Here is a 121,896-nt window from a genome sequence, read left to right as displayed (position 1 = left end):
TACTGAGTAACGTTAACCCCAAACATTTCCACATTTCCCTCCAACCTCCGATATATGTCTCCATGACTTCACCATCTTTAACAATCTCACTTGGTTCTCCAACACCCTCTTCTGATGCCAAAATTTCATCGATCCCCGCAATGCCCGCAGTGTCCCGATGACCCACTAGTAATCCATGACGCCCCACTGATTGCCAGTGCCCTTCACTTCTGCTGAAGCCACCCTGACCCCATCACAGATCTTCCTAGACCCATTCTCAGTGGTCTCTCAGATTTCTCATCAAAATGTCCCAGAGGCATCTCACACTCACCAAGACCTACAATGAAATTGAAATCTTCCTCCAAATCCTGCTCCTCTCCTGTGTCCCCAACTTAGAGTTCACACTGCCATCCCCCACTCACCCAGTCTGCAGACCTCAGTGTCTCCCTAGATCTGTATCATCTTCCTTCACCCCCTGCTTCTAGCCCCCAAGTCTTTTGCATTCTGTTACCTGAATTCCTCTTTTCTAGTCCCTTTCTCTGCATCGCCCTGGTCCAAAGCCCTCCACTCCAGTCCTGCCCTCCCAGCAGCCTGGTCTCTGCTCTCCCAGACTCCCATCCCAACACTCCACTTGGCATCTAGAGAGGTCTTTCTAAACATGAGTATGACTGGGGCCCTCCCTTGCCCCAAGACCACCTGTGGCTCCCTAGTGTTCTTGGGGCAAAATAAAGCCCTGAGTGATCTGCTCCTGCCAACCTCTCTTTCCAACCTCATCTCTTACAACTAACTCCTCACCCCATGTCCCAAACATGGAGATTCGGGAAACTACCTCAACATAGAACTCTCTCTTGCCCTTGGTCTTTGCACATGTTGTTCCCTCTGCTTGGAATGCTCTTCCCCACTCTGTTCTTGACCCTTTGAGAGCCAGCTGAGGAGCTCGGTCAGTTCTCTGGGCTCCCCCATCCAGGTTGTCACTGCCGAGAGATGTGACTGCCTCTCCTGTAGAGAGTGAGCCCCCGGGAAAGCAGAGCTGGAGCTGCTTGGCCCCCCCTGTGTCCCCAGCACAGGGCTGGGCTGACAGAAGGCACTTCAATAGTTGTTTGGGGGCACCTGGATGGCTCAGTCAGTTAAGCATCTGACTCTTGATTTTGGCTCAGGTCATGATCTCACGGTTCGTGAGTTCATGCCCTGCGTTGGGCTCTGCGCTGACATCGTGGAGCCTGCTTGGGCTTCTCTCTCTCTGCCCTTCCCCCTCTCTCAACATAAATAAACATTGAAAAAAATAGTTGCTTGGTGGCCAGATGAATGAATGAAACAGATGGGAGGGCCTATGCAGCAATATCTGTTCCCAGCAGAGCTCAACAGCCCTGACTTGGGGGCCATGTCAACAACTGCAGTGAGAAAATGCAACACACAAATGAGAAACTAGGCCATAGTGCCATGGGGAAATTTTATTTTAGAGCAGCTACCTCCCTCTTCTACTCCTGCCCTCCAGGGGCAGAAAGCAAACCGACAGTGGGGGGAAAAAACAACACCCCATCACTAACTATGTATAAGGGAAAACCTACTATCTACCTGCTTGCGGAAGGGGCTTGGGGGGGCCCCCTTCAGTCATCCAGATCCTCCTCCTCGTCTTCCTCCTCATCTTCCTCCTCTTCCTCCGCGGCCGCCAGGGCCTGCTCCTGGGCTGCCTTGAGGGCCTGCTCTTCCTCCACCGTGGGGTCACTCATCTCCAAGATCTCGGGGCTGTTGGGGTACTCCTGCTGAACGGGGGCTGGCAGGGGTGGGTTGAAGTTCTCGGGACTGTACTTGTGACCCCAGCCAATGTAGATGTTCTCAAACTTCCTGGAAAGGCAGGGAGATATTGAGAGATCCTCCCTCCAAGGCCCCAGCCTGGACTTCCACTGAAGGTGGGACCCCGCGAGGGCTTGGCCTGGCTGCACAGGTGCGGGTGGTGGGGTGGAATGTGCTGTGCCTACTAGGTCTCTCCGTTCACGTGCTCTTGAGTGTTTACTGAGCATCTGTCTCCTAAGTGCCGGGCTGTCTAGAGCTGTACCCTGCAACAATGCATGTCACTGCTGAGCACTTGAAACGTGGCTGGTGGGACCAAAAACCTGAGTTTCTTTCCTTTTTTTTTTTTTTTTTTTTTTTTAGTGTTTTATTTATTTTTGAGAGAGAGAGAGAGAGCCGGGGAGGAGCAGAGAGGGAGGGGGGCAGAGGATCCGAAGCAGGCTCCAGGCTCTGAGCTGTCAGCACAGAGCCCGCCTCGGGGCTCGAACTTGTGAACTGCAAGATCATGACCTGAGCCGCAGATAGACGCTTAACCGACTGAGCCACCCAGGCGCCCCAAAAGCCTGAGTTTCTAATTGTATTTGATGTTCTAAGTTCACCCGTGCTTTCTCCTTTGGCCCCCTGGTCACTTAGGGGGTGTGTTGCTTAATTTCTACATATCTGCGAAAGTCCCCCAAATTCCTTTGTTATTGATTTCTAATTTCGCTCCAGTGTGGCCAGAGAACATATTTTGTGTAGTCAATCCGGTTAAATTTATCGACACTTGTTTCCTGGCCTAGCATATGGTCTAATCCTAGAGACAGTTCCATGGGCGCTTGAAAAGAATGTGTGTTCTGGGGCACCTGGGTGGATCAGTCGGTTAAGTGTCTGACAGGCTCAGGTCATGACCTCATGGTTCCTGAGTTCGAGCCCGTCGGGGTGCCGACAGACAGCTCAGAGCCTGGAGCCTGCTTCGGATTCTGTGTCTCCTTCTTCCCCTGCCCCTCCCCCACTCGTGCTCTGTGTCTCAAAAATAAATAAATGCTAAAAAAGAAAAGAAAAGAATGTGTGTTCTGCTGTCGTCTGGGTGGATTTGACTTCATTTTAATGAATTCAGATGTAAACAATAAAACCGATATTCAGTTCTGTTATCGGATAACGGGAGAATGTCGAAGTGTGCCTGGGGCAACTTGGGTCCATGAATCTATTTTCTCAGCTGTAAATGTGGTGAAATCTGAATCCAAGGTCAAGTACTTCTGATGAGAACGTAGCATCCAGATGGAATGTGCTGTAAGTGTGAACTTCACACCAGATTCTGAAGACAGAGTATGAAAAGTTTAAAAAAAGAATGTAAAATAGCTCGTTAAGTTTTACATTACCGATTTCACATAGCGATGACAACATTTAAAATATAATAGGGTAAAGTAAACTATTAAAAGGAACCTTGCCTGTTTTTACTCTTGAACATGGCTAGTTCTAGGACATTTTATTTATTTATTTGCTTACTTATTTATTTTAAGTAGGCTGCACATCCAGCACGGAGCCCAAGGTGGAGCTTGAACTCATGACCCTGAGATCAAGACCTGAGCTGAGATCAAGAGTCAGACGCGTAACTGGCTGAGCCACCTGGGTGCTCTTCTAGAAAATGTAGAGTAATGCAGGTGGCCTGTATTTTATTTACGTTGGACGGTGCTGGTCTAGGTGTGGGGACCCAGCAGTGAACACATTAGACAAAAATCCCTGCGGTGGTGCCTGCATTCTAGAAGGAGGAGACTGATAATAAACAAGAACAGAAGGGGTTGGGGCCAAGCCTGCCAGCCCACCTGTTCCCAGAATTTTAACTAGAGGAGGAAATGGGAGGAAAAGGAGGGGACTGGGAGATAGGGAGAGAGGCAGTGAGGGGCAGGGGGGTGGGGGGGGGGGAGAGAGAGGGATGGAGAATTTGCCCCGCAGGCTGTTTGGCTTCGCCCTTATTTTCACAGCCTTGCTGTTCTTGAGACCTTTGCTTTCCTCCAGGTCTTCCTAGAACCTTCGAAAACACTGCTTCCTTGGAAGCCTCACCAGGGAGGTTGAGCTTCCTAGAAAGACAGACCTTCAGAGGGGCGCCTGAGCAGAGGGGCGCTTGGGTGGCTCAGTTGGTTAAGCGTCTGACTTCAGCTCAGGTCAGGTCATGATCTCACACTCCGTGAGTTCGAGCCCCATGTCGGGCTCTGTGCTGACAGCTCAGAGCCTGGAGCCTGCTTTGGATTCTGTGTCTTCCCCTCTTTCTGCCCCTCCCCTGCTCATGCTCGCTCTGTCTCGAAAATAAATAGAAACATTAAAAAAAATAAAAAGATAGAGCTTCAGGCCCCAACCCCACTCCTGTGTCACCAGAACCTTCACTTGAATCAGATCCCTGGGGTCTGGTACACTCACAGTCTGGGAAGCTCTGGTCTACCTGCTTCCCCCTCCCCCCCCCCCCCCCCCCCGCCCCACCTTACTTCTCTCTTTCCCCAGAGATTTCAGCTCAAGGTTGCTCTTCCCAGGAATCCCACTTTGATCCCCTTAAGATGACCGGTATGAGCTGTAATTGGTCCCCGCACTGTCCCTAGCGGTACTTAGTTTGTAACAGGGTATTTATTTGGCTGGGGGGGGGGGGGGGGGGGGAGGGGCGCTATACTGTTAATTTCCATGCTTCCTCTGCCTGCCCTCAGAGGCAGGATCCGTATCGCCTTTTCAATAAAGGGCCTGGGACCTAGCATACATCTGGCCAACAGTGACACCCGAGAGGGTTTTATAAAGAAAAAACAAATGGATGGTGGGAGGGATGCATGATCGAGTGGTGGATGGATGGGTGAGTTGAGTTCCCAATTTGGATCTATCTTTTGCTTTCAGAAAGATGTTGGCAGGGAGCCTGCCTGGCTCACTCAGTGGAGCGTGTGACTCTTGATCTCGGGGTTGTGCGTTTGACCCCTGTGTTGGGGGGTTGAGACTACTTAAAAATAAAATCTTTAAGGGGAGCCTGGCGGCTCAGTGAGTTAAGCATCTGACTCTTGGTTTCAGCTCAGGTCATGATTTTGGGGTTCATGGGTTCGACGCCTGCATGGGGCTCTGTGCTGGCAGTGCGGAGCTTGCTTGGGATTCTCTCTCTCCCACTCTCTCTCTCTCTCTCTCTGCCCTTCCCTGACTCATGCTGTCTCTGTCTCTCTCAAGATAAATAAATTAACTTAAAAAAAAATAAATAAAATCTTTAAAAAGAAAAGAAAGCTGCTGGCAAATTAGGGTGCGGCCAGAAGAAGGGGCTGGTGAAAGCAAGCCAAGGAGACTCTTCCCTGTTTCTAGAGGGGAAAAAATCGCCAAGAATGTGGTGAAAGCAGCCGGATTACACGAAATCTCATCATAGGATGGAACAGTGCACCTTGGGCACTGAGCTGGAAAGGGAAAAATCTAGGAAAACTTATCCTGCCATCTGGTGGACGGAGTTGGTAAGTGCGCCCAGCACGGGGCTGCCGAGGGCGCTCCCTAAGCGGCAAAGCAGAAAGGCTCCGTCGCGCCCAGTGGGAGAGACTGAGGGCCTCTCGGTGCCCGGCGAGTGTGTGGTGAGTGTCTCAGTGAGTGTGCGTGGGTGGGAATATGCAGCAGTGACAAATCTTGGGGGAGCAACTTGTGGGGGGTCCTGGCAGGGAAGACTTCTGCCCCATGGACCCAAGACCCTTCAAATTGGAAGAACTGCCAGGGGGCCCAGGGAAGGAGTTAGGTCCCCCGGAAAGAAGACGGTGTCCCTGGCAGGGCCACATCAAAGTGGACTCCTGAGTCCTGTCTGGCTCTGTGACTCATAGAGCTGAGAAGCCTGGGCCGGGAGGCCAGAGATCCAGGTTTGAATCCCGCATACGCTGTGTGACCCTGGGTCAGTTCCTTACCCTCTCTGATCCTCCGTTCTCTTATCTGAGGGGCTCTCACTTTTTGTCTGGGATTTCTCATTTAACCCTGGTTGGAAGTCCTGGAGCTGAGTGAGGGCGTCAGCCCAGGGAGCTTCTTGAAAGGGGTTCCTTCCACTCTCTGCCCCCGTCCACCCTCAGCCTGGCTCGGAAGAGGTTATAGGGGCTTCCTCTTCTGGAAGGGACTAGGAGAAGACCTACTTGCCACTGGCGTAGGCATAGGCCCCTGGCCAAAGATTGGAGCGCACGACAGCCACGGAGTACTGTGGGCAAAGGCTGCAGGACAGGCGGGTGGTCCACGGTGACATGTGCATGATTTCTGCAGGGGAGTGGAGAGCACCAGGGGAGGTCAGAGCTCCCCACAGCCCTGCGCAGCCCCCTGGAGGGGAGACTGAGAGAAAGAGGGGAGGGCACAAAGAAGGAAGACAGGGAGGGGCGTGAAGGGACTGTGGCTGGCTCCAGATCACTTTCTCACCGTGTGGCCCCAGGAAGCCACCTCGCCAGTCTGAGCCTCAGTGACCGCATCCAAGAAGCGGGTATACTTATCTCACCTCCCTTGCAGGCGCTGCCGTGCTCGGTGATCGCCCTTCCAGGTCAGCCATGGCTTTGGACCAGGGTCAGAGGGCACGGCACAGGCCCTGTGGTCCCGGAAATCCGGGTTCAAATTCGGGCTCTGCCCGTTCACCGGCTCTCGGCCTCTCCTTCCTCCTTCCTCCGGGTGCCTGAGACCCTGACCTCGGGAAATCCCCATCCAGTCTTCCAAATTCCAGCTCGGGTCCTGCCTTCTTGGGGAAGGCCTGTCTAATTCTCTCTGTCTCTCGCCCCAAACCCACACGGGACTGGAAAGATCATATCCCACGACCCGGGGCCACTGCCGAATGCCAGACACGGCTCACAAGATGGACGTGTTCCTGCAACCCCAGGAGGGAGGCACGATCACCAGGCCCGTGTTATAGATGAGGGAGCAACTGAGGCTGAGAGAGATGCCCCCCCAACCCCTGCTTTCTCCCCAGTCCCCACCTGGGCCGGTGGGCTGGCGTGCGTGAGGCCAAGAGGACTGTTACCTGCATCTTCGGAGAGCGGCGTCAGCAGCGGGGGCCCGACCTCCTGCTCCACGCCTTCCATCCCCTCGTCTGCCTTCTCTTCCTCCTCCCCTAACTCCTCTTCCTCCTCTATCTTCTGCAAAGGGTTCACCCAAGTGCAGCGGCCCTGGAGGTCGGGCGGGGGGAGGTCAGGCCACATCTCCCGGGGGGGAACAGCAACCCGCCTGCACCCTGGGAAGTGGTGAGGGGCCAGGAAGCACACCGGGGCCTGGCCCTGTCCTCAGGGACCCAAGTATGGGCAGGGGGGGCAGGGCTAGTCACACGGGTGGGGGGAGAGATGGAGACTCCTGCCACCTGCTGGCTGTGTGGCCCCCCGTCTGGGCATTCATTCATTCATTTGTCAGATATTTAATGAGCACCTACTACATACAGATAGGTGCTGGGGAAACATCCTTGAGAGGAGAGACCCCCCCGCCCCCAATTTCTGCCCCGGGGAGCTGATATTCAGCCTCCCATATGATCTTCTGCTCATCGGTGAAATGGGGGTAGCATAGGGGTTCTCTCGTTGGATTGCTGACGGGCTACACGAGGCCCTGAAGAGCTGATATGTGTTTGTTAAGTGAACGCACCTAAATGCACGGCACAGAGCAGACTTCAGCTGCCTCAGCGAGGCAGTGGGGATGGTAGTCGTGCCACACTCCCAAAAGAAGTTGTTTGGATTCAAGAAGGCGTGGCAGAGTCAATACAAGTTTGTGCACTGAATGAATAAAAGCTCCTAGCACACAGCAGGGGCTTCCTTGAACCAGTGAGTGCACGAATATAGAGTTCAACACATCAGGTGGTCAAAAAAGGCAGGGCCTGGGGCGCCCGGGGGGCTCAGTCGGTTGAGCGTCTGACCTCGGCTCGGGTCACGATCTCGAGGTCGGTGAGTTCGAGCCCCGCGTCGGGCTCTGTGCTGACGGCTCGGAGCCCGGAGCCTGCTTCGGATTGTGTCTCCCTCTCTCTCTGCCCTTCCCCTGCTCGTGCTCTGTCTCTCTCTCAAAAATAAATAAACGTTAAAAAAAGAAAAAAGAAAGAATGAAATCTTTTTGAGCGCCGGCTGGTGCCCCAGCCCCTCCTTGAGCTGAGCTGTTGCGTAATATTCTGGTGCCCTGTCACCTTTCTGAAATCTGAAAAGCTCGGAACTCCAGGATGCATCTGGCCCCAACAGTGTCTTACAGGGCATCGTCAACCCATATCTGCCGTGTGAACGAACCAACGGATGAGTGAATATTATGCAGCACGTCGGGAAGAGAGCCAGAGCTTGAGACCATTGCCTGGAGCTCCCCTTCCCCGCCCCCCCCCCCTCCACCCCGGTGAGTCCCCTGTCCTCACCTGCGGCAGGATGTGCTGTGCGTGATGCACCCAGTTGGCCATGGAGTCCACCAGCTCGAGCACCGGGATGCCCTCAAAGTCGGGGTTCTCCTCGTAGGACTCGCGCCCTGCGCCGCCCTCCTCCTCTTCATCGCCCTCCTCCTCCCCAAACTGGTAGAAGCCGAGCGGGCTGATGTGCGTGGCGGCCGAGATGCGGGCGATCTGGGCCCGCAGGTAGTTGGCCTCGTTGCCCGGGAAGGGCGGGTAGCTGACGACTGGCGCGTCCAGGAAGCCGGTGAAGAATTTCTTGATCTTGCGGGCCTGCACGATCTGCACGGGCGTGACGTGCGGCAGCCGCGTCCACGGCCGGCCCGGCTCGTTGCACACGAAATACAGGTACTTGTTGGTGCCCGAGCGGCTCTCCTCCCTGGGGATGACGGGCGGTGGCTTCCACATGGGCTTGGGGGTAACGTCCGTGTCCTTCTCCTCGTCCTCCTCGCCCTCCTCCTCGTCGGGCGCGTCCATGCCCTCGCCGCCCTCCATCATCTCCTCCGCCTCCTCCTCCTCGCCCTCCTCCTCGCCCTCCCGGAAGGACACCTCGGCCACCAGGTAGCTGCGGCTGAGCCCCAGGATCTTGCCCCAGAAGCGGCAGGTATGGATGGGCTGCTGCTCCACCAGCTGCTTCAGGGCCATGAAGATGCGGAAACTCTCGTCCGAGCTCAGGCCCACGCCAGCCTGTTCCAAGTAGAAGGCCGTCTCCATGACGTTGGGCACCGCCGTCTCAGCCTGCAGAGGGGCGGGTGGAGGGCAGAGGAAAGAAGGCTGAAGCCCTGCTCCCTAGCCTGACTTGTGAAATCCGGAGAGCTAAACTGCTCTGTAACCCAGCTGCTCATGCGACTGCTGCAGGCCAGTGGGATGTAGGGGCAAGTCCTTGGGGAGGAGGTCCCTTAAGGAAAAGAAAAGGGGGGGGGGGGTGGGGGGAGAAAGAGAGAAAAAGGAAAATCACCAGGAGAAAATCCTTTGCTCCTTCATCCTTCCCCCTTCTTTCTGCCTGCAATGGGATGTGAGATCTGGAGGCACAGCAGCTATTTTGGGACCATGAGGCAATGCATGGGATGGTGTGTACCCATAGCCTAATGATGGTAGAGTTGAAAGGTGGAAACTGCCGGGTCCCTGGTGGCATCACTGAGCCACCTTACCTCCCTTCTTGTTGTATGGGGCAAAGAGGCCACTTTTAGTCATGTTTTCCGTTACTTGCAGCCAAATGCACCCCTAACAGATACCCCAAATCATATAACAAATTAAGGGAAGATGCAGGCCTTGAGCCCAGGAATCAGTGATGCTGGAGGATGGTGGTGATGACTGTTGCCCCCACTGCCTCCTCCTTCACCATCTACCTGGTTCAGGGAGACAGAGGGGGAGAGGCAGAGAGACGGGGAAGCGGGGGCAGAAAGGGAGTGAGAACAAGCAAATTGAGGGCTGAGACTAGAATATAGTGAGGTTTGGACCGAGGCAGCCACTCCCATAGCCACATGGCCACAGGCTGACCCCGATACTTTTCAGTCAGTCCAGAATTCTTTATTAAAGACCCAGTGGGTGCCAGTCCCAGGCTAGGCAGGCATTGAGATATAGCAGAGACCAAAACACATGAGGTCCTTCCTCAGGAGATTGGCATGACCCACCCTTGGCCAACATGATTGGCCCAGGGAAACACATTGCCCAAATCGGGGAGACCACATGCTCTCTTGCCAGAATTTGAAAGCAGAAGGGAGAGAGAGGAGGTATAGAAGGTAGAGTAACGATCCCCCCAAAAGATGTCCATGTCCCGATTCCTGGGCCTGTGACTATCTGACACGGCAAAAGTGACTTACAGGTGTGATTAAATTAAGGATCCTGAGACAGGGAGATCATCCTGGATGGTCCAGGTGGGCCCCAAGTCAACACAAGGGTCTTGCTAAGTGAAAGTGGGGAAGGCAGAAGGGTCAGAGAAGATGTGATGAAAGCAGAAATCAGAGTCAGAGACTGGAAGGTTCCGGAGGAGGGCCCAGGAGGAAGGAATGTGTGCTGCTTCTGGAAGCTGGAAAAGGCTAGGAAATGGTTTCTCTCCAAGAGTCTCCATCAGTAGGGCAACCCTGCCGACCTTGACCTCAGCCTGGTGAAGCCCAATCCGAAGCGGACTTCTGACCTCCAGAGCTCTAAGGTAAAACATTATGTGGTCTTAAGCCACTAAGTTTGTTACAGCAGCCATAAGAGACTAATATGGGTCCCCTCTGTGCGTGTGGCTGCAAGTGAAACACGTAAGTGTGGGAGCCACATGCTGGATGACTGAGACTTTGTGTCCAAGCTTCACCTTTTGTAAGGACACTAGGCATAATGGACGAGGGCTTCACCCTATTCCAGAAGGACCTCATTATAACTCATTACATCGGCAATGACCCTCCTTCCAAATAAGGTCACATTCTGAAGGGTCTGGGTGAGGGATACATCACCCTTCATAATAATACTTCATAAGGGGGCACCTGGGTGGCTCAGTCAGTTGAGCGTCTGACTTCGGCTCAGGTCATGATCTCACAGTCTGTGGGTTCGAGCCCCGCATCAGGCTCTGTGCTGACAGCTCGGAGCCTGGCGCCTGCTTCGGATTCTGTGTCTCCCTCTCTCTCTGCCCCTCCCCCATTCTCTCTCTCTTTCTCTCTTTCTCTCTGTAGTGTTAACAGGAACAGTTTATCGCATTTTCTCTCTATGCTTGCTGGCCATGGGCATACTATTCACAAGTGTTTGAAATCCCTCCCCAAAGGAGAACGATATGTTCCCATGCCCCTGCACTTAGGAGGGGCCATGTCACTTGCTCTGACTGCTTGAAACAGCAGTGACAGGGACACATGTCACAGCCAGGCAGAAGCTGTAAGAAAGAACCAATGTGGGGCTTGCTACCCTCTCTTTTTCCTCCTCTGCAACTGTGGGAGCCTGTGGCACAATGCAACTGCCTCCATCGTCCCCGGTTCTCAGGCAGCTGATGAGCAAAACCCTTCTGGGAACCCTGGGTGGGCAGGTTGTGTGAGCGAGAAATAAACTGTGTAGTTTTAAGCCACTGAGACTGTTGTGCTGGGGCTTTGTTTGTTTGTTTTTACCTCAGCTCGAGATGTAGCACACCCTAATGCTCAATACTAGGAGAATCGTTCTTTTGAAAGTGGTTCTGGCGCTTTCTTCCCAACATAAATGCCATGCAAAAGCTGGTTTTCCTGATTGGTGGTGACACCAGCCACTCAGGGGGAGCGGAGTCAAGCTTAATTCCAAGACACCTCGCTGACGGGGAGGAAGACAAAGGAAGGAGGGTAGAGCGGTGCCCGGGTGGCTCGGTGATCTCGGATTCAGATTCGGGAGTCCAAGCTCCAGATCAGGCTCTGTGCTGTCAGCGCAGAGCCTGCTTCGGATCCTCTGCCCCCCTCCCTCTCTGCCCCTCCCCTGCTCTCTCTCTCTCTCTGAAAAATAAATAAAACATCTTAAAATTTTTATTTTAAAAAAAGGGATGAGTGTGTGCCTGGCCCATGAGCCAATGGCCATCACCCTCTTTCTGGGAATCCCCACCCTCCATCCACATGGCAATGGAGCGGCCTCACCAACCATGTTTAAGTGATATCACTCCACCCTGCTCACTGTTGATTGCAGCAAGAGTGGGAAACTGCCCCCCAAGGTCAGGTCAGACTCTGCTTCTGTCCCCATCCCCTGCTATCGCCAGTAACGCGTGCCTGGGGGGAGAGAACGTACAGCGGGCATCTTCCTGCCCTCTCTAGATTGCTTGCACCTGAGAAGGTGTGAGGAGCAACTTCTCTCTTGTTTACCACTTGTTTCCACTTCTGCAACATCATCTGTTTCCTGCCCTCACATGGTCTGTGTTGTCAAATAAGTAAAGTGTTAGCTTTTGGAATGTGATGCAATAATACCGAAGTTAGTCTGAAATTATAACTTGGAGAGTAGTCAGGAGCTTTATGAAACAGAGGCGCAGTGAGTTCCGGGGCAGAAAGCCATCTACAGGGCGAAGGAGAAGGATAGAGAATCCACAAACAGGTCGAGTCCATAGAGGCGTAAATAAATCAGAGATGGCATTTCAGAGGATGGGGGGAAAGAATGCATTATTCCACCATGGCTGCTGGGGATCGTGGCTAGCGACTTGGGAGAAATAGAAAAAGGGAAATGAGAGCCCTACCTCCTGTCAGAGAAATATATAAAAAATGATGAATCACTGATTTCTTTGAGTCTCTTCCTAGAAACATGCACAGGCCACAAACGCCCACAATTTTGCCACGAGTTTGCGGACCTCCCAGAAAGAATTCCAGCTCCAAATTCTAAGTGGGTGGGGCCTTCAGGGACAAGCCCGTCAGGGGGCGGAGTCTCCGGGGGTTGGCATTTCAACGGGGCGGAGCCTCAAGCGGCCGTGGTGCTCCAAGGGGGCGGAGCCTCTAGGAGCCAAGCGTTCTAAGGAGGCGGAGCCTTCGGGGCCTTGCGTTAGATGTGGGTAAGACCTGGAGGTGGAAGGAAAGGGTGTATTTCCAAGTGGGTGGGGCCTCCCGAGGAGAAACTGCATCTGAAATTTAAAACCATATTCCCAGGTAAAACTTGGCGCGAGGCTTGGTATTTCCACCTGCGCTTTGCTCACCCAAGGGCTCATTCCTTTGTCAGATTGTCGCTCCCGTGGTCTCTCACCATCCCACCCCACCGTCGCCAGAATCCCAGACTCTCAGAAGCATGGACGTGAGCACAGAGCAATCGCATCCGCAGAGGGGGCAAAGGTTCTGTATAGCACAGGCTTGGAGGTCACGGTCCTGCCTTCCTAGTTCTGTCTCTGGTACGTCCTAGCTTCCCGCCCTCCGAGCTGAAGTCTTTCCTCTACAGATAGAAACTAAGTAGCGCTTGCTTTGCAGGGTTGTTTCGGGGGATGAGCCGAGCCAAGGCTCTCAAGGCTCTTAGCGGGGGCCTAGGAGGCGTCGGAATCATCATAAATAGAGTCCCCAGCAAATGTTTCTTGAACGAGTGGAAGAATCCTTCACCTGAATTTTATGCCGTTGTCCAAGCCTGGAAACAGAATTGTGGACTTAAATATTCTGAGGCTAGTGAAATGTTACTGGGCCAGGAGTTGAAGAGCTCTTAGCAAGGGGTCGACTTACAAAAGGGGAAACTGAGTCTGGGGATAAGGGGCACTTCAGTGTTGAGAGACTCCAGGAGGCAAGGAGTTTCACAGAAAACGCCTGCAAAGCAGAATTATTTGGGGGAGGGAGGAGTAAAGGACGGCAAGAGGGAGACCAGCCTCCACCTCCACTTAGCCGCTGGAGTCAGCTTTTTTTTTTTTTTTTTTTTTTTTTTTTGAGAGAGAGAGAGAGAGGGAGAGAGCGAGCGAGTGGGGGAGGAGCTGAGGGAGAAAATTTTAAGTAGGCTCCACACCCAGCGCAGAGCCTGATGAGGGGCTGGATCTCACAACTGTGAGATCGTGACCTGAGTGGAAATCAAGAGTCTGCAGCTTAAACCGACTGAGCCACCCAGAGGCCCCTGGAGTCAGTCTTCTAAAAAGCAAAGCCCACTAGCCTTTCCTCTGCTTCAAACCCTTCCGTGGTGCTCCAGCGGCCTCAGGAGAAAGCCCAATCTCCTCGATCTGGCATTCAAAGCCCTCTGTGACCTGGTCCTCCCGCCCCCCCACCCCCACCCCCTGTGGCCCACCTCCCACACTGACCTGAAATTGTTTGCGGTTTCTCGGTCCTACTGTGCATCCCCTCGCCCCCGGACCTTAGCACCGGCTGTGCCTAAGCCTGGGTCACTGCCCCTCCTGCCACGCGCCCCTCCCCATAGCCTCTCTCACCACCTCCTCTTCCATTTCCTGTTGGCCCTCGCCTCCGCCGCTCCGCAGGAACAGCGCCTTCTGTCTTTCCGCCATCTCGTAGGTGGGCTGCATCTCTGGGTCGTCCCGCAGGGTGTCCAGCTTGGGGTGGAACCACTCCCATTGCGTGGTGCGGTTCAGCGACTCCAGGATGGACAAAGGGTCCTCCGGCCGCTGGTTCAGGATCTTGGTCAGCAGGTTCACTAGGTGCTCATACCTGCCTCCCGTGGGAGGGAGTGGGAGGTGGGAGACATCACTCGCTCAGCTCAGTGAGCTCAGTGTACCTGGCCCCCGTGCCTGGCGCTGGGGACACAGTACAGAAAAGGTCCCTGCCCTGGTGGGGCTGACATTCTGATGATGGAGACAGAAATGAACCGAATGTGCAAAACATACAGTGTGTCGGGAGGTGGTAATTTCTATGGAGACAAAGCAGGGAGGGGGGGCTGGGAATGCCAGGGATAGGAGATGGCTTGTAAGTTTAAATAGGAAGGCCAGGGAAGGTCACACCAAGGTGACATTTAAGCTGAGATCTGAAAGACGTGAGGAGGCAAACCATACAGATACTGGGGGTGGGGGTGGGGGGGGGGGTGGAGAAGTATTTCAGTCAGAGGGAGCAGCAGGTGCATAGGCCCTGAGACATCTCGTGAGTCTTACATGATCTTGACAACAAAACTCAAGGAAGGGGCGCCTGGGTGGCTCAGTCAGTTAAGTGTCTGATTCTCGATTTTGGCTCAGGTCACAATCTCATGGGCTCATCAGATGGGGCCCCACTTAGGGTGCAGGGCCTGCTTGGGATTCTCTCTCTCTCTCTCTCTCTCTCTCTCTCTCTGTCTCTCCCTCCACTCATGTGCACTGTCTCTCTGTCTCTCTCTCAAAATAAATAAACTTTCAAAAAAAAAAAAAGATTTAAAAAAAAAACTGAAGGAAACTAGGAGAAAGGAAAATTCCATGCCAATCTTGCTTAGAAATATAGATGCTGAAATCCTAAGCAAAATACTAGCAAATGACATCCAGCAAAAAGATGCTCTTAACAAATGATGCACCATGATTAAACTGGGCTAATAACAGGAATGCAAGACTGGGCAGATATTAGAAAAACAGAAAAAAAAATTAACTCATCATGTTAATATGTTCAAAATATATGTAAGATAACCTCAGTAGGTGCAGAGAAGTTGTTTGATAACATTCAACACCCATTTATGATTTTAAAAAACCCTACCAATCTAGGAACAGAAAGTAATTTTATTTTATTTTTAATTTTTTTCATGTTTATTTATGTTTTGAGAGAGAGAGAGAGAGTGAGCAGGGGAGGGGCAGAAAGAGAGGGAAACAAAGAATCTGAAGCAGGCTCCAGGCTCTGAGCTGTCAGCACAGAGCCCGACCCAGGGCTTGAACTCACGAACCATGAGGTCGTGACTTGAGCTGAAGTCAGGTGCTTAACTGATTGAGCCACCCAGATGCCCCTAGAAGGTAATTAAAAAAAATGTTTATTTATTTACAGAGAGAGAGAGAGCGCGCACGCGCACATGTGAGTGAGAGTGGGGGAGGGACAGAGAGAATATTAAGCAGGCTCTGGCTGTCCACACAGAGCCTGATGAGGGACTTGATCTCACGAACCGTGAAATCATGACCTGAGCTGAAATCAAGAGTCGGACTGACTGAACCACCCAGGCGCCCCAGAAGGTATTTTTTTTACAATCGCATAAAGGGGAACCTATGGCACATAATGGTGAAAGACTGAACATTTTTTCCTTATGAGATTGGGGACGAGGACGCCCGCTTTCACGACTACACTGGAGGTTGTGGCTAATGCAATATGACATGAAAAATGAAAGGCAAAAAGGATGGGGAAGGAAGAAGGAAAACTGCCATGGTTTGCAGGTGGTATGATTGGGGGTGATGTGCAGAGGCCTTGAGTGGAGGGTGTGCCTGGCATGTTGGCTGGAGTGGAAGGAGAGGGAGGGATCAGGGGAGGAGAGGAGGCAGTGACACCGCCTGATACACAGTGAGACAGTACTGTGATAACAGTATTGTAATGGCTTCCTTCTACCTGAGCCAGGGACGATGCTGAGCACTTGAGAGCAGTGTTGGATTCTCACAATTGTACATCTGAGGAACAATTACAATCCCTACTCTCCAGGTGAGGAAACTGAGGCTCCGAAAAGTTGAGGCCATGAGATCACACAGTGGTAACACAGTCACGATTTGAAACCAGGTTGGTCTGATTTCAAAGCATGTGTGTCTGGGACGCGCCCGGGGGGCTCAGTTGGCTGAGCGTCTGACTCTCGATTTCAGCTCAGGTCATGATCCCAGTGTTAAAGGATCGAGCCCCGCATCAGGCTCCAGGCTAGGTGTGGAGCCTGCTTGGAATTCTCCCTCTCAACCCCTCTCCCATGCTGTCATGTTTGAGCATGCTTTCTCTCTGTCTCTCCCTCTCCAAGAAAGCATGTATGTCTAACTCTCTGCTGGATGGAAACCCTTTGGCAGTTGTCTTGGGTGTGCTGGAGAGCCATCACTGAATTGGGAAGGGTAAGGAGAGGTCAGACTTTGACCATGGCTTTTGAATAAAGGACCTTAAAGATTCCAAGGGTGGGAACTGTTGGGAAAAGCTAGAGGTTAATTCTGGCTAGACTCTAGGATCTGAGGCCAGGAGCTGACTAGAGATGAAGTTTGGAGAGCGGCAGGGGCTGAATGGCTCTTGTGAGGAGGAAGCACTTACTCCTGAGCCATGGCAAGCCCTGTGCCTGGGACAGATGGGGTCAGTTTTGTGCTTTAGCAAGAACTGTTACTTCTCCAACCTGGCCCTTTCCTGCTCTCCCTCTTTCTCCCTTGGTTCCAGTTGTACCAGCCTCCTTGCTGTTCCTCAAACACAGCAAGCCTTGAAGCCTTTCAATGTGCTTCCTCTGTCACCTGCAAGGTGCTCTCCCTCTTCCCCTTCAGGTCCCTGATCAAATGTCACCTCAGAGGCCTCCCCAGAGGCCTTCCTTGACCTCATGCTATTTCACATGCACTCCCTAACTCCCCTCGCCATACCTTATTTTCCACCTTAGCTCCCATCATTACCTATCATTTATTATATTTATTGCCCATTCTCCCACCAAAATGTAAGTTCCACGATGACGTAATGGGGACTGAGAACTGTATTCTAACTACAGCTAAGAGGCTTTGGCAAGTTAGTGGCTAATAGGGCCTCAGGAGCCAAATCACACGTACTTGGCCACATCCTAGCTGTTATCACTTTGGATATGGGACCGAATTTTTCTGTCTTGGCTTCGTCCTCTGTAAAACGGGGACAGTAGATGTGCTAATCTCAGCTGTGAGAACTAGATGTTAATGTATGAATGGTGGCGACCTGGTAAGTAAATGCTAGCTGTTGTTAGCGTTTCCATCCCCTGACTTCTAGCCTGAGTTAGATGCCCCTGGAACAGTCCCTCGTTACCCATGAGGGGTGATCCCTGGTCTGACTGAAGAGACCTGGGAGCCTGAGGCAGAGCCTTGGCTGGGTCCTCTCCCGGCCGGGATCCCACCCCCTCTCCCCCCCCACTCCGGAGCCCCTTCTCACAGGCTGAGGCTGCAACTGACGCTGGTCTGCAGCAGGTAGGCCTTGGCGTTCTGCACGGCCAGCTCCAGAGGCTCCGGCTCGGGCACCTCCAGAGTGAAGGGCGTGAAGCCCAGCTCGGAGGGTGAGAACTGGAGGGTGGGGTCATCCCTCAAGTAGGGCCCATGCTGGCTGAACTGCAGGTCATCTCTCTGGTACATGTTGAACTGGCCCAGTAAGTCCGGCTGGGTCTCCAGATAGGCAGACTCCAGTTGCTGGAAGAGGTTGCTTTGGCCCCGCTGTAGTTGCTGCAGCGTTAGGCCGGCGTTTTGGGTGGCCTGGATCCCACCTTCTTCCAGATAAAGCTGGGGCTGTAGCTCGGAGGGAAAGCCCATATTCGGGGACGGGTACTCCACCCCACCCAGCTGGGCCTCCTCAGCCTGGAACATCGTCAAGTTCTCCTGCTGGGTCGGGTTGGCCCCTAGCGACCAGCCCTGGAGGTTGGCCTGGCTGGCCAGAATCCCCCCATTGCTCTGCAGGATGGAGGCATCAAGTGGTATCTGCTCCGCCTCCTCGGGGAAGGCGGGCTGGGGCCGAGAGAGTTCCAGACCGCGCCGCTGGGAAACCTGGGAACTCCTCCGACTTGAAGGCGGCTGGGAAGGGGGCTCAGGGTCGGGCGGTGGGTCCCCCATAGTTCAAAAGGGATCGCCGACTTCCAGGAGGAAGGCTTGCAGACAGGCAGGCTAGACCGGTCGCCCGCCAGCCGCCACAGGCCGGCTAGCCTCTATGCCAGCCGCCCGGTTTCTAAGGAGGGAGGGGGCGGGCCGTTACCAGGGGAGGGCGCGCGGGGACGCCGGGGCCTAGGAGCCGGTTTCCGCGCAGGCGCAGCCCCACGACCGAGGGGCTGCCTGTCCTCCAGCCAGCGGCTGGGCGCGTTCACCAGCTAGCGCGCAGTCCCACAGCTGACACGCAGGTAGAGACCAGAGACTGCATCCACGCCCCAGACCCGCGATCTTTTTAATTTTAAAGGCAAAGCCCCGCCGGCTAGGCCCCGCCCTGCCCTCCCCGAGCTCTCTGCCCCACTCCCCTTCCCCACCGAGCCCCGTCAGCTGTTCCCCTTGGTCTCGGGTTCCCCGGATTCCTCGGCGGCGGGGCTGGGGGTCTTCACGGTATCGTCTCCGGCAGGGGTGAGGGTCTGGGGGCTGCGCTCCTCCTTTGAGGTCAACCCGCCTGTTGCCTCCTGGTGACAGAAGGGGGAGTGGGTCAAGGACACAGTGTGATCCTACCTCCGAGCCTTCCTTCGGGCTGTACCCTCCCCTCCCCACCCCAACCTTGGGCACTTGGCACACACCCTTCACCCCGGGGCCCTGATTGTTTTCTTCCCTTGCTGCTTTGAAGTTGTCATCCCTACCTTCGGTAGGGGCCCTTCAAGACTAGAGTCCAGGAGTGCGGCCTCGGTCAGCCCCGAGTCGTCATCCATGCTGATGAAGATGGCGGGGGTCTCACACTCAGGCCCCTCCTCCCGGAAATCTATGGTTTCCTCGGGCTGGGGAGGGCCTGGCCGGGTGGAGGAAGAGGAGGACGAGGAGGAGGACGAGGGGGCTCCCACTCCTCCCGGCTTCAGCTTCTGTTCCTCCTCCAGCTGCCGCTTTAAGGCTTTCTCCTGGGCCAGCCGAAGGCCGATGAGGTCCTGAGGGGGCCGGGGGGCTGGGGCTGGGGCCAGGGCCAGGGGCTCCAGGTCGTCCTGGGGGTTGGGAAGGGCAAAGAGAAGCTCAGGGGAGGGGGCGGCAGGTCACAGACTGTCAGGGGATGGTGGCAAAGAGCCAGAAGGCACCCTGAGGCAGACGGCAGGGTGGGCACAAGGAGTAAGTACGGGGCAACTGTTCCCCCACCTCCCATCCCTTTCGGCAGGAGCCTCTCCCAGACAGGTGTCTGGGGTGAGGAGAACAGGGTGGGCCTTGATGGCTTGGGGAGTGGGGGGCTGTGGGCCCTCACCTCTTCCAGGGGCCCCGCGGGCACTTCCTTGGCCTCTGGCTCCTGCTTGCCACTGGCCTCCAGGATGGTCATGATGGAGTTGGGGATGTGTGCTTGCTAGGGGAAGAGCAGGTAGGGGGCTCTACGGAGTGCTCGGACTCGAGACCCCAAGCGGACACCCCAGATCCCTGATCCCTGACCCTCTGTGGCAGTGCAGGGCTCCCCTCTCCCCACCCCCATCCACTCCTCCAGGACTGAACCCACGGGGCCACCCATCCCACACCCTGGGGTACCTGGTGGGGGGTGAAGGATCGGACGTGGGCCAGCAGGGGCTCCCGGAGCTCTGGGCACTTGTCAAAGACGGCACCCAGCTGCTGGGGCGGCAACTGCAGGATGACCTGGAAGCTCTGGGGCTTGGTGCGTTGACAGCACTTGATGAAGCCCTCCCACACCTTGGGATACTTCCACACCTGGACGGGGCAGGGAGGGAGCGGTCCTGAGGGGGCGTGCAGGTCGCCACCCCCCGAACCAGGAGGGAGACCTGACCGAGATGGGGCCCAAATCCCTACCAGGCAACAGATTGCTCTGGGCTACACGCCCCGCCACCTCTGGCCCTCCAGAAGACCTTGTGACTCTCTTTCTGATCCCAAGCGGCTCATGAGGGCCACTTAGGAAAAGAGGAGAGGGAAACGGGAGTGGCCCTATCAGGCAAGCACCGTCTCATTTCACTTCCACAGCAGCCCTGAGGGGCAACACCGGCCCTGCTAGACAGATGAGGCCCAGGGAGGCGGAGGCACAGGGTACCGTGGGTACCGAGGGGGCAGAGCCGAGATTTGAACCCAGGATCGTCTGAGTCTGCATTTTACCTGTCAGCCAGATGTTGCAAAGTGGCAACCTGTGGGCTGGATCTCGTCTGAGAGCTTATGAGTGGGGTTTGTTACTTACTTCCTCTTGGTATTTCTAAACACCCAGATTTCAAGCTTCTCTTGAAAAACGGGCCCACCTCTCAGCTCTAGTGTGCCTCCTGGCCGGGTGCGGAGCTAGTGGCAAGGGGCACTGCGCCTCTCCTGGGACACGGGCCCGTGAAGCCTGCCAACTGCTCCTGCCACCCAGTGGCCATCCTGGAGCTGAGTGAGCGCCCCCTGTTGGGCCGTCTCGTCTTGGCCCAGGCCAGGGAGGGCAAAGGGGCTGGCGGGCCTCCTGGAGCGTGCTCTCCTCCCGGCTCCCTCTGGGGGGCGGCAGGCAAGCTGGCGGGGAAAGCCTGGGGTTCTGCCCCCAATGTGTCTCCAGCGTGTCCTGCTGTGGTGTCCTGCCTGCGGGACTGGGGTGGTCAGGGGCGGGTTACCTGCTTCATGATGAGGCGGGACAGGATGTTCATGACGAACCCCCCCAGGCGGGGGTACATGGTCAGAGACTGGATGACGGTCCTCATGAGCAGCATGGGCAGGGGGCTCTGCTCCATCAGCTGCTGCATCACCACGGCCAGCACCTCCGACGTGTACACGTTCCGCTCCGCAAAGCACAGGTTGGTGGCTGCGAGGAGGCGGAAAGTGGGCCTGTCCTCTTTGCCCGCCTGCCCCCTGGGAGGTGGGAGCCCCCCCCCCCGCCCGCCCTGACAGAGCCCCATTATCTGCCCATGTTGAGTGGAGACCTAGCCTTCACTTCCTGAAGCTCCAGGCGAGAGGGACTTCCTCGCCCAGCAGGTCCCTGAGGGGATGTACTGTGGCCTGGTCCTTGGAAAGCCTGCGGTCTTGGTCCAAGGTTAAAGACATGTCCAGCTCCTGGGAGCCCCACGCTGGGCGGAGCGGGCAGACCTTGGCCCTTTTTCTCCAGGGACAACCCATGGGAAGGCTGAGGCAGGAAAGACAGGTTGCCAAAGCCTGGGGCCCATTCTGGCTTGCCCTCCCCACCCCCACCAGAGTGGGAAGGCAGCTTTGACTTCCATAAGCGCCCTCATAGGAGAGATGCTCTCCACCAGCAGGCTGGCCTCGGGGCTGCCCACTCCCCATCCTGACCAGGGCATGAGGGTTTGTGCTGGTGCTGGAGGGATACCAGGCCTGGGGCCACATGGGAGGCACGGTCCACAGAAGAAGGGAGGAAGGAGCAAGAGGAGGAAGCCTGGGCATTCGAAGAGCTCTCCAGCTCCAGACCCAGTGTGGGGAAGGGCTCAAGGAGGGTGGGCACAGTATGGGCATCCATGAAGGCAGGCAGGCTTTGGGGTCTGTTCCCTCAGGAGTGGGTTGTGGCACCCCAAAATCAGGATTGGCAGTGCTCTGATCCATTGTGCTAAGGGGGAGACCCCAGGAACTGCCTCCGAACCCCTTCTTCCCCAAACACCACTTGCCATGTGAGTCTGTCAACCAGGAAGTCTTTATTGAGCCAGAAGAGAGGCCCCCAATCCTTGAGAGGCTAATGGAGAACAGGGGTGGGTGCCTATAAGGAATGAGGGGGCTCCTATAAGGAACAGGGGGAGGACGGAGGCATTACAGGAATGCAGGCAGGAAGGAGACTGGATGGGGACAGGGCAGGTATCTGGGCCAGAGGAGAGTGTAGAAGGGAAGGACAGTGTAGAAGCCAGAGTGAACCTACCAGAAACCAAGAAAGCGCCGCCTCCTCCCTTCCAGGCAGTGGCCGGCTCCTGCCTGCTCTGCCTGAAAGGGTCCACAACCAACCCCCTGTCCTCTCCTCCCCCTCTGCTCCAGTCTCCTCCTGGGCCTCCCACCCAGCCCTCTAATCCACCCTCCATAGCAGCCTGAGGGGTGTTTAAAAAGCTTATTCTGAACCCCATGCCTCCCAGAAATCAAGTCCAATCTCCTACTGTGGGCCTATGAGACACTCTGTGGATGGGGCCCAGGCATGGTTTTCTTAATGCTTCCAGTCTGACCTCTCTTGACCGGGCCCCTTCCCCTAAACCACAAGATCTAATCAGCTTCATGTCTGCAGTTCCAGAACCACACCATGCCAGCGCATCTCTTGGCCTCTGCAAATAGTCTTGCTTTCTCTGGGATCATCATCTCCCCGGCTACCTCACTCCTACTCCTCCTTCTGTGGTTTCAGTTTTGGTGTCCCCTTGGGGCTCCCCTGTCTCAGCCCTGCTCACTGGGGGGTTGTTATTGTCCGGGGATAGACTGTGAGTCCCTGAGGGAGGACCAAGGCTGTATCCATCCCAGCACCACCCAGCAAAGGGCTGAGCAGAGGTGCTCAGTGAGTTTTCTTAATTGCTGCACCGGGCCACCGGGGGCAGGTCCAGTTATAGAAAAACTCACCACAGAAAGAGGGTGGTTTAAAAGGGGTGTGAATGCCATGAAAGAATGCTTATCCCGGGGGGCTCAGTTGATTAAGTGACCGACTTCAGCTCAGGTTCATGATCTCACGGCTTGTGAGTTGGAGCCCCACATCGGGCTCTCTGCTGTCAGCATAGGCCCCGCTTCGGAACCTCTGTCCCCCACCCCTCTCTACCCCTCCCTTGCTCGTGCTCTCCGTCTCTCTCTCTCAAAAATAAGCATTTAAAAAGAGATAAATAAATTTAAAAAGGCTAGGCCTTGAGGATCTCTCCAGGGACCTGGCCACTGTTCACTGGGGCAACCTGTAGCCAGGTGTTCCCCCAGGGACTACATCTGAGTCTGTGAATGGGGTTAGTGGGGGTGGTGGGGTCTGTGAATCCCCTCAAATTGTACGCAAAACTGTGTGAGCGTACCGTCCTTGGGAGTGGGCCCAGAGCTTCCCTGACATCAAAGGGGCGACAGTGTGTAAAAAGGCCACTCCTAGGGGTGCCTGGCTGGCTCAGTCGCAGGAGCATGCGACTCTTCATCTCTGGGTTCTGAGTCTGAGCATCACGCTGGGTGTGGGGATTACTTAAGTAAGTAAATAAATAAACAAACTTAAAAAATAAATAAATAAAAAGGCCACTTCTGGATGCTCAGCTTCAAGACCCTTTTCGCTAGAGGCCTTAGTGCCTCCTCAGTTGTGGTGTGGGTTTTAAATTTCCGTTAGCTCCTCTCTTGATCTAAAAGATTCTGACTGAACTTGCTGAGGAAGGCTAGGAAACAAGTAGTCTTCTAAGAAGCTGCTTTAGGCCACACGTGAAACTAAGTGGCGAGGGGAAGACCCCCCTCCTTGCTCTTAAAGGAGACGGGTCAAAGGTGTCTTCTGAGGACAGCAGGCGACAGTAAGGGCTCCCACCTCCGTGGGAAAGCACGGCTTCTGGACCAGAAACCTCCCTCGGGGAGGAGCGGGGGTAGTGCTGAGGAGGGCTGAGGGACAGAAGGCTTCCTAGGGAGATGGCCCGAGACCCAGGGTGCACGCACAGGTGGAACTGGCAGAGCCGGATTCCAGCTCGGGTCTACTGGACGTCAGCTCCTGTTATGTTCTACTACACCACTTAGCTGTGTGTGGCCCTGAGCAAGTTACTCAATCTCTCCGGAGCCTCCATTTCCTCGTCTATAACACGGATGTCGGCATACTCACCAGGTAAGGGGCGGTGCGCAGGGGCAGGCAGGCCCGTAGGGCACAGAGGACGCCCGGGCTCAGTGTAAGTGCTCACTAAACGGTGACAGCAGCCATTATGAAACTGCTGATTGTGGTGAGCCGGCCAGCTTGTCCCCAAGCCCCTGCCCTGGAGGCACATTCTCCTGCCTCAACCCGAGCCCAGGAGCCCAGACCGGACTCTGCACCTACTCCTTGTCCAACAAGTGCCCCGGTGCGCTCCATCTGCTCTGCTGGCCACACCTCTGCCCCTGCTCGGCCGAGGGCTCAGCTTCCTTCATTCCTCAGGCCAGGCCTGGGGAGGGAGGGGCTCCCCATCTTTCTTGAGGGCTACTCTGTGCCAGCGCATAGTAGATAAGCCAGTTCCTTGGATGGAGGGAGGGAGGGAGGGAGGGAGGGAGGAAGGAGAGGAGGAGGGAGGAAAAGGGAGGAGGGCGGGTATCCAGAGCTGAGATGGGGTTGCAGGTGGCACAATCTCCAACTTGGCAGATTCCAGCGGGCACATGTGGGTGACTGAGGTTCTTCCCTGGGTCCACAGCAGCCAGGCCACTTGGGGGGGGATGGGGGGAGCGCCTCACCTTTGATGATGGACTTCATGTCACACTTCACCGAGTCAATGTTGTGCAACGCAATAAGCAGCTCTCCAGGGTTCAGCGGGGACAAGGCCGAGTTCCCTTCACCTGCAGCGGGCGGGGGCGGGAAGGGGAAGGGGAAGGAGACAGTGCGGAAGCCTAAGTGAAGAGCTGTGTCTGTGCTCCCCAGATCAGGGTAGTGGCGAATGAGGATGAGGCGCCCTCTTCTTCGATGGGACTGGGAGGACAGAGGGCTGGAGCAGGGGAAGAAAGACGGACTAAATGCCACCCCTTCTGGGAAGCCCTCCTTCACAGCCTTTATCTTGCTCTCCTCCCCTTGACGGGTTCCTTCCCTCCTTAAGACAACATCTGATGTGGTCCAGCAGTTTCTCTCCCTCCTCCCTGAGCTGTGCACGCAGCAGGGCAGGACCCCAGCACAGCACAGATGTGGGCATTCACTGGACAGGCCGAGCCGGGCCGGGCCGGGCAGTGGGCTTGCTAACAGAGCTCCAAGACGGCGCTGTGGGGAGGCGCCAGGGCAGACGGCACTCTGCCAGTGCTGTGCTGAGGGTCCCAGGCGCTCTTGTGTGTGAGTTTTAAATCTCCGTGTTATGTGTGCACCAGACAGCCTCCACGCCGGCCACGGGGGTGAGGGGCGAGGAGATCATCCTTCAACACCGGGTAGCTTCTCTATCTTGGGGTTCTACTTCATTGCTTTCTGACCACGTCCACGACGTCACCTACCGTGCTGGGTGCCCAGCAGGCGGTTGAAGACCTCTTTCACCACAATGGGGTTGAGTTTGATGAGCTTTGGCAGGGCCTGGATCACTTCTTTCTGCAGGCGGAGGGCAGGGGAGGCGGGTCAGATTGTACCCCCATCCCAAATGCTCACTCTGGGGAAGTGAGGAGGTGCTCTGGCCTCATCATGCCCCGACGCTTCCCTCCTCTTGCTCCCTCTCTCGCCTGGAGCCGAGCTTTGTCTCCAAGTCACTGGGCCTAACTCAGCCCCAGTTCATCGCTCCCCATCTGAGCCCTCCTTGTGTCACATGCCCTGAGGCCCCCTGCAAGCGGACAGTGTGGTCATCATCTCTTTATACACGAGACGACTGAGGCTTGCTAGGGCCTCACAGCCTATCAGGAGTAAGACCCAAGCAGGGGAAGCACATATGTGCTGTGTCTGCAGTTTCATTTAGGCCTGGAGACAGTGTGTGTGTGTGTGTGTGTGTGTGTGTGTGTGTGTGTCACTGCGATCCTCACTTGACAGGAGGAAACCAAAGTGCAGAGAAGGGGGTGGCTTGCTAAAGGTCACAGAGGATGAAGCAGAGTTGAGACCGACCCCTAGTCTGATGAGCCCTGGGATGGGCCCACAAGCATCTGACTGGTGGTGCCTGCCTCCCCACCATCCCTGCCCTGCCATGTCTTCATCTGTGGGGGCATCCGGGGACACCCTGCTCCGTACCTTCTCCAGTCCATTGAGCACAGGGATGAGGAAGCGGACATCTGGCAATCGCTTGTGGTAGAGATCCCGGACCCGCTTCACCAGCTCCGGGGAGGGCGGGACTGTGGGCAAAAGAAGCAGGAGCACAGACGGGGTGGGGGTGAGCACCGAGGGGAAGGTGAAATGACGGCGGCTGTGTGCGAGGGGAGGGGAGGGCCAACTACATTTCAGAGAAGGAATCTTTGGCCCTCGGTTTTTCAAATGCATTTGGCAATATACCCCGCAGCTCTGATCCTCAGGTCTTGGGAAGGGGAAGTAGGGAGGGTCTAGGGCACGGAGGAAAAGGATGAAAGGTGGGAGTCCTGGGGGCACCTTTGTCCGTGAGGCTGTGCAGACATCGTGTGACCAGTGTCTCTGCCCCCTTGGGACAGTTTTCTACCAGCAGGAGCAGCTCTGGTGAGTTCATGCCCATTCCTCGGATCTATAGGGAGAGAGAGGGAGAGCAGGCTGGGGAAGGAGCTGGGTGATGTGGGGAGGGTGAGGGGGCCCAGGCGTCAGAGGCAGGGTGGCTGGGGGGATGACAGGACTCTGGGGCAAGAACTGGGGACAGAGAGATCTGAAAAGTTCTCATCATCAGAGAAAAAACTATATGAGCTGATGTTAACTGAACTGTGGTAATCATCACTTTGCAACACACAAAAACACACCAAAGCACCATCTGTATTACACCTCATGCTAACACAATGCTCTGCGCCAATTTTACCTCAGTGAACCTGGGGGGGCAAAGAAGCCTTGAAGAACTGGGGGAAATGTGGGGAAGGTGGGGAGGGGGCAGGGCGGCAGCATCCGGGCTGCGTCGACCCCCATCTCACAGGGTACAGACTTGCCGCAGCCCCCATGCCTCCGCCAGTGCCGGCTGCCTAGTCAGCAGGCCCGGCTCTTTCTCCTGGTCACCTCTGACCTAACCCGCCCTCTAATGCCCATCCTGCCCTCTGATTCCTTGGTGAAGACTTTGCAGGCTTTTAAAGGCATCGGTGACTGCCAGTGCCCGGGCGCGGCGGCTGGCTCAGATCGGGGCTCCGTCTGCAGCCCGCCCCACTCCGGAAGCAACGAATGCAGAGAACGTGGCGCCCGGCTTCAAGGGCTCACGCCTTCCTCTGCCAATAAATGTTCGTAATCATCCGGGAACCAGCAGTCTTTGCCCTCCAGGAGCTCACAGTCTGGTGGGCTCACCGTGAAAACAGGGAGAAGAACCTGCTTCTTCTGAGCAAACCACTATTATCCACATGCTACAGGTGAGGACACCACTGAATCTGAGCGGCAGCGATTTGGGAATTAGCATTACTGTACTCCCTCCTTTTGTTTATGTTAGAAATTTTCCATTAAAAAAAAAAAAAAACCACACATCAGGGACAGACATATACAAAAAAGTGGTTTCAAATCCAGCGGCAAATTGGAAGGACAGACGCTCTGAATTGCTTCTTGGGTGGGTGGCCGAGTGGCTTGGAAGAGAGCAGCAGGAGGGACTTGCGTAACGACAGCTAAAGACTGCCGTAGGCAAGGCAGGGGAAGGTCAGTTCACAAATGATAACAGTGCCACAGCTGTCTGCGTGCATGAGGTCACGTGCAGGTTTGCTGCAGCAGCAAACCTGGGGGACTGAATCATCCTCGCTAATTTTACCGAAGAGGCGTCAGTCTGTTCAGGGGGAAAGTGAGAGGTAGAATGTGAATCCAGGTCTGTCAAACTCCAGGCCGGTAACTGCGGGGCTACCCTCTCGTGCTTTCACTGGCAGCTGGCGCACGTGGGCCACCCCCAAGCTACAGAGCCACTCGGCCCGGAGTGGCGACCACTGGTGCCCAGCACACGCCGAGGTGGAGATACCAAGGGAAGGGCTGGACGTGGGGCTGGGCCCTGCCCGCGAGTGGGCAGAGCCTGGTGAGCTCAGGGGCCTCACCGGCTGTTCGATGACCCTCAGCACCGTCCGCTTGATGTCAGCGATGGCCTCAGTGTACACGGCGGCCAGTTCGTGGATCAGCTTGTGGTTCTGAGGCAGGAGAGCCAGGTAGAGGTACAGACACTGCTTTACTGTCTCCTCGGTCCAGGGCGCTGCCACCTCTGATAGGGCAGGGGGGCGGGGATCAGGGACATTCTCCTCCCAACCACCTCCCGCCCTCAGTGTCTGTCCCTTTTTGGGGGCGGGGGGGGGGGGGGGGGGGGGGGAGGGGGCGGCAGGCACAGAAGGGAGGTGGGCCTGGGAAGCAAACTGCTCTAGGGCAGGAAGTCAATCATCAGGGAAACGGGGTGGGACCAGGACTGCTCCCCTTTGAGAAACCTCTGCACCGGAAGTCCCACCTCGTCTCTGACCATCAACCCACCGGGGAGCCAGAGGGATCTTTCCGAAGTGAAGTTCCGACCCTGTCCTTCTCCTGCTCAGCGCTCCCAGGACAAGTCCCCAGCGCCTCACCTTGCTCTACCCGCAGGATGCTGTTTGGGGCAGCTCCTGCCCCTGGGCTCTGGCCATATCCTACTTCTGACAGTCCCTCAGAGCCCCAAGTCACTTTGCACACATCACTCCTTTGCGTGTAACTCTGCTGTCCAACTCCTCTTTCTCTCTCTATCTCATGCTCTGGGCCTCAAGCAACAGTGTCTCTGCTAGTAAGTCCTCAGGGCACCTGGGCTGTGCCAGGGCCCCTATTCTCCCAGAAAGTCCTGTGCTTCCTGTCACAACCTGAACCTTCCAGTTTTTTAAATTTAAGTATGGCCACCTGGATGGCTCAGTGGGTTAAGCATCTGACTCTTGGTTTCAGCTCAGATCATGATGTCATGGTTCATGAGATTGAGCCCCACATTGGGCTCTGCACAGACAGTGCAGAGCCTCCTTGGGACTCTCTCCCCCTCTCTCTGCCCGCCGCCGCCCCCCCCCCCCCCGACTTATGCTTGTGCTCTCAAAATAAACAAACTTAATTTTTTTTTTTTTTTTTAATTTTAAGTAAGCTCTATGCCCATCGTGGGGCTTAAACTCACAACTCCTAGATCAAGAGTCTCATGCTCCACTGACTGATCTACCCAGGCACCCCTGAACCTTCCAGTTTAATGGTCCAAGGGCCTGGGTCTCCCCATCTGTAATTCTGGGGGACCCAGGGCTTTGCTGAAGGAACAGGCCTGTGATGACCTGTCTGGCCCTTCCCAGAGCACCATCACAGGCTAGCTCTCCTTGTCCTCTGACTCTCAGCCCAACCACTCCCTGCTCCAGGATGCTCTCCCTGACCCCTGGCTGGGGTCAGACGCCCCTCTTCCCGCAGCCCCTAGGCCTGCTCGTTCTGGCTCTTATCGCCTGGCTCTCTTCCCTAGCAGGCTGAACAGCGCTCAGTTTCCATCCGGTTCTATTGCCAGGGCCCAGCCTGGAGCCTGGGGTTCGGTAGGTGCTCAACACGCATCTGATGAGCTGCAGCAAACCTGTGTCCTTGTCGGCTCCAAACAGCACAGATGGCGGGTTGGGGTGGACCAGGAGTTGCAGGTAGTTGAGGGCAAATTTCTCCACATACTCTCGCAGCTGCTCCTTTTCGTACATGCGCTTGATGAACAGCAGGGCCTGGGAACGCACCTGAGAGAGTGGGGCAAGACGGTGGAGGGGGGAGACCGCTGTACTGAGCCTGGAAGTACCGGTGGGAAACAAGTCCAAGACCGAGAAAGGCCTCAACTCCCTGAGTCACCTGTGCCCCAGGCTGCTCACCGGCTTGGGAGAGAGGTTTCCTGGCCCGGTCAGGGCCCTGTATCACCTCTCCATCTCCCTGCCCGCCCCCTCTTTTACCATTTCTTGCCTTGCTTGCTACATTCCTACCAGAATGAGCTTTCCTTAGTTCCTCAAAAGTGACAGCATTCTCCCGGGCTTTGAGACTTGGCACTAGAGGTTCCTGCTGCCCAGAATGCCCTGAGGACAGGGACTATTCTTGGGCCCTGCTCTGTGCCCAGCAGTACTGAAAGGCCAAGCCCGAGTCTGCAGTGAGGGTCTGCTGAATGAATGGACACACGACACCAGGAAAGGAATTGGAAAACACTAGATAGAGCAGGGATGAGTCAAGAGCCCTCTCAATCACATGCATGCACACACCTTGTCTCCTCTGTTCAGTTACACCCATCTACTTAGATTCCAGGTCTTGGCTTACCCGCTGCCTCCTCCAGAAGCCTTAGCCCCTGCCCCTGCCTGTCCCCCATCAGGTAGGCCAGGCCCCGCCCCAGGGCTCCCACAGCTGCATTTGCTGCTGTAATGCCACTCGACTCCAAGAGCTCTCTGTGTCCTCCCTGCGTGCTGATAGGCCACACGGCTCCTCTCCTGTCACCTCCCCAACCAGGTCCCAGCACAGCAGCAGGCCTTAAAAGGGGCTCCCCAACGCAGGTGGCGTGAGGAGGGAGAATGGACCCCTCCTGGGAGGGTGTGTATATACGCGTATATATCTACGCGGTTTCGTGCCACCAAAAATCAAAAACTAACCACCAGTGACACACTACTGCAGGAAGGGCAACAGGCCCAGACAGGACTTCCAGGGGGAATGTGGAAGAGGCTGGGCAAGTTCCTCAGGACCTGGGAAAGGCTGAGTGTAGCCCAGCTCAGGGTGGCGGGGATCACCTTGTCCTTCTCGTGGGAGCTGAGGTCTAGCAGAACATGCAGGTACTGGAACTGGCGGGACGGGCGCTTGAAGATCAGGTCTCGAAGAGTAGACATGCCCAGGTAAGTGCGACTCTGTGGCAGGAAGGAGGGAAACCGGCAAGGGGGGTTTCTCCCTTGCCTCCCTCCAGATCTAATACTGGGCAAGAAAGGACCTGTCCCCTCACAGAATCCCCTGACACTAGGTCTAGGCCATGTGCCTCCGCTCTTCAGGTCCCCGTCCCTCCCAGGGTTCCTGCATGCATCTATCTAGGTGCTAGGGGCCGAGGGAGATGTGCCGCCTGTCCTCACCTCATCCTCACAGTACTTGCGAATCACCTCCAGGGCGCTCTCAGTGATCAGCGGTGCCTCTAGCACAACCTTCGTGAAGATCCTGCCAGAGAGGAAGGGAGGGGGAGTGGCTGCAGACAAGCTTCCCAGTCCTGCTGGAGCTGAGCCGGCAGGGCTGCTCCTCACATACAGCTTGTTCAACCCCCTGGTTACAGAGTTTTGGAGGTAAACGGAGCAGGATTCAAAAGCTGCCGGCTGGGTGACTTACCTCTCTGAAACTCGGTTTCTGCCCTCTGTCAAACAAGGATTTCTAACGTTACTCATTTACTACAGTAATGGAAGGGAGTGATGGGGAGTGGGGAGGGGTACTGCCTTTCAGATGTGGTGGCCAAAAGTGGCTGCTTTGAAGTGACCCTGATTTGACACCGGGGGTGGGGGTGGGGAGAAAGAGCCAGCCATGCAAAGACTTGGGGGACAGCATTCCAGGTACAGAAGCAGGAACCGCTAAGCCCTGCACTTGGCATGTTCAAAGATCAGAAACAGAAGGCCAGTGTAGCTAAGGTTTGGGGGCCGTGAGGAAGAGGGCAGAAAAAGAAGGTAAAGAGGTTGGTAGGAACTGGATTACGCAGGTCTCATAGGGCATAGAAAAAAGGCTGCACTTTATCCCAAGAACAACGGAGAATCATGGAGGGTGTTAGTGGGTAAATAACAAGATAGTATTTACATTATAAAATGTCACCTAGGCCGCTGTGTGGAGAATGGATAGATAAGCAGGAGGTCGAGGACAAGGAGGAAGCTACAGAAGCAATTCAGGCGAGAGACGGGGCTGGAGAGGTCAACCTGCGATACAAGCCCACGAGGCAGGCGCTGTTATTTATGAAAATGGAGGCCCAGAGGGGGAGTGACACCGATCACTTAGAGGGCAAGCAGCAGAGCCGGGAACAAGCCCGGGGAGTGTGCCCCAGAGCCCACACTGCATCTGCCTCGTATGTGCCTCCAGAAGGTAAGGAGACAAGGGAGTCTCAGGATGGACACACGGACTTGGGTGGTAAAGAGGGAGGTGATCAGAAACCAGAAAAGGCAGGACACAGGAGAGCGCAGGGCTGTCTCCCTCACCCATCCTTCTGGTCTGGCTTCTCCTGCAGGCCGGAGAGCAGGCGGATAAGGCAGTCCTCGTACTTGTCCAGGGTGCCCGAGGCACCAGCTGCCAGGTAGGCATTGTACTCCTGGTAGAGCCAAGCGAAGGCCAAGTCCAGGCGGGCCCGCACATCCTCCAGGATGAAGGACAAGACCTCAGCCTTCAGGCCCGAGTCAAACTGTGTCACCAGACTGGCCAGGATCTTTATGCGCACCTGACAGGAGAGCGGGTGTATGTGTTGGCGTGCGGGTGGGCGATCCCAGATACCTTGTGATCGTGTCTTGTGACTCTTCCTGCTCAGGGATGCCCGGTGCAGGCCCAGCGTTAAGTGAGGAAGGCCAGCTGAAGAACCTCATACCCCCATAGGTCTCATTTGTGCGGGAGGAAAAACAAGGCAGGGGTGGGGGTGGGGGGGATCAACCATCATAGAATAAAACTGAGTTTGTAAAAGTAGTATCTTACATACTTAAGAAAACAGAAAGAGATCCTAAAGGCTTCCCTTAATTTGTACATGGTCACCTCTGAGGACGGGAGACTGGAGGCAGGTCGGGGAGTCAGGGAAGACTGACATGGTACCTCTATGGCCCGGAAATTTTTTGTTTTTAACAGAGAAAGTACTCTTACATACTTCTTGGTTATTTAAAATTAAACTTAAAGGGGGCGCCTGGGTGGCTCAGTCGGTTGAGCGTCCCGACTTCGGCTCAGGTCACGATCTCACGGTCTGTGAGTTCGAGCCCCGCGTCGGGTTCTGGGCTGATGGCTCGGAGCCTGGAGCCTGCTTCCGATTCTGCGTCTCCCTCTCTCTCTGCCCCTCCCCCGTTCATGCTCTGTCTCTCTCTGTCTCAAAGATGGATAAACGTTAAAAAATAAATAAATAAAAAAAATAAAAAAAATTAAATTAAATTAAATTAAACTTAAAGAAATGGGAAAAAAGTCGCCTGGCTGAGGTTACAACGCCAGCAAGTGGCAGAATCAGCACTTAGACCAGGTCTGTCTGAATCTAAGAGTAACAACACTATTAACCACCAGGAAGAAAGCACACGGCGGCAGCCCTCACTTGCAGGGCTCTCCGCGCAGCCACCCGGTGCTGGGCGAGAGCCGTGCGCGTCCGTGCGTTTCTTCCTCATCACTGGTGCGGCTGCTGCCGCCACCTCCACCTTAAGGAGGGGGGATAGAAGCGAGGCACGGAGGGCTGGCGGGCAGCACAGGTGGGACCCGGAGCCAGGGAGGTTTGGGTCTAAGGCTGTGTCTTTCTCGGGATATGAGGCGAGCTGGTGAGGGGAGGGCTGGAAAGAATGGGCTGGGGGGACCGGGGCACACCTGGGCCGCCCCGCTGCAGGCCACGGCCTTCTCTGCCCGGAGGATCCGCTTCACGGCGCCCAGCTTCATAGCCTCAACCTGGGCGTCGGTCAGGGGCTTGAGCACATCGCTCAGACGGAAGATTTTCTTGCGCCCACCAGCGCCCGCCAGCCTACATGGGGGAGCAGGAACAGGGACACGGTGACTCAAACAGCCTTTCTGGAGCAGAGGCCCACCAGGGGCCATACGGAGACCACCCTCCCCGTCCCAGCCCTCACCGCGCCGCCCCTCTAACTCTCCCGTGACTCAGCCACGGCAGGGCGCAGGGGAAGGAGAAAGGAGGAGGGTGCCATTTTGTCTTTGTAAAGCGTGTAAAGGAAATGCTTATAGGAGGAGGCAAGGTGGGAGTGCAGATCTGAACGAGGCAAGGGGACAGGACGCACAAATACCTGGAGGATGAGCTTTCTAGGTAGAGAGAACAGAAAGTGCCGAGGCTGGAAGCTTCCAGTGGGGACCTACCTGCCTGGCTGTTCAAGAGGCAGGTGTGACTGCAGGAGGGAGTGAGGGGAAGGGAGGGCTGGGAGGGAGGACCAGGCACGGCCCAGGAAGCAAATCATGGTTGGGATGGGCAGGGACTGGTTGGATTTTGTGGTCTGTAAGGGGGATGACAATGAGGAGGAGAACAACGAACAGCAGCACTTCCTACCTGTTAGGAATCAGGCTAAATACTTTCTATCAAATTCACTTCCAACCTCAAGAGTTACCTCATTGAATGATCAAACTATCACCGTGAACCCACCTAATTCTCCCTTGATCCTTAGAGAGAGAGATACTACCATCCCAACTTTAGACCTAAGTAAGGGGGCATTTTTATGTAAAAGAAAATGACAGGTAAGGCTTGGTGGCCATGGCATTGACTCTGGGATCAGACAGATCCTCCTCCAGCCCCGCCAGTTTATCCGTCTCTGTCTCTAACACATGCACACACACAGGTGCACGCGCGCACCAAGGACCAGGCCCTAGGTCCTGCATCTGCACCTACCAGGGAACTCACCGGGGCTGTGTGACAGGGATGATGGGCTCTGGCCTCCTCTTGGCCTGGGGCGCCTCCTCCTCCAGAGCAGACATGGAGCTCAGGGAGCCCACCACTGAGATGGCCTGGCCCTGGGCCGACAGGCGTCGCTTAATCAGGACACTCTCTGGCTTCACCACCTTTTCCTCCTTGGGCTCCTCCTTGCACTGTTTGGTCTGCTCCACCCCTGAGAGGGAGGTAAGCAAATGGGCCCCAGGACTGTCACGCCCACCTGCTCCCATCCAAGGACCTCCCGTGCGCTGGGCTCTATCTTAAGGCTTGTATACACAAAAGTCGTGTAAATCTGCAAAACACCATTCTGGAACAGGCACGCTTTTCATCCCCGTTTGGCAATACAACCAAGGCTCAAACTAGAAATGCCATTTACTGCTGGTGAGAGTATCAAATGGCACAGCCCCGGTGGAACACTGATGGGCACCGTGTAATAACCCCGAACATACCCTAACCTATGACCCGACAATTCCACCCCTTAGTGTATATACTCAAGGAAAATGAGGGCGTGTGTATACCAAAACACTTACACACACCAACTACACTCAAGCACACAAAAAAGACCCAACCACCCCCGCAAACCCAACCAACCGGCCAAAAACGCTCGCACACATTTGTACAGCTTCACTCGCAGCGGTCAAAAACCGGACACAAGCCACAGGCCCATAAACAAATGATGGCCTAGTCACAGAAGCAAATACTATTCAGCAATACAAATAAACCACTGGGTCACATGAAAACATGGGCACATCTCAAAAACTTATGTCGAGCAGGAGCCAGACTCTCTATGATCCCATTTTATACGAAATTCAGGACTAGGAAAAATTAATCCATGGAGACAGGAATCAGAAGAGCGGTCATCTGGGGCACCCGGGTGGCACAGCCGGTCGAGCGTCCGACTCTTGATCTTGGCTCAGGTCATGATCTCAGGAGTCGGGAGTTCGAGCCCCACAACAGGCTCTGCACTGACAGCGCGGAGCCTGCTTGGGATTCTGTCTCTCCCTCTCTCTCTGCCCCTCCACTGCTTGTGCTCTCAAATAAATAAACTTAAAAAAAAAAAAAAAATGGTGATCATCTCAGGAAGTGGGATGCCGTGAGTGCGACTGGTAGGAGCAAGAAGGAATGTTCTGGAGTGGTGGAAATGGTCTATATCTCTATCTGGATGGTGACTACGTTGGTGTGCTCTCTTTACGAAAATTCTGTACTAAGAGTTGTGTCTCTCTACATAATATATAGCTCAAAAGTACTGTTAATGTAGGAAAACACCTGAATCTCAGAGAGGTTAAGTAACTTGACCAAAGTTATACAGCTATTAAGTGGCTGAGGCGGTCTGGTTCGACACAGACCTCACACCAAGGTCTGTTGGATTCAAAGCCCAGGGACTGAAAATATCAAGCACTCGAGGTATCCGGGGGACTTGTAATTATTTACCCCTAACATCTCCCGTGAGTGTCATCTGTACCACCAGGAAGAGGTGCTCCTCCAGTAAGCAGAAGCCAGTGGCCAGGGGGCCGACCCCTGGCCAGGTCAGCTCCACGTGGCACTCACCTGGCCCCAGTCCCGCAGCCGTCATCTGTGTGGCCATGAGCCGAGCCAGGTGCTTGATCTGGGCTTCGGTGCCTGCTGACTCCACGGGGGTATAGATGGCTTGGAAGGAGGCGGGCATGGCCTCGGGCAGGTACACCATGCTGATGAGGACCTGCGGGATGCCCAGGGAGAGGAGTCCTTCCTTACTCACTGACTCGACAAACACCCGTTCCAGGCCCAGGCCCAGGCCCAGGCCGGGCAAAGGACGGTGGCTAAGACAGTCCCGGGCCGGGTCTCACGGGGCTCAGACTCCCGGGTAAGTCAGACAGAAAATGAGCAATGCTGCAGCATGCTGCCCAAGAGGGGGAAGTAGAGGGTGCCATGAGATGCTCAGGAGGGCCAGGGGCAGCTTTGGCTCCCCGGGGAAGTGGCACCTAGACTGAGATCTGAGAGGAGGGCAAGCTTCAGACTGGCATACTGTGACATCTCACAGTGGGAGGGGGTGCGTATTCCGGGTATAGGAACAGCATGGGGGCGCTAAGGAGCAGCAGAATCCTGCCAAGAGCCTGGAAGTTCTGTGAAGAGTGTCCTGTGAACCAGAAATTGACTTTAAAAAAAATCCATTGGGGAGCCTGGGTGGCTCAGATGATTAAACATCCCACTCTAGATTTCAGCTCAGGTCATGATCTCATGGTATGTGAGTTCGAGCCCCACATCAGGCTCTCCGCTGACAGCACAGAACCTGCTTGGGATTCTCCATCTCCCTCTCTCTCTGCCCATCACCCATGTACGCATGATCTCTCCCTCTCTCTCTCTCAAAAACAAATAAATGTGAAAAAATGGCTTAAAAAGAAATCCATATCCTAACGAGAGCTTGTCTATTTTGCTCAGGAGCTGGTGACAGAAAGTAATTTGAAAATCCCTACATGCTTAGAGGTTTAAATATATTCCTGAAATAATAAAATAATTAGAACAGAGAGATACTAAAATAACTACAAATCAAAATGTGTGGGATGCAGCTAAAATGGTACTTGGAAAATCAAATCCTTAAATGCTTATGGTGGGGGCGGGGGGGGGGGGGAGGGAGGGAGGGGGCGGGGAGGGCTGGCCGGGGGTAAGACAGTTGAAAACTTATAAGCCAAGCATTTAACTTAAAACTGGGGGATAAGATATTCAAGGAAAGAAATAAAGACAACAGAAATAAAACAGAAAAGGTTACACAAGAGTATAAACAAAACTTCAGAGCCAGTTCTTTGAAAGGCAAACCTATGGCAAGACTGAATGATAACAAAAAGAGTAAGAAGACAATATTAGAAACCAAAACGCTGCACATTACTAACAAACGGCAGTTATCACAAAAGTAAAAGAATCTTGTGAAGAGCTTTCAGCCAATAATTTTAAAAGACAATTTCCCAGGATGTGAAGAGGACAGATGAGGTACACCGACTGAACACTGAATGGAAGCATAACCAGGCAGGGCCTGAGGCAAGCTGCATTCAAATTTTATCTGGAAGGAAATGGAGAGCCACGGCAGGGGTTGGAGCAGGGGAGCCAGGGGAACGGCAGGCGCGGTACTTCGGGAAGATGTCTCTGGCTGCCACACGGAGAGTGGAAGCCAGAGCCAAGGAGCAGGCGGGTGGTGCCTGGGCCATGCAGGGGCCCGTGGCGGGGGTTGGGGGATGGAGAACAAGGGGAAGGACTGGAGGAAAGGCAAAGAGCTTAACTCCCAGGTTTGTGGGTTGGGAACTGGGAGGCTGGTGTGCCAAGAACACAGAGAGGGCTGTGGGCCTGGAGAAGAACATAGGGAGAAATTCTGCAAGTTTACTTCTGACATAATGAGTCTGCGGGGCCTGTGGAACATCTGAGGGGAGAACGATGCATGACGTAGACACGTCTCCAGGCCTGGAGCTCACCAAAGAGATCTGAGCGCGAGAGAAAACCCCTTCTTGCTACCCTGGTGACAAAAATTCCATTCCATGCACCCAACAACTAAGCCCCCTGGAGCCTCTAGGCAGAGAGCAGGGAAGGACTGCAGGGGAAGAGGCGCTGTCCAGGAGCACCCAATGGACAGGTCTCAGTGCCGCTACAGCCCGAGGACTGAGGTGAGACACACACCCCGCCCCCAGCAACTCAAACCAGTGGTTCTTTCAGTGCACAGCAGGGTATCTTCGAGAATCTAAGGAAAACACTGGCCATCCCACCCCACCAATGCCAATCCCACGCCACTTAGCAAACAGGTCGTGGTGTTCACTCCCCAGTTAATACGACCTCCGTTCAAAGGAGAGGAGAGGGCGAGAGGGGATGAGTTTGGATGGGGACTCAGACTACCCAAAGAGGGACTGCTGGGAGTGGTGACAAGGGACCTCCTAAAGGAGTAAAGACAAGAGGAAAGGTCCATCCAAGGTTGGGAGGGCCCACGGGATCACACCCTCCCGACGGAGAACAGAGGTGTTCTGGGACTCATGCCATCTGGGAGAGGGGGCAGTGTGGAACGGAAGGGTAGGGAAAGACTAGAAGGCCTTCTTCCCTGCCCCGTGGGAAACGGCTCCCGTCCATCCTCACCAGATTGGCCACGTTGTCAGGTGTCAGCAAAGGCTGCAGGAACTCGGCGGTGATGTCTGTATCCGACTGGCCTGAGATCTGGGCTGAGGCCTTGGAGGTTCCCGATGGGCCCGGCTCCAAGTCCTTGTCCTCATCATCTTCCCCCAGGTTGGGCTCTGGGAGAGGGAAGGAGAGGAGGTGATGGTACTAGAGTGAGCACCGGGCCCTCCCTCCTCCCAGGGGGCCCCGGGGGTCCCCGCCTCCAGGCAGCCTCGGCAAGTAGGAGCCGTGCGGTGAACACAGACCTCAAAGCACCACAGGACCCTGCAGAATGACCCGCCTCTCTTTAGGCCTCATTCTCCTCATCTGGGAAAGGGGAATAAGCCACACCAGCCCGGCCGATCACACCAAACTCCAAGAAGATGAAAAGGTTAACTAATAATTTCACCGAGCTTGTTTAGAAAAACCTCTATCTTTGGGGATGCCCGGGTGGCTCAGTTAGTGGGGCGTCCGACTTCGGCTCAGGTCATGATCTCGAAGTCTGTGAGTTCGAGCCCCACGTCAGGCTCTGTGCTGACTGACAGCTCAGAGCCTGGAGCCTGCTTCGGATTCTGTGTCTGTCTCTCTCTGCCCCTCCCCTGCTTGTGCTTTCTCTCTCTCCCAAAAATAAACAAACGTTAAAAACAAAAAAAACAAAAAAAACATGAGAAACAAAAAACATAAAAATCCTCTGTCTTTGGAATATTGCTCAACCTCACCAAGAATCAGGAAAATGTAAAAGCCACCTAATGAGATAGCCTTTTTGCCTATATGACTGACAAAATAAATAAATAAATAAAAAGGCTGGTAGTGTCTGTTGTTAGGAGGGGTGTGGACTGTGGAAAGGTAAACTGGTAAGGCCTTTTGGAAGGGCAATTTGACTGAAGGCCAAAATTTGCCCTGTACACACCTTTCCGACACAGCAAACCTACTTCTAAGTATTGACCCTAAGCACATAGGTCATGGGCAGACTGAAGGTAAAACGTACAGAGAATTCACTTCGCCACTGACTATACAATGAGAAATGGCACACGGTCTCCATCAGGAACAGGCTGGCTCATCCAAGTACGGTGGTTCCAGCGCAAGGACCAAAACTAGTACTTTGAGTCTCAGAGAAAAAGCTTTAGGTACAAACATGTTCCTGGAAACTGTATTTATAAAAAATGGAAAAGCTGGAATGTTTAACGGGGTAACGATTTAAGTAGATTATGGCAAAAATAGGATGCCACGTCACACATTTTTTTTTTTTTTTTTTTTTGAGTAGGCTCCATGCCCGCTTGGGCAACCCTATGATCAAGCATGATGTGCTGCCTGAGACTGCCAGGCACCGCTGTTATGCAGCCTTTTAAAAAAGTTTGCAACACACGTTAAGGAAAAGCTGATACTCTGCAGTTAACCAAGAGCAAGGGTATATACAATTCAGTTACAAAATGTCAAACAGAATAGGCACCTCACAGACCAGCAAACAGCTAACCAATGGCTAAGAAGTGTAAAAGGACGCCCAGCCTGACTCCAATACGTGCAAGAAAGCAAATCTAAGCCCAGGATACTGTTTATACCCAGGCGGTTTATAGAACATTCAGGGCTGTAAGAGTGTAGTAACTGGCATTCACAGGCTGCGGGGGTTTTGTACGTGGTGCAGTTGTTTTGGAAAACAGTCTGGCAGTGGCTATCAAGAATTTCCACGTGCCCAGTAGCAATGGGCACACCCAGGGCTCGAATCTTAGTTTCTGAAACTACTCCCTACTTAAAAGAATCCAGAGCTCCTTAGAGGAAAGGCTGATTCCAAAGCTGGGGTAAGTAAAGTCTAGAACATCTTGTTATGCCAGAAAGTAAAAAATGCTCAAAAAAAGTATGGGATACGTTAATGTTTATGTATTTTTGAGAGTGAGAGAGACAGACAGAGAGACAGACAGACAGACAGACAGACAGACAGACTGTGAGTGAGTGAGGGGCAGAGAGAGAGGGAGACCCAGAATCCGAAGCAAGCTCCAAGCTCCATGCTGTCAGCACAGAGCCCGACGTGGGGCTCAAACTCACGAACCGTGAGATCATGACCTGAGCTGGAAGAAGAAAGCTCTTCCTTACAGAATGCCAACTAATAAATGCAGAAGGAAATCTTCTCATAACCATTATAGCAATAACAGATGCAGGCAATAATCATCAACAGATGTTAAAGCCACTGGGTCAAAATTTGAAGGGGAACATGTATTGTAGACAGTACAAGTACCTCCCTCAACTTAGTATTTACAACGGGGAAAAGGGGCGCCTGGGTGGCTCAGTCATGCATCTGATTCTTGGTTTCAGCTCAGGTCATGATCTCACGGTTTGTGAGTTCAAGCCCTGTACTGGGCTCCTCGCTGACAGTGTGAAGCCTGCTTGGAATTTGGGGCGTTGGGTGGCTCTAGTCAGTAAAGCATCTGATTCTTGTTCAAATCCCACGTTGGGCGTGGAGCCTCCTTAAAAAAGAAAATCTAATTCTTTCATAAATGTTCTAGAACGGAACATCGGTGATTTAAAAAGAAAAGTTTTATAGTAAGAAAGTCTGCCATGGTTCACACCATTGACAAAATAATACAACCATTAAAAAATTACTTCAGAAAACAAATCCAATTATAAAGGAAACAAAGGAAAGGAGAACTCAGAGGTATTTCTGAAAGAAAACCTAAGTGTTAACACTTAGGGAGTGGTTACTTTTGGGGAGAGGAGCAAGAGGGAGACTTTTTGGTTTATTCACCTTCTGCATGATTTAAGCAATTCGTAACTACTTTAATAACTCTATTTTGATATCATTTGCTAGGTCATATCTAAACGCTATAATTTACAATGTAATATGAACCAACATAAATAAAGCTGACAGTTGAACGTAAGTAACTGAATACTACAAACGCGGCCAGTCCCTGCCCCCACCTCTCGCCAGGCCTGGCTCAGCTCCTCGGCTCACCTAACTTCATCTTCTTGAGCGTGGAATCCGAGTCGTCCCGGGGCCGCTTGCGGGCATCCTTGCCGCTGGGCATATTGCGGGCAATCTCAGCCTGAGGTGTGCCTAGGTCCACCAGCAGGGTGGTAATCTGGGCCTGAAACTCCAAGGAGGCCGGGTGCTTCAGGACACTCAACAGGTGCAACTTGAGGTTCTTGCGCACGCTGCTCACCTGGGATTTGGCCAGCGTAGGGGGCAGGTTGGCTGTGAGGAAAGAAGCAGGAGCTCTGTCCTGTGGACGGAGCTTATGGGGCCCTGCAAAGCTCAGTTCCCGAGTCCCCAGCTTGGGCAGTGGTTGCAGGCGCCCCCTAGGAAGGTTCCTGCGCTCTCAGATCTCATGTGCAGCCGTCCCCCTGCACGAGCTGATGCTTAAAACCCTCAAGAGGTCTCCATCGGGATTAGTCAACCTTAAAACAAAAAGAAAGCTCACCCTCTCTCCTATTAAACATAAAGTCTCATCTCCTTCCATCTCTGGTCTGGAAATTCCAACATGCCTCCCCCGGGGGAGGCTATCATCACCAACTTCACCTCCACAATGTCCCAACTGAACTGCCGTCAACAGTGCCTTGTCGGTCCCTGCCACCAGAATGATATTCTAATGTCTAACAGTCACCTTCGTGAGCAAACCTTCCCTGTTCTAGAGAGAAAGAGGATGCCTGTAATTCTGCTTGCTCAGCATCCTTCCCTCCTTCATCAGCCAACAGTGCTCCCATTTTCCTTTGAGGGAACTACCCCGGCTCCATTCTCAGTCCAAGTGGGCAAAAGACTCAGAGCCAGTAAGAACAATGTAAATCCCTCGGGCATTGTGATTGGTTCAGAGACAGGTTACCAAGGTCTTCTCAGCCAATCAGGCACAATGGGCATCAGCCCTTGGACTTCTGATGGAATGACTGGGAAGGAAACACTCTGTCCCTTGGGGTTGCCAAGTGGACAGAATGGAGGCCTAGAGGTATTGGGGGCCATCTTTGCTACCCCAAGGAAAGTGACACAGAACAAAGCCAACAAGGAGAAAATAAGAGCCAAGAAATGGAGACAGTTCCACGATCTGTACATATTCACGCCTCAACCCCAGACATTTCAGTTTTCATACATGCACAAAAGCAGAGAAAAGAGTATAACAAATAACCAAGTACCCATCAACACTCTGCTTATATCTTGGCACATCTACCCTGCCCTTTTTTTCTTTTTTTTTTTTGGTGGGGGCGGGAGAGTCTGGAACATTTTAAAGTATTTAGCAGACATCATATCATTTCACCCACACATATCTTAATATTAAAGCCAGCTTTGAACCAGGTTTCTGTCATACGCAACCAAAGATTCCTGTCTAAAGAATGCCTCCTGTGTCCAGACCTACCAGAATGATGAATCCCTCAGGGACCCACTACCCGGCTCACATTTTCTCAGGAAGGAGCAGACTGGCCAGTGGAGAGTGGGAGGGCAGTGGCCCAACCTACCATGCAGGGTTTCGTAGGCCTGGATCACCTCTGACATGAACATGGGCCTCTGGCGGGCGATGTTGGCAAGGGAGCCCAGAGCTGTGGTCAGGTTGATGGAGGAGATGGCGGGATGCACCATGAACTTGAGCAACTGCTCCAAAGCTGCCTTGCCCTCTTCCCACAGCACATCTAATGAGGGAGAGAAAAGAACCAGTTAGCAGGGGCCTTTCTCCCTGGCCTCTGGAGAAAGCAGCCTTTGGGGCCAAAAGGGGAGAGACCCTTACACATGGCTCAGAATGGCTGGAAAAGACCAGAAAATTTAGTGGCTGATGAGTCCTAGGAGATGGACTATTAATGAGCATAAAAATTTAGGGGCGCCCGGCTGGTTCAGTTGGTAGAGCATTCCACTCTTCATCTCAGGGTAATGAATTCAAACCCCACACTGGGTATGGAGCCTACTTTTAAGAAAACTCTTAAAACCAGCCAGCATTTACTAAGTGCTCACCTCCTCATGGGACCTCACTACAAACCCGTGGAAAAGGAAATGAAGTTCAGAGAGAAGTAACTCGCCCACGTTCATATAATAAGTGTTGAAGCTAGGATTTGACCCTAGCATTTGGGCTCTTAACCGTCTTATACTGTCTCCAGAAATGAAAAACTAAGAGAGAAAACAGGGGCGGAGGAGGGTAGTTGGGTGTAGAGTGACTGACAAATGGGACGGGCTGATGGGTGGCACTCACTGTACTGGATGTAGGGGTGGTCCCGGGGGATGCGGTCCAGGCTGATATCATGCTCCTGGCGGCGGGGCACCTCCGAGTCTGCCATGCGGGGTGACAGGGTGACAATGAGGCCCTCCACAAACTTGATGGCGTGGGTGCGGATGCCGTCATTGTCAGAATCCAGCAGCAGAATGATGTCACCAGCCATGGCGGACACCATGTCCCAGCAGGCCTCCTGGAGCTCACTGATGACTCGTGACTTCACCATCCACTGCGAGAGGGACAGGGACAGAGGGACGGGGACAAGACATCGCCAACTCCATCACTACTCAGAGGTCCACAACTGATGACGCATACATTCATCTGGAAAACATTTACTGAGCTACACCTCTGCCCCAGACCCTGTGCTAGGTGATGGTGGGGACAAGGCCCAGTGATGACCGCGACAGGTCTGGTTCCGCCATCATGAGGTTCACGCACGGTTAACAACCCGGAGTGAAGAGGCTCAAATCTTATGACAAAGGGATAACAACGCTGACCTCACGACATGGCAGCAGAAATCAAATGGATTCATTTATTTCATTCACGCTAAAGAATACCACATCACAGTGTGTTCTTTTCCTTATAGAACTTACTACGATCTAAAATTAAAATTTCTGTGATGCTTTTGACACAAGTCGGTCTCTCTTACTAGGCCATAAGCACCACTGAGGCCCCTGTGAGTCACAGAGGAAGTACTCAGGGAATGTTTGTTAAATGCATGGATGGATGGACGAATGGGGATTCCCTGACCATTAGGACATTAGACCCCTTTGTTGTCTGCTCCCAAAAAGCAACAGCACATCTTGCCCATAAAGAATTTGACCCGTCCCTGGTTTAACACAGCTGTCCCTGTCTAACCAAGGAGGCTATAAATGAGACCTGTCAGATTGGGACGCCCCCCGGTGGGAGGGAGCGCTTACCTGCAGGGCCACCTTGTAGAGCTGGGTCATGGTGAGGATGGCCTTCTTCACCACATTCACATTCTCATCCCTCAAGAGCATGTTGAGGTTTGCGATCAGTTTCAGGAGTAACTCAATGTCTCGTTTGCTGGGGGATGGAGAAAAAATGGCAAGGGCAAGCTGGTTCTTTGGGCATGTGATGGGAGCCTGGGGTCCATGAGGAAAGGGAAATTGGGATCAACGTCAGGAGACTGGAGTAGAGGCGGGGCAAAGTCAGGGACTGCACCTGCCCTGTCAGCAAACAATGCTTGGCACCTTCAGACTTAGCCACCCATGAACCTCCTCTCTAGGTTAGTGCTGCAAAGCCCACTCTTTCACTGTTAGGACTCTGCTGTTCACGTAAGGCACGGCATCGCCAGACAACGGTGTGAATCTGGCCAAGCCAACTGTCTCGTCTAGGAGACTACTTACCTCACAGCTTGCTGTGAACACTGCAACAATACTTGTAAAGTACTTAGAACAGGATAGAAAGCATCTGTAAATACGGGCTGGCATTACTAGAAAGCACTTCGCTTTATGTAATCGCTGGTCTTCTTTACTAATTTGTTTACCTCAATGTGGGGCCTCTGAAAGCAGGGGACCCTTTCAAAGTCAGTCCTAGTGGAGCCCCATTTTCTGTTGAGAATGAAATACGTTATTTGCTTGATGAACTAAAAACTTCAGGAAGGCCACACCTAGAGCTCAGGTCATGAATGTAATTTTCACGACATTCTACAACGTGAAGTCAAATATTAAGCTCATCGGTCAAAAAAAAAATGTGAAACTCAACTGCCAGCTCCATCAAGGCAGAAACAGTATCTGTACTTACTCACTGTTGTATTCCTACAGGCTCACACAAATGCCTGGCACGTACCTGCTAAACATTCGGTTTTTCTGCAAACTCTGGAAATTTACCACATATTCTCCCAGTAAAAGGTGGCGATTACGAATCTGGGCAATGGCATTACAGATAATGGGTTAAAATCCCAGCCCCTCCACATACTGGCCATGTGATCTTGGGAAACTTACTTCACCTCTCTGAGTCACGGTTTTGTCTTGAGATAAATGGGCCAAATAACTAATCCATGGTGTTGTTTTGAGAATCAAAGTAGGTAACTAGGTAAAGCGTTCGGTATGGTGCCTGACAAACAGAAAACAGTCACTAAATAGGGGCTATTTTATTTCCTGCGTCACAAAGCACCAAGTAAATGCTGAATGAACAAATGACTCAGCTTGAACAAATCACTTTATCATTTTGAGCCTCCGTTTCCGTTCCCTTAAAAGGAGGATAACAGAGCCAAGGCTGCTGCGAAGATGACAGGTGAAAACAGAGGAGAGGTTTTCACACAGGGCATGGCACAGTAAGCGTGCCATGTGGTCACCACTGCGATGCAATTTCTGTTCAACCGGTATGTATTCAGTTCCTCCTACGTGCCAACACTGTTCCAGGCACTGGGATAGAGTGGTCCACAACACAGAGAAGGCCTGTCCTCACAGGGTGGACATTTTTGAAAGAAAAAGCGTCAAGGTATTTCCAACTAGTAAAAACACTATAAAAAAACAGTGCAGATGGGGATGCCAGAGGTATGGCAGTGGACTGGCGTGGCCAGGAAAGGCTTACTGAGGAAGACCAGAGGGAAGTGAAGGAGCGAGCCAGGTGGCTCCCGGGGTGGGGCGTAGGGGGAGGTGAGCATCCTTTGCAGGTACAGCAAGCTGAGAGAACAGAGCTTTTTAAGGAACAACAAAGGGAGGGGCGGGGGGGGCTGGAGGATGTGAGTGAAGATCAGAGAGGCCACCAGGAGCAGATGACGTGAGGGGGAAGAGTCTGGGTTTCAATCTAGGTGAGACAGTGGGCCAGTGGAGGTCTGACAGCAGGGGACTGCCAAGATCTGATTGACATTTTAACAGGATCACTCTGGCTGCTGTAAGAAGGAAGCAGGGAATGGTTATGGTATTTCCTCTGGGAAGGATAAAAATGTTTGAACTAGATGGGTGAATGTACTATAAATGTCACTGAACTGTCCACTGAAAAATAGTTAATTTGGGGGCACCTGGGTGGCTCAGTCGGTTAACCGTCCGACTTTGGCTCAGGTCCTGATCTCACGGTTTGTGAGTTCAACTCCCGCATGGGGCTCTGTGCTGACAGCTCAGAGCCTGGAGCCCGCTTTGGTGTCTGTGTCTCCCTCTCTCTCTTTCTCTGCCCCTCTCCCGATCACGCTCTGTCTCTCTCTCTCTCAAAAAGAAGTAAACATTAAAAAAATTTTTTTTTAAAGTAGTCGATTTTATGTCATGTGAATTTCAGTTCAATTAAACAGGAGAGAAAGTGGAAGCAGGGGAACCAGAAAGGCCCCTCCCTGAAGTCATCTAGGGAGGAAGTAATGGTGGCTTAGAGCAGCCTAATGGCCCAGGAAGTGGTTGAAAAATGGTTAGATACTGTTTAAATTCTGAAGGTAGAGCCAACGGTCCTTACTGATGATATAGATGTGAAGTGTGGGAGAAGTAGAGGAATCACGAATGACTCCAAGATTTTGACCTTATTAAATATTTGCTGAGGAATCAGTGTGCATGGGAGGGAAAATGGGTCTGAGAAGCAGAGGGTAGGGCCAGGCAGGGAGCTGAAGAGGTGGTCTCCACCAGGGGCGCTCCCGGGGGCTCCCTGCGCCACCCCGTACCATGCCTCCTCGATGAAGCCGATGACAAATTTGCGCACTTCAATTGACTTGTCCGCCTGGAAAGCGATGATCTCCTGCCAACATCAGGAAGGTGGGTCAGGGTTGCACCAGGATCCTTCCCCTTCCCTCTACACCCACATCTTTTCTCTCCCGTTGGTCACTCACGTCCAGGAAGTTGTCCAGTAGTGTGGGATCTTTGTTGATGATCAGTTCCTGGACCTGGAAGGAGACTGGGGATGAGGAGGAGGGCCATACGTATAAAACCAGGGGCCAGTCAGTACAGATAGGAGTGTGTAGAACACAGCATGGAGGGAGGCAGCAGATAAACTCAGTTCAAATCCTGGCTCTGCCACTCCCAACCACGGCCCAGGCAGGTTGGCTTCCCCTGAGTCTGTTTGCTCTTCTATAAAACGGGGATCTGAAATGCCAACTCCCAGGGCTCCTGTGAGGCTTGAATAAGAAGATTATACGGGGGGCGCCTGGGTGGCTCAGTCGGTTAAGCGTCCGACTTGGGCTCAGGTCATGATCTCTTGGCTTGTGAGTTCGAGCCCCGTGTCGGGCTCTGTGCCGACAAGCTCAGAGCCTGGAGCCTGCTTCAGATTCTGTGTCTCCCTCTCTCTCTGCCCCTTCCCTGCTCACGGTCTGTCTCTCTCTGTCTCTCAATAATAAATAAACGTTAAAAAAATTAAAAAAAAAAAAAAGTAAGAAGATCATACAGGGCACAGGGTCCTGGTGGGTAATGAGCACATAATATACAAGGGGGCTAAAGAAAAGAGGAAAGTGCTGCCTGAATTCCTTCCTGAGGCCCATCCATCAATTCTCTCCACTCTCCGTGTTTCTATTCCCCATTCACACTGCCAGTTATGACAGTGAGAACCCGTCTCCTGATGCTCTTGTACTTGCCAGGCTCTTTGGAATTAGCCCTTCCCACAGACAGTCACATCTAGGCCCAGTGCCAGCACAGGCGTGGCTTCCACTGCTGAGGAGTCAGCTACCCAAGGCCACACGCCGAGCAAGTAGCAGAACGAGGGTTCTCATTCGGCCAACCCAAACCCCTGGCTCCCGAACTTCACCTGCCTCCTGGTCTGAACCACATGCATCCCCCACTGCCATCTAATTCTTCACGCCTTCTTTTGCCTCTGCATGACCGATGGTGCCCTCTGCTGGAGACACTCTCCCTCTCTCACTTAGCCTGCTTCTCTCCTTGTCCTCCAGGTCTCAGCTCTCATGTCCCCTCTTCCAGAAAGCCCTCCCTGACTCCCCACCCCTAGGCCAGGTCAGCAGGCTGGGCTCCTCCATCCCAGCCCTGCCCACTCTGCTCCCACCGTCTGGTGACCTGCACGTCTTCCCCACTGGACAGAAACCCGGCAGTGAGGAAATACAAGCATGAAGAGCAGCGGATTTGGAGGTGGAGCCCAGCATTCAAGTCCTGGTTCAGCCAGCTCCAGCAGACTGACCCGAGGCTCATTTTTTTTTTTTAAGTCCTGAGACTCTGCTGCCTTCTGTAGAAACTGGGGACCAGGGGCGCCTGGGTGGCTCAGTCGGTTAAGCGGCCGACTTCGGCTCAGGTCACGATCTCGCGGTCCATGAGTTCGAGCCCCGCGTCGGGCTCTGGGCTGATGGCTCAGAGCCTGGAGCCTGCTTCCGATTCTGTGTCTCCCTCTCTCTCTGCCCCTCCCCCGTTCATGCTCTGTCTCTCTCTGTCTCAAAAATAAATAAAACGTTAAAAAAAATTTTTAAAAATAAAAAATAAAAAATAAAAAGAAACTGGGGACCAAAGTACCCTGCCTCTCAGCTTTTGTGAGAATTAAGTGAGAACATGCCTGTATGGCACTGAGCACCACAGCAAGCACATCCTAAATGCTTAAACGTGGACGCCGGTGTGACACCGGCATCTTGTTTTGTGCATGTTCCCACCGCCCCCTACCCTCGCGCTGCTCTGGCCAGCATCCCCCTACCCCCTCACCTGTTTGAGTACTGTGATCTTCGAGTCATTGGTGATCAGCGCCGCCTGGTTCAGGAGATCCACCACCTGGACGGAGGGGAGAGGCAGGTGACGGTGCTAGCCGGGCCAGCCCAGCCCCGTTGGCACCCCCTGGGCCCCGTCACCCGGGGGCGGACCGCCCCAAGACAGGGGCTGTGGCTCCCCATTCCAAGCCCTTCTCTCCGTGCTCACTCTCTCTGAGGTGGTCATGCCATCGATGCCCGGCCCCTCCTCTTGTGTGAAAAACTGGGATGCCACACTCCGGCGAGTGATACTATCTCCGCTGCTGCCTGCCATGCCTGCTGTCCCGTATCGCCTGGAAAAGGAGAGGAGAGATCAAGCTCCAGGGCCCTGCGGATGGGCTGGACCTTCACCCGCACTCCACAAAGGGCTCAACCCTCCTTTCCATTCTGTCTCGTCCCTGTTGGGTCTTCCGAAGTCCCTCCCCGATCCAAGGTCTGTCTCAGACTTGGGGGTTATAATCTGGGAGAAACTGATGCCTCCCAGGTCAGAGGCAGTACCTCGTGGAGTACCAAGCCTCACCCCCAGCACTTTACACACAGCAGGCTGACCACAAACGTCTGCTGAATGACTGAACGAATGGACACACAGCAGCCACCTCGCTGGTTTCCGCGCCCCGTCTTGCCATCTGGGCTGTACTCTGAACTAGAAGTGAGAGCAAGTCTTCTAAAACATAGCTCTGAGGAGCACCAGTCACAGAGTCCTACATGCTAAGTATTCACATCAGAAAAGGCCTAAAGAAACGTTTCAACCATTTTCTGGAATACTCTGGAGGGTTTTTGTTTGTTTGTTTGTTTGTTTAAAGGGGAGGAGAAGGGGTGCCTGGGTGGCTCAGTCAGTTAAGCATCTGACTTCAGCTCAGGTCATGATCTCACCGTGGTCCTGAGTTCGAACCCCATGTCCAGCTCTCTGCTGCCAGCACAGAGCTGGCTCTGGATCTGCTGTCCCCCCACCCGCCTCTCCCCTGTTCACGCTCTTTCTCTCTCTTCAAAATGAACATTTTATATTTAAAAAGGGGGGGGGGGGAGGCGAGACTTGCGCATCTGTCCCAAAGTCACACTTGGCAAAACTATGAAATAAGGATCAATTACAGCATTATTCCCAACAGCAAAAGACTGTTAGCATCCCAAGGATTCTCCAACAGGGAGAGTGGCTGAAAAACCATGATAAATTCACATAATAAAATACTAGGCAACTGTATAAAGAAAGGAGGAAACTGTATAAGGAAGTGAGGAAAATCTCTCTGCATTGATAACCAGTGGATTCCAGTGTATGTTAAGTGAAAACAAGCAAAGTGGAAGCAGATGTTTACTGTATGCTCTCCCCGCCCCTTTTTTAATATTTATTTTTGAGAGAACAGAGCATGAGTGGGGGAGGGGCAAAGAGAGAGGGAGACACAGAATCGGAAGCAGGCTCCAGGCTCTGAGCTGTCGGCACAGAGCCCAACGCGGGGCTCGAACCCACGAACTGTGAGATCATGACTTGAGCTGAAGTCGGACGTCTGCCCGGCCGAGCCACCCAGGTGCCCCTGCTCCCTTTTTACAAAAGGGAAATACGTACGTACGCATACATACTTTAAAAAGACTGAAAAGATAAACCACAAAGCGGAAGTGGGAGAAAACAGTAAAATAAATCTGGTGGATCTCAACGTGTTATCAAAAAACGACGCGTCTGCATCAGCCCACAGACCACAGAATAGAGCAATTCCTTTTTGTCAAGTTTGTGTGTGGACACACAGAATGAACCAGGTCTGTTTCCTTTTCTATAGAACAGGGGTGGTAACAATGTTTACCCTCCCAGGACCATTCTGAGGACTAGATAACTTAGGAGACATACATAACACATGTGATAAGTACAGCTACTATTTTTAGGCACGCCTGAAAAGACCTGAAGGATGTTGCACAGACTGTTAATGATCCTTTGAAGGCAAAAAAAGATGCACTTTCCAAAAGGAGCGTAATTCAACAGAGGTCGGCTGAATGAATGAGTATCCAAAGACCTCCTTCCTGTCTCCCTGCCATCTGTCACACCCACATCTTGCTTCGAGTCAAAGCCATCATCCTCACTACAAGACCTCCTATGAGTGGCTGCTTCCACCTCTGTCCTCGTTTTCCTCCAGTCTCCGTGCCCCAGGTCTTCCCTATTTTACATGTCAATTCCGTCTCCTTCTCCAACTGTGTTACTGTTTTTCTACACAGCATTTATTACCACCAACATACTATATATTCATAAGCTCCATGAAAGCCGGGGTGTACACGTGTGTGTGTGTGTGTGTGTGTGTGTGTGTGTTCACTTTCTAGATCTTCAGCACGGAACAGCGCTCGGCACCTATTAAGTGCTTGGTAAATATCTGAGGGAATGCCAAAGGGCTTCAGCAACCACTGGACTTAGTATCCATGCCCTTTGGTTCTAGAATGTCTGAAAAATAATAGCTAACGTGCCAGGCACAATTCTAATACATATATTCACTTATTTAAACCCCACGGCACCAACTCTTTGAGGCAGGTACTATTTTTATTTTTATTTTTTAAAGCGGGTTTCACACCCAACGTGGGATTTGAACTCACCACCCTAAGATCAAGAATTGCATGCTCCACTGAGAGTCAGCCAGGTGCCCTGAGACAGGTCTTATTTTTAATCTCCATTTCACAGATGAGGAAATTGGAAGGCAAGGGAGGGAAAGTCACTTGACCGAAGGCTCACAGCTTCTAAAACGCAGACCCAGCAGTAGGACGGCAGGATCTGTCCTCCTCCCCACCACGCGGGGCTGCCTCTCTGAATGGAACACCTACTCCCGTCCAGGTCTGTTCATCCAACACAAGGGGGGCATGGTCACCTGACAGCCAGCAGACTGCTGTCTCTTACCAGATCACAATAAACCTTTTTCATGACGAACCTTTCCACTCTGTCCACAATAATAATGCGTTGACATCTCCCACTTTATTTTTTATTTATTTACTATTTATTTATTTATTTTTTTCTTATTTGCCCTGCGTTCTTCCTCTTCTACTTTTTGGTTTATCCTTTGCTGTCGTGGGGCATAAACACATTTCCCTTTCTCTTGTAAAAAAAAAAAAAAAAAGGGGGGGGGGGGCGCATATAATAAGCCCTGCCTTCCATTTCACCCGTTTTCACTTAAGATATTCCGGAGCCCACTCTCTGTATCCGTGTACAGGCATTTTCTTCCTTCCCTTCCCCCCCAGCCCCTCATTCCTTTTTACGGTTGCATAGCTTTTTATCACGTGGATGTTAACCAGCTTTTTTTCTGCCAGCCCTTCCTGCCTAGTGAAGAACATCTGGGGTGTTTGCAGCCTTTTGGCTATTGCCAACGCTCATTGTTTCCCTTTCCCTCCCGGTATACTCCCACCCGGGAGTACGACGACTCCCCTCATTTACGCAGTAACCCCAGGACTATCTTTCATTCATTCATTCATTCAACGAACAGTACCCGGTGTCTTCAGTGCGACCAGCGCCGTGCTGGGAATTCGGCGATGACCAACACATACTCAGTCCCTCCCTGTCCCCGTGGAGCTCACGGTCAAGGACCTAATCAAAAAGCCTCACAAATAAAGGTCCAATGGTAAATCAGACCACGTGTGACGTGAAGGAAAGGAAGAGGGACCTATGAGAGCGTTTAACAGGCGGATTTCGGGACGGAGGGCGGGAAAGGAGGGCTTCGCATAGGAAGTGACGTTGGTGCCGAGACCCGAAAGATGAATGGGAGTTAGCCAGGCAGAATGGGTAAAAGGATGTTGCGGGCAGAGGGGGGACAGCATGTGCAAAAAGCCTGAGGCGGGAAGGCCCATGGCGAGTTTGAGGAACCGGAAGGCCAGGGCAGCTGTGCGAAGTGAGGAGCGGGCAGAGAGGCCCAGCCGAGGCCGGCGGGGCCGACGCGCCTTGGGGGCCACGTTGGAACTTTGCCCTGAGGGCACTGGGGAGCCACGGGAGGGTCCTGAGCAGGGGAAGAAACTGGGGTCCCGAACGTCACTGCTCCCCTTTCCTCGCAGCGCCCCAACCCCCCGGCCAGCGCCCATGCCGCTTGGGGAGTCCCTCCTCCCTTCGTTCCCGGGCCCCCACGCCGCCCCCCGCTCACCGCGGCGCCGGCCTCCGTCCCCCTCGCGCCCCCTCAGCAGCGCCTCTTCGCAGACGCCGCCGTCGCCATCTTCCGTTCGCCGCCGGGACACTGCGCACGCGCCGCGCGCGCGGGGCCGCCGGGAAATGGAGTCCACGGTGCGGCCCGAACCCGCCCCTACCTCCGGCTGCGCGAGCGGCCTTCCGCCCTCAGCCAGACCACGCTGGGGCGCCCTTCGTTTCCGGCCTTGGAGCGCCGTGCCTTAAGGGAAATGTAGTCCCGTGGCAGAGGCACTGGACGGAAAGGAAGGTAGAGGCTTTTGGGAAATGGAGTTCTCGGTGGTTCCGAGTCCCTGGACGGCTGGCGTTAGAGCGAGTGGACAGTCCGGGCGACGAAGCTCTTAGGTCCTGGAGATGGTCTGTCGCCCCAGTGGAACCCCAGCAGAGGCTCCGATCCCCTCCACCGTTGGTCCTGACCATTTACACAGGCTGGAGCACTTCCAGCTGTCGGAAGCTCCAATCATCCAGTCTGTCCAGTGGGAATGTGGGTTCGAGGGCCTCTCACGGTCCTTACAGTAGCATAAGGACCTCTGCAATCCACTGCGCTCTGAGCCCCCTTTCCTCCGCCGCCGTCATACTGGGCTCTGGCTATTCGCCCTCTCCTGTCGAGATGATGAAACCCACCGTAGTAGAAAAGCCCCAGAGCTCTGCCCTTGGCTTTAGCATCCGCAGCGTCTCCCACCTGCAGCTCCGTCCCTCTTCGGCCACCTCCAGCTTTCGCGGCCACGGGCTGCGGCTCCCGGCGCCTGAGGTCTATCTCCTCGCAATCCCGCAGGGGGCGCCCCAGCCCGAGCGCGCCGGCCCTCGGGGAGGCGGGAGGGGAGCCCGGGGCGGGCGAGAGCGGGGGGGGTGGGGGGGGTGGGGGGGGTGTCCCAGCTATAAAGCGTGGCCGCCTCCCGCGGCGCCCAGGACGGCTGGGACCCCGGGCGGTCGGACGGGCGGGCACCGGTCGGAACTCGGGCCGTGCCGGCTGAGAGATCTGAAGCGCTCGGTTTCCCCCCCCACCCCGGGCCGGAGCGGGGGCGGGAGGGGGCGCGGGCCCGGGGGATGCTGGGCTCTGTGAAGATGGAGGCCCATGACCTGGCCGAGTGGAGCTACTACCCGGAGGCGGGCGAGGTGTGTCCTCGGGGATGGCGGAGCGGGAAGCGGGGGGCAGGAATCAGGGTGCGGGCGTAATCGAGGACAAGGATGGGGATTAAATGGGGGCCCCAATCGCAGTTGAGGGGCGGAGGAACTGGAGACACCGAGACCAGGTGTAAGAGTCAGGGATGGGGGGGGGGGGGGGCGAAGCACGGGACTGCGGTTTAGGCTGACCGGAGCCAGGGCTTAAATGGGAGTCAGAAAAATTTAGGCAAGGGTCAGGTCATAGTTTACGCGTGAAGACCGGGGCTCGGGGACCCCCAAATCCAAGGGACTGAAATGTTAAAAACCAAAGATGGGAATCCGAGGTCCAGGATAGGGGACCCAGCTGGGGGGATTGAGAAATGGGGTTCAAAATGGGGGGGGTGGGGGGAGGAAGACCGGAACGAAGAGATGAGAGAAAGGGGTCACCGTGAAGGAAAGCCTGAGGCGGGGAACTCAAGGTTAGAATATAGTTAAAGATGGGGGTTCTGGGGTAGAAATCAGAATTGGGGGCTGGGAGATAAACAGGGGGGTGGCGCTCTAGGAATCAGAAAATAGGGATTGGTGCTCAGAGTTAAGAAACCAGACATGGTTTGGGGGAGTCTGTAATATAATAACAGGTGGGTGAGAGTTGGGGCTCAGATAGATGGGGGCCCAGATGGGGTCAGAGTTGGGAGCCTGAGAGCAGATGTGAGCCACCGCATTGGCTGGAGAGGGGTCAGTCTCCACCCTCCATCCCGACTCCTGATCCTTACCCCTCCCGACTGAACTTCAGTGGTTTAATTGTTTTCAGAGACCCTCAGCAGGGATACTCCTAATTGGAGGCTGGAGGGTTTCAGATTTCACACCACCACCCCCCCTTCCAGTTATCTCCAGTAATTGCCAACGTCCTTACTGTCCCACCTTCGACAAGGCCGCCCTTGGAGTAGGGGGCGGGGTGTATCTTAATTCCCGCACCTCAGCTGACCGAAAGTCCTTACCCAAGTCTAACTCCCATTCCAGTTGCTGCAAGGGCTCCCCCTTGGCTCATTCTTTCCAGAGAGTCAAGATTGTGAAGTGACCGGGGAGGGGTCCTGGTAGGAGGGTTATGGGGGTCCAGACACTTGGGTTCCTAACCTGGAAGGAGGCTTTGGGCTTCAGGTGGGAGTGGGGCTGGAATGGCTGAGAGCTCCAAAGATTCTGAGATCTGGAGGTTCCAGGGGCCCCACCGTGCCTGAGTTCTGGGTCTGGGGTTTGAAGCTTAGGGTGGGACTCCTGGTTCCCCAGGCCTGCGGGGCTTGGCAGGGTGCCCGGGAGGGGCCAGTCCTGGGGCTGTGGAGGTGTGAGATGCACGTGGGGTGGGGCGGGCCGACCAGGCAAGGGATTGGGGGTGCTGAGAGACGGAGCTGGGACCTACTGGAGATATCGGTTGTGCCGTGGGGAAGGCACGGACCAGGTCCGACGTGGAGGCTCCCAGGGAGTGAGGGATCCCAGCCGAACCCCTGGAGAGTTCAGCCTGGGGACATGATTTAAGAGAACCAACTGCCGATCTGTGTTGGTGGGGGGGGGGGGGCACATCTTGAAGAAGTAAGCCCTGCAGGGTCTAAGGACAGAGGAGTTGCCATTTGGGGCACAGTCTGAAGTTTAAGAATTTGTATGGAATCTGTCAGAAATCCAAGGACAGTCTAGAGAGTCTAGAGAGGATTAGCACTGGGGGGCATATTTTGGAAGAGTTGGCATGTTGGGGGCTGGAAATGGAAATACGATCTGATGGTGTCCCCAGCCTTTGGATCAGCCACCAGCAAAGCCACCTCCTCCCCCTTGGGTCTGAACAATAGAGAAACATCTGCACTCACTCAGCATCTAAGAACTAAGAGGGTCCCCAAACTGCTTCTTGCGCACAGCACCCTCCTGCTGGGGTGATTGACACCCCGGATCAGGCTCCCCATCTGGAAGGAAATTGGAAAGTTAGCACCCTGGGGTGTCCCCCCTGGACTCCAGTTCTACAGATCAGCTGGTCCGAGGGCTCCCCCCTGTTAGAGATGGGAACCCCGAAGCCTCTCCGAGTGTTGGGGGGCTGCTTGAGGATCTGGACTGGGGCTGGGACCAAAAACGAGGCTTCTGGTTTCACACCGCCTTCCTCTGCCCGCTGTCACACCCTTCCTCAGAGACAATAAGGAAATGAAAGGAGAGAAATTCCAGCCTCCTGGGATGGGGGTGCAGGTCCCCTGAAGGCTTCCCCCCAGTCTCAGCCCCGCCCTGGCTGGGGAGATCCGGTTCACAGGCTCACACCCGGACACTGGGGGTTCATCCCAGCCCTAGGGCGTGGGAAAGCCCAGGGTGGATTAGGGCAGCAGGAGAGCTTGAGGTCAGATGCGAAGGAGGACTTCCGGGTGGGTGGGGACCAGAAAAGGAGGGCCCTGGGATCCTGGTCAGTCTTCCTCTGTGATACAAAGGAGTCCGATGGAGTCGGAGAATTGGAGCGGAGGTTGCAGAGGGATTTACCAACTCTCTGTGGATGCCCCTGAGTCCACTGCCTCCCTTCAGCTCCGAAGGACCCGCTTCCCTCATTCTGGGGAGAAAACAGACACAGCCAAGGTGGTGGTGGGGAGACCGGTGCAGGGAGGAGGGGTAGCTGTGACTCCCAGTTTCATTGTGAGGCTTCTGGGGAGACGGCGATGCTGAATGGAGAGAACAGAGATACAGAGATGTGCTGGAGGGGAAGAGCCATGGCAGGGGAGTGGGATAGAGAGAGACAGGGAGAGATAGGGTGGGGGAGAGAGAGATGGGGTTGGAAAGAGTTAGGAGGAGGGAAAGGCAGGGGGGTTGGGGAGAGATGAGCGAGAGGGAGAGACTGGAGAAGGAGGTGAAAAGAGAGGGGCGAGAAAGAGATGGGGAGGGACACGGCTAGAAGAGATCGGGGAGTAGAGACGGAGGGAGCCGCGGAGTGAGAGAGGGGAGGAGCACAGAGGTTCTGAGACAGGGAAAGAGATGGACAGATACACATGGAGCCAGCTGGGAGATTCAGAGACAGGAGACAAAAGAGCTACCTGAAAGTTCATGAGAGAGAGAGAGAGAGATTCTCTACCTGCCCTCAGACTAGGGTTGGTTCCCACCTGTCTCTGGCTCTCTGAGTGACCCTGGCAATTCCCTTTTCTCTCAGGACTTTGGGACCTGCAGACCCTTGCAGTGACAGGGTCTAAGACAGGACCCACTGACTCACCGCAAAGGTGGCTCCTCCCGGAAATAGGAAATAGAGCCAAATAGAGCCTCAGGAGACCCCAGCGTGGGGAGGGAGCAGGGCAGACGGGGCTGTGAGGGAGAGACGACGGTAGACAGTGGATGGGAGGGTAAATGCACACCAGAAGGGAGAAATCTCCGCTTTACATTTTCCTTGTTTGTCTTGTTCACTTCCTGCTAGACTGTCAGGTCTGCGAAGGGAGGCATTTGCATCTGTCTTGGTCACTGCTTCTATAGCACGATCCCGAGTGGTGGTCTGGAGCCAGACTGCCTAAATTCAGAATCCCAGTTCTGCCCCCTTCTTACTGTGTGACCCTGGACTGCCTCTCTGGGCCTCAGCTTGCCCAGCTATGCGATGGGTGTCATCATAGCACCTCCCCCATAGTACCTTTGTAAAGGTTGAAAAGGAGACCCTTCTCCGTGAAGCGTTTGGAGCTGTGCCCGGCACAAAGTAGGTGGCCAATAGATTATTTGTTCAATGGATGAAAGAATAGAGGGTTATTTAGAGAGACTTAGCAACGTCTGCCGTATTCCATTGAGTGCAGATGCGTGTTTTTCCCCATTTGAACATTTCTGAAATGTTTTACAGTCTGGAATGGGTCTTCTAATCAATAACGTCGAGGGATTGACCCTGTTTTCTTCCCCCCATTCTTATTGCTACTTGAAACAACGCTGCATCTTACCAATGAGGATGTCTTAGATTGGATGATACATTGTAACTACATAACATATATTAGGTTGGGAGGGGGGGCGCCTGGGTGGCTCAGTTGGTTGAGCATTCAGTTCTTGATTTTGGCTCAGGTCATGATCTCACGGTTTGTGAGTTCAAGCCCCAAGTTGGGCTCTGCACTGGCAGCAGTGAGCCTGCTTGGAATTCTCCCTTTCTCCCTCTTTCTCTGCCCCGTCCCTGCTGGCGCTCTATCTCTCTCAAAATAAATACAAATTTTACACACACACACACACACACACACACACACATTAGATTGAAATCTATCATTTTGGATACTGAAACATTTTTGACCTATAACCACTGTAATTCTATAACCTAAAAGATTGATAGAGAGTACCCACGTAGATGAGATGTTTGGAGAGATCAGCAGTTTTCAATTTTTTCAGTTTCAAGACCTCTTTACACGCTTAAAAAGTTATTGAGGACCCCAAACAGCTTTCATTCATGTGGATTATGTCTATCAGGAGTTACTGCACTAAAAAAAAATGACTGCATTTGAGATTACAACTGAGAAAATTTTTAAGATATGGATTAATTAGTTTAAAAATAATATTTTTTTAGGGGGACCTGGGTGGCTCAGTCGGTGAAGCGTCTGCTTCCGCTCAGGTCGTGATCTCGCGGTTCGTGGGTTCGAGCCCCATGTCGGGCTCTGTGCTGACAGCTCAGAGCCTGGAGCCTGTTTCAGATTCTGTGTCTCCCTCTCTCTTTCTGCCCCTCCCCCGCTTGAGCTCTGTCTCCGTTTCAAAAATAAACATTACAAATATTTTTAATAAAAAAATAAAATAATTGTTTGGTATAAATACTGTGTTTTTTGTTAAAATAACTATACTTTGGGGGTGCCTGGGTGGTTTGGTCAGTCAAGCTTCCGACTGTTGATGTTGGCGCAGGTCCTGACCCCAGGATCATGGGATCGAGCCCCGAGTTGGGCTCCACGCTCATTGCGGAACCTGCTTAAGATTCTCTCTCTCTTTCACTTTGCCTCTGTCTCTCTCTCAAAACGAATGAATGAATGAGTATATTTCGGGGTACCCGGCTGGCTCAGTTGGCCAGTCTTAGACTTGTCAGTTCAAGCCCCACATTGGGCATGGAGCCTACTTAAAAAAATAATAGAACAAAATAGAATAGAACAGGAGAGGAGAGGAGAGGAGAGGATAACAAAATAATTGAACAAAATAGAATAGGATAGGATAACTATATTTCAAAACATGTAGTGGGAGGAGTGGCACTGTTATATTTTTGGCAAATCTCTTCAGTGTCTGGTTCAATAGGAGACAGCTGGATTCTTGTGGCTGCTCCTACATTTGGTCTGTTGCGATGTCCCCTGCCCCGTGGCCTCTGGAAAACTCCACTGGATACTCATGAGAGAAAGTGAAAAGGGCTAGTAATATCTTAGCATTATACGCAAATAGTTTTGACCTCATGGACACCCTGAAAGGGTCTTGGAGACTCTCCAGGGTGTCCTGGGCCACACTTTGAGAACCACTTAAAGGGTGAGCTTCAGTATACGGGGGGCCGGGGGGGGGGGGGTGGAGGGTGAGGTCAGGGATGGGGTGCATGAGGACGGAGAAGAGAGAGAGACTTCAAGAGACAGCCATCCACAGAGAGAGGTAAGGATGGGAGGGACTTTGTAGAAAAGGCAAGGCAGACAGACGGATAGATGCACAGAGGGGGCCAGTGATCCTTTGCTGACCAGCAGAGTAGAAGCTCACTGACCTCTCCCCTTGTGTCCTTTTTCCTTGCAGGTCTATTCACCGGTGACCCCAGTGCCCACCATGGCCCCCCTCAACTCCTACATGACCCTGAACCCTCTGAGCTCTCCCTACCCCCCCGGGGGGCTCCCTGCCTCTCCGCTGCCCTCAGGACCGCTGGCGCCCCCAGCCCCCGCGGCACCCCTGGGGCCCACCTTCCCGGGCCTGGGTGCCAGCACCGGTGGAGGCAGCAGCTCAGGGTATGGGGGCCCGGGCCCGGGGCTGGTGCACGGGAAGGAGGTGCCAAAGGGCTACCGGAGGCCACTGGCCCATGCCAAGCCGCCATATTCCTACATCTCGCTCATCACCATGGCCATCCAGCAGGCGCCGGGCAAAATGCTGACCCTGAGTGAGATCTACCAGTGGATCATGGACCTCTTCCCTTACTACCGGGAGAACCAGCAGCGCTGGCAGAACTCCATCCGCCACTCCCTGTCTTTCAACGACTGCTTTGTCAAGGTGGCGCGCTCCCCAGACAAGCCAGGCAAGGGCTCCTACTGGGCCCTGCACCCCAGCTCAGGTAACATGTTTGAGAATGGCTGCTACCTCCGCCGCCAGAAGCGCTTCAAGCTGGAGGAGAAGGTGAAGAAGGGGGCTGGCGGGACGTCCACCTCCAGGAACAGTGCAGGGTCTGCCGCCCCGGCCACCACGCCTGCTGCCACGGTCACCTCTCCCCCCCAGCCCCAGCCTCCGCCGCCTGAGCCCGAGGCCCAGGGTGGGGAAGACGTGGGGGCTCTGGACTGTGGCTCTCCCCCTTCCTCCACCCCCTACTTCGCTGGCCTGGAGCTCCCAGGGGAGCTGAAGCTGGATGCACCCTACAATTTCAACCACCCCTTCTCCATCAACAACCTGATGTCGGAGCAGACACCAGCACCTCCTAAACTGGACGTGGGGTTTGGGGGCTATGGGGCAGAGGGTGGGGAGCCTGGGGTGTACTACCAGGGTGTCTATTCCCGCTCTCTGCTTAACGCATCCTAGCAGGGGCGTGGGAGCGTGGTGGGTGGGGTATGGCTGTAGCTCCCACCATCTGGCCCTCGGGGCCTGACCCACCTGGTGACACTTTGCTTGTCCCGTCAGTCAACATCTTGGCTGGTCTGTTACTGTGGTGACTGCTGTCTCTGTGGGCGTCATGTCTATCCTTTGGGTACTGTGATAACTGCCATCGACATGGTGGTGGGCCCGCTGGGTGTTACAAAGACTGCCGTATTGATCGATGTTATAAGTTGATCCATTGGGTGCTCTGATGGCTGCCATCTTGGATGACATCTTAGCTGGCCCTTTGGACATGGTGACGGACATCCTCTTGACCGACCCTTTGCATGTGATGGTGACACCATCGCAATTACAACTTATTTGGCCCGTTGGGGGCTGTGGTCCCTTCTTTCTTGGGGAACTTCTTGGCATAGGAGGTGCCAAGTTGGCCAACATCCTGCATAACATCTTTATTTGGCCCATTGGGTGCCATGATGGCCACTATCTTGGTTGGCTGACGTAACCAGTGAACCATGACGGCTATCACAGCCCCTGTGTTGGCCATGTCAGCACCATCTCTTTGGTGCGAGTTGAGTGAGGAATGCAGGTGAGAATATTCCTTGTTTTTTTCGGGAGCCTATTCCCCCTCTCTGGTCCAGGAGAATCCAGAAAGGACTGGCTAGGGTGTGGGAAACTTCTACTGAAATCTGGTTCTTGCCTGGGAAGCGGGATACTGGCTGTGTTTGACCATTAAAGGCACTGTTTCTGCCTCTCGTTGAATGTCTCGTTTCCTTGGCCGGCGGGCCCTGTGGGGCTTGAACACCTGAATTGTCGTTTCCCTGGCCCCCAGGAGCTGGCTGCCTCTGGGGGAGGGGCTGGGGGAGGCATCGACCTGACCTTTGGCTCTTTGCTGTCCCTGACCCCAAGGACAGTTTGCTCATAGATAGCAGCCCCCGCAGCAGTGGGGCCAGGGCAGAAGGGGGAGGTGGCTCGGCAGTGACCAAGGCCATCTCCCCACCCCCACTCCCCAGACACACACCTCTCGCTCTGGGGCCCAAGGAGACCAGGGGGCTGCTCAATTTTTGGTTAAGCTGGGGAGGAAGGGAAGGGACAAACAAGGCGTTAATTGAAGGACATGGTGTGTGGGGCTTATCCGTGTGTGTGGGTGTGTGGGGGGGTGGGCCTCTGTTGGTCCTACGATATCACTGTGCCCACTGAGGTCTCTGTGGTCTGCCTGTTGTTACCTCCGATTGTTACCTATTGTTCATATCCCTCGATTGTGTGGGTTTGCATGTCTGTTCTTACCCTGGGTGCTAACTGTAGGTGTCCTGATTTTGTGTTTTTTTTTTTTTTTTTTTTTTTTAATGTTTATTTATTTATTTTGAGAGAGAGAGTGCAGGAGGGAGCAGGAGGGGGGGCGGGGGGAGGGGCATGGAGAGAGAGAGAGACAGAGAGAGAGAGAGAATCCCAAGCAGGGTCCACACTGTCAGCGCAGTGCTCGACGCGGGGCTCCAACCCACAAACCGTGAGATCATGACCCGAGCCGAAATCAAGAGTGGGGCGCTGAAACCGACTGAGACCCCCCCCAGGCGCTGCTGGCCTGGGATTTCTTACCGTTTTGTGTATGCTGTTCTCTTCGCACACCTACCCCTGGGGCCTTCTGGGTCTCACACTATCAGGTGCGGGTCTGTGTCTCAGTTTGTCTGCAAACCCGCGGCCCCGAGGAATCTGTGTGTGGCTCTATCCGTGTCGCGGGCCTGCCTGTCACGACGTGTCTTACGTGTACCTCTGCGAGTCGGCATCTGCCTGCGCGTTGACAAGCGTCCGCCTGGGTTTGCGCAGCGCGCCGGTCCCTTCTGCCCGCAGGCGTGTGGGGGGAAGGAGCTCGGTCTGCCTTCGGGAGCTGTGGGCCTCTGGGTGTCTCTGTTCCCCCAGATCTCTTCCCTAGGCTCTGGGTCTGGTGTCAGTCGCTCAGATGTCCCAAGCGCACGGATCTCATTTCACGGAGGAGAAGCGGAGGTTCAGAAGGAAAGGCCCCAGGCCAACATCGTTCAGCCGGGCTAGAGCAGGTGGCCAGGCCTGCTCTCGGTTTTTTGTTTTGTTTTTTGTTTTTTTGTCCTTTCCTTATTCGGGGTTTGCCTTTCTTGGTTCTTGCTTGCCCGGTCATTCATTCATTTGTTCGTTAGCATTCGTTCAGAGACCAAAGGCTGTCTGTTTACGTGTTGTGTGATGTCGCCCCCGGGTTCTCTGTGTTCATCTTTCGGTCTCTTAAAAAAAAAATTTTTTTTTTTAACATTTATTTATTTTTGAGAGGCGGTGGGGAGGGGCAGAGAGAGACAGAGGGAGACACAGAATCCGAGACAGGCTCCAGACTCTGAGCTGTCAGCGCAGAGCCCGACACGGGGCTCGAACCCACGAACCGCGAGATCATGACCCAGGCCGAAGTCGGACTGCTCAACTGACTGAGTCACCCAGGCACCCCTATCTTTCTGTCTCTTAGTGTCATCTTTCTGTGGCACCCTGTCCCTAGCCCTGTCTCTGGACTTTGTCTCTTGGCTGTTTTGAAAATGTTACTCATCCTCGGGATGCCTTCCTCTTCTGTGGTCTGCCTTGTGCTTTCTCTCTCATTCTCTCCATTGCTTTGACTCTGTCCCTTGCTCTCTCTGGGCTCTGGGTCTCTCCCTCCTTCTCTTGGGGACTGTGACTCCTTTCTGGGGTCGGCCTTCCCTTTCCCGCCTTTGGATCTCTGGCCTCCCTCCTCCTTCTCCCCGAGTTTCTGCCCCTACCTGCCACCTCGCAGGCCAGGCCCTCTATTTCTGTCGCTGTGCCCGCCCTGCCGCCACGGCTGTGTGTCACCCTCCCCCGCCCCCTGCCGTGCTGGCTCGCGTCAGCCAGCCGTCCCACCGGCCTCGCTGTCCTGGGCAGGCCGGGGAATTCCTCCTGGTTCCTGGAAAAAACAACTGGGGCCGAGAGAAAGGCCCTCAGTCTCCCCGGGCGCCTGCCCCCCTCCCTCGGGCCTGGGGGTCTCTCCCGGAGTCGGCCGGCCCGAGGCAGGAAGCCCTGCGGTTTCTGGCTTCTCCCAGGCGGCCTCCGGATCTGGCCCCCGCCCCCCGGCCAACAGCCCAAATATTATTCCGCAGGAGGAGTCGGTGGTGGCGGGAGGAGGCCCAGGCTGAAAGAGGCTTTCAGGGCGGCCAGGCCTGGGGCTTCCTGTCCCCAGGCTTGGGCCTCAGGCCGCCCCAGTAGGGACCTCAGGTGGCCGGAGGGGCGGGTGTTGTTGTAGGGTCCTGGGGGGGAGGGTGGGGCCATCGTCAGGGTGTCTGGTGGCCACCAGCTCGGGCTGGCGTGGGCAGGTGTGACCCCCACCCCAGGGACAGCCGGCTGATGTCCAGCGTGGAAAAGTACCACGGTCAGACGTGGGACGCATGGACAGACATGATGATGCCAGCGATTGGGGATGGAGGGGCAGCCGTGGGGACACAGAGAAGCCTGGGCTGGGACAGGTGAAACTGGACAGAGCCTATAGGCCTGAGGTGACATGGGTCAAGGGAGGGGCCCACGGCTGGGGAAAAGAGGGCCAGGGCAGGGTCCCAGCTGAAGGCAGAGGTCCAATTGTATCAGGAGGCGTGTGATAACCATGACGGAGGGAGTAATCCTGACAATGGCTCCTAGGGGCTTATCACCGGTCAGGTATTGTGTGAGCACCTTACAGAATGGATTGGCCTCATCCTTCCCACCACCCCACCCCCATTTTATTCTTGTGGAAACGGAGGCCGGAAGAGGTGAAGCCACCTGCCCAAGGTCACACGGTTAGTGTAAGGGGGGGAGCTAGGCCTTGAACCCAGGCAGTCCGGCCCAGAGTCAGTGCCCTCCACCGCTGTGCTGTCCTAGAGCACAAGAGGGGTGACAGCAAGGTGGGGGGGGAACTTGGGGTCCCGACCCGTCCCTCAGAGTCCCCCCACCACCGCCATTCCCTACCACAACCGGCACCAGGAGGAGGGAAGCATGCCCAGAAGCAGCAGTCTGGGTGCATTGCAAGTGTGTGTGTGTGTGTGTGTGTGTGTGTGTGTGTGTGTGTGTAAAGTGTCCCATCTCTATCTTGGTGTGAACATGTCAGGGTCATAACGTGACAGGCTTATGTGTTCCTCATGACATGTCTCTCCGGTCAGCGTATCAGTGTGTTGTATGTGCCTGTCTGTCACTGTGTCGTCTCTGTCACTGCTTGTGTTTTGTCATTGTCCCTCCACGCCTAACAGTGTGCTTGCCCCTCCTCGTATCCTGATGTCCATTACTGTGTGCGTCTGTCACTGCGTCTGTTAACAGTGTGCCTCTGTGACTGGGTCCTATGGGTCTGTTTATGTCTCCGTCACTCTGGGTCTGCCTATATCTGTCCCTGTTTGTCACCATGTCTGTTCCCCTATGTGTCACCATCTACCCAGGTGTCGCCGCGTTACTCACCACCCAGGCCACAGGTGGGCGTGTCGGGCCCACTGGTGCCAGGGCTGGGGCCCAGCCCATCCCACCCTCGCCTGCTGTGGGCCAGGCTGGGTGCCTGTTTGCAATGCCCGGCCACAGGTAAACACCAAGATCCGGAACCCAAGGGCCACCTCCCTCACCTCTGCTCCCTGTCCCTCAGCCTGCCCCGGACCGGGCTGCGCCAGAGCCCCACGGGCGCTGTCCCGAAACTGGAGACTTGCCCTGACCCTCCCCTCACCCACGGTCACCAGCCTCCCAAGCCCCCAGCCTCGGCCCAGCGCTGTCTCTCTGTCTGTCTTCTCTCTCCGTCTGTCTCTCTCTGGCTTGTCCCTTTCTCTGTGGCTCTGCCTTTCTCTGGAATGACCTTTGTCTTCATTCTGCCACTGTCCCCTCTACTCCATCTTTCTCTGTTCTTTCTCAGTGAAGGTCGATTTCTCCCTTTTCCTGGTCTATCTCCATTGGAGTCTGCCTTCTCTCCCTGCCCCTCGGCTCGCTGACTCTGTATCTCTCTCTGCCAGTCCTTCTGTTGCTCTTTCATACTTGAGAAGTTTTTCTCTCTCCTCCTGTCACTGTGTCCTTCTCAGCCCATGTCTCTCACTCTTGGCCACTCTCTCTGTGTGTCTCTGAGCCCCCAACCCCCACAGGAGCCAGCTTCTGTCATCCTGGGGCCCTTGGGAAAGTGCGTGGCCCCCAGCCTCCCACCCCCAGCCCGCTGGTATATATATAAAGGTATATGTACATATTATTTATATCTGTACCCGGGGGCAGGAGGGGCAGACACTGGGGCCTTTGTGTAGCCACTGCCCGCTGCCTGCCCGCCCGCCACTCCTCTCCCTTCGTCCCCGCTACCCGCCCGCCTCCACTCCCCCGCCTCCCGCACAGAAAGGTTCCTGTGGGGCCTGCCAGCTTCCTCTGCCTGAGGTGTGAGTGGGCACGCCACGGGCGAGGCGGGCAGGGGGGCCTGGGGACTTTTCCAGCTGCAGGGAAGCTTTCCGGGTGGGGAAGGAATGGGACTTCTCAGCCGGCTGCTGTCTGTCTGTGTCTGTTGTCCCTGGGTGTCCCCCGGGTCCTTACCTGGCTTCTCCCTGGGAGTCTGTCCATCCATCTAATGTCATTCTGACTTTTTCTCTGCTGGTTTGGGGCGTATTCGCTCGTGCACACGCTGTTGTTGGGCACATGTACTAGGCCCTCTGTTGAGCCCCAGACACAGATAAATGAGATGCCGTCCATCCCAGCTGATTCTTTGCAATTACTGTCTTACGGCTGCTATCTCTTCATTCAGTGCTCTTTCCCTTCCCATTAAAATATAACCCAAAGTCCTTACCGTGGCCGATGCTTCCCTGCTATCCCTGTGACCCCATTCTTTTTCTTTTTCTTGGTTAAGATCTTATTTTTTTAATTAAAAAATTTTTTCATGTTTTATTTATTTTTGAGAGCAAGAGAGACAGAGCACTAGTGGGGGAGGGGCAGAGCAAGATGGAGACACAGAATTGGAAACAGGCTCCAGGCTCTGAGCTGTCAGCACAGAGCCCGACACAGGGATCGAACTCACAGACCTCGAGATCATGACCTGAGCCCCAGCCGGATGCTTAACCAACTGAGCCACCCAGGCACGCCGTTAAGATCTTGTTTTTAAGTAATCTCTACACCCAACGTGGGGCTCGAACTTACAACATGCTCTACTGACTGAGTCACATGCTCTACTGACTGAGCCAGTCACACGCCCCACTCTGACCTCATTCTTCTACCTCTCCCCTTTGCCATGGCTGCCCTGGCCACCTGGCTGCTTCTAGAACAAACCAAGCAGACTCCTGCCTCAGGACCTTTGCATGTGCTATCCCCCCAGATTTCCCCCAGCTTGCTCCCTCGCTTCCTTCAATTTAGTATCATCTCCTCAGTGAGCCCTTCTCTACCTCCTCCTTTATGGCAGCAACCTCCATCACTCTCTATCCCCTTCCCCTGGTTTCTTTTTTCTTCTTAGGACTCACTGCTCCATGGCTGTCACATTTTATGGCTCTGTCTGTACCTCTTACATGAACGTCAGCTCCATGAGAGTAGGGGCTGCATTCTGTTCCCTGCTGTTCCCTATCCGTCCTTTAAACTAGCCCTGTGCTAGGCAATGCTGGGTTCATAGTGGTGACCGAGACGGCTTTAACCCTGTCCTCATGGGGCCCACAGTCGATTTCCCAATGGCGATCCAGAATGTGCAGGGCCGGGATAGGGGAGTGCAGGGTCTGTGAGAGCCCAGAAATGGCACTCGACACAGCTTGGGGGCCAAGGAGGGCTTCCTGGAGGAGGTGGTAGCTGAGGAGAGACCTGAGGGATGAGTAGGAGTGAGCCAGGCCTTGTCGTGGGGACCAACTGATTGAGACAGACCCAGCCTCGCTCGTCTTCACAGATCTCCGTTCTCTCCGTCTCGTAGAACTTCACTTGATCTTAGCCAGAAGGCCGAGAAGCGATCTGTCTTCGCAGAACTTGAGTTTCAAGATGTCTTAACTCTCTAGTTTAAACCCGAAGCTTTCCTTGATTTCACAGTCTCCCCTTTCTCCTGCTTTCAAATGCTCTCTCTCCCTCCTTCTAGGTCTCTATTCTTGGGGTCTCATCTGTGTATCTCAGGCTCTCTGCACCTATCTGGGTATTTCTCTCTTCTGAACGTCTGTCTGTCCCTCTGTTTTTATCTCGTTTCCTCCATCTCAAGAGGGTCTTTGAGCTCTCTTGTCCCCCTCTGGGTCTGTCCTCTTGCAGTGAGCTGGTTTTTCTATACCTTTCCACCTCTGTTGTCTCCCATCTTTCCCTGGGTCTGTCTGTGTCTCCTTTCTGGAAGTCTCTTCACCTACTCACGGATCCCCCCCAATACATCCAGAATCCCTCCGCTCTGGCCCCACCCTGGCACTGGGGGAAGGGGGACTGATTCAGCCCCCCACACCCACACAGGTCAGGCCGTCTGCTCCGTTAATGGTTAACTCAACCTCTATCTAGAATACACACACCAGCCAGGCTGGGGGTGACTCCCCTGCCCACCCCCCTACCAGCTGTTCTTAAAGGACCAGGTGTCCTCCATAGCCCTTTAGCCCTCACTGGGGACCCTGGCGTCTGGAGGCCTCTTGCCCTGGGGATGGGGGAGGGGGAACTACCCAGTGCTTGGGTCTACAGAGCTGGGGCAGGGGAGGCCACAAGATTGCCGGGGATGGGTGCCCAGGCCCGGAGCTCCATCCAGCGTCTCCCTTGCTCCAGGCTTATCGCCTGTATATTTAATCAGGGGTGGTTTTCCCAGCCCTGCCCAGGGCCCAGGCTGGCAGTACCGGGGGTGACAGAACACCTGAGACCTGATGGCTGGGGGAGGGGAGGGGACCCCTCAGCCCAAGAGCTGGCGGTTTAAGAGTTGAGCGTCCTCCAGATGCGGAGGACAAAGTCCCAGGGTCCTTAATGTTTGGGATTTGGGCCATGTGACTCTGCAAGATGTGTGCGTCAGACACGTGGATAACCAAGCAGATGGGTCCAGACTTTAAGGTCTTCCAGATTTCGGCGGTGGAACACCCGTGTTCCTGAGATCCGGGGCAACCTGGGGTTTCAGCGCTGTAGGACAGTGCTGTGCGGTCAAAGGACACACTACAATCTCCCCCCCCCCCCCAATCTTTCTGTCCATCCACTGGCCTTGGCGCCCCGCATTCCCCCTTCCCGCAGTCTCCACTTCAGGGTCGCAGAGACACCGCGGGGGTCTAGGCTTGGTTCTTGGGGCAGCCCCCTCCCCTTAACCCTTGCTTTGCCGCAGCCTGCTCAGGCCCCGCCCCTTGACGCCAGAGAGCAGGAAGTCCTGGTTAATGATCAGCCCTTTGGGACAGGTGCGGGACAAGGCCGCGCACATCAGAGGCTGCCGCGGGGGGTAGTGCCTTTCACCCTGCCAGTCACGGTGTCCTAGGATGGCCACCGTTGAGACTGGTCTCCCAAGATGGGTGCGAGCAACGCAGCTCAGGGCACCACCAGAGGTGAGATGCAGTCACCTTGTTTCCAGGGATCCTGTTAGTGTACCCCATGGAGGTAATTTTCCTCTTTCCTAGGGCAGTCCCTCTAAGCAATGTAACGTAATTCTCTGCCTGCTGAGCAAGAACTCACTGCCCATCCCTTCTAGGAAGCCTCCTAATGCCTCTCTCCTTTCCCCTCCCCTCGCGGGCGCTAGTCCCCCACACCTTGGGTAGATACAGGGGCGGGACCAGAAGAGAAACCTAATTCCCGAGCATGGCTCTGGTTCCCATGCAAGGAGCTTCCCGTGCTCTCTAAGCCTCAGTTCTGTCATCTGGAAAACGGGCAGATGGCTAGAACGCTTGACCAGTGGCCAGCACTTCTGAAAAGCGCCAAGGGGCCCGCCTGAGTGGAGGGCGCCACCTGGAGGCTACCACGCATCGTCCTTTCCCTGCAGGATCAGTTCGGTCCCAAAGGGGGCGCAGCGTCTCACACAACTAAGGGACCAAGAAGGAAAAAAAAAAAAAAAAACATCTTTCGGTTTATTGAAGGAGGAAAAGGGGGCGGGAGGGGGGGGGCAATAAAATGCTTTTGCTTTGTTTATAAAGAGCGAGATTTCAGGAGGCCCCTTCTCGAGGAGGAGGGGGGCACCTCTCCCCCGACTATAAGCAGCAGCAAAGCCAAGCCAAGGAGGGGAGAGGGAAACTGGAGGGGCCAAGGGACCCCAAACACCCCCTTGGGCAGAAGCCACAAGCTTTCTCCCCCCACCCTCAATGCATCTACCCCAGGGAACCATCCGGGACGAGGAAGGGGTATGTACACAGGTGGGGGTAGCACTGGGTTGGGTCGGGGAGGGAATAATTTATCCGCAGCAGCGGTGGGTGGCAAGGGGGTAGGACGCAGTAGACTGGTGGCAGTGGTGGCCTAGGGGTCCCGTTCTTTCTTAACCTTGATGTCTCCAGCAAGGATAGTGGCGATCTCGCCCTGCATGAAGGCCCAGGGGACAGAGGAGCCCACCAGGGGACACTTGTCCCCACTGGGGCAGTACACCTCCCCGGCAGGGCCCTGTGCCTTGATGAACTCCCTTGAGCAGGGAAAGCAGAACTTGTGTCCGGGCACTGAGGGGCACTGGACGAAGTGGGTGTCTTCCAGCCGCTCCCGGCACAGGGTACAGCACAGGGGTGCCCCGGGGGTCGCCCCCGTGCCGCTACCACCCCCGCTGACCGCTTCTGCCCCAGCTGTGGGGCTGACTTCGGCTTCACCATTGCGGGCCACTAGACGATGCTGGGTCGGAGGCTGGGCTGCGGAGGAAGCTGCGGGGCTGGCACCCCCAGCGCGCACGGGGCCCCCACCCCCGCCAGGGTCCTTGGGGGAGTGGCCCAGGGCCTCGGCCACATTCTTCAGGGCGGCGATGGGTGAGGGCACACCAGGGGTGTCGGCGGAGAACGGGCCACCGGGTGCTACCCAGTGCCGCTGCTGCTGCTCCTCGGTGGTCATCTTCCCAGCCGCCTCACCCTCGGGCTCAGGGGATGCCTTGCGACGGCGTGGCGTGGGCGCCAGGTTCCGGGACGGGGCTCGCGGCGGCGGGCCACATAGAGCTGCAGGGGCTGCCTCTGGGTACTGCTGGGGCAGGGCCTCGGCGGGAGCTGGCTCTCGGAAGCTGCGGACACCGTCGGTCAGCAGCTCCCCCAGCTGGCGCCATTCCCCGGAGCCGTGCCTCCGTTCATACTCGAGGTACTTGAAGCCTGAGGAGGCTAGAGCCTTGCCCGGCTCCCGCAGAGCATCGTGAAACATCTGGCGCGCCACGGCCAGGACTCCCGCATACACGTTGCCAGAACCACAGGGGTATTCGGTAAAAAGCTTCAGCTCGAACTCGTAGCCGGGCGGGCGGGCAGTGGCATCAAAAGCGAACACCCGCCCCACCAGCCCGTGATCCTTCTTGAAGCGGACGTTGAAGGGGGCACAGGCTGACAGCGCCAGCAGCTGTTCCCGCACCGCTTTGGGGCGCCCGTGCCACTCCTCTGCCCGGCCACGCATGGCCTCGTTCAGTTCTGCCAGACAGTCCGCATTCCTCTGCTGCTTCTCCTTCTCGAAATCGGAGCCAAAAGCTGGACGGGCAGGACTCAAGCCGGGTGCCAGCGTCAGGCCTCGGCTTCCCAGGCCAGACACCGCAGCTGCCAGCAGCCCGGGGGGCACCAAGCTGGGCATAGAGCCAAGCAAGGCCCTTCGCGCCCCCTCCGCCACGGCCTCCTCGCGGCCCAGCCCATTAGCCAAGCGGGACCCCAGGGTGTACTCCAGGGCGGGCGAGGGTAGGGGGAGGCGGCCCGACGAGGTGGCCCTGTCATAGCGGTCCTGGCCAGAGATGCCGCCGCCTGTTCCTGACGGCTGGGGCTGGGCCTGCGGAGGCGGTAACTGAGGCCCCTGTGCAGCGGCCGCAGCCAGGTCCTTAGTGGTCGGGTGCTTGAGGGCGGGGGGCCCGGGAGAGCGGCCCTCGGGGAGCACGTGGCTGCGTTTGAGTTGGCGGGCAGCGTCGATGAGCAGCTCGATGCGATCCGCACCCTCGAAGTTCACGCAGCCGCGACACACAGCCTCGCTGAAGTCCCACACCATGGCCCACGGCATCTTGGGCAGGTCGCACAGGTAGCACCACTGGCGGCGGGACGCCTGCACCGACGCCATGACCCCCCGCGCGCGCGCCGCCGAGCCCCGGCGTTCCACCCGCCGCCGACGTACGATCCGCGCCGCCGACGTTTGATTCGTGTCCCCCGGACCGCGCGAGCCACAGTCAGGCCTCCGGCTCGGCCTCCCCGCCGATCCAGGCCCGGCCCCCCTTCCCCGCCCCCTGGGCCCTAAGCCTTTTTCCTCACTCCCGCCTCCTTGAAAAGCTTGTTAGAGGCACGTCGGCGCCCCCGCCCGGTCCGGGCTCCCGGCCGAGGCGCACAGCTCGGGCCCCGCGATGGGCCGCGGGCGCCGCCGCCTCGGGCTCCCGCCGCTGCCGCCGCCGACGCCGCCGCCGTTGCAACGGCCGTCGCCGCCTCCACCTCCTTCTGCCCCAGAGGCCGCTTCGCAGGGAAAGTTACATAACGCGCCGGCAAAGCCTTCTGGGAAACGTAGTCCCGCCGGGGCTGATTCTTAAAGGGGACAGCCGGCGGCAGAGGGAGTGGGCTCGCCGCCTCTCCGACGCGCAAACCCGACCACTCATCACGGCGGGGCAGGGAGTTCGGCGCGCTTCGCGGAGCTCCGGCACAGGGTTTGGGGGCGGAAAGGAGATATGAACGGCCAGAGCTGCCACGGGTTCAGAAATGGTAGGAAGTGGACAGGGTTCCGCGGGCATAATTTCTGTTCCGACTTGCTGTGCAGCTTTAGGCAAAAGTCTTGCTCTTTCTGAGGCTCAGTTCCCCGCCCATCAGAGGTGGGCCAATGACTGGTTAGGAAGGCAGCATCTCCTGGGGCGGGGCGGAGGGGCTCTGATTGGACGGTTTCGGGGTAGGGGGACGGGAAGCTGGCAACTGGGGGAGGGAGGGTTCTGCATGGCAGTTCGTTTTCCTCCACTCTTGTATACCATTCTCGGGATGGGGCTGGCAACAGCGGGAGAAAGGGGAAGAACGAAGGCCTCTCGGTCAAGGCCTCTGCCTCAGTTGCCTCATCCATTAAAGAGAGTGGTCGAGCGCCCTCGAACTCTCTTCCAGTTCTGCCGGCGCGCTCTGGTCTACAAAGGGTTACACTGTATCTCTCCCTGCCAGCCCCATCAACCACTCACTACAATTCCCAAAATGCTCTGCAGCGAGGACAAACGACGCACTTCCGCTGAATGGGAGGTGGGGGGAGGCCTTCCCGATTCCCGCTGTCTTCCACCCCCGGCTCAATTTTGGGGTGGCTTTACGTTTTTTCGGAGCACTGGGTTGAGGAAATCCTCACCCTCTACTGCTCCCTAATTTGGGGGAAGGGACGGAGGCCAGAGATGGCGAGTAAGAGTTGTGGGGTTAGTTTCCGGGGAAACCACCTTTCTCCAGCCTTGAGCGCTCATTCCCTGATCGGCCCAACCGGGCTTTGGGGACTCCCCCCGCCCAGGTTTTTCTTCTCAACATCTGGAACGGTGGGAGTCAGACTGGAAGAGTAGGGAGGGGAGGAGAGGCAAGTCTTCGGGTTCTAACCCCCCATCACCCTCTTTCTGTCCGCTAAGCCTTGGTCCGCGATGAGCGCTCAAAAGTATTGACGTGACTTGCCCGAGTTGCATTCATTACTGGTTTTCAAACTAATCGGACTGTCTGCTTCCTTTCCCCCAGCCCGCTGCAATCACAGCCGCTGTGATTTTGTTATCCAAACATCAGCCTCAGCTTTGCAATTTCACTTACAACCTGTATTGTTTTCTTTATATGGACTCCCATGGGACAAAAGGCCATCTACTTTTGCCTCCTCCTGGGCAATACAGGCATACCTCGGAAATACTGCATTCTCCCTCCAGACCACCACGATACAACCAATCTTGGCAATAAAGCAAATAGCACAATAGAGCAAGTCAAACAAACTTTCCGGTTTTTCCTGTGCATCTAAAAGTTAAGTTTAGGCTGTAACGTATTAAGTGTGCAACAGCATTATGTCCAAAGAAACAAGGTACATACCTTAATTTAAAAATACATTTATTGCTGGGGCGTCTAGGTGGCTCCGTCGGTTAAGTGTCCCACTTCCACTCAGGTCACGATCTCACAGTTGGTGAGCTCGAGCCAGCTTAGAGCCTGCTTCGGATTCTTTCTCTCCATCTCTGCCCCTCCCCTGCTCACGCTCTAACTCTCTCAAAAATAAACATTAAAAAAAAAAAAACTTCTAAAAAATACTTTATTGCCAAAAAAGATGGTCACCATCGTCTGAGCTTTCAGATTTTGTCCCTGATGACACAGCACCGTAACAAATGTAATAATAATGAGAAAATTTGAAATAGTCAAAGAATTACCCAAATGTGACACAGATACAAGTGAGCGGCTGTTGGGAAAGGGATACTGATACACTTGCTTGTGGCGGGGTTGCCACAAACCTTCAGCTTCTAAAAAAATGCAGTATCTGGGGCGCCCGGGGGCGGGCTCAGTTAAGTGTCCCACTTGATTTCAGCTCAGGTCATGACCTCATGGTTGGTGAGTCTGAGCCCTGCATCAGGCTTTTCGTGGACAGTGCGGAGCCTGCTTGGGATTTTCTATCTGCTCCTCCCTGCTTGTGTTCTCTCTCCTTTTCTCTCTCTCAAAACGAATAAACTTAAAAAAAAAAAAAAAATGCAGTATCTGCGAAGCGCAATAAAACGAGGTATGTCTGTATTATGGGCACAGTCCTACTTTTTTTTTATGTACTAGCTACATTTTAATCAAGTAAGTTAACACTATGTATGGAACCACTAAAGAGGCCATTCAGGGATCACCTAAAATTGCGTTTAAGCCATTCTTCAGTAAACACTCCTGGTGGGGTCAAGAGTTCTGGCCAGAGTTTGGCTTCAGGTGGGCTGAATTGGGATTGTCCCCTGGCAGGTTTAGGGCAAGTCCCTACACTTCTCAGGACAGAGACGCTGTAGAAGTTGCTCTTCATTGGATAGCTCCAAGTTGAAATGAAAACACGCATATAAACGTTTAGCATGGTGCCTGGCCCAGAAAAGGAACAGCATACATAAGTGGAAACCGTTTTTTAAGCTGCTCATTAATTCAAAGATGCAACCCTCTTCTGTGTCGGGCAAGGCTGAGGACACAGCAGTGACTGAGATACGTTCAGGCCTTGCCCTGACAAGGCTCATCCTGGTGATGGAGGCAGACATTCAACTTAAATTTACTCAAATGATTATTTAACTGCATTCTCCCCACCTCCCTACCCCCCCACCCCCCCGACTGCTAGGGGAGAGGGAGTGCCAGAAAAGACTTTCCTGAGGCAGTGATATTTGAGCTGAGACCTGAAGGATGAACATAGAATGTAGATGTAGACGCCTACATTGTTATGCCCATTTTACAGACAAGGAAAAGGGAGACACACACAGCTAGCCAGGGCAGCACCAGGGACGGAGCCAGGTGTGGCTGATTTCAGGGTGGTGGTTATTGGCTACTTTGCTTTCCAGCAGGTTTGGGAGTAAAAAAGAAAACCAGCTCTTGCCTTCATGAAAAGGGGGTGGGGGTGTGTGTGGGGGGGGAAGCTTTAAACAGATAAAGGCATGTATTCATTTAGAGAACAGAGGACACTAGAAGATAATCTGAGCAGACCCATCTTAGCCTGGAGGAGGAAATCCAGAAAGCTCTCCTGGAGGAGAGGACACTTAGGCTGGTATGGGAAGGATGAATAAGTTGGAATAAGATTTGAACACAGGATCTGATGGCTTTAAGGAAGGAAGGAAGGGAAGAAAGAAAAGAGGAAGAAAAGAAAAAGAAAGAAAAAGAAAGAAAGAAAAAGAAAGAAAGAAAGAAAAAGAAAGAAAGAAAGAAAAAGAAAGAAAGAAAGAAAGAAAGAAAGAAAAAGAAAGAAAGAAAAAAGCTGGAAAATCACCAGCCTCCCAACTTCAAAGGGATGCCACTGGTCCATGGAGGCAGGGTCCGGGGAGGGAGGGTGGTGAGGGAGACAGGTGTAGGTGCTGAAACCCCAGGCCTGTCTCAGAGCCCGAAGTAATTGTATTAAAAATAAGTTTATTCATATCTTGTCACCACTGGGGAGAAATGAGGGGGTTGAGCTCTGGAAGTCAGAGACGGCAATGGGAGGCAGAGGGCCCAACCTGTATCTCCCCAGTGAGAACTCTGCCCCCCTCTCCCTAGGGTACAGACTGCTATATCCTTTGTCATCCATATTCTGATTTGTCTTGCGACTCCCACCCCCTCCAAAGTCTGGATTGGGGAGGTGAGGAGGCCCCTACGGGTCAATTCTCTTCAAGTCAAGACCAGGAGCTGTTAGGGAAGGGGGGCGCATGTGCAGACCCGAGAGGTTCTCTCCGCAACCCACAAAGGGCAATAATAAATAACGTAAAATTGATGGCTTAGAAGTTAGGGTTCAGGGAAGCAGCCAGGCAGACAGCGCTGTACTGGAGAAGGGGGTGGGGGACCCATCAACAAGCCCCCCTGAGAATCAGGCACTAACTAGTATAGGGAGTGGGGTGCTCGCGCCCCCCCGCAGCAGGGAGCCAGGGTGCAGCCGAGATGGGGAAGGTGCGTCGCCCTCCTCCACTGGGCTAAGCTGGGGGTGGGGGTGGGGAGGAGGTACAGGCAGAAGGAGCTCGAACCCAACAGCAGATTTCAGGGAGATTTCCAACGCCCCCGCCTCTTCCGTGTAGGGAAACCTTTCCTCCTCTTGTGTGGGGGTGAGTCGTGGGGAGGAAGGGGAGCCGGGGGAGGCCGGGGGGCCCCCGCCTCCTCGCTCCTAGGGGCGATGATCACCCCCCTGGCTGCTACCACCGCTCCGTCCACCACAGCAGCCACCACGGACACGGGCTCTGGGGTGATCTCCGCTTTCGGGGTGGGCGGGGGCAAGAGGGGCCTGGGGGGTGGGGGCGGGGGCGGGGGCAGAGGCGGGGGCAGCCTGTCGACGGCGGTTCCGGGCAGAAGGGGCAGTAGGGCGCTGAGGGCCTCGCTCAGTTTGGCCAGTCCCTGCTGAAGGGTGCCAGCCAGCTCCCGGATGGCGTTGGCCGTCTCCTGCTGGGCCCGCAGGAAGTCCAGGGAGGGGTCCGGGGCCGAGGGCGTGGGTGGTGGCAGTGGAGGAGGTGGTGGGCTGGGGGACGAGGGTGCCACGTGGACCTGCTGAGGCGGCTGGGGTGGTGGCGGTGGAGGGGCCGGGGGCGGAGGAGACAAGGCCAGGCGCGGCAGCTGCACGGTCTGCAGGGCCGGAGGGGGCGGGGACTCACGCTCCTTGGGTGGCGGGCAGCCCCCTTCCTGGGGGCTGCAGGAGGGCCGGGCCCACTGCTCGGGGCTGCTGGAGCCCCCCTTGCTGTGGGCTGGTGTATCTGTGGAGAGAGAGATGTAGGTAAGGTGACGTGACCCCCCTCCCCCCACCATGTGTCTCGATTTCCCCTTTCCACCTCCCACCCGCCCTGGCTCCAGAGCCATCTTTTCAAAACCCAAGTCAGATCGGGCCTTGGAGGAGGACACAGGGGAGAAAAACAATATAGCGGATGACCCCCTGGTGGCTGATGCCAGCCTTGGTGGAAACAGGGTCCTGGAGGGTCCCCTGCTGGAGCCAGGCAGAACCAACATTCTAGAAGGCTCCTCCAACTATCTGGACGCTCCCCCCACCACACGCCTCCGCGGGCTCTCTCTGGCCGGGTGGTGGGATTTCTCCCTCAGCTGTGGTCTGTACCAGTTCAACCCTCAACCCCAAGCCTGTTGGGTTTCCGCACGCGGCCTCCTGTCACCTGAGACTTCATTCACGCTCCTGAACTTGGACAGAGTCTGCATACAGAGGCTTTCAGATTTCCGGGCCCTGCCTGAAACCTCTGCTCCATTTGTGTACCGGCCGCACAGCCCCTGGATGGTCTAGTATTGCCTCCCACTCTCCTGCCTGGAGCTGAGCTCCTGACCCTCTCACATCCCGCTCCCGGGTCCGCCGCCCCCCATCGCTGCTGATGACAGCCCCATCCTTCCAGCCGCTGGGGGGGGGGGGGGCACAACTTTCACTCTGTTTCTCGCCCAAGACACTGTCCATGTACAATGGTCACTGGCTCTGCCTTCAAACTATTTCAACGTCCCGCTTCCATCCACCTCCACAAGCCCCTCCCAGTCCAACCACCCGCATTTCCCGCTACGGACTTTTGCAACTGCTTCCTCGACTGGACTGGGTCGCCGGCCTCCTCCAAAGTCTCAGAGGTCCAAACAATATACGTGTTGGTTACGCTACCCACAGAGGACCACATATCCGAGGATCCATGTATAGGAAATGTCCAAACAGGCAAAGCTACCAGGGATGGAAAGTAGATTAGTGGTTGCCTGGGGCTGGGCGGAGCTGGGGGGGGGGGCCAGGTCGGGGTGATGGCTGAGAGATGCGGGGTTTCTTTTTCGGGTGACGAAAATGTTCTAAGATTGACAGTGACGATGGTTGCCCGACTCCACGAGGATGCTAAAAGCTACCGCACTGTCCTCTTTAAAGGGGTGGCGGTACGGTATGGGAATTGTATCTCAATAAAGGTGTTTAACAAATACAAGTCAGACGTTGTCTTTCCCCCGCTCAAAAGCTTCCTGGGGCTCTCACGTCTCAGACTAAAAGCAAAGTCCCTGAGGCTCTCAAGGCTCCGCACAATTTGCTCCAGTGCCTCCCTGACCTCAGCTCTACCCCTTCCCTTCTCTCTCTCACTCACTAGGCTCCAGCCACACTGGCCTTCCTGTTGGTCCACACACACAATACGCCTGCTCCTGCCTCGGGGCCTTTGCATGTGCTGTTCCTTGGCCTGGAAAGATCTTTCCCCAGACACCTGCCTGGCTCCCTCTCTCTCAGCTCCTCTGCTCAAATGCGGCCTCCTTGGGAAGATCTTCCTTGACCTTCTGTCGACAGCATTTCCCATCTCTGTCCTCTTCGCTCTCCTAACCCTACCTGATTTCTTTTGTTAGCACTTATCTCCACCTGGCATGGGGTCGCTCTGTTTGTTGTCTGTCTCCTCCTCCTGATGTCAGCTCCATCAGGCAGGGCTTTGTTTTGTTCGCTGCTGTTTACCCAGCGCCTAGAACAATGTCCAGCACAAAATGTTTTCTTTAATGAAAAAAGAACTGTGGCTTCCAAGGAGTCAGCACGGATGGGGGCCCCAGGCCCCAGGTCCTTGCTGCAACCCTCCCACAGCTCCCCAGCACCCACAGGGGACAGTCCAGCCCCTAAGGCTACAAAGCCCTAGCCCTTACCCCTTTCGGTCCCTCTTCCTTGCCTCAGGGAGAGTGTACGTGAGGTTCCCTCTATTAAGAGTATCCCCCTTGCATGGCCTCTTGGCCAGTTCAGATAGTCCTTCCTCAGAGAAGCCTGCTTCCTGCTCCTAGGCCAGATCTGATCTCCCTGCTCTCCTGTTGCAGAAACAGCCAATCCCCTCCAGCCTTCAATGCTGGGGGTCCAGCCTCCCTGGACCAGGCAGGCAGAGGAGGTGGGGGAGGCACGGAGAGAGATGATAACCGGAGCTAACACTTGTTGGACACTTTCCTGGCCAGGCCCTGGGCGAAGCGGCTATGCTTTCCTCCTACGTTATTCCAGTGAGTCCTCTCAGCCATTCTCCTGGGGGCGGGGGTGGAGGGGAAGGGGTACGTGCCGCCATTATCATCCCATTTTACAGATGCAGAGACCTGAGGCCCAGAGAGACATCACAGTGCTGGTGAATGTGAGAAGAGGCATTTGAGGGCTCAAGAGTGGTAAGTCTCCCTTACCACTCCAGATTGTTGCCACTCTGGAATACTGTTCTTCTAGCCTACTGAACAATAGAATAGAAAATGGCCCACACTTCGTGCCCACAGGGGTCACGGAAGGGCCGCTGCCACATTTAAAATCATTTATTTGCAACCTTTCGGCCTCCATTTCCCCACCTGTAAAATAGGTGTGTGTGTGTGTAAGCAGGCAAAGGACCAAGTGACCGAATAACAGAACCTCTCCCTGAGGGCCGTCACAGGGATTAACTGAATCACCCCAGGCGCAGTGCATCTTCAATGCTGTTACCGTGACTGTTTGTTTTTTTGTTTTCAAATATTAGGTCAGAGATAAATTATCCTGAGCTCTCCTCTAGTGTCAACACAGACACCTCAGGCCGCCCCAGGCCCCATTCCAGTCTTTCAGTCAAAGCCTGTTCCTCTTTTATGAATTTTACGCAGTGGGTAAATTTGCGTGAGGTTCTAATCAAGGATGCTTTAAGCACATTCCTGCCTCCGGGCCTTTGCATATACTGCTTCCTCTGGCTCAAGTGCTGTTCTATGAGATTATCTACTTGCCGCAATTTCTCTATTCAGGTCTCTGCTCAAATTCCACCTTCTCAGAGAAGCCCTCCTTGACTATACTATCTAGAGCAACCCCCTTCCATCACTTACTGTCCTCTTTCGTGGGTTTAATGTTTATTTATTTTTGAGGGAGAGAGTGCTAGCGGGGGAGGGGCTAGGGGAATGAGGGAGACACAGACTTGCAAGTAGGCTTTTGCACTGTCAGCGGGGAGGCCAGCCTGGGGCTCGAACCTGCGAACTGTGAGATCACGACCTGAACGGAAATCAAGATTTGGACGCTTAACCGGACCGAGCCACCCAGGCACCCCAACTCCCTATCCTTTTAACATGCTTTGTTTTTCTTCTTAGTTCTTATCACCTCCTGGTATGTGATCTGTTTTGGGGTTGTCTGTTCGTGTCTTTCTCCAATAACTGGAATGCTGGCTCCGTAAGAAAAGGGAAGGTGGCTTTTTCTCCACAGTCTTCCCAGCATCTGCCACAGCGCCTCCCTCAGAATAGGCGCTCGATAAATATTTGTTGAATTAATGCAGGAATAACACAGTTGTACGACTCTCGAAAAAATGTTTGCCGTCTCTGCCCTGGTTCAGTGTGGCCGTTTCACAGACAGAAACAGTGAGGTTTGAGATTCCTGTGGAGAACAGGGGTCCCACGTGATCGTGTCTCTCTCTCCTGCTTAAGACACTTTCACGCCTCCCAAATGCCCTGAAGATAAAGTCCCAAGTTCTGACCTTCACTTACAAACTGCGTGTGATCTAATTCTGGCATGCCCATTAACTCTCAGTCAATATTAATTGTTGTTGTGATTGCCAGACAATCTAGCCCAGTGGTTAAGTTAAGTGCATACATTGTGAGTTGGACACAACCTGCATTTGAGTCCCAATTCTACTCCTTACTTTCTGGGTGACCTTGAGTGGATGAATGAAACTCTCTGAACCACATGATCCTGAACTTGTTTGATCATATCCACCTCCGTCCCTTTCTGAAAACACCCTTCAGTGACTCCGTATGGCATTCTGGATAAAATTCTTCACTGTCTGGCCTCTGCTGACCTCTCTGACCTCATCTCAAAACATTTCTTCAATCTTTCTACTTTCCCCTTCCTCTAACTTGGAAACTTCTCAGTTCCTAAACTGGCTAAGCTTTCTTGTCTCAAAGCCACTCTACATGCTGTTTCTTCTACCGGCAACACTTCCTCAGCTCTTCATTCTCACTCTGCTGTTCTGATGTCTCCTCCTCCAGGAAGCCTTCCTTGACCTCCAGCCTGGGTTAGGTGCCCCCTCGGGACTCCCAAACTCAGGCCCAGGAGGGCAGGGCTGGAGATGTCTCCCTCACCGCAGTGTCCCCAACACTGCCCAGTACAGGGGAGGTGCTGGGGAAATAGCTGTAGAAGAAATAAGAAGCCAGAGTCAAGGCCAAGTGGGATGTCTTTGTACTCTGCTCTCCACACTTCCCCTATTCATGGCATGACCTTGGGAAAGTTACCAAACCTCTCCAAGGCTTTGATACATAAAATGGCAAAATAGTTCATACCTCGCAGCATTGGTAATCCTATCAATAGCGAACGAGGAAGGTTCAGGAAGCGCTGTACTCAGCAATTTACGCATATTAACTCGTTCAATCTTCACGGCATGCTTTTGAGGTGGGGGCTTTTTTTTTTTTTTTTAATCCCCATTTTACAGATGTGGAAACTGACCTGCGATAACGTACCCAGAATGACACAGCTGAGTGACAAAGTCACGACTGGAGCCCGGTCAGCCTCCATTGGTCACTACCCTACATTACGTTTAATGAAATCCTGCCTGTGCTGATAATCCCAGGTGTGGACTCTGGAGCCAGGCGTTCTAGGTTCCGTTTACGACGCTGACAGTCATGGGCTGTGGGACTTTGGGCAAGCCACGTAAAGAGCTGGGGGACCGTGCCGAGCAAACAGCTGAGTTCGCGACTGTCTTGCTCTGGCTACGGTGACACCGAAGGAACTCACCTGCCCGTCGGTCTTCCCTGCGGTCCTCCGACAAGACGTAGCGTTGGGTGCCCGCACTTGCGGCTGACGGCTGTGAGGAAGCGGCCACCGAGGGCTGCTCGGCTCCCGCACCGGCTCCCGGTGCCGCCACTCCCGGCCCCAGGATGGCAAAAATGGTCTCCTCCTCCGCGGAGAAGGCGTCCTCGGCGGCAGGCCCGGCGCCCTGCGTGGAGTGCGGCACGCGGGCCAGCTTCTCCTTGGTGCGGCGCTTGAAGTCATTCCAGCGCTTCTGCACCTCTTGGCCAGTGCGCTTCCAGCTGGTGATGCCGTTGATCTTGGCGGCGATGCCGTCCCACACACGCCGCCGCTCGGCCACGCTCACCCGACGGCTCTGCGCGCCGTAGAGCTGTGGGTAGTGGGCGCGCACCTCACGGATCAGGATCTGGTTCTCCTCAAACGAAAAGCGCGGCTTGCGCAGCCGGGTGGTCTCTTCCGCTTCGCCCGCCGCCGCCGAGGCCATGGCGCCCCCCGACGCCGCCGTCCGGCCGCCTGGCGCATGGGGGGGCGCCGGCGCTGCGGGCACAGGGCGCACGGCGCTGGCGGGGGCTCGGCGTCCGCGCGCCGCCAGCCCCACCCCGGCCGCCCAGACACCGCCTCCAATGCCCCCGGGGCCAGGGGTTGGGGCGGAGAGTGGCCGGGGGCGACGGGCCACGGGGGACATTCGGAGCGCCTAATAATAGCTGACACCCGCCGAGCGCTCCTCTTGTGCCCCGCGCGGCGCAAAGTGCCACGCCGAGGAGTTGATGGAAATTGGGGGAGGGTCTGGAGGGGTGGAGAGAAATGAGGAAAGGCGAAAGAAGAGGGGGTGTCTGCAGGAGTTAGAGGAGAATGGGGGCATGGGAGAAAGCGAAATGGAGGGAGAATGGGGGTGTCTCGGGGTCGAAGAAGCATGGGGGTAAGGAGATGCTGAAGGAGAGACGCAGCAAGAAGGGGGGATCTGGAGCAGAGGAGCGCTCTGGGGGCTCCGGGGCAATAGGACGTCTGTAAGAACGGTACGAGATGGGGTCCTCAGAAGGGATGTCCAGGTAGAATGGGGAGTTGGGGGCTCCTGGGACAGTGGAGAAGCTGGGACTATCAAATACTAGGGATTAGGGTCTGCGGGGATTGTGGGGGCTCTGGGGATTGCCAGGAATTAAGAGGATCTCTGGGGGTAAAGGGGTCCGGGAGTAAGAGGGGACAACGGAGGCGATGGGGGACTCCATGAAGAGTGAGGGTCGTGGAGGGTGGGGACCGAGTCGGGCCGCGGGTCACTCACCGGCGCCGCCGCAGCCCCCGCCTGCCCGTCGGTCAAGGCTCGGGCTTCTGCGGCCTCTTCCCTCCCCCCTCCTCTCTCGTCCCCCTCTGGGCCCCGCCCCCGTCCGCCCCAAGAGCCATGGCGCAGGCGCACCTAGCGCCAGTCAGCCCCCAACGCCCTTACCGCTAGAGTTTCACGCCCCTCCCACGGCGCAAGCGCAGAATTGCCTTCCACCGCCCTCCTCGCGTGGGGGCTTAGCTGCGCAGGCGCAACATTAGCGCTGCGTTCGTTCCCCTAGCTTCTTGAGGCCACAAGAGCATTTGCGCGGAACTCTGTCCACGCATGCGTGCCCCTCGCTCCTAGTTAGCTTTGGTATCCCGGGGCTGCGTCCCTGCGCAGGCGTAGCAATCCTCGGAGGAAGTGGGAGAAATGATGGAGAGAGAGAGAGCGCTGAGAACAAGCTGCGTCCTCGCTTTTCGACCAGTCTTCCAGCCGAACCCAGCCCTCTTAACTGTGCTGGGGTCCCCTTCGCTAGGAGAAAGGGGAGGGAGACGGCGCTAAAGGGATGCGCTGCGTTTCCATGACAACGGTGTGGGCGGGGCGGGGGCGTAAGAAAACCGGATTGCCGCCCACTCGTACCTGCCCCGGCGCGGGGCTGCCCTGGATCTGCCAGCCAACTCGTACCCACGGGGGCGGGGCACCCTGGGGATATTCCACCCCAGGCGGTGCAGTAACCATGGCAACCCGTCAACCTTCCAACGGTGCCTGGGGGCCCCTGTCCACACAGTGACGTCATGGCGCGGGGAGCGAGAATTTAGAGGGAGAGTTCGGCGTGTAGGGAGGGTGATCCTGGCGCAGGTACGGCTTTAAGCAGATGCGCGGAGGCAGCAATTAATCTAGAACACGGGTTGGCTGAGCTGGAAGAAAGGGTGATGGAGTTAAGTCGGGCTGAGAAATTTGATTTGCATCTTTGCAGGAGTCCTCAAGGTCATTCAACAGACAGCGTTTCGTTCATCTATTCAACAAATAGTTATTGAGCACCTACGCGGTTCCAAGTGCAGCGAATACAAAAGACAAAAAAATCTGAGCACCAGGGTGGCTCAGTCGGTTAAGCAGGTCATGCATGATCTCATGGTTCGTGGGCTGGAGCCCCGCGTCCGGGTCTGTGCTGACAGCTCAGAGCCTGGAGCCTGCTTCAGATTCTGTGTCTGCCTCTCTCTCTGCCCCTCCCCCGCTCGCTCTCTGTCTCACACACACACAAAAAATAAATAAACGTAAAAAAAAAAAAAAAAAAAAGTAAACGCTAAAATCACATTTTAGTTGGGAGAAACAGTATGCAAATATGATACATACGTGAGGAGGTGATGAACATTATGGGGAAAACACAGACCTCGGAACAGGGTTGGGGGGTATGGTGCCTGGATGTGTCTGTGACTTTAAAATAAGTTGGCAAGGGAGACCTACCTGAGAACGGGACATTTGAGTAAACACGCGAAGGAGGTGAGGAAGCGGGTGCAGCCAGAAGTAAGGCTGTGCCCTGCGGTGTTCCAGGACCGTGCAGGCTTTACCGAGCCCTGTAAGGGACTTCCTTCGGCCTTTACCCAAGTGAGAGTCACAGAAGGGCCCCGAGCAGAGGAAGGCCATGGTCTGGCTCTGGTTTTAATAGGCTTCCTCCGCGGCGGGGAGGAATGGAGTTTAGAAGCAAGAGTGGAAGCTGGGGGCCCAGTGAATTGAGGAGACAGGTGGTTCAGGAGAGAGGGGGTGGGGGTTCCCGCCAGAGGGGTAGGCGGGAAGGGTGGGGGCAGTAGAACTGGGTACAGGAAGCGAGAGAAAGAGGGGAGTTGAGGGTGACTCCATCGTCTTTGGTCTGAGCAACAGGAAGTCTGGAGCTACCAGAAGGGAAGATGGGCAGGGATTCAAGTGGATCAAGAGTTCAAGTTTCCCCAAACTTGAGGTGGCCTTTACCCAACCGAGTACAGATGTGGGGTAGGCAGTTGGATGTTTGAGACTGGACGTCAGGGGAGCGGTTGGGTCATGAGATATAAATTTAGACGTTGTCAGTGACTACATGAATCTAAATCCCCAAGAATGGGAGAGGTTAGAGAGGGAACAGCTGTAGATAGAAGTCTCCGGCCTGAGGTGGGGGCACTCCAGTGGTAGAGGGCTGACACCAGCAAAGGAGGTTGAAGAATGAGTAAAATGAGAGGAGACCCAGGGCTGTCTGCTGTCCGGGAGGCCAAGCGAAGGGCATCAATCAAAGACAAAGGAAGGAATCAATGCCAAATGCTGCCTAGAGCCCAAGGCCCATAAGCCTGAGAGCTGACCATTGGGACCAGCAATCTGGAAGTCATTAGTAATCTCGAAGAGGGCAACTTTGGTGATGCGGTGGGGGCAGTGGTCTGACTGGATGGGTTCAAGAGAGGGTTTGCTTATGTGTTTGTTGAGAGGGTTTGGGGAGAACCAGTGTAGATGATCCTTTCTAGCACAGCAAAGGGGTATATCTGGAAGGGGGCATGGGATCTCCAGAGGTTTATTTAAGATGGGAGTTGTAAAAGTATGGTGTGTCCCGATTCAGGATGAATCACAAGAGGGGAGATTAATGGTGCAGAGGAGAGAGGGGAGAGTGCTGGAGCCTTGACTAGGCAGGGCGGGCGCAAGTAGAGAGTGGTCCAAGGGGCGCGAGCTGGTCATCTACAGAAAACAGTGGGAGGGGGAGGGCACAGAGGCAGGCAGGAGGCAGGATGTGATGTCAGGGCCATGTGAATTTTCTCTTCTGTTCCTTTGGTTGTCTCAGGAGAGTAGGAAGCAGGGTCTGAGGTGAGAGGGAGGCTCTGAGGTGAGGGACAACAAAGGAGAAAGGCATTGAAATAGTGAGTGAGTGGCCGGGGAAATGTAGACAGATAGACCCAATCTTTGGAGGTTCTCGGCTATGAGGTTGAAGTGAGACAGATTTTTCTCGGGTCGCACTTGTCTGAGTGGGTGCAGGTGCACAGTGAGTAACACAAGTTGACTTTCGCCAGGGCTGGGTTTATATGAGGTCCCGCCATGGGCCGCATGAGGTCCAGAGCTCAGGGCCAGCCCACACCAGGCCTGGTGGGCAGCATTAAGGAACTTCAGTGCAGGTTCTGAGCAAGAAAGGACAGGGTCTGATTTGTGCTTTAGAGAGACACCCCTCTCCCCTGCTCTTATGGGAAGGAGGAAGACTATTGGCCAGACTTAAAAGAGAAATCTGGGCAGGGGCAGGAGGGAGCTAGGAAGAGAGGTGGAGGAGACTAGGCAGGGGACGGTGGGAAGGGTAGAAATGAATTGGGAGATATTTGAGAGGCAGCATGTACAGGGGGTGAGACTGTCAGTCTGGGAGGGGAAGGGAGCCCTCTAGGTGACAGCCGGTCCTCTTCTCCAGGCTCCTGTCGGGGGTGTGGAGTCAGCTAGGACAAGGTGGTTGTAAGGCACTCCGCTTTGTCCCCCCAGAAAGATACGTGGAAGTCCTAACCGCCCCATGACTTCAGAATGAGACCTTCTTTGGAAATAGGGTCATTGGAGATGTAATTAGTTGAGATAAGGCCATGCTTGAGTAGGAGGGACCGTTAATCCAACATGACCGGTGTCCTTATACGAAGAGGAAAGAGACGCACGGAGGGAAGACAGAGGCAGAGATGGGAGCGATCCTACCACAAGGCAAGGCAGGCCGGGGGCTTCCAGAAACTCCAAGAGGCAAGGAAGGAAGCAAGGAGGCCGGAGGAAGAGGCGAGGAAGGATCCTCCCCTAGCGTCTTCCGGGGGGACTGCGGCACTGCCACCAGCTCGATTTCGGGTCTCCAGCTTCCAGAACTAGGAGAATACCTTTCGTTTTAAGTCACTGGTTTGTGGTACTTTGTTATGGAAGCGCTGGGAAAGCTAACACGCCGGGCATCGAGAGGAGGCATCCAGGATGCTGGTGGAACCAGAGAAGAGTGGGTTGGGGGGGCTGTGGATCCACATCAGGTCTGGAGCTCATGAGAAGGCCGGAGACAAGGAACCATGGGCAGAGGTGAGGCGGATAGAGGTCTGTAGGTGTGGGTGTAGGAGGTCAGAGAGCCAGGGCCCTGGGATGCTGGTTGAACAGAGAAGCTTTTCTTTTTCTTCCTTCCTTCCTTCCTTCCTTCCTTCCTTCCTTCCTTCCTTCCTTCTTCCTTCCTCTCTCTTTCCTTCCTTCTTAAACATTTATTTATTTTTGAGAGAGAGAGAGAGCAGGAGCACGAGTCGGGGAGGAACAGAGAGAAGGAGACAGAAGTTCCAAAGCAGGCTCCAAGCTGTGAGCGTGGAGTTCGATTCGGGGCTCGAACTCACAAACTGTGAGATCATGACCTGAGCCCAAACCAGTAGTCGGCCGCTCAACTGACTGAGCCATGCAGGCACCCCAGGGAAGCCTTTCTAAGGCATGTTTTCTAAACTGTGGATCCTGAAAAATATTTAATGGGTTGCCACAAGCATTGAAGAAACCAAATATCCGAATGTGCTGTGTGGGGTAAGTATTGCTTGGAGGAACTCTGGTTTGTTAGATATTTTCAGACGTTCTTAAGACACATCTCAGGGGGCGCCTGGGTGGTTCAGTCGGTTAAGCATCCGACTTCGACTCAGGTCATGATCTCGCGGTCTGTGGGTTCGAGCCCCGCATTGGGCTCTGTGCTGACAGCTCAGAGCCTGGAGCCTGTTTCAGGTTCTATGTCTCCCTCTTTCTCTGACCCTCCCCTGTTCATGCTCTCTCTCTCTCTCTCTCTCTCTCTGTCTCAAAAATAAATAAGTGTTAAAAAAAAAAGACTCATCTCAGGATAGTGGAAATTGCTCAACTCTGGAGCCAGCCTGTCAGGGTTTACACTCTCCCACTTGCTGGTTGTATAAACTTGAACAGGGTTACTTAACCTCTCCGGGCCTTACTTTTCCTCTCTGTGAAGTGGGGATTAACCCCAGAATCTATCTCTTTAGACTGTGATGAGTATTAGCTAAGTCAATATGTATAAAGTATTTGAACAGCTCTTTGTCGTGTTAATATTACTGAGATGATTATTATTTTGTGAAACTTTTGTTTAAGATGTGTGTGTGTGTGTAATCAAGATGTGAAATGAGGGGCGCCTGGGTGGCTCAGTCAGTTGAGCATCCAACTTTGGCTCAGGTCATGATCCCACAGTTCATGGGTTCGAGCCCCACGTCAGGCTCTGTGCTGACAGCTCAGAGCCTGGAGCCTCCTTTGGATTCTATGTCTCCCTCTCTCTCTGCCCCTCCCCTGCTCACACTCTCTCAAAAAATAAACAAACATTAAAAAAAAGGATGTGAAATGAATTTTGAGGCACCTGGGTGGCTCGGTTGTTGAGTTTCTGACTCTTGATTTCAGCTCAGGTCATGATCTCACGGTTTGTGAGTTCAAGCCCCACATTGGGCTCTGCACTGACAGTGTGGAGCGTGCTTGGGATTCTCTCTCTTCCTCTCTCTCTGCTCGCCCCCCTCAAAATAAGTAAAAAACATTTTTAAAAGCTTTAAAGAAAAAGACGCGAAGGGGCGCCTGGGTGGCTCAGTCGGTTGAGCGACCGACCTCGGCTCAGGTCATGATCTCACGGTTCGTGAGTTCAAGCCCCGCGTCGGGCTCTGTGCTGACAGCTCGGAGCCTGGAGCCTGCTTCCGATTCTGTGTCTCCCTCTCTCTGACCCTCTCCCGTTCATGCTCTGTCTCTCTCTGTCTCAAAAATAAATAAACATTAAAAAAAAAAAAGACGTGAAATGAATTTCTCATTGTGGTTTGTAGTAAAAAAGTGAAAGGCACTGAATTCGAGAGAGGAAGTTCCTGCTCTCTAAACCTTTCAACTAATTGGATCAGGCCCACCCCGATTATCCAGGATAATCTTCCTTACTTAAAGTGAACTAAATATAGACTTTAATCGCATCTACAAAATGCCTTCGTGGCAACACCAGGATTAGCGTTTCAATAACTGGGGACTCTAGCCTCATCAAGTGGATACATCAAACTGACCATCTTAACCACAGACGTCATCAATAAGTAAGTGGTAAACCCTGTTAGATGGTCGGTGTTGAGGAGGAAAGAGGAACAGAACAGGGTAAGAAAGATCAGGAGCGGGGCCCCTGGGTGGCTCGGTCATTAAGTGCCCGACTCGATCTCGGCTCAGGTCATGATCTCACGGTTTGTGAGTTCGAGCCCCTCACTGGGCTCCACACTGAGCATGGAGCCTGCTTGGGATTCTCTCTCTCCCTCTCTCTCTCTTCCCCTCCCCTGCTCATGCTCTCTCTTTCTCTCTCTCTCTCTCAAACTAAATAAACTTAAAAAAAAAAAAAAAAGAAACATTAGGAGTGAGAGGGTGAGAAGATCTCACAGAGGAGGTGATGTACGAGCCAAGGACTGCAGGAGGCAAGGAACAAAATGTGTGGCTATCTGGGGCAAGGGCAATCCAAGTAGGGGGAAGTGTAAGTGCAAAGGCCCTGAGGCATGAGAGTTCCCAGAGCATTCAAGGAACAGTGAGGACTTTAAAAAAAAAAAAAAAAAAAAAAGGAGGGAGGGCACTTCGGCTCAGGTCATGATCTCACGGATCGTGAGTTCGAGCCCCGCGTCAGGCTCTGTGCTGGGAGTGCAGAGCCTGCTTGGGATTCTCTCTCTTTCCCTCTCTCTCTGCTTCTCCTGCCCACCCCCCAAAACAAGAAATCAGCTTTAACCTATAGTCACACCTCACCGGGGGACCCCTGGACCTCCACCGGGGCACAAATTCAATTTCCGAGACCCCCAAAATGGTAGGCACCCATGCGCACAGCGGGAAACTGAGGTTCAGGGAATTCGGCCTGAGGCTCGTACGCTTCAGGGCGCAACGGGAACTCTGTGGGGTTCTAGAGCCATCTTTAGGGCCTGACTTTCCTTCCCTGGCTCTAAGTGGGTGTAGAACCGCCCCTCCTAAGCCCAGCGTGGTGCTGGAGGGAGGGGGTCACTTCTAAGCATTTGCACTTCTGCATGGAGTGCAGCCTCTTGTCTCCTCCTCTGCTGTGCTCTAGCAGGCACAGAGTGGGCGCACAAGGCCCCTGAGCAGAACTTTCCAGATGCTCTCCCAGCCCACCCTGCCCCTTGTCTGCCTGCTCTGAGCCCAGGGGGCTGCCTCGTGTGTTTGTGCATCTGCCCAGCTGCCTTGTCTCTGTGTTCATGGGGGACGGGGGACGTGCTGGGGGATGCCAGGCCTCTTGAGCCTGCCTCGATGTACCCACACCTGCAGAGCTCTCTATGCCTCGCTGCTGTCCATGGCTCCCTGTCTCCAGCCTTCTCGTGAGAGCTGATTTAGACCCAGCCCCCCTCTCAACCCAGACTCCCCTGGCACCAAGAACATTCTGGATGCCTCCCCTGGATGCCCGGTGTATTCGTTTTCTTAGGGACGCCTCAGTTTTCGAGGGCACCCATAACAATACCACTAACCGGGTGGCCTAAAACAACACAAATGTATTCTCCAAGTTCTGGAAGCTAGAAATCCTGAAGCCACGCTGTCGGTAGTGCCGCAGTCACTGGGGAGGTTCCTTCCTCGCCTCTTGGAGCTTCCGGCAGCCCCGGGGCCTTCCTTGGCTTGTGGCAGGACTACTCCAATCTCTGCTTCTGTCCTCCCTGTGTGCCCCTCTCTTTCCTTTTCCTTTCTAAAATTTTATTTGATCTTTTAAGCAATCTCTAACACCCAACCTGGGGCTCGAACTCACAACCCCGAGATCAAGAGTTGCATGCCCTGCGGACTGAGCCGGCCAGGCACCCCTCTTTCCTCTTCTTATAAGGACACCGGTCATGTTGGATTAAGGCCCCCCACCCTACTCCAGTAGGATCTCATCTGAACCAATCACATCTCTGATGACCGCGCGTTTCCAGAGAAGGTCACATTCTGAAATGCTGAGGGTTAGGACATCAACACATCCTTTTTTTGGGTGGGTGGGGGGGGACAAAACTCAACCCGTAACACCCTTGGAGCACCTTATACTCATCATGTCCTCATTGACCCCATTACCTCCAACCGGGACTTGCCCCGGCCACCCGCGTGTCACCCAGCCGTCCCCTTCCCCTGGGCATCTAGGGGAGGCAGCCAGGATGCTGTGGCTCATTGAGAGTCTGGGCTAAGTGGGGAGCTGGGTCTAAATCTGGTGTGGAGATCACGACGAGGCTGTACCCGCAGAGGTGCACGGGGCCCTACAGGGGTGAGGTGCCGGAAGATGGAGGTCAAGGTACATTGCTCCCTTGACTTTTTTTTTTTTTTTTTTTTTTTTTTTTTTTTTTTTTTACAAATATCTTTTCTTTAGGGGCGCCTGGGTGGCTCAGTCGGTTAGGCGTCCGACTTCAGCCCAGGTCATGATCTCTCGGTCCATGAGTTCGAGCCCCGCGTCGGGCTCTGTGCTGACAGCTCAGAGCCTGGAGCCTGTTTCGGATTCTGTGTCTCCCTCTCTCTGACCCTCCCCTGTTCATGATCTGTTTCTCCCTGTCTCAAAAATAAATAAAACGGTAGAAAAAATTAAAAACAAATATCTTTTCTTTAATTATTATTATTTTCTTTTTTTTTTTTAATTTTTTTTTTTAATGTTTATTTATTTTTGAGACAGAGAGAGAGCGAGCATGAACAGGGGAGGGTCAGAGAGAGAGGGAGACACAGAATCCGAAACAGGCTCCAGGCTCTGAGTGGTCAGCACAGAGCCTGACGCGGGGCTCGAACTCACGGACCGCGAGATCATGACCTGAGCCGAAGTCGGCCGCTTAACCGACTGAGCCACCCAGGCGCCCCTAATTATTATTATTTTCAATTTATTGTTATTTTTAATTTTTTTTTTTCAGTTTTATACCTTTATTTGACAATCAGCGACTAATTCTCCTCCACATTAACTGTCTGGAGATTTTTTGTGAGTGGTGACAGGTGCATAGGTAACCAACGTAGAGAGCTGGTCTGGTGAACTTTCATCCTCGTTGTGTATTCTGGACCACCACACACGGATACACGATGGAACGTTCCTTCTTCCTTTGGCCCAGAAAGCTTTGTTGAGCCTTGACGTCCAAGCTCGCATCTGGAGTTTCCATCTCCTTCCTGGCGAGTGTCCAGATCTCCTCGAGTGCCAGAGGGGCTCACTTCTTGAAGCCCACTCCATGAACGCGCTTGTGAATGTTGTTGTGTTCTCTGGACCCTACCTCCTTGATGGCAGAAGGGCCCTTCTCGCTACCCTTCTTTGTGGGAGCCATTCTGCCGGGCCCCCGGGGGGGGGGAAAGGAACACCTTCAGTTTTCAGCGTAACTCCCCAGAATCATAGCCGACGTCTGGGAACCGGTTGGGAATAATTTAAATGCATGGAGGAGAAAACCCAACTAAAATTAAGCTAAGACAATTTAACAGAATATAAAAATGGGGAAGGTTCAATGAGGGAAGAAATCAGCTGTCAATGGGACTAGAGTAGATTATGTCCAGACACAGATACATGCAGAATACAAATGAGGGGGGGGGGGGCAGGGGGGCCTGGGTGGCTCGGTTGGTGAGGGGTCCGACTTCAGCTCAGGTAATGTTTGTTTTTGAGAGAGAGCGAGAGAGAGAGAGAGAGAGAGAGAGAGAGCGCGCACACGCGCATGCAAGCGGGGGAGGGGCGGAGAGAGAGGGGGACAGAGGATCGGAAGAGGGCTCTGCACAGCGGGGGCTCGAACCTGTGAACCGTGAGATCGTGACCTGAGCTGAAGTCGGACGCTTAACCGGCGGAGACCCCCAGGCGCCCCTTCATTTGGGTTTTGCTCAAATGTCACTTTCACGGAGAAGCCTTTCCTGACCGCCCTGTAGGCAACAGTCTCTCCCTTCCCCTGCCTTCTTTCCCAGCGGAGCGCTCATCATCCACCCGATATTTCCTGAGATATTTGTTGATTAATCGTCAGTGCACCCCCCCCCCCCCCCCGCCCCACTAGAAAGTCAGGTGCATGAGGGCAGGAGTGTTGTCTGCGTTGCTTACTGCTACACCCCCTAGAAAGGTGCCTGGCACAAAGCAGGTGATCAATAAATATCTGTGAACGTGTGGAATAAAAGGAGACCTGATGTTCCGGGCAATGTTTTGTGCCTACGTGCCTTTCTAAGGGGCAGGGACCATACTTTCTGTCAGCTCTCCAAAGGGGGTCTGGGAGCCCAAAGTTTAAGAGCTACCATCAGAGTTGGTCCTTTTAGACCTGTGGTTTAGAGGGGCGGGAGAGGGACCCCTGGACAGAGCCCCAGGAAGGAGGAAGAAAGGGAATCTGGGGTTAAGGTGGAGGCCAGGACGTGGGGACCAGTCCATAGGTGACCTGTGTCAGAGGACATGAGGGAGGACACGTCGTGAGAGGAACCCAGTACCCCCTCCTGCTCTTCCTCCCTGCGTTGGGGGCAGACGTGGTTCCCTCCCCCAGCCTCCAGGGAGAAGACAGAAACAGTGATTTCAAAGACAACCAGAAACGCTCTTTATTCGCCAGAGCTCAACCCCCCCCAGGGCCCCAGCCAGGAGCCAAAAACCATACAACTTAAAATCTGACCTGGGCTCTTTCTTTACTTCGCCCCTAACATAAAATCTAGGCACCTGCCTTTCCCTTCTGGGCACTAAAACCCCATGCTTCTCGGGGAGCTTGTTGACTTAAATGTTGGAGGATGAAAGAAAAAACAGGAGAAAAAAAAAAAAGACCTTTAGCAAACTAGCAGGATTTGAAGGGTGGGAGGCAGTGGAGAGACGCCCTCGGGCTGGGGGAAAACACCCATTGGTGATTTGCAGGTGGGGGTTGAATGCTGTGAAATGGAATGAACAAGAAGGTGGGGGGGAGGCGGTGAAAGGTGTCAGCCCACCACAAGGCTCTCTACTCCCAGATAAGCCTTCCAAGACAGGGTGCCCCCCCTGTGTCCCCTCCCTCCCCCAGCTCCTGATGATGCATGGGCTGCGGGGCCAGGGAAGGAACAGTCCAGGGAGGTCCATGAGGCACCGGTGGCTCTACAGGTGGCTGAAGAAGGTGGACAAGGCTGGTCTCGAGTCAGAATCCCATCTGGAAAGTTCTTGGGGGGGGGGGGGGAGTGTCCAAACCAGTCTTGTTCACTCTCTCCAGATTCTGAGGGTTGGCCTGGGAGAGCATACGGTGTCCCCTAGGTCCATGGATGCAAGAATCCACGAGGAATGGAACCAGAGGGCTGAGAAGTCGAGGGGGGCAGGGCTAGCGTCACTAGCGGCCCCAGGAGGAGTAAAGATCCATGAACGGTGGCGCACAAAGGGCCACGAGGCCGTGCGGTCCCAAGGGGCAGCGGTCCTGCCGCACCAAGAATCCACAGACACCCCCAGGACAGAACCCCCGTGGCCGAGAGGTCCCAGGGGCAGGGCTGGCTTGGCCCCCTAACAGCCTCTGTTGTTTCAGGATCCAGCAGGGATGTCCTTCTGGGGGGCCAGGAGTTCCAGAGGGGGGGGGGGAGTCAGGGGGAGGGTCCTGGGACTTGGCAGGGACTGAACCAGGAGGGGGTGGGGGGCAGGCACCCCACAGTCCTCAGCGCTTGACCTTGCGGCCGGCCGAGTTGCGCCCGCTGCGGCGGTAGAGGGACTGCTGGCCACCGTTGAGTGGGCAGTACTTGAGCGTGTGTGCCTGGCCGCCGGTGGCCCCGCACAGGGGACACACGTAATGCCGCAGGATGGGGCACATCACCACGCCGTCTGGGGTCTTCAGCTGGTGTGACGAGTAGACGTGACGCGATTCCCCGTTGTGCTTGCAGAAATTGCACAAGGTGGCCAGGCCTCCGCTGGCCCCGGGCCCTCCCGGACCCTGAGCCTGCTCCAGCGGGGGCCCAGGTCTCGGCTCCCCGGTCCCTGGGGCCTCTGGCCTCTGCCCCCCACTCTGGATCAGCGCCAACACCACCTGGCTCAGGTTGAAGTAGTCCTTCCACATGTCGAAGGGAGGCAGCTGCATGGCTCTCCGGCAGAGGTGACGCGTGGCTAGAGAGAGGCCAGGGCCGCGGGACCAGGGGGAAGGAGCAGCAGGTGCTTTGATGGAGCAGAGAGGAACTGCACCCCCTTTTATACTCCCCCAAAGACCCTTCTAAGCAAAGGTGGAGCTTAGGATTTAAAGGGCCCACTCCTTACCCACGACTCCATCGGACTGTAATCCCCCACAGAGATCAGGAAGGAGGCCCTTTCCCTGGTCTCTGGTCCTTCCTCTGCCTCCAGGGTGCCTCGAGACTTCCAGAAAGGCCCTTCCTTTCCCCTGGCCTCAGTTTCTCTATCCCTTCAATAAAGCTCCGTGTCCACAAATGCCCCTCTCACCCCCCTCCTCCTTTACTCCCGGGCCGGGGTCCTCCATTTACTCCAGACCCGTTCCTGATTGTAATAATCGCCCCTTACCACGCACCACACGCTATGCTGCACAGTTCCCTGCGTGATCTGATCTCCTTCTCACTGCAGTTATGGGCCCCATGTGATAGATGAGTTACCTGAAGCTCAGAGGGGGAAACTCACCGGCCCAGAGTCACAGAGCATGCGAGTGACCGAGCTGGGGCTCTTACCCAGGTCTTCGGGACCCCAAAGCAAGCACTCCTCCCAGCTCTTTTGGGTTAAAAGCTAACTTTTCCATCACGTCTGGACCTGGGAAGCATATATTCAATAAATGTTTTTTGAGTGCACACCGCAGTGTTTTATAAGTGACGTCTATAAACAGGTTTTGAGCCTCATAGCCACTCAAGGAGGTGGTTATCACTTGCATTTTACAGAGGAGGATAGGGGGCTCAGAGAGGTTAAGGGAGGTACTCAAGGTCACGCAGTAGGGAAATGGCGTAACTGGAATTCACGCCCCATGTGACTCTAGAAATACTGGGAATTGATCTTAGAAGCAGCAGGCAGGGGACCTTGGCATGGCACAGCCTTACTTAGAATGCCCCGTCATGGCCCTGTGCATTGTCACAAATCCTACCTGAACTTGGGGGCCAAGAAAGGCCTTTGCCTCCTGCCCACGTCACCTCGGGGAATTCTTCCTCCACTAACCATCTCCATTTGTTGCCTTGACCACTCAGTGCAGAGTCACCGAGGCTCCTTGTTTTGGATGCTGGAAACTCAGCAGTGACGGCTACCTAGTGCCCGTTTCACGAGCTGCCAGTCCACTGGGGGGACAGCCAGCAAATGAGAAAACAATAGACCCAAAATACCTGCTTACATATAGCAAGGGTGCTCCAAGGGAGGCGAGGCTGAGGGAAGTGACCTAGAAGCTGAAACCACAGAGAAGAATCTTCCAGAAAGAGGAACGCAAGCTATGGAAGCCTAAAATTTGGGGACAGCAAGAGGGATAGGGTGGACAGAACAGAGCGAGTATCCCAAGATAAGCCAGCCCAGTGTGCGGGGGTGGCTAGAAGCCATCGGACTATGGATCGTTTTTAGGGGATGTTTTGGAAATGGTTGGGGGCTCTTTGGGTTTGTCACAGCGATTGGAAGAGTGACTGGAGGGGCGCCTGGGTGGCTCAGTCGGTTAAGCGTCTGACTTCGGCTCAGGCTATGATCTCGAAGTTTGTGAGTTCGAGCCCCGCGTCGGGCTCTGTGCTGACAGCTGGGAGCCCGGAACCTGCTTCGGATTCTGTGTCTCCTTCTCTCTCGGCCCCTCCCGTGCTCGCGCTCTGTCTCTTTCTCTCTCTCAAAAATAAATAAACGTTAAAAAAAAAAAAAAAAAAGGAAGTGTGACCGGAATTAGTGAGCACAGAATGCCGGATAGCTCAACAATCCACATGACCAAGATCTGTTTTGGGCCCCATTTAACTGTCCAGTGTGTTATTGGACACCCACATGTGTAGAAAAAGCCATTTATGATCATCTAAGCCTAGAACCTAGCTGTGTTTTGCATATAAATGCCAGCACTTTCACGACATGTTCAGATACACTGACTTTTCTTGGAACGCAATTACCGCGTATATTGTTTTCCAGAGTTGTTCACTATTTCTAGAAGCCCCACCACCCAGCCTAATGGTGGCAACTGTCCAGACAACACACAGTTTATTCCTGTCTCATTCATGGACGTCTACACAGAGATGCTAGTGTCCGCCTGATGAGATGTGGTTTATTTATTTATCGAAAGATGCCATTTTGTAAATGTTCATTTTTATTTTTGAGAAAGAGAGAGACAGTCAGAGGGCCGGAGTGGGGGGGGGGGGGGGAGGAGCAGAGAGAGAGAGAGAGAGAGAGAGGGAGATAGAATCTGAAGCCGGCTCCAGGCTCCGAGGTGGCCACACAGAGCCCAACGCGGAGCTCGAACTCATGACCTGAGGAGATCGCGACCCGAGCCGGAGTCGGAGGCTTAACTGACTGAGCCACCCAGGCGCCCCTGGATATGTTTATTAAATGTTAGCTAGAGAGCTGCCTGGGTGGCTGAGTCAGGTTGGCATCTGACTCTTGATTCGTGAGATTGAGCCCCACATCAGGTTCCGCGTGTGGTTCTGCCACCTGCCCCTGTCGAGTCTGGCTCCGCGGAGGGCTTCTCGCTGGGTGTGGAGCCTGCCTCAGATTCTCCCTCTCCCTCTCCCCAGCACTCGCACTGTCTCTCACTCTCTAAAAAAACAACCAACCAACCAAAAACGTTAGCTAGGATAATTAAGACACGGAGAAGGCAATGATTTTAAGGGCACTTATTTACAGAGCATCTCCTTTGGGTCAGCATGATGGGCTACCTGTGTTCTTGAATCCTCCCCAGATCCTGTAAGGCAGCCCCATTTTACAGATAAGCAGTGGGAGGCTCAGAGGGGCCGAGGGGCTTGTCCAAGGTTGTATGGATAGTATGGGGTGGGGGCTGGAGCTGAACTCAGGACATCCACCCACCCCCCTGAAAGTCTGCAAAAGTGGTTAGGAGAGGAGCAGAAAGGGACTTCCCGGGTGTAGGGGCATTCTGCATTCTGCAGTGGAAAACTGGGAAGGTTGGGGGTAGCTGAGCCACATAGATTTTCACAGGGAGAACAAAAGAGACCTGCCGGCCATCGATGGATCCTCTTGAGGCAGAAGAGACCAGAATCTGCCATGTGGAAGAACAAGGCTCCTGGAGGGAGGGACCAGGACGAGTGTGGGGGTCTCTGTGCTAAGTGCTTTCCACAAAGTCACAGCTGGGAGCTTTCGCTCCGGCAGGTATAGGAGTCCCTGTGCGTTGCAGGACGGAGACGTAGGGACACGGTGCGAGTCCCGGAAGCCATGGCATGTGTGAGGTTGACTATGGAGAAGTGGGGGTTTGGAGGTTCCATGAACTCCCCTTAATAATCGCACCAACCATTTGGAGACTCTCAGATTCCCTTGCTTTCGAGTCTTTTTTTTTTTTTTTTTTAACCTTATTATTCCCCCCTCCCGCCCCGCCCCGCCCCCAGGGTCGTTTTTTCTAGGACACTGTTATTAGCACATGGCTACCCTGCCTCCCCCTCCCAGTGGTGTTTTACTGGATCAGTAATTGAAGGACATCCCTCTTCAGACAAGCCTTCCATGGAGTGGTCAGAGCTGTGTATTCAGGGAAAGTCAGAGATGATACTGATGAGAAATTCATCAGCCATGGTGTTTACTCGATCCCAGCCTCCACTCCCACCATGGCCACACCACTCTCAGTGGACCAGACTCCAAGGCTGCCCTGTTTACTCGTGAGTTTCCCTCTCAACCTGGTGCCTGGTGGGAAAACAGCTCCTGGGAAGTTCAGAGAAGGACGGGGCGGGGCACGCGTGAGTCAGGAGGAGGGGGACCCCGAGAAAGTGGGGGAGACACACAGAGAGAGGCAGCAGGGATTCCCAGAAGGACCCGAGGGGTGTACTTGTGCAGAGACCAAGACAAGGGAAGTTAAAGAGAGACTGTTGGAGAGAAAGATGGAGACAGGAGACAGAAAATAAGAACAATATGCTACGGGGATGCCTGCATGGCTCAGTCAGTTAAGCGTCCGACTTCGGCTCAGGTCATGATCTCGCGGTTCTGAGTTTGAGCCCCGCGTTGGGCTCTGTGCTGACAGCTCCGAGCCTGGAGCCTGCTTTGGATTCTCTGTCTCCCTCTTTCTCGTCTTCTTTTTTCTCTGCTCTTCCCCTGCTCATGCTTTGTCTCACTGTCTCTCAAAAATAAATAAATGCTAAAAAAAATTTTTTTATATATGTATAAAAGAAAAATACATGATGTCGCCTGGTGATTGGGAGGGTGGTCACTGCAGCCAGAATGCCTGGGTAAAATCTGGGCATTGCCACTCACAGCTGTGTGCTTTTGAGGGAGTCATGTCATGTCACCTCTCTGGACTTCTGTCTCCCCTGTTTAACAAAAAGGGAGACCATTGCAGACCCCCTACTATGGGACTGTTTTTTTGTTTTGTTTTGTTTTGTTTTTTTTACGTTTGTAATGTTTATTTGTATTTGAGAGAGAGAGCACGAGTGGTGAGGAGGCAGGGAGCGAGGGAGACACAGAATCCAAAGCAGGCTCTAGGCTCTGAACTGTCAGCACAGAGCCTGACGAGGGGGCTCGAACTCACGAACCGTGAGATCATGACCTGAACCCAAATCGCTCGCTTGCGGATTGCTTAACCGACTGAGCCACCCAGGGGCGCCTGGGGCTGTTTTTGAGGATGACAGCTGAGAACGCAGGTAAAGTCATTAGCACAGGTACATAGTGACCTTTGGCCATCATGCTTAATCTCTCTCACTAAAGATTTACTGAGGAGTGCTATGCTGAGGCATGTAGACAGTGGGGGCCCAGAGAGATGGGGAGAATATTTGCTCATTCATTCAACAAACATTTACTGATTACTTAATGTGTGTCTGGCACAGTTCGAGTTGCTAAAGATACAGCGATGAGCAAAATATCCAGAAATCCCCTGCCTTCATGGAGCTGGAATTTTCTACAGGTAACAAACAAATAAGATAGACAGATGATAGATAGTGTATTGGGTAAGGCTATGTGCTATAGAGAAAAAAATAAAAGGTGTGAGATACAGGTAGAGAACGGTCAGGGAAGATCTTTTGGAGGAGGTAACATTAGAGAAGAGACTTAAAGGGGGTGAAAGAGGGAGTCTTAGAGATACGTGGGGGAAGAATGTCTCAGAGGGAGCAGCCGGTGCAAAGGCCCTGAGGTCAGGGCATGACGGAGGTATTCAAGGGACATCATGGTTTGGGTGGATTGAGAGGGAGAGTGGCAGGGTGGGGTTCTGAGCAGAAGGCAACTGAGCCACGCAGGTGCCCCGTTTCTGTTCCTTCACTGGGCATCCCGGAAATTACAAATGCATAGTTAACATATTGAAATCACTATTTATGCTTTCGTCCGCTTCTGGATAATACAAGGACCTGAGAACACTTTACCTTCCCTTCATTTGTTCCCAGTGTATGAATTACTATTGTCTACTATTTTTATTTTAGTTAAGATTCTGTTTTTCAGTAATCTCCCCACCCAATATGGGGCTCAAACGCACAACCCCAAGATCATGCTCCTCTTACTGAGCCAGTAGGCACCCCAACATTACTATTTTTTTTTTTATTTTTTAATTTTTTTTTACGTTCTCAGACCTTCTCTCTGGGATGATGATGCATTCTGCCCAAAGTATATCCTTCATAATTTTCCCTAATGATGGTCTGGGGGTGATGAACTCTCTCATCTCTCATCTCTCATGAACTCATTTTGTAGTCTGAAAATCTTTTTTAGGTTACCTAGGTTATGGACGGATTTGTGTTCCCTCGAAATTCATATATTGAAGCCCTGACTCTCAGTATGTGACTGACGCTGAGTCTGACTCTCACTATGTGACTTCAGAACGTGGCTGTATCAGGAGATAGGGCCTTTAAAGAGGTGATCCAGTGAAAATCAGGTTGCTAGGATGGGCCTTAACCCAATATGACTGATGTCCTAGAAGAAGAAGAGATGAGGACATAGAAAAAGACACAAGAGGGGCGCCTGGGTGGCTCAGTCGGTTGAGCGACCCTCAGGATCTCGCGGTCCGTGAGTTCGAGCCCCGCGTCGGGCTCTGTGCTGACGGCTCGGAGCCTGGGGTCTGCTTCCGATTCTGTGTCTCCCTCTCTCTCTGCCCCTCCCCTGCTCATGCTCCGTCTCTGTCTCAGAAATAAATAATTTTTAAAAGATTAAAAAAAAAAAAAGAGACCCAAGACACATGGGTACACAGAGGAGAGACCATAGGAGGCCACTGTGTTCTCACTGGTGGCCGGCCATGTGCAAGCCACAGGGAGAAGCCTCAGGTCTGGAAACCCGCAGACTGTAATCTTGGGCTTGTGGCCTCCAAAATAAGTTTCTGTTAAGTCCCTCAGTCAGTAGTATTTTGTCATGATGGCCTGACAAAACTAGTAAAACCTACCCTCTTTTTTTCAAGTTTTTATTTATTAATTTAAATAGTCGCGATACCCAACATAGGGCTTGAACTCACCACCCCAAGATCAAGAGTCGCGTGCCTTTCTGACTGACCCAGCCAGGCGCCCCCAAACCAGGAGTGCCTTTTACGGGTGCAAAATTTAAAATGTTAAGCCTTGGGGCACCTGGGTGGCTCAGTCGGTTGGGCGGCCGACTTCGGCTCAGGTCATGGTCTCATGGTCAGTGGGTTCGAGCCCCGCGTCGGGCTCTGTGCTGACAGCTCAGAGCCTGGAGCCTGTTTCGGATTCTGTGTCTCCCTCTCTCTGGCCCTCCCCCATTCATGCTCTGTCTCTCTCTGTCTCAAAAATAAATAAACGTTAAAAAAAAATTAAAAAAAATAAAATAAAATGTTAAGCCTTTAGGAGCTACTTTTGCAGGTTGTGAAATTTTACATTTGAAGTTATAGCCTTTTATCACGTTGGAGATTTCATGTCACGTTCTGGTGACTTCCGCTGGTGCTGTCCAGGGGTCACATCTAGTTTAACAGCCTTCTGCTGAAAGTAATCTACGCACCCCCCCCCCCCAAGCCTGCCCCTCCCCCCACCCCCCCGGAACCCGGAAGCTTTTAACTTTTTACTCTGAGTTTTCAACGTGTGTATTCGTTTTTGTCTTGTTCTGGATGCGCTGGCTTCTTCAAGTTGTGATCTGATGTCTTTGATCAGTTCTGGACAATTTTCAACTATTCTACAGATACTACTTCTGCCCTATCCTCCCTCTTCTCTCCTTCTAGGATTGGAAGTAAGTGTGCGCGTTAGACCTTTTCCCCTGTATTATCTATCAACCTCTCTCTTTCTCTGTGTTTTCTGTGTTTCCCTCTCTTGGTGCTGTGTCTTGGATAATTTCGTTTGATTTCTCTTCTGCTCTACCCCACACCTGTTGATTTTTATTTATTTAATTTTATTAAAAAAAATTTTTTTTAATGTTTATTTTTGAGGGGAGGGGAGGGGCAGAGAGAGAGGGAGACACAGACTCTGAAACAGGCTCCGGGCTCTGAGCTGTCAGCACAGAGCCCCGCACGGGGCTCACACTCAAGAACCAGGAGATCATGGGGCGCCTGGGTGGCGCAGTCGGTTAAGCGTCCGACTTCAGCCAGGTCACGATCTCGCGGTCCGTGAGTTCGAGCCCCGCGTCGGGCTCTGGGCTGATGGCTCGGAGCCTGGAGCCTGTTTCCGATTCTGTGTCTCCCTCTCTCTCTGCCCCTCCCCCGTTCATGCTATGTCTCTCTCTGTCCCAAAAATAAATTAAAAAAACGTTGAAAAAAAAAAAAAAAAAAAAAAAAAAGAACCAGGAGATCATGACCTGAGCGGAAGTCAGATGCTCAACCAACTGAACCACCCAGGCGCCCCACACCTGTTGATTTTTAAATTTCATTGCTCATCTTTTTCGTTTCTGGTTTTTTGGTTCTCTTTCAGAAAACAGTGTCACTTTCGATCGTTTCCTAATTCTCGGCAGATATTCTCAAGTGTGCGTGCCCTTATTCCAACATGGTAAGCATAACTTTTAAAATCAGTGTCTAATCATTCTAGAACCTGTAGCCTGAGTTCACCTGTTGTGTTCTCTTGGCTCTTGATGTTGTAGTATTTCCTTGTGACCTGATTATTTCTGACTGATGATTACCGCTTTGTGGGATTTCCCCTAGTCCCAACACGGATGTGCCACCACCGGAGGCTGTGTTTGCTTTGGCCGGGCTCTGGGGTAACACTTCCAATCAGAGCCACCTTAGACCCAGTTCTGCCCTGATGTTCCTTGGCTCACCCAGATCTCTGTCCCAGGGGTGTCAATCTGTTCCTGAGTCATTCTTTTTTTTTTTTTTTTTTTTTTTTAAGGTTTATTTATTTAGTCTCTCTATCTCATGTGGGATTCAAACTCATGACCCTGAGACCAAGAGTCGCGTGCTTTTCCAACTTGCCAGCCAGGCATCCCTGTCCCGGAGTCATTCTGAGGTCACAACTTCTAAGGGATTTTTAAAAAACTGCTTATTTAGTTTGAGGGGCGCCTGGGTGGCTCAGTCCGTTGAGCGTCTGACTTCAGCTCGGGTCATGATCTCTCCGTTCGTGGGTTCGAGCCCCCGTATCGGCCTCTGAGCAGTACGGAGACTGCTTGGAATTCTCTCTTTCTCTCTCTGGTCCTCCCCTGCTCGTGCTTTCTCCCCCTCTGTCTCTCAAAATAAATAAATAAACTTAAAAGGTTTTAAAAATATTTATTGATTTTGAGGGGGCTGGAGGGGCAGGGAGAGAGGGAGACAGAGAACCCCAAGTAGGTTCTGTGCTGTCAGCCCAGCGCCCGATGTGGGGCTTGATCCCAGGAACCCTGAGATCAGGACCTGAGCTGAGATCAAGCCGGACACTTAGCTGACGGAGCCACCCAGGCACCTCTGTAAGGGACTTTTGAAAATGTCATTCTTGGGGCGCCTGGGTGGCGCAGTCGGTTAAGCGTCTGACTTCAGCCAGGTCACGATCTCGCGGTCCGTGAGTTTGAGCCCCGCGTCAGGCTCTGGGCTGATGGCTCAGAGCCTGGAGCCTGTTTCTGATTCTGTGTCTCCCTCTCTCTCTGCCCCTCCCCCATTCATGCTCTGTCTCTCTCTGTCCCAAAAATAAATTTAAAAAGTTGAAAAAAAATTTAAAAAAAAAAAAAAAAAAAAAGAAAATGTCATTCTCCTCTTCTGCTGTGTCAAGGCGGTTGCTCCTGGAGTCGGGGCAGGGACAGGTTTAGATCTGGCTTTTGCCCTAACTCGGAAAAGCACTTTGGGGTCTCAGGTTAATGTGGGGGTGCCTTCCAGTCTACTTCCTGTCTTGGCCAGGCAATGGGCCTTTGACCCTGGGGGGCCACGAAATGAAACCCAACCGTGTCCTCCAGGAAAACACTCTTAGGATACAACACCTTCTGTAAATTCTTCCCGCATCTCTGTTTCTACTGCAAACTCTAGTAGGTTTATATCCCGTCTGTGTTTTCATCTCGTGAATGCTGTTAATAAAACTTTATATTTTGAGATAAACTGTGGGGTCACCTTCAGTCGTAAGAAATAATAGAAATCCTGCACGCTCTTAACTCAGTTTGCCTGATTAATAATATTTTACAAAGCCATAATATAATAGCACAACCGCGATGTAGATGTTGATACAATCTGCTGATCTTATCTGGAGTTTGCATTTAGTTGAATTCATCTGTGTGTACGTGTGAGCGTTTAGTTCTCTGCAGCTTGTTTTAAATGTTTTTATTTATTTTTGAGAGAGAAAGAGACAGAGCACGAGCAGGGGAGGGGCAGAGAGAGGGAGGGAGACACAGGATCGGAAGCAGGCTCCAGGCTCCGAGCTGTCAGCACAGAGCCCGACGCGGGGCTCGAACCCACGAACCGTGAGATCATGACCTGAGCCGAAGTCGGCCGCTTAACCGACCGAGCCACCCAGGCGCCCCCTGATTGGTGTTTTAACAAAGTGTTCAACTGTTTTCTCCTCGGGGCTTCTGAGATTAAACATTATACATGCCAGCGTTTCCCTTGAGGCAAATAACTCAGCCTGCCATTACCGGAAGCAGAAAAAAACTAAACTTTCCAACATATTGGCTTTCAGACGATGGCCAGACCACTACTTCTCCAGGTTACAATCTTTTCTAAAGATCGTTACTGGTGTCATTCCCTCGTCCAGGGTCCCTAAGGTGAGCGTCTTTTCTCATGCTGATGACTCATTTGTATTCTCTGGTCCAGTGTGGCTCCTTCGCTATTTCCAGGAACCACCTTCCTCACCAGGGAAGCATTTCAGAAGGAGGAGGAACGCGGGTGGTGAGGAGAAACACTTGGAGAGGACCGGGGAAGAGATCCGGGCGTCTGTAAGGGGAGGCAGGGGGGAGGTTCCCCGTAGCCAAGGGCCTGGCTATCACCATCCTCCCTGTCAGTTGCGGGCAGATTCTGACTCACTGGTCTGTCCCTCAGCTCCCCTGCTGTGGTCAATTTCCATTTGCCCCTGTCAGATCCACTTCTGCCCTTCTTCTCCCACCTCTGATCGGGGTGCATCAATGGGATCCCGCTTCCCCTTCCCGTTGGGTTCGGCCAATGCCTGCCTCCCCTCTCCCTCCAAGACAAGGGAGGAATTGAAGGGAGAGACAGGTCAAGGCATCAGCTCTTGCCCAAGCCCCTGGAAGACCCTTCCCTATCTCTGGGTCCTGGTCGCATTCCCCCTCCTCACAGCTCCCAGCCTGGGGTGGTCACGGCTCCCCAAGGTTACCTGACCCAGGATATTGCACCGTCCTCTTGGGGGTTGGCTATACCTTTGTAAATAGCCTCCTCATTCAGCTGCTGAAACGACTCCAATGGAACGTGCCCTCTGTTTCCTTTGGGGACAATAGTCTGGCTTTCCCTGGGGGGTCCTGAGTTTCCTTTGGCAGCGGGGGTGGGGGGGTGATAAGAGCTCCCTGAACTTGTGCTAGGCTCTTTATAAATCCTAGTGGCCCTGCGTCCACCTTCCCCCCACTGCCTCGTCTCAGAGAACCTCCAGAGTCCAGCACCCTCTTCTTTTTCTTTTTTAAGTTTATTTATCTTTGAGAGAGAGAGAGAGAGAGGGGGAGAGGGAGTGCGCGCGTGTGTGCATGGGGTGGGGGAAGGGACAGAGAGACAGGGAGAGAGAGAATCCCAAGCAGATTCCAGATCCAGGCTGAGTGTGGAGCCTGACTCAGGGCTTGATCTCACTACCATGAGATCATGATCTGAGCGGAAACCAAGAGTCTGTTGTTTAACTGACTGAGCCACCCAGGCGCCACCCCAGCACCCCACTTCTTTGAACAAAACATACACAAACACAAAACCCTATGGCCCAAGGACCGCCACCCTTCTGAGACTATGGACACTCCATGATAAGGACCCCTAGTGCATTTAATGTCAATTCTTTTTTTTTTTTTTAATTTATTTAATTTTTATTCTTATCAAACCACCTTGAAACCTTTTTTTTTTTTTGAGAGAGAGACAGAGTGTGAGCAAGGGAGAGGCAGAGAGAGAGAGGGAGACACAGAATCCAAAGCAGGCTCCAGGCTCTGAGCGGTCAGCACAGAGCCCCAGGCAGGGCTCGAAGTCACAAACCGAGAGATCAAGTCCCCAGCCTAAGTCAGAAGCTTCACTGAGCCACCCAGGCGCCCCACCACTTTGAAATCTTGTAACTGTTTCTTTTGGTATTTTACTTCCAGGATTCTGGATAACATGTTTAAATCTCTACTTCTTATGTTTCTATTTCACATTATCTATTGACTTCACGTCTCTTCTCCTTCCTCACTGTAGAATTGCTTCGCAGTTTATTATTAGATCAATATTCGTGTCTGTATTATTATGACTAAGTAAAATCCTGTCCCCAGCTGAGCCTTATAGTGTGCTATGATTACATTTATTTTGTCTGATAACTTTTTGTTTTCATGAGATTGAATAATTGCCATCTGTTGTTGTTGGCTTAATTTCCCACCATGGAATCCTCACCATAAGAGTAAAAACTCCTCTCATATGTTCAAACACACTGGGTGACATCGGAGTTTTAAGTGATGTTAGGAATTATTCTAAAAAAAAATTTAGGTGTGGGGCGCCTGGGTGGCTCAGTCAGTTGAACGTCCGACTTTGGCTCAGGTCATGATCTCGTGGTTTGTGAGTTCGAGCCCCATGTCAGGTTCTGCGCTGACCGCTCAGAGTCTGGAGCCTGCTCGGAATTCTTTGTCTCTCGCTCTCTGCCCCTCCCCCACTCTCACTCTGTCTCTTTATCTAGAGAATAAATAAACATTTTTAAAAAAACTTTTAAATTAGATGTGATAATTGTATTTTAGTGATGTTTTTAAACGCCCTTATTTAAGTTTTTTTTTTTTTTTTAATTTATTTCAGTAATCTCTACACCCAACGTGGGCCTTGAACTCATGACCTCAAGACCAAGAGCCGTATGCTCTTCTGAGTGAACCAGCCAGGTGCCTCTAAAAAGCCCTTGTTTTTAAAGATACCTCCTGGAATACATGGATGAAGTGACAGGATGGCTGGAAGGTGTTTGAATTAACAGTGGAGGTTTACGTGAAGCATGGCTGGGACTCACACCCCACAGTCCACTGACCTCTTGCGCTCAGAGGGACTGCGTTGCACCCTAACTCCTGGATTTCTGTACTTGGTACTACTTTTCTGAGGTTGGGAGTGGAGTAGGGTGACGGTCGTCCAAGGGTCATCAGGAGAGCTTGGGGAGCTGGTTAAACGTGCAGCCTCTGGGCCCCACACCAGAGAATCAGATGTTTCTGAGGATGAGTCTCTAAGTAGCTGCACTTTAGATTTCATTTTATTTTATTTTTTTTAATTTTTTTTTAACATTTATTTATTTTTGAGACAGAGAGAGACAGAGCATGAACAGGGGAGGGGCAGAGAGAGAGGGAGACACAGAATCGGAAGCAGGCTCCAGGCTCTGAGCCATCAGCCCAGAGCCCGACGCGGGGCTCGAACTCGCGGACCGCGAGATCGTGACCTGGGCTGAAGTCGGACGCTTAACCGACTGCGCCACCCAGGCGCCCCTCATTTTATTTTTTTAAGTAGGCTCCACACCCAACGTGGGGCTGGAACTCACGACGCTGAAATCAAGAGACACACACACGCTCTACCACCTGCGCTAGCCAGGCACTCCCCACCCCCACCCCCCCTCCCAACCCAAGTAGCTGCATTTTAACCCAGCACTCTGGGCGATTCTGATGCACACTGGCATTTGAGAATTCTCCTGAAGAACTTCTTAGCATGGAAAATTTCAAACACACGCTGTTATGGACTGAACTGTGGTTCCCTTGCCGTCCTACGCATATGGTGAAGCCCTAACCATCGGGGGATGGTATTTGGAGATGGGGTCTTGGGGGAGGTGATTACGGTTAAGGGAGAACATAAGAGTGGGACCCCAATCTGTTGAAAGTGGTGTCCTTAGAGAGGAAGAAACACCAGCGCGCACTCTCTCTCTCTGTTTCTTTCTCCCTCTCCACCAGCACGAAGGGAAGTCTGGGTGAGGACACGGCGAGAACCCTGTTCTTGGACTTGCAGAACTAGGAGAAAATATATGTATGCGATCTAATCTCCCCAGTCTAGGGAGTTTTGTCATCTCAGCCTGAGCAGATTAATACGTACAGAAAAGCAGAGAAGATGGTTTACTGAAGCCTCCCATACCTGTCACCCAGGCTCCGCTGTTATTGCCCCAGGGCCTTTCTTGTTTCATCTCTGTTCCTGCATCTGCTAGATTATTTGAAATAAATCCCAGCCATAAGATCATTTCGACTACTCACACTAGAGGACGCGGCTCTAAAGATTGTTTTTGACGTACAGCCACACAATAGGATGTCTAAATATTAAGCATAATTTCTTAATACTATCAAACATTCAAATTTCAAGTGTTCAAACTTCGCACGTTCAAATTTGAAATTCAAGCATCTATATACATATATTTTTAAAGTTTGTTTATTATTTTTGAGAGAGAGAGAGAGAGAGAGAATGCAAGGGGGGGGGGGGGGCAGAGAGAGACTCCCAAGCAGGTTCCCACGGTGTCAGTACAGAGTCAGATGAGAGGGATGATCTCACCACTGTATAAATACCTTCCCCCCTTTGTAATTACCAAGGAATGTCTGGAACACACGTGGAGACTGTATGCAGATCCTGTTTAGGATACATTTTAACATTTAAAAAAAGTGTCTTAGAGAGCAGGAGACAGGAATGCTTCTGGTTCTCAGGGAGTAAACATTTTATTTGGGGGTGGGGTGGTGGAGGAAGACAATAGACCAGCAAATAAACAGTTAAGAGGTTCAGAGGGTCAGCCCCCCCGTGAAGGCAGCGACTTTGTCTTGTTTACTGCTGTGTCTGTTGCCTGAAAGAGCACCTGACACGTCCGCTTTATAAAGTCATGTTGGAAGCAATGAATGAAGAGCGTTAGGCGCTAAAAGGGGATATTCATTAGAGACTCTGGGGAGGGGTGAGGTGAGTTGTGTGGCTATTTTAGGTAGGAAGCTGAGTTGGAAAGAAGAGGAAAAGCAAATGTAAAAAGTCCCTGAGGCCAGACAGAATTTGGTGTGTTTGATGAGCAGAGAGAGGGCCAGGGATGGGGGGTGGGGGGTAGCAAGGAGAGCCAGCAAGGCTGAATCCGAGTCCCCTCAAGGTCAGGCTGATGGGTTGGCCAGTGGAGTGGGACTCTGCAGACCGGGATGGGTAGTGTGGATTTTACATGGGAAGCCTGGTGTCAGGACAGGGTGATGTGATTGGGGGTCCCTTGCTATAGAGAAAGACATCTTTTTGTGCCTTCCTGTGGACTTCTCTTACCATTTTGGGGACCCACTGGGGAACCTAATAAAAGTTGTATGTAAACACATGCAATTTTGTGTGCAATTTCGGGGGGTTCAATGAATGCTCAGGTTCAGACTATCTGGTTTGTCGCACCCCTTGGACAGAGAAATGGAGACTCACATCTACTAATAACTAGCACCTACAGAGCCCTTAGTCTGTGTCAGGCTGTGTTCTAAGTACTTTATAAACGGATAGCACAGTCTTTGCCACAATCCAAGACGGAAGGTCCTTGATGATCTCCCATGGTATAGATGGGAAAGAGAGAACGAGAGAGGGCTGCCTTTTCCATGATCCCACAGGTAGCCAATGACAAAGGAAGGGTGACAAACCCGGAGTCTCTCTTCTTAGCTATTAGGCCAGGACTCCCTCCAAGTTAACTCAAGCTTAGGGGGCAAAGACACTCTGAAATCCATGCTAGGTCTTTCCAAGGGTCTCAGGCTCAGTGGCTAGCAACTTTGGTTATTTGACCCCAGCCGCGCCAAGAAAGCTGGGTAAATAAAGCAAGGATTGTCATTGCTGGGTCAGGTGAGGACCCCAGGCTTGGGAGGCGGGGAGGCTGGGTTGTGGAGTTCCACAGCTGGCAAGGTGGGCACGGGAAGAGGATCCAGTCAGGGTGTGCGTTGTGTGCGTTTGTTGCTTGTTACCTTGTGTCTGCTCCTGGGGTCCGTGGAAGTATTTGAGTTTTAGTAAATGAGAGCATAGGCTCGGGAAGGTGGCATGGCTTCAACTCTTGCTCACGGCTCACTAGCTGGACGATTTCGGGCAAATTACTTAGCGTCTCTGTGTCTCCTTTTCCTTGTCTGTAGAATGGAGGCAATCACAGCTTCCACCTCATAAGGCTTTGTGAGGGAGGATTCAAGGAGATGGAGCATGTCGGAGGTCACCCAGCCCGTGGCAAGGGGCTCCTCAAGGGCAGCCTATTCGATCTAGTGCGTCATTCCACAGTGTCTGCTGGGTGACATTCCATCAACTTCACTGTGCCTCCTCTGGGTGTTACGTTTGCCAACCCGTGTACTCCTGAGCGCTTGGAGGACCTGCATCGATACTTTCCGCATCTTCTGTCCCCAGGGCTAGTTACAAGGTTAAAACCCTGGCATCCACTCTCAGACGCCCGCGCGGGCCCGGGTTCCGGAACCACGCACTCTCCCCAGCCCTCCAATCCCAGGGCTAAACAGCGACAGCTACCTTCCCTCTCCCGGAAGCCTGCTTTCCTTAGCCACGCCCAACATTATGTGGTCACGCCTCAGCCCTCCAATCCCAGGCGTGAGGCCATTAAGCCACGCCCATCTGTCAATTCCACGGCTGGGTGTGCCGAAGTCCTCCCACAGCACACCACGCCTCCCTCTCTTCCCGCTCTAGCCACGCCTTCTCCCCCACGGACTCCAGCACCGCCCCCCTTCTAGCACCTGGCCTGGAGCAGTCACTAGATTGTGGAAGGGTGTGGGTCCTGGAGACTTTATTTGCCCGCAAAAAGGTCTTGCCATGGGAGGTTGGCGAAGTACATCTTGCCCTACGGACACATGAATCTCTGGGCCTCGCGGGGTAGGCAGAAGCCGACCCAGAGACCTCTGCCCACCCCCTCTTTGTCCGCAAGTGATCTGTATTTGAAAAACGTCTCCAGGGATCAATCTTCCGGTGGGGAGAAAAGAGCCAAAGGCACCTGGGGTGATGTGGGGATACCCCTCACCAAAGGCCGCTTGTTTTCTACCTTCATCCTCAAAGTTCCACCCAATCTCTGGAATCTATAGCAAGAGAGGAAAGCGTTATGATTGTTTTGTTTTGTTTTTAAAGGGGGGGGGGTGGTCAGAATTGGGCAGATTCCCTCCTGCCTCTAAGATACAAAACTTAAAAAAAAAAAAAAAAGGAAAGGAAAGAAAAGAAAGGGAGATGACAGTTCATTTACTAAAATCAACAAATGAACTACATATCGGTATCACTTGGAAGGACCCAGAGTGGGGGGGGTCATTCATCGCTGAGTGAAGAGAGGAGTGAAAGGTAGATCCAGGGAAGGTGAGGAGGGGGCTTCTGGGGTCTGCCCCCAGCCACCTTCCCTGGATTTCTGTATTTTCGCTTCTCTTTTTCTCTTTCTCTGGGTCTCTACTCACCCCCTCATGATACGTCCGTCCTGCTCTCTCTGGGTTTCTATCCCCCATCTCTCTGGCTCTGCCTCTCTTGTGTGTCTCTGTCCTTTCTCTGCGTCTCTTGTCCCTCTCTCTGACTTCTCCCCTCCTCTCTGGGGTCTCTGTCTGTTTCTCTCCGACACTGAGTTTCTCTGCCTTCTCAGTCTCTGCCATCTACCTGGATTTTTGGCCATGCCCCTTCTCAGCCCTCCAACACCGGGGCTGAAGACCGTCCAGGCATATTTCTCCCCATCAATTCTAGGGCTGTTACTCCACTCTGCTCCTCCCAGGGTCCTCTTCTCTATCACTGGCAAGGGGCAAGTGATTAGTGTTCGCAGATAGAAGATTAGCAGAGGTGACAGAAAGAAGTTAGGAAGGCTTCTCCACCTTCCCCTTCCCCTTCCTTGGGCAGCACGCATTGGTGATGGTGGAGCCTATAAATGGACGTCTACTTTGAGCCCACATTGTAGGGTTGTGTGAGCAGGAGCTAACCTGCTGTTGTCCTAAGCCATTGAGATGTCAGGGTTTATTTGTTACAGCAGCTAAAGTTACCTTACCCCCTACCATGCCCAACCTACCTTCTCATACAGAAAGCTGACAAGAGCCCAACATTAAAATTCCTGAATCTTCAATTCACATATCCATCTCCAATGGTAGGACAATGTCTTCTCATATTAGGACCCAACTCACATCCTGCCAAAAGCTGAGTGAACATTTAAAGGTAATCTTACCCCAATCTTAGTCTCAATTCTACCTTGGACCTAACCTGACTCTGACCTCAGGTAAATCCCTAGCTCTGTTTCTGGTATAGACCCAAATTTGAATTTGTCCTTGAACCCAACACTGTCTTGGCCTAATTCTCTCTCTAATGACCTTGGCCCTGATACTACTCTTAAGTAAGTCTGATGATTATGACCCACTTATATCACGAGTCTGAACCTTAATCCTGGTCCTAAGCAGAGATTCACGCTGACCTTGATCTCTGTGTCAGTCCCAATCCAGCCCTAGATCCAAATCCAGCCCTGATTTTAGCTACAATCCTAGCCTTGATTTTGATTCTAGCTGTCTTAACTCTATACCCAGTCTTTACCCAGGTCCTGTGTACTCAGCCCTAACCCCAACCATAGCCATAACCCAAACACTAGGCTAGTTGTCACCTTTACCTGAATTTTTTTTTTTCAATTCGAGATAGAGAGATAGAGAGAGAGACAAGGAAGAGGGAGAGAGAATCTTAAGCAGGCTTCATGCCCAGCACAGAGCCTGACTCAGGGCTTCATCCCACGACCCTGGGATCTTGACTTAAGCTGAAATCAAGAGTCAGTCAAATCAACCGACTGAGCCACCCAGGCGCCCCATCCTGTACCCTGAATCTTAACCCTGTCTCCAACCCCAAACCAAACTCCACCAATACTGATTGCTACTGATCCTTAAGCTTAGCCTTAGCCTGATTCTGATTTTCTAATCTTAATCGGAACCAAACTCTGGCGCTAAGAGTTTCATGTAAGTTGGAGTCATCCCTGACTTTTGTCTCTCTTTCACTCCCCACATCCAGTCTGCCAGTCAATGCTAACAGTGCTACCTTCATGTTCTATCAGTGTTTGACTACTCCTTTCTGCCTCCACAGTCACCATCTGGTTCAGTCACCATCATCTTCTTCCTGGATTACTTCAGTCACCCTCTCCCTAGGCTCCTTGTTTACTCTCTAGCCCCCCCCCCCCACCCGACACACACCCAAAGGGATCTTGTTAAAACCTGAGTCGGCTCCCATCTGTCTGCTCAGAAACCTCCCATGGCTTTTATCTCACTAGGAGGAAAAGTAGAAGTCCTACACTAGCCCCCAAGATCCTAAATAATATGGCCCCCTTTCTCTCTTTTCTGGCCCCATTTCCTCCCACCCTTTTCCTTCTTCACTCTGTTCCAGCCACCCTGGCCTCCTTGCTATTCCACGCATACTCCAGGGACATCCCGCCCTAGGCCCTTTGCACTTGCTGTTTTCTCTGCCTGGAATGCTCTTTCCCCAGGTACCCACATGCCCACCGCCACCTCCTTCAGGTATTTACTCACATGTCATATTTCCAGTAAAGTCTCACCGTTCCCCTTATTGAAAATTGCAATGCCTCTTTCTCCCAGAATTCTCAGTTTCCCTTCTCTGCTTCATTTTTCTTTATGATGTGTATTATCACCTAGTGTACTGTGGGATTTACTTATTTATCTTGTTTATTGTCCATCTCCCCCCCCCCCCCCATAATGTATAAGGTCCCCAGGATAGGAAGAATTATCTCTTTTTGTTAGTCAATGTCTAGAACAGTGCCTGGCATATAGTAGACACTTAATACCTTTTGAATGACCATGTGCTTCCTGAGAAAGATGCAGCTCCATTTCCCGGTGGTTCTGGGATGACTGGGTCAGAGAAAGAATAGTGCAGATGGGAGCAGGTGGCCGTGGCCACAGCTGCCAGGAGTGTTCAATTATATCTGGCCAACAGAGGGTCTAGCTCTGTCCCTAAACCTCTGTGGCCACTTCAGCCCTGGCCAGGAACTCACCCAACTTGTGGTTCACGTTGCCCACCTGCAGGGAGAGCAGCTGAGTAAGGTCAGAGCCTGGGTTCTCTTCCTAGCTTGTTCCTGGAACCAGGGACATCCATATATTCCCTGCTTTAGAACTCTCAGCTTCCAGTCCAGCTGAGAATGGGGTGAGGGCCAGGAGGGAGACTCTGCTCAACACTGGAGCTGGAACGGGGGATAAAGGTGGGGATGAGGCAGGAACGCATTGGGGCTTGGCACAGCCAGTGGCGAAGAAAGAAGACAGAGAAGGCCATAGAGGTGGAAGGACTGAAATACAACTGGACGGTGAAAAAGAGGCAACAAAGAGAAAAATAGAGACAAACTGAAAGACTGAAGGTGGGAAACACATGCACATAGAAAGAGAGGTGGACAGAGAAAGAGGGCGTGCGATATTGGGGAGAAAACGGGTCCCCCCAACATCTCTTCCGCGTAGCGTCTGTCCCAGTCTTCCTCAGCGCTTTCCTGCGACCGCAGACTGGCAAGCCAAAAAAAAAAAAAAACTACACTTCCCAGAATACCTTGTGGTTGGCCGTTCCGGAAGTAGGTTTAGGGTCCACCAATCAGATGCCTTCGCGGGAAGCTTGAATTTCTAACTAAAGTCTGCGGGGAGGGAGGTAGCCGCGAGGCCGCCGCCCCTGCCTCCACCGGCTTCCAGGGCTGGTGCCCTTGCGGAGCCCAGCGGCTGGCTTCCTGATCTTGCAGGAGGACCAGCAGTTCCTGGGCGGCTATTTCTGGAGGATAGATTTGGAAGTGCCTTGAAGGCACAGCCTGGAGAGTTTCTTCATACAGGCTCTGTGTCCCCTACTAAGTTTACACTGGCCGGAGTGGATTCTGTTCGCTGCCACTCAGCGATAATGGGTACACAGGGAGAAGGAGATGCGGAGGCGGGCAGAAACAGAAAGTGATTCAGAGAGGTACGCAGAGATCCCACCCCCCCAGCGGAAGCGAGCAGAGAGGCAGAGCCCTGGAGGGATACAAGGAGATGAAATTAAAAAAAAAAAAAAAAAGGTGGTGGGGGGAGAAAAAGAGCGATAGAAGGAGGCAGATGTGATGAGACAGACACCCAGAGAGGTACTGAAGGTAAACTGAGGCAGAGAGAGAGACAGAGGCAAGGACAGGGGGGCAGAAACCATGTGGCCGAGCTCTCTCCAGAATGCTGCAATGGGGCGTTTTGGTGGAGAGGACACTTTAGAAAGACTAAGTCACAGTTGGGGATAGGAGGATGGAGGGGACCCTGGGGAGGTCTGTACTTGCCAGACTCACCAAGGCCTGGCCTGCTGATGGAGAGTTTTTCCAGTAGACTGTCTCTTCCCCCTCCCAGCCCCAAGCTTCAACAGCCCTGACTGAGGAAAACAGTAGTGTCCCTGAATGCACTCCCCACCTGCCTGTCACTTGCCCCGAAGCCCACTTAACTTAGGGAAGGGTGACCTGGTGGGTCAATCACCTTTGATGTCTGAGGCAGATGCCTGAGGGTAGAGCAAGACTGAAGGGGGAAGAGGAATGGAGGGAACAGAGAGACTGTCTGCAGGAGAGGGAAACGGAGTGGAAAAGAGAGGGGTCTGAGAGGCAGAGAGCTGGGGAGACTGACGCAGAGAGAGGGAGCCCCAGGGGCAGAGAGAAGGGGACCCGGGGAGAGAGGGGGGCGCTGAGCCAAGCACACCGGCTTTAGCATTCCAGAAAGTGGACCCAGACGACCTGACTCCTCTGACTAGTTGTCCTGGCGTCACTGATGCCCCTCAGATCTCTGTGTTCTCTTCCTTTTAAGGTTGCCGGATAAAATCCAGGATGCCCAGCTACCTTTGGATTTTAGATAAGCAACAGCTAACATTTAGTGTAAGTATAGCTCCAACATTGCACGGGACATATTTATCCTTAAGGAAATTTTTTTTTAAATCTGAAATTCAAAGGTCACTGGACATACTGTATTTTTATATGCTACATCTGGCAACCGTATCCCCATCCCTGTCTTGTTTCTGTCTCTTGTCTGTTTCGTGTTTCTGCTTGTCTTTCCCTCTCTGCCGGTCCACCTCTGCCTTCTCTGTTCTCTCCAAATGACCTTGCTCTGATGTGCTCTCTCAGAGCCACTCCGGAGACCCCCATCCCCGGACCCAGGCCCCGCTCTTCCCTCCTTCCTCCCCTCCCAGCCCTGCCTCAGGGGCCATCTCCCTCCTCCAGGCAACTCCTTCTTTTTTCTTCATCTCTCTTCTCATTGAGGCCACCCTGCATCCCTAAAATCCGCCCCCCCCTCCAGAGGAGAAGGTTTGGAGGCTTTGAGGGAGTCAGGAATCCCCCATTACTCACCTACATCCTGACCTCGTCTCCTCTCCTTTCCACCTCCTGGGTCAGAGAGGTCAGAGAGATTCCCAAAGTCACACAGCAGACTAGAGACCACACTCCACCCTCTCCCTCAAATCCCTTCGAAGTTCCCAGCTTCCTGGCGGAAAAGTCCTTGACTTTTCCAGAAAATGGCCTGGCTAGGCAATATTTCTGAATACCAGGCAATACTTGTGGGCCACAGACCAGGACCAGACGTGCCTGTGGGGCCAGGAATGGTAGACTTTTGAGCATCGACTGTGTGCTAAGAGGTGCGGATGTGGCTTTCGGGCTGGCAACACGAGAACAGTGACCTGTCAGGGCTATTGCCATGTCCCTAGGCCTGAGAACATAGCAGGTGCTCAATAAATGTCTGCGGAACAAATGAATGAATGGATGGTTGACTGAATGAATGAAAAAAAAAAAAAAAAAAACCACACCCGGAGCAGCTGAGGACTCTTCTCCATGTCTGCTACTTGCCTTCTCACTTTGTCCTAGCCTCAGTTTCCTTCCTCCTACCCCCCTCTCTCGGTTTCTGTTCTTCCCTAGAACCCTTTTATTGTTATTTTTCAGTTGGAAGGATCTCTACAAGTGACCACCGTGTGCTGAGCATCTCTTCTGTGTCAGGTACTGATGGGGTGATGCGCCCGTGGAATCCTTCTGGAATATTCCAGAAGGTAAGTACACCTTTGTAGGGTATTTTCCATACGTGGAGACTGAGACCCAGAGAGAGGAAGCGAGGCACCCCGGTCACACCGGAACCTGCCCGTCTGGCCTCACCCTAAACCTGTCTCTCCAACTCCAATGCCATTCGTCCTCGTGCTCGGGACATCATCACCTGCCCAGCCATCTCTGACACCTCCAAAATGTAAGGGGCTTGGTATTAAACGTTTACCACAGGGGTTGCAAACTCAAATGTGTCCAGGGGTCAGGCAGGTGACACCAAAGCAGAGTGTAGGGTGGGGGAGGGGCTGATGCTGCCTGCCCTGGATGAGGGGTAGTGACTGGCCCACTCCGGCCAATTCTGGCCACGTGGCTATCACCAGATAATGGCGCATCTGATGCCTCAGGAGGGTCCTGCAACCCACATTTTCAGAAGTCACCCAAGGTTTAAATGCTGGCACCAAATTCACACAAACCGCTGTTCGGGCCCAGCGAGATTGCGTGTGGGCCAGACAGGCCTGCTGGCGGATGGTTTGCAACCTCTGAATTGGTTTTAGTCCCGCATGCCAGGTTCTGTGCTAAGGAAGAATCTCCAGGTTTTCCAGGAGAATCTATGCTCCATGAAGGCAGAGCTATCTGGGTCTGTTTTGTTAACTGCTTTATCTCCAGCACCCAGAATGGTGCCTTATAGATTGTACGTGCTCAGTAATTTTTTTTTTTTTTTTTAAGCGGATGGTGTATTGAATCCTGGTATCGACCGTAGAAATAACACTAAAAACGTCTCCGTTTCATACATAGGGAGATGGAGGTTCTGAGGGGCAAGGGCCCAGGGTTACATAGCAGCACTGGGATCTGAATCCGGATCTTACCTGACTCCAAAACCGTAACCCCAGGCTATCCTGACTCTGCTCAGGGCTGTGCGTTTGCAATGCTGTGCGTGTGGACTTGGGTCCAGGAGCGTCTTTGCGCGGCCGTCGGGCTGAGTATATGTGGTGCAGGTAGTGGCGTGGACCCTCCTGATTGGACACTGAGCCCCCCCCCCCCCCCCACCTAAACCTGGATGCTGGCTCTCCTCTGACACATTTGCTCTGGGTGCTGGCCCAGTCCAGAGAGAATAATCCACCCCTCCCCTCTTTCCCCCTCCTGAGCCCATCCTCAGGGGTCCCCCCACCCCCTCCCCTGGATACCCAGAGCCCTCGAGGGAAAGGGGGAAAGAATTTAGGATGAGGGTGGAGGTGTGGGGAGGAGGGAGAGGGAAGGGGATGGGTTAAGAAGGAGTGTGTGATGTCAAGCAAAAAAGACAACATTAGACACAGATGCTGAGATGGCGTTTATCGCGGCAAAAAAAGGTGGAGTCGCCGAGGGAGGGGGGGAGGGGTGTGGTGGGGGCCGGGGTGGGGGCCATGGAAGCTAATACATGGTGCACTAGGTCACACGACGGACACTGGGGGTGGTGGGTGGGGGGGTGGGCGTGGCCCAGGCATGGCAATGTGGGGAGGGGGAGGGGAGAGGGCAGTGGGCCCCAGCCAGGAGCTTCTGGAGGTGGTGGTGGGGGGAGGGGGGGAGGTGGGGAGGTGGGCGGCTTCTCTGGTCGCAGAGGATGGAAGGAATCAGTTAGAGGGGGTTGAATGGAGGCACTGGAGGCATGGCCACATGGCGGATGGTCTGGGCCCAAGAAACGGAATGTGGGAATGTGGGACAGCAGGCAGCGGGCCAGCTCTGGGCTTGGGCCTTTAATGTAAGGATTGGGGATACCCAAGGGACCTCACAGGTCCTCCAATCCCCCCATTGTCCAAGAGGGAGAACAAGCGTGGGAGAAGCTAGCTTAAGGTCCCCAGTAAGGATTTAGCGGTCTGTTCTCCATAGACAGTCATCCCCTCGCCTCCACTCTCCTACCCTGTCTGTCCCAAACAGAGAAAGGGGCAAAGAGAGATGCTAACTCCACCATTATCTCACTGAGGCTCCCCAGGGAACCTGGAGGACCAACCCATTTCATAGATGGGGACAACCGAGACATCCCCGTCAGACTACACCTTTGCCACGTCTCTCCCACCTCCCCGTGGAGGGGATCGGTGCACCGCATTCCTCTGGGAATAATACTGATATCTTGAAATCCTCGGCACTGGGGGCAGGTGAGAGGACCCACCTTGGGATTCTCCCAAATGTAACCGGAATGTGGGCCATGCCTCCAGGGGCCTGAGATGTCAACACAAAGGAAAAAAATGACTCCCCACGTCCCCTGGCTCAAACCCAGTACAAAAGTGACTATTTACAATGAAGGGGTGGGGAGTGTGGGGGGAGGGCACAGATAAGACTGGGGCCGGAGTCAGCGCTCCGCGTGCAGCAGGCCACGCCCCTGGCCCCGCCTTTGAAAGGGACAAAGCCAAACAGCAGAGATATTTATAAAGGGTCACTCTCCCCAGGGCGGGGAGGACCCTAAGGTGAGGGATGGGGTAGGCCATGGGATGGGGTGCGGGTGGGGAGGCATGGGCGGTGGGAGGAGATGGAGGAAAGGTAGCTGCTGCCCCTCGCCTCCCCCCTCCCCCTCGCCGGACACACAGTTTTCCGTGGGATGAACACAGAAAGGGTTAATCAAAAAGAGTTCGATGAGCGAGTCTGACGGTCGAGTGGGGCGGGCTGGAGCAATGAGGCCGCAGGTCCCGGTGGCCGGTGGTGATGGAGTCACTTAGAATATGAGAGGTTGGTGGTTTTGGGGGGGTGGGGTAGGGAGGAGGAAAGGTGTGCGGGAGGGGGATTAGGCGGTCCCCCCCACTTATCTCTGAGAGACAAGAATGTCCTGGACTGGCTGAGAAGGGGTTAAAAAACAGCAACCCCCACCCCCCCCACCCCCTCCCCCCACAGAGACGTTCCCCATCTCCCTCCCTGCCACCCAGCAATCCCCAACGCGACTGGCAGGGGCCACTGAGACGGACCTGACACACACCAGCCGCGGCGCCACCGAGAGAAGCCCCTCCACCACGGCGTCCAGACAGCTGACCGCAGTGTAGAGGGATCAGATAGCAGGGCTGGGTGTCGCGACTCCACGAGAGCCGTAAACTTGTGTCCCCGGCCCTCGGTGCCCCAACTTGGGCATCGCGATCCCGTCCTCCCCATCGTGACATCCGGTTCAGGCTTTCGCGATAGCCGGCCTCGGAGTTTCAAAGTCGGCGCGGGGCAGGGGCGTGGCCAACAGCGAAGGCCTGCCTGGCTGTCGCGAGAGGTGGGCACCCAATCAGCAGCCTGGACGCCCCCAATAGCCAGCCTCGTCGCCGCTCTTAGTTAATACTTTTTCCACCGCTCCGCGTATCGCGACCTCGAGTCCTGGTCTTGCCACAGCGACAATCAATGCAGGGGAATCCCCTCGCTTTCCAAACGGTAGGCCACCAATCAGAAACGAGGTAAGGAGGGTGGGGGATGGAGAAGTAGGCAAGAGAAACGGAAAGAGGGGAGAGTGCGGGACTTGGGGGTTAAGAAGGGGAGAAGAAATACCACTCCGAAAAGTGGTGCCAGGTTCTTCCAAGCCTAGGTCCCCAACGGTCTCTAAGTCTGACTCTTACCAAACTCCGCTTGGGATACCCATAATTCCCACCTACAAGTCCGGGGCAGGCTAGGGCAGATAAAGGTGGCACACGATCTTCACCTTCTGATCCCCTAATAATTATTGCAGTGAAGCCTCCTTGCCCATGCAGAGATGGTTGGGACAGGGCAGAAGAAGGTGGCTGGGGCAGGTTGGCTCAGAGGCCCCTGAGACGGGGGATGAAGGAGGTG

The 121,896-nt window shown here is 53.8% G+C and overlaps 6 protein-coding genes and 1 long non-coding RNA gene across 12 annotated transcripts in view; 2 read left to right on the top strand and 5 right to left on the bottom strand.

Annotated features, from left to right (window-relative positions):
- Nucleotides 1–1,415: 1,415 nt before the first annotated feature.
- RSPH6A (radial spoke head 6 homolog A) lies at nucleotides 1,416–18,337 on the bottom strand. 2 transcript variants are annotated; one of them, XM_060651516.3, is made up of 6 exons: nucleotides 17,491–18,337; nucleotides 13,911–14,145; nucleotides 8,084–8,848; nucleotides 6,731–6,875; nucleotides 5,868–5,985; nucleotides 1,416–1,824 (listed from the first exon to the last, which is right to left on the bottom strand). In XM_060651516.3, the coding sequence occupies exons 1-6, from the start codon at nucleotides 18,156–18,158 to the stop codon at nucleotides 1,587–1,589; spliced, it is 2,169 nt and encodes a 722-aa protein (XP_060507499.2). In that variant the 5' UTR covers nucleotides 18,159–18,337; the 3' UTR covers nucleotides 1,416–1,586. The 2 variants fall into 2 exon arrangements, with proteins under 2 accessions (XP_060507499.2, XP_060507500.2); XM_060651517.3 differs by lacking the exon at nucleotides 1,416–1,824 and adding an exon at nucleotides 2,829–3,064.
- A 123-nt stretch (nucleotides 18,338–18,460) lies between these two features.
- SYMPK (symplekin scaffold protein) lies at nucleotides 18,461–53,517 on the bottom strand. Of its 3 annotated transcripts, XM_060651510.2 has the most exons (28): nucleotides 53,386–53,499; nucleotides 49,815–49,937; nucleotides 49,464–49,587; nucleotides 49,254–49,319; nucleotides 47,453–47,506; nucleotides 47,288–47,361; nucleotides 44,598–44,724; nucleotides 43,657–43,906; nucleotides 42,935–43,105; nucleotides 41,445–41,684; nucleotides 38,483–38,637; nucleotides 35,942–36,092; nucleotides 34,364–34,568; nucleotides 33,331–33,481; nucleotides 31,989–32,224; nucleotides 30,894–30,975; nucleotides 30,564–30,677; nucleotides 29,393–29,540; nucleotides 27,891–28,051; nucleotides 26,308–26,416; nucleotides 25,957–26,057; nucleotides 25,242–25,332; nucleotides 24,504–24,605; nucleotides 20,786–20,973; nucleotides 19,734–19,910; nucleotides 19,462–19,557; nucleotides 18,878–19,210; nucleotides 18,461–18,706 (listed from the first exon to the last, which is right to left on the bottom strand). In XM_060651510.2, the coding sequence occupies exons 3-28, from the start codon at nucleotides 49,566–49,568 to the stop codon at nucleotides 18,572–18,574; spliced, it is 3,822 nt and encodes a 1,273-aa protein (XP_060507493.1). In that variant the 5' UTR covers nucleotides 49,569–49,587; nucleotides 49,815–49,937; nucleotides 53,386–53,499; the 3' UTR covers nucleotides 18,461–18,571. The 3 variants fall into 3 exon arrangements, with proteins under 3 accessions (XP_060507493.1, XP_060507494.1, XP_060507497.1); XM_060651511.2 differs by lacking the exon at nucleotides 49,815–49,937 and having other exon boundaries at nucleotides 53,386–53,517; XM_060651514.2 differs by lacking the exons at nucleotides 42,935–43,105; nucleotides 43,657–43,906; nucleotides 44,598–44,724; ... (4 more) ...; nucleotides 49,815–49,937; nucleotides 53,386–53,499 and adding an exon at nucleotides 42,094–42,374.
- Nucleotides 53,518–54,312: 795 nt separating this feature from the next.
- Nucleotides 54,313–61,658, top strand: FOXA3 (forkhead box A3). Its single transcript, XM_060651523.2, has 2 exons — nucleotides 54,313–54,539; nucleotides 60,237–61,658. The coding sequence occupies exons 1-2, from the start codon at nucleotides 54,471–54,473 to the stop codon at nucleotides 61,218–61,220; spliced, it is 1,053 nt and encodes a 350-aa protein (XP_060507506.1). The 5' UTR covers nucleotides 54,313–54,470; the 3' UTR covers nucleotides 61,221–61,658.
- An 8,507-nt stretch (nucleotides 61,659–70,165) lies between these two features.
- Nucleotides 70,166–72,943, bottom strand: IRF2BP1 (interferon regulatory factor 2 binding protein 1). The gene has a single exon (XM_060651518.3). The coding sequence runs from the start codon at nucleotides 72,327–72,329 to the stop codon at nucleotides 70,575–70,577; it is 1,755 nt and encodes a 584-aa protein (XP_060507501.1). The 5' UTR covers nucleotides 72,330–72,943; the 3' UTR covers nucleotides 70,166–70,574.
- Nucleotides 72,944–76,277: 3,334 nt separating this feature from the next.
- On the bottom strand, nucleotides 76,278–84,331 carry MYPOP (Myb related transcription factor, partner of profilin). Of its 3 annotated transcripts, none has more exons than XM_060651522.2 (3): nucleotides 83,992–84,331; nucleotides 82,536–83,087; nucleotides 76,278–77,601 (listed from the first exon to the last, which is right to left on the bottom strand). In XM_060651522.2, exons 2-3 carry the CDS (start codon nucleotides 83,032–83,034, stop codon nucleotides 76,898–76,900), a joined length of 1,203 nt encoding a protein of 400 aa, XP_060507505.2. In that variant the 5' UTR covers nucleotides 83,035–83,087; nucleotides 83,992–84,331; the 3' UTR covers nucleotides 76,278–76,897. The 3 variants fall into 3 exon arrangements, with proteins under 3 accessions (XP_060507505.2, XP_060507504.2, XP_060507503.2); XM_060651521.2 differs by lacking the exon at nucleotides 83,992–84,331 and adding an exon at nucleotides 83,830–83,929; XM_060651520.3 differs by lacking the exon at nucleotides 83,992–84,331 and having other exon boundaries at nucleotides 82,536–83,934.
- Nucleotides 84,332–95,316: 10,985 nt separating this feature from the next.
- NANOS2 (nanos C2HC-type zinc finger 2) lies at nucleotides 95,317–95,750 on the bottom strand. The gene has a single exon (XM_060628791.2). The coding sequence runs from the start codon at nucleotides 95,733–95,735 to the stop codon at nucleotides 95,319–95,321; it is 417 nt and encodes a 138-aa protein (XP_060484774.1). The 5' UTR covers nucleotides 95,736–95,750; the 3' UTR covers nucleotides 95,317–95,318.
- Nucleotides 95,751–114,836: 19,086 nt separating this feature from the next.
- The window catches only part of LOC132690729 (uncharacterized), a 10,662-nt gene continuing 3,602 nt past the window's right edge, over nucleotides 114,837–121,896 (top strand). The window contains exons 1-3 of the long non-coding RNA XR_009615474.3: nucleotides 114,837–116,066; nucleotides 116,918–116,985; nucleotides 118,039–118,142. This is a non-coding gene — a long non-coding RNA (uncharacterized LOC132690729). The remainder of the gene's footprint in view (nucleotides 116,067–116,917; nucleotides 116,986–118,038; nucleotides 118,143–121,896) is intronic.

The sequence above is a fragment of the Panthera onca genome, chromosome E2 (assembly GCF_046562875.1).
Source record: "Panthera onca isolate mPanOnc1 chromosome E2, mPanOnc1 haplotype 2, whole genome shotgun sequence".
Lineage (NCBI taxonomy): Eukaryota > Metazoa > Chordata > Mammalia > Carnivora > Felidae > Panthera > Panthera onca.
This window is presented reverse-complemented; position numbering and strand designations above follow the sequence as displayed.

Coding starts and splice junctions, on each gene's coding strand:
- RSPH6A (XM_060651516.3), bottom strand. CDS start 18,158: ATGGGGGACCCACCGCCCGACCCTGAGCCCCCTTCCCAGCCGCCTTCA. Junction 14,146..17,490: donor GTCAGTTGCAGCCTCAGCCT/GTGAGAAGGGGC, acceptor CACGGGAGGCAG/GTATGAGCACCTAGTGAACC. Junction 1,825..5,867: donor TATGCCTACGCCAGTGGCAA/GTAGGTCTTCTC, acceptor CTGCCTTTCCAG/GAAGTTTGAGAACATCTACA.
- SYMPK (XM_060651511.2), bottom strand. CDS start 49,568: ATGGCAGGCAGCAGCGGAGATAGTATCACTCGCCGGAGTGTGGCATCC. Junction 49,320..49,463: donor GCATGACCACCTCAGAGAGA/GTGAGCACGGAG, acceptor CCCTCCGTCCAG/GTGGTGGATCTCCTGAACCA. Junction 19,211..19,461: donor CCGCGGGGCCCCTGGAAGAG/GTGAGGGCCCAC, acceptor CCCAACCCCCAG/GACGACCTGGAGCCCCTGGC.
- FOXA3 (XM_060651523.2), top strand. CDS start 54,471: ATGCTGGGCTCTGTGAAGATGGAGGCCCATGACCTGGCCGAGTGGAGC. Junction 54,540..60,236: donor ACTACCCGGAGGCGGGCGAG/GTGTGTCCTCGG, acceptor TTTTCCTTGCAG/GTCTATTCACCGGTGACCCC.
- IRF2BP1 (XM_060651518.3), bottom strand. CDS start 72,329: ATGGCGTCGGTGCAGGCGTCCCGCCGCCAGTGGTGCTACCTGTGCGAC.
- MYPOP (XM_060651520.3), bottom strand. CDS start 83,235: ATGTCCCCCGTGGCCCGTCGCCCCCGGCCACTCTCCGCCCCAACCCCT. Junction 77,602..82,535: donor CAGGGAAGACCGACGGGCAG/GTGAGTTCCTTC, acceptor CTCTCTCCACAG/ATACACCAGCCCACAGCAAG.
- NANOS2 (XM_060628791.2), bottom strand. CDS start 95,735: ATGCAGCTGCCTCCCTTCGACATGTGGAAGGACTACTTCAACCTGAGC.